Source organism: Dipteris shenzhenensis, chromosome 30 (genome assembly GCF_047967505.1).
Source record: "Dipteris shenzhenensis isolate YYH24624 ecotype China chromosome 30, Dip_SZ_1.0, whole genome shotgun sequence".
Taxonomy (NCBI): Eukaryota; Viridiplantae; Streptophyta; class Polypodiopsida; order Gleicheniales; family Dipteridaceae; genus Dipteris; species Dipteris shenzhenensis.
The window spans coordinates 42950858-43071142 of record NC_141625.1 but is presented as its reverse complement, the minus strand read 5'-3'; the positions used below and the strand labels follow the sequence as shown (position 1 = coordinate 43071142).

Below are 120285 nucleotides of genomic sequence, written 5' to 3'. Positions count from 1 at the left end.
ATGGAGCTGGGTTGCAGAAGCTCTCATCGGCGAGATATGGGACAGCCCCGCAATGCCTGGGTGGAGAGGCCCAAAATCTGTTTTCAGCGGAGCATATCTTTGCCACAAATTGGCACCTACAATCCGGGGTTAACGTGGGAACGATAAGCTCTCTTGGCATTCCGTGGCAAATATGCCGACTTCTTAGCTCGTGGGAAAGTGCTCTAATTTGATTATACGTCAAACCTGATAATCTGCAAAACAACATGAAATTCAACATAGTAGCCAACTTCTCGCAAGCTCAAGCCGCAAATCTTCATAAAGCGTAGAGGGCACTCTCTAATGACAGAATATGATGTTATTCCACATTCACCAAATGAACTGGATAATTATGGCGCATGTGAGACTCCAAACCATGTCCTACGATTGAGGCATGCGTGCACGATCGCCTCAAGTCTATGATTGCCCGGGATCCATTGTTTACATTGTTTGCCCTTGTAATTACCCATCATGTATCCTTTTTATGTTAACTCTCCTCTGAGTATCACAAAACTTATACATTGTTTATGCATCATGTACCCTCACTCTCCTCCAACCGCTAAAGAACATTTGCAATGTCTTGAATTAAGAAACCCACTTATAATGCATGTGTATGCTTGTGCTCATGAAAGTAGTTGGCATTCTTATATCCTTCTTTGCAATTCCAAAAGAACTACTCCTTCATTTTTTCAAAAGCATGTGGCTTTACCATCCTTATTTGCACTTCATTTTTACAATATTCATTTCACAATCAAGCCCCTAAATGTAAGACTATGGTGCTCCTTTGACACATGTCATTCCTAGTGTCAAGACTTATTCATTCTACTTAACACTAAAATCTTAGAAAGCTTATTGAATGATGCCTCATTCTTTGTCTTCATTCATTAAAATCTCCCTAGCTTGAACTCATGACAGAAAGTGCTATCATAAAGCCACTAAAATATAATATGGGAATCTGAATTCAATGCACTGCTTTGATTAAATTCATAGAGAGGCTCAAAGGTGGAAGTACATAATTTGTTCATGGAGTGATAAAGGTTTGTGCTCAGCCCAATTTGTTCATGGAGTGATAAAGGTTTGTGCTCAGCATTGCTATTTTTTACTATTATCATGCATGATTTTTTGAGGGAATACATGATGATGTGGTTGCAAAAAAAAAAAGAGAGATTATGAAAATATCCATTGTGAATCAATCGTCTGGGAATACATGATGATGTGGTTGCAAAAAAAAAAAGAGAGATTATGAAAATATCCATTGTGAATCAATTGTCTTTGAAATTGGCAAAAGCAAGATCATCTAAGGAATTCTTTAAACTATAATAGCCAAAGAATGTACTAGAAGACATGTTAAATTTTGATTTTGGAAGGAAATAATATGCGTGGAATAAGGGAATCAACTACTAGTACATTTGACTATATTATAGGTCATTTTCACTAACCAAGGTCCAAAATGTAATGGCTTCACTGACTAGAGCGAACCTCCGTGACTTTAGCTGGCATTGAGCAAGTCCATAGGTGGTCTAGTAGCAAAAGTAGGCCATCAACTTCAGATAGGTAGCTAGGTCTCTATTGGCTACGTGCAGCACTTTTTTACGGCAGTTTGCCCCAAAATTCTATGTATTGGTTCTGTTTTTTGGGAAACTAACCATCTTCCTAATGAAAATCAATACCTTCTTTTGGGAGAAAAAAATTGTTTAGCTGTATAAATTAGTGAGCAAAACATCTAGAATGATTTTTAGCCTAAAGCCCATTCAAGGGCCTTATAGTATGACCTATTTGGCTCAACAAAAACAAAGTATCCTTTGTATCAACGTCCTTTGTAGCTTCCCTTTTCCCATATGCTTAATAATCAAAAGATCCTTGAGGTCCATAATGTTTGCTAATGCATTGTATCTCAACATCACCACATGTCCAATTCTAATTTGATATTTGTCAACTAGCTCTTTCTCTCATAACTTATGTATAGAGAATTTCTCAAACTGTATCTTTGTAGTCTTTCATGTCTACCAACATTATTCGTCTCAAGTATATGGAATTTCACTCATATCATTTTTCTCTCGATCAAGTCATCGTTGCATTTAACTTGGGAATAGTCACAATTTCCACCTAGAGCATAGCTAATGTCAAAAACCTTCTTATCATGTAACATACATAAGTGCTAACATCATGCAAACATTGGTGTGCTTCTCTCTCTCTCTCTCTCTCTCTCTCTCTCTCTCTCTCTCTCTGGTGGCTAACGTTGTCTCTCTTGCTCTTCATTGCGTAGAATTCCCCAACACTAGTATCAGATCTTTGGGGTTCTCTATCTCCTTCTTGAGCATGGTGAAGAGATCGTGTGAGCTTTTCGGTCAGGCATTCATCAGGTAACAAGCCAGGAGCAACTTTGATATCTAGAGTTTGAGGTAGAATTTCAACTTGGTGTCTCTAGTAATGTTGTAGAAGACTTAAAGACCTACATTTTTACTTTTTACTTTGTCCCCGATCTCTCTATCAAAAGATATACCTTCTGCAAAAATAGGAGTTGGAGAGGAGAAACACCTACGCCTTTTTCTCCAAGTGTTGGATCCGGAGATTGAGACCACCATTTGCAGTGCCGTCAGTCCCATTGCATCCGAGATGGTCTCAAACCTCTACCTGCAAAGTTACTCACCATTCTGTGGTGGATTGACAGAGTTACGAATCTCTGTGTCGACAGCCATTTCCTTCTTTGTTTTGCCATTTACACCATGTATCAGATCTCCCGCTACAGGCATCCATTTGCGATTCCATGTGTTTCATTGGCAATATAAAACCTTTATCTGCAAATTCCCTTCTGATTTCATGAAGGTTTGAAGGCGTGATGAATCTTTGTGTCATCATGTTTCTCTACTATAGGTTTCTCCAAAGTTCCAAGACCTTCCAGATGGATGCCACGCCGCAAATAAGGAAATAATAGATAGGGATTAGATTGATAATGGTGGAGAGTATATCTCTCACGACTTTCACCATTTCTGTGATACACATGGGATCAAGAGGGAGCTCACATCCTAGCGTACTCCAAAACAAAATCTAGTTGCAAGAAAAATGAACCGCACCATTTAGGAAAGGATGGAGTGTATGCTTTCCGATGCAAGTCTTTATGGTGGTTTTTGGGTTGAGGCAATGAACACTGCAGCGCATGTGATCAATAGATCACCTAGAAAGAGTTTGGATGGTGGTATTCCTAAAGAGGCATGGAGTGGTAAGAAGCCCTCATACAATCATTTGCGGATATATGGGTGTGAAGCATATGCACATGTGCCAAAGGAGCTTTGGAAGAAGCTAGATCCTAAGTCTAAAAAATGAATCTTTCTGAGTTATGGTGAAAGTGGAGAGATGGGTTATCGTCTCTGGGATCCAAAAGCAAAGAAGATTAAACGCAGCCATGATGTGGTCTTCAATGAGAAGAAGATGCACAAGACACCCATGAGGGATGTGGAAATGATGAAAGTCACTTTCTAGGATGTGAATCCACCCGCACATGTTGATAGGCAACAAGTTGTTCATGCACCGAATGTGCAAGAAATGGTGCCACTAGGTACTCCCACAGGTACACAATCAAGGGCAGATGATGAATCATCTATTGGTGGAAATGATGAGCCAAATGTAGTTGATATGCAGGTGGGACAGCAAGCTGAAATTCCCTTCAAAAGATCAGCTAGAATATTTAGACCACCTAATAGGTTTGTTCCAAGGGCAGACTATGTGGTGCTTACTTGTGGGGACCTTCTTGTTGTTATGATACATGAGGATCAGCGCAAGTGGGAGTATGCTATGCAATCAGAGATGAGTTCACTCGTGAAGAATAAGACTTGGGACTTGGTTTCTTTGCCACATGGAAATAAAGCATTGCCATGTAAATGGGTACACATATTCAGACTATGTAGGGTATGTGGATAGTAGGAGATACACTTATGGTTATGTGTTCACCTTTGCAGGTGCGCAGTGTCATGGATGTCTCGCGTATAGAAGTGCATTGCTTTTCTACCACAAAGACCGAGTATGTTGCAGTCATAGAGGGTTGCAAGGAGGCTATATGGCTTGATCGGCTAGTGGGAGACTTGGGGATTCGTATAGGTGTACCGACATTGCATAGTGATTCTATGAGTGCTATTTAGCTAGCACGAAATTTGGTCTTTCATGCAAAGACCAAACACTTGAGGTTAGGTACGATTTCATCAGGGAGGTACTTGAGGCGTGTGCGTGTGCATGTGCATGTGCATGTGCATCTCCTCAAGAAATAACTAAACCCTCTTTAGGTAAATATTATTAAAAAAGAGTTTTTTTTTAAAGAAATAATATTTTTCAAATCATTTATGTGGAGTTGTTCTATTTCAACTGACTGAATAAGGACATGCAAAATCATTTCCCTCAATTGTGAGCCTCAGATTATCAATTGGCATTATTTAGCCCAATCGAATTGAGCTTACATATCTTTTTACCCTTGGAGCAAGAATTTAGTGCAAAATTATTTGCAGTGTAGGGTGTATTCTGACCTTGAGCACAGGCATCGTTGGTAACATCTGGGGTAGGTTGATTCACAAGGGAGGTAGGAGGGTTGAAAACTTTGTTTGTGGGTAGTGATGAATGAGAATAAGGACATTATTATTTGTAGTTTTTAATTATTTTTAAATAATTTAGGTAGTGTCCCATTTCAAGTCAGGGAATAAGGACATGGTTATTTGCAGAATTGTTGGGATTGTAGAGCTTTTTGCTCCTGGACCAAGAATTCAATGCAAAATAATTTGCAAATGGAGGTTGTATTCCTAGCTTGGACATACATAGCATTGGCAATATTTGGGGTAGGATGATTCATGAGCGAGGTAGAAGGTATGATATTTCCATGTAGAAGAGTTCCAATTCAATTAAGGGCACAAGGACATGCATAATTGGTTGCCTCAATTATGAGCCTCAGATCATCGTCTGAGCATTTTTAGTCAAGCCGAATTGAGCTTGCAAAGCTTTTTGCCTTGGTAGGATTGATTTACGAGGTAGCAAGGTTGGAAACTTTGTCTGTGGGCGATGATGAGGAAGGTACGATGTAGGCTCAAACATATTAAGGTGTGTCCAAAGGGGGGGGTGGGTAGTCCAAGAATAGAGGTGTGTCCAAAGGAGGAGGTGGGTAGTCCATGAATTCTTGAAGTGTCGAGTTAAGCTTGCATGGGGCGTGTGCATGTGATATGTGAGTTATCTTAGATGTGCATATGAAGCTCTTCCCTATGAAGACTTCAAATGGGTTGAGAGTTCTATTCTCCTAGGCTTACTAGGACATTCTATTTTCTAGCCATCTAATCATTGGGTTGATATGCATTGTGCAATTGGATAATTGACTCAGTACATACCATGGTGTCATCCTTCCATGGATGTCAAAATCTTTGTGCAATGAAATGATTTGCAAAGGGGAGGACTTTTGCCTTGCAAAAAAAAAGGCTCCTAAGTGCCCTTCATTGTTCAGATAAAAGTGGTATTTATGCATTTTTTTCTTGCTTCTCTAGGTATGTGAGTTTATTGGAGGTTGGTTGCATAATCTCCCTCTTAAGCCTTTGAATTGTATCTTACTTGATTGGTCCCAAACTTTAAAGCCTTGAGTCTTATGTACTTGGAAAATTGAGGCAATATACATCCCTAAAAAGGTTTTTGTATTTTGTTTTGGATTGCAATATAACATAGCCAATCATGGTTTCGGCCGAATATGCATTGGTTTACATGGGTTTGCGTACAATGAGTCCGTGTACATATACAAAATATGTGATTGTATGTATGTATATATGTTTATTTATTTATTTATTTATATTTATTTATATATTTATATGTATGTATGTATACACACACAAACACATACATACATACATATATATTTAGAGAGAGAGAGAGAGAGAGAGAGAGAGAGCTATAAACAAGGCTTGTAGATAGCTATTGTGTGTGTGTGTGTGTGTGTGTGTGTGTGAGGTGCGATAGATGTCCCATGCTTAAGTAGGATCTTTGCTTTAATGTATTGCAAAGGTTTGAATCCTTATGATGCATGAAAATATAAAAATGTACTAAAATGCTATGACCATGAGACATATATTCATTGCACATATGCTTAAGACTAAGACATGTATGTTTCACTTAGCTTATCTTTTTTCTTTGGTTGTTTTTCTTGTAGATGCTCGATACACTTGTCAAACCACCACTACTTTTGTTTGCTGAGGTAAGTGATGTTTATTTCTTACCTTTTTCCTTTGCTTTTTACTTTTTGAATTCTTTTCTCCCTTGGGGCACATTGTCTCATGGTTTGAGCATGATGCATGGACAATTCTAGGTGTCATGTATGGGTGTGAGCATGATGCATTAGTTAAACCATTTTTCCTTTGTTGAGGCCTAGATCCTTATGTAGTTGGTTGATTGGATATCATCTAACGAAGTCCAATCTTCCACCTGATTGAATAACAATAGAGCAGACACCATAACAATGTAGTGTATAGAGATTGGAGCTTAGAATTGTGCCTTTGTAGGGAATAATTCCACACTATTATGCTAGGTTAAACTAGATAATTTCATACATTTTATGTGTTTACTCAAACTAATGTATCTTATAACTCGAGATTTACTATGTTGCCATGTGGTGATCCATTGGCATTGAAGATATCAAATTTGATCCTTGGGATTGGATTAGCATGTAGGCCCTCAAAGGCTACATGCTAATCCATCCCAAGGATTGAATTAGCATGAAGATGCATGTGACTGGAAATGCTCACGGAGCCTGCAAATCCTTGGAAAACACAGCAACACTCTTCGATAATATGCACAAACTCTCAAAACTCACAAACAAAAGAGACTGAACAAGTGTGTTGGGTACAATCTCCCCCCATAGGTGTGGTGCTCTCCTTCCACCTCCTATGTATTTATGTATATTCCCCAAAAAGCTTTCGAGCAAAAATCATACAAAAGCCCCTGTGCTTTCCTCCATACACCCTTTTACAGAAAGCCCATCCACCTTCTAGAATAGCTGGCTTTTTCTAAAAATAAAGCTTTTTCTAGCTTTAGTTTATACACTTAGCCAAACCACTAATATTCCAAAATTCAATTATGTACATAAGCTTTTGTAATATCAAAAATTAGGCATAGGCCATATTCATCCCCGCATCACTGGAGTTGCACCTACATGCCCAAAATATGGTGGATCATGCTTGCCAGATGCCATCGCTCAATCAATTACTCTTCCCCTGGATTCACATGATCAATAGTAATGAAATATTTCAAGCATAAGATAACCTTGGAATTAATCACCACAATCAATCAACTTTTCAGTATTATAGCAACACGAAATCAATAAATCACAGATGAATGGTGCACACATGTGACACATACCATCTCATGGTGCACCTGATGCTACACATGAATAAAATTGTACGAATGGTGCACACATGCTACACATACCATCATCGCGTAAGTGGTGCACATAATGCTACATACTCATATAGCCCGCAGCCATATATCCAGCCATGTAGGAGCACACATGCATCACTACGGAACAACGAGCACACATGCATCAGTTGTGCGACAAAAATGTTGGATCTCACTAAACTAAATAGTGAAGGATTAAATTAATGGGATAATTCCAATTCTTGTAACATCCCTCTTGCTTGAAATTGCAATTGCCCTCAATTGCGTGACAAAAAAGTAGTCAATAAATTAGGGTACTGGCGAAAATATCGCTCGGGCATCCCTCAACGAGGTGGTTCTTGGATGTAAGAAGATAAATAGGATACGAGTTTTCACGTCTCGTTTGAGTGATTTGTTGATCAATGATCTGGTCTGGCTCTAAGAGCTGGGTCTCTCCTTGAAGCAACGGTGCATTGTCTAAAATAGGTCGAACTGGTGGGTCTCCATGGAAAAGTTTCAGGAGGTACACATGAAAAGAATTATGAATTTTCCAATCGGGTGGTAATTCTAGCCGATAGGCATTGTCATTAATGCGCTCCAAAACTTTAAAGGGACCATAGGATTTAGGGGCAAACTTAACTACAGGGTGTGTCTCAATACTCTTAAGTCTGCACTTCTCAATACATAACATGACCAGGTCACCTTCAGCAAATATAACTTTCTTTCTACCCTTGTTTGCACGTGCAGTATACACAGCTTCAGCATACTCGATATTCTTTTTGACAGTAGCCAAAAGGCTAGAGAAATCTTCAATAAATCGATCAGTAGCCTCTACTTGGTGCTTAAGACAGGTCAATGGAGTAGGAATGGTCTTTCCATAGACAATTTGGAATGGAGATTTGCTTGTCGCAGAGTGCTTAGTGTTATTATAGGCAAATTGTAATATGTGTATAAATTTGTCCCATTTGCCTAGCTAACCAGACACGTAAGCACGTAACATGTCACAAATAGTATTTTATGTGACTTCGGTTTGGCCATTAGACTCAGGATGAAAAGCAGTGGAAAAATCTAACTTCATACCAAGATTGTCAAAGAGTGTGGTCTAGAAGTTACTACAATATTTACTATCCCTGTGTGACACGATTACTTTTGGAAGGCCATGGTGTATAAAGATGTGCTTGATGAACAAATGAGCAGCCTGAACTGCGGTCAAGGTCTTCTTACAAGGAATAAAGTAAGCCTGCTTGCTAAATCTATCAATGATAGTCCAAATCATATCAAAACCTGAGCTAGTTGTAGGAAATCTAGTAATAAAGTCCAAGAAATCTGCTCCCATGGACCATCAGGAATTAGTAAAGGCATAAGTAAACCTTGATATTTACCCTTGTAGCTCTTGACTTATAAGACATTGTGCAACAAAAGTTGCAACATCAACTTTAAGCTTAAGCCAGAAAAAATCTTGAATTAGAGTCTGATACGTAGTAACGACATCTCTATGTCCCATGTAGGGTGGCTGATGTACCTCTTCTAGTACCAAGCATCGAAATGGTGCAGTGACACACAAGTGCTTTTCATAGAATAGATAGTCATTATGAATGGAATATGAGGCCATAGGGGTGCTATTAGCTTGCTTAATCTTATGCCAAATTTTTGAAAAGTCTCAATCAGTAGGATAGTCCACCTTCATAGGCTCGAAAGGGTCTCCATCGATGACTGAGATATTATTTATACTAGGTCGACGGCTCAGTGCATCGGCAACTACATTGTCTTTGCTTGGTTGATATTGGATCATCGGTTTAAATCTGTCAATAAAAGCAGCCCATTTGATGTGTCAATCCGAGATCATCGGCTGAGTAAGGAGATGTCTAAGACTCTGGTGATCAGTGTTAATGAGTAACTTGGAACCCATAAAATAGTGTTTCCAGAGTTTAAGGGCATGCACCATAGCGGCTGGTTCTTTATCATACGTGGAATAGTTTAGCTCTACTGGTTTTAATTTATGTGACTCGAATGCAATCGGATGGTTATCTTGCATGAGCACAGCCCCAAAACCTTGTCCATTAGCAACAGTAACCATGACAAAGAAGGGTCTCGTAAAGTCCGGCATGGTCAAAACTAGTGTGTGTGTCATTGCACCCTTAAGTCATTGAAAAGCTAAAGTGTGCTGCTCAGCCCAAGAGAAAGCACGAGTCTTATGCAGTAGTTCGGTCAATGGATGTGCCTTGTGTGCAAAATTTCTAACAAATCTACGATAGAAACTACACAAACCTAGAAAAGATTGTTACTCATGGATATCTTTAGGCTGTGTCCAGTTTACTATCACTTCTACCTTCTTGGGATCTACTCGAATGCCTTCAACTGAAACAATGTGTCCAAGATATTCAATTTTAGGCTGGAAAAAAAAAAACTTTTCTCTGTGTTGGCATATAGTTGGTTCTCACGTAAGAGAGAGAAAACAAGATCCAAGTGTTTCTCATGTTCCTCTTGACTCTTGCTATAAATCATGATATCATCAAAGAAAACTACCACAAAGTCTTGACGATTCATCATCCGACTAAATGTGGTAGGTGCATTAATCAATCTAAAAGGCATAACAAGAAATTCATAGTGACCAGTTTGGGTTCTAAAAGCAGTCTTGAAAATATCGGGCTCGATCAATCTCGATGATATCCTGACTTAAGATCGATCTTGCTAAAGATTGTGGATCCTTTTAACTTGTAGAGCAAATCATCAACTCTTGGAATGGGGTATCGATTTTTCACTGTGATTTTGTTTAAGGCACGATAATTGATGCACATTCGAAAAGTTTCATTTTTCTTCTTGACAAGAAGAACGAGTACCCAAATGGTGAGCTACTAGGTCGAATTAGGCCTCTAGCCAAAAGATCTTATATTTGGGATTGAATGTCTTACTGCTCAGTAGGATTGTGTCTATATGGTGATTTACACGATGGTGCGCTACTCGGAATAAGGTCAATCTTATGATCCTCAGGTCTAGATTGAGGTAGGCCAAGGGTAAGTCTTCCATAAAGTAGTCGTCATAGGTAGCTAGAAAATGATCCAAAGGCTCTTGCTTAGTTTTCTTAGTCTCATGACTAGCCTCAATCTTATTGACCATAACCAGATATGTCTTTTCACGTTTGTGTAAAGCTCTTGTAGCTTGGGTATGTGATAATATAGGCCAAGAGGGAAGATTCTTGTCGCATTCTAGAGTCATAGTCTCAGTGCCTTGAGTCACAGTAATGCTGCATTCAAGATAATCAAGTTTGGCATTATGATCGACGTGCCAAGGCATCCCTAGAATGAGATCTTGCTCACGCAAAGGAGCGACTAAGAAATCACAGCTCTCAACTGATGGCCCTAAAGTCACCTCAAGATGCTTAACCATTTGCAAACAATTATAATTCGATCCTTGAAAAGCAGATTTGACTTTATATTTTGTTTTGATGGTTGCGAGCCTTAACTTTTAAACTAAACGTTGTGAAAAGTTGTCGTCACTTGGTGTAGAGCATCTTCAATCTCTTGACGTTGTTGCTTCTCATGCTGATAGCATTCTTGCCATTCTTCCTCAATAAGTGTCATCGGTGTTGAACTTCTTCTTGACCGATGGTGATTGTTTTCCACATCCTCATCATGATGTAGATCTTCAGGATAACCTATCTCTGATGGAATACACCTTCTAGACATAATTAAGTATGTGCACGGTGCAAAGAAGAAATCACTATGAAAGGAAATACACACAAACACAAGACTTATCTCAATTCGGTTTCCAAGCTTTGAAAGCAGCTATTTGTCGAATAGTATCTCTGTGGGCTCTCGAACTCACACGATTTCAACAAGTGAATCCATGTTGCAAGATACAAAGCAAAGCTTGTGTCTGATAGCACTTGTAGACTGCCTTCTGCTCTTGTGAACACTTGCTTTTGAGATTCTTCTCTTCCAAAATCCGTTGGGTTGCTCCCTTGTTTGCACTTTTGCCTTGAAGGATATCTTTATGACTAGGAACTTCAAAGAATAGAGCAACAAAGTGACTTAATCTAGTGGATAGTCACCAATTGTTAAGGGGACTTGAGCTAGAACAGTAATGGGATGGGGGACCTCCTGGGAAGTTTTAAGAGCAATCTCCCAAGGCTTCCTCGAGTGCAACCAATGGCGCCAATAGTGCCTTCAGTGCCATGTATGCCAAGGACTATGCCTTGGTTGCCGCCTTGGACAAGCTTCGACTGACTTCTTTTGCTACGATTTTTTTCCCACCACATGTTTTCCTCCGTTCTGCGCTGTTCGCTTCTACTACTTTGAACTTTGTTGTGCTCTTGTACATGGTGTCTGCAATCTGATGTGTGCTACGGTTTCTTTTTTGAGGACACAGGGTGTGTGTGCTTCCCATGCTATGGACGATAGAACCCTAGCTCTAATACCATTGCGATGGGAAATGCTCACGGAACCTGCAAATCCTTGAAAAACACAGCAACACTCTTCGAAAATACGCACAAACTCTCAAAACTCACAAAGGAAAGAGACAGAACAAGCGTGCTGGGTACAATCTCCCCCCATAGGTGTGGTGCTCTCCTTCCACCTCCTATGTATTTATGTATATTCCCCAAAAAGCTTCCGAGCAAAAATCATACAAAAGCCCCTGTGCTTTCCTCCATACACCCTTTTACAGAAAGCCCATCCACCTTCTAGAATAGCTGACTTTTTCTAAAAATAAAGCTTTTTCTAACTTTAATTTATACACTTAGCCAAACTACTAACATTCCAAAATTCAATTATGTACATAAGCTTTTGTAATATCAAAAATTAGGCATAAATCGCATCACTGGAGTTGCGCCTATGCGCCCAAAATATGGCAGATCATGCTTGCCAGCAGATGCCATCGCCCGATCAATTACTCTTCCCCTGGATTTACACGATCAATAGTAATGAAATATTTCAAGCATAAGATAACCTTGGAATTAATCACCACAATCAATCAACCTTTCAGTGTTACAGCAACGCAAAATCAATAAATCACATATGAATGGTGCACACATGCGACACATACCATCTCATGGTGCACATGAATAAAATCGTATGGATAATGCACACATGCTACACATACCATCATCACGTAAGTGGTGCACACAATGCTACACACTCATACAACCCGTAGCCATATATCCAGTCATGTAGGAGCACTCATACAACCCGCAGCTGTATATCCAGCCATGTAGGAGCACACATGCATCACTACGGAACAACGAGCACACATGCATCAACTGCACGACAAAAACATTTGATCTCACTAAACTAAATACTGAAGGATTAAATTAATGGGATGATTCCAATTCTCATAACAATGCATGCTAATCTGATCCCCTTGACCAGATTAACTTGAAGCCCCCTCAAAGGCTACACGCTAATCCGATTTTGGTGGTGAGATTAACTTACATCTTCATGCTAATCCATTCCTGAGGATTGGATGAGCCTAAAGATGCATGCTTTTTCAATGCCTAGGATTGGATTAGTGTGGAGTGATTTAGAGGTTGCATGTTTATCTGACGATCCAGAGGTTGTACACTTATTCGATCCTGGGATCAAATTATCATACATCTTCACACTAATCCAATCTTTGAGATCAGATTCGCATGAAGATGCATGCTAATCCAATCCCTGGGATTGGATTTTCATGCTAATCTAATCCTTGCGATTGGATTACCAAAAGGTGCACGTGATCAAATAAGCCCTGGGATTGGATTAGCATGCATCTTCATGCTAATCCAATCCCTAGGATTGGATTAGCATGCATTTTCATGCTAATCTAATCCTTGCGATTAGATTACCAAAAGGTGCACGTGATCAAATAAGCATGCTGGATTTCCCAAAAGAATCCTAGTAATCCAATCACAAGGATCAAATTAGTATGCTTTTTCAAGTATTTGCATGAAGAACCATGGTAAGATTATCCCAAGTATCATATTATGTTAAAACTCTATGAAAGTTTGATTCTTGAGATTGGAGTTTTGTCAAACCTACACCAAAGTTGGTTCTCCACCTTCTTTTTATCATCATTTTTGACATTTTTCATTTAATATTTTGATTTAGAATCTATAGCTTTAATCCACTTTTGTACATATTTTTTACTTGAAAAAATATATTTTTATGCCTTGTGAAAGTCTATTTTACATTGTTTTGGTCATTTTGCTTAGGTTTTCTCATTTGTTTTTTTTCCTAATTCAATTACCAAATGTCTTGTGGCCCATTGTCTTCTCCTGATCCAACAACTCCAAAGGTTACCAAGAGGAGCAGGTCTAAAGCAATTACAAAGTCACAATTATTTGTTTTTGAAGGTCAACCAAGGGGCTGCACCCTAATGTACATGCACAAAAAAAGTAACTATTGGCAATAGACTAGTTTCTAGAGGATATGCCCTTGGAACCTCCTATCCTTACTTGTCAGTACCCTTGCAACAGGTGGTACTTGGAATTTGCTGTTAAGGAATTTCTCTTATTTGTGGCTAGGGTTTTGATTTTAACTATACCGATAAAAATAATCACAAATGTTGTGTCCAAGTGATGTCCGTTACATACTATGAGGATAAGGTTGCATTTGTAACATTTCAAGTTTCCAAGGAAGGAGACTCTCCAAAGAAATAGATCTCGGTTATTGAGATCAACTATAACTTTGAAAAGATCAAGCCAATAACATTAAAAGGAGAAGTAGAGGAGGCCATAAGGACCAATGCTTGCCAAATTGGTTCCTTCCATCTTTTCAAAAGGTCCTTCATTGGAATTTGTAAGTAAGTAGACTTCAAATTCAAAAGGTAGAAAAGGACCAAGACAAAATTTCCTTCATGGGATATTTTTGGTAGCATGGAGGGGTCACAGAATAAATAGAAGTCCACACCCAAACAAGGAGAGGTTGGATCATCTCCTAGTGGAGATGTAGAGGATATTTATGTGGAGGTTTCTAGCATCTAGCAGACTTCAGGTACAATCACCTTTTAGTAGAATGCTCTTATATTAATTGGCATATATAACTCTTTTCATTTTTTAGTTTAATTGGCATATATGAAAAGGTTATATCTATTCATTTTAAAGTTTAATTGGCATATATAACTCTTTTTGTATGCATATGAAAAGAACACAACATTAGCAAAGAGAACCAATGGCTAACTTATGTTTCTAAAGGGATTTTGGTTTGGATACAAGGCAAGATTGTAAGGATGGACTTTGGTATCACGGTATGCTGAACCAATATATTAACATTACATATTCTTAACCCAATGCACATAAGATTGTCAAAAACATGCATGCGAAGAGCTCAAGTCCTTTGTATTAGTTTAGGTGAGGGTGGTGGTGCTAGGCAAAGCGAGTGGTTCTAGGGTGTGCATGCCTGTCACACATCAAGCAAAGGGTGGAAGCCCCAAATGCCCCCACTATAAAGCCTTCCCCTTAGTTTCGTCGCAGAAAGAAAAGGCATGAGTGAATAGAATGAGTCGACAACAAGTGGAGGGAAGGGAGAGGAGAATAATGAGCAAGATGCAGTGCCTTATGTGGAGATCTTGTATAAGAAGTTGTAGGGTGGGTTCTCCCCTATGCAGGATGATGAGGCCAAAAAGATTTTGAAGGCGGAGGTGGCATGAAGGAGAAAGGATGTGGAATGTGCTAGTTGGGTCGATCTGGCCTTAGGCATTCGTCGACATGCAAGCTGGAGTTAGACATGGTCAAGCCAGAACTAGCATGTCTTAAGCACCAAGGGAGGCGTCTATTTGTTATTTAGGGGGAAGATCCCCTTGATGGACAAGTTGGTGCAATTTTTGGCTTATGAACGTGATATGCATGCGAACGAGTTTGCAAGCAAATTCCTTGCCAAAGGCTTCTTTTTACTCTGTTGGAAGGTAATTTGTTTTTGCAGGATAATCTTGTTGAAAGGTATGTAGGTTCTTCAGTCCTGGTCATCCCATAAAGCCCCTTGGTTAGTATCGACAAGTTTCTCTACCACGATTTCCGGTATGGGTGGATTTCCCGAATCCCCCTCCGTGGCTAGGAGATGTGGTCGATCATTTGGCCTCAACATTAAGGAGTTTACTTCACTCTGGCCAGGCAACAAGCTTGGATTTTATGGGATCGGGGACTAGCGCCCCATTTTGATGCTCAACAGCTCCTATAAACTGATAGCCAAAGCCTTAAAGGAAGTGCATGATGATGTGGTCATCATTGACAAGTTTCTCTACCACGATTTCTTGGTATGGGTGGATTTCCCGAATCCCCCTCCGTGGCTGGGAGATGTGGTGGATCATTTGGCCTCAACACTAAGGAGTTTACTTCACTCTGGCCAAGAAACAAGCTTGGATTTTTCAGGGACTAGCGCCCCATTTTGATGCTCAACACCTCCTACAAACTGATAGCCAAAGCCTTAAAGGAAGTGCATGATGATGTGGTGGTCGTCGACACAGAGCAAAATGGATTTGTCAAAGGGAGAGACATCTATGAGAATATCCTCAATGTAGCATCGGCTGTTGATTGGGTTGGTGCTTCAAGACAAAAGATAATGGCCTTCAATATCGATTTGAATAAGGCATACTAGAGAGTCCATTGGGACTTTCTTTTAGCAACCCTGGGTAAGATAGGCTTAGTGAGGGTTTTGGGAAAATGGTTGCTTCTCTTTTCAGAAACGCTACAGCAATATTATGCCTCAATGGGGGGGAAGGGGGCGGTATACTCTTAGGAGGTCAATATATTAAGGGTACCCACTCGCCCCCTTGCTTTTTGCCATTGCTACCGTTCCACTTATGCATTAGTTGAAGTAGGGCATGGATTTGGGGTTGATTAAGGGTCTGAGGCTCCCCTCGAATGATCAAATGTTTTGTCAGCTCTTTGCATACGGCTTGTTAGTCTTTCTATGGAGGATGCCACTCGGTTGACAACCTCTTCAAAATTGATGAGTTTTGTAAAGCCTCTAGATCGGTGTGTAGCACACATACAACTTTCATAATCATATCTAATTAGGGTTGACCCCCAGACTGGGTGACGGAACTACAAGTGCCGGTGATCCCTCACGGTGAGGTGGTGAAGTACTTAGGCGCACCTATGGGTATTGGATCTCTATGAGACAGAGATTCCTATGGTTCAAGGGGAAGATAAGAGAAAAGCTCAAACGGTGCCATGGTATGGCTCTAGGATGGAATACAAGGCTTTTAGTAGTTCAACATATTATGGCAACATCCATGATGTACGTAGCATCAATCTGGCATTTCTGAAAAAGTGACTAGCTAGAGTTGGAAAAGCTCTTTCATGCATTCTATGGGCCAAGGACATGGGCAAGAAGAAGCTCCACTACATCCCTTGCTCTTAAAGCTCCCAAATTGCAAGTAGGCGTGGGCTTACTAGATATTTGGCTAAAGAACATTGCTCTACTCTCTAAATAGCTCCTGAGGTTATTCGACTGTGAGGCCCCTTGGTCAATAATAGTTAAAGGGTTCTGTGAAGAGGGTAGATGTAGAGGTGCTGGCTCCTGGCACCCGAGGTTATTCGAGTGTGAGGCCCCTTGGTTAATAATAGTTAAAGGGCTCTGTGAAGAGGGTAGAAGTGGAGGTGTCGGCTCCTAGCACCGACTCTTGGCACGGCTTGCCTTGGCATAGTCGAGTCTATTCTGAATTCCCACTCAAAATTGTTCAGTCGGATCTTGTAGTGGGAGTGTAGAACTAGCCCTAGAGGGGACGCAAGTCTTCAAGAATCCATTTGTGGAGCCTGGCCTCCAAGCGCTCTGGCTATGCCTTTGCTTTGCATGATATGGCAAGGGCTAGGAGCCTTTTCCAGAAAGGCATCCAAGTTCAGGTGGATGTCTAGAACTTGGCATTGGTGGATTGGATGCCAATAAATGAGTTGCAATTCGGTGGCTACAATTTGGCCTTAGTGATGGGAAGATGGATTTGTTGCAAGCTATTCTGGAGAGGATTCCCGAGTCTTGGCCATCCAACCTTACTCAATGGCACGCATAGAGAGTGAATCAGTGGACATTGGGGAGGATTTGGCTGCACAAAATCTCGGCCAAGGTGGTTTATCGCAAGTTGTGGGAAGGACGTTCACTAGCATCGGATCTTAACATGAAATTGTCTCTGCATAGAAGCCCGGGCTGGTGGGATAAGAGATTTGTTGTCATCTTGGCTCTAATTGGTTGTGGGTGCTAATTGGGGGCCCCGTCAGGTTCCCATCAACCTTGTGAGCATGTTGGCCCCTCATTAGTGTGGTTGTTGCAATAGCAATATGGAATTGTAGGAATGGGTGTACCTTCATGCATGTGGTAACATTTGGTTTTAGGGTCCTTGCCATAGTTTCGGTGGTCAAAGCCAATCTCAATGATTTGGGTTGGTTGTCGGTTGCTAAAGATCCCATGATCTGTAGATCTTTAGCAAAGATTGTGGCCCTATGAAGTTTTTTTTTAGTTGCTTGCAGTGTAGGCCTAGGCCAGGATGTCTGGTATATAGGCCAATTGTCGTAAAACCTTTTTCTATCTAATGTATCTGGCATTCAATTTAAAAAAAAAAATTGCATGCATGCATGTTCTTACATATTCAATAAAAGGTCATGCAGCCAATAGGTAACACACTCACACGGGACAAACATAAACATCACAGATAGACTTCCAATTACCATGTAGGTGTATTCATGTATTACACAAACAAATATTATTATCAGTAGGCATACCAAAAACTCATAACTCAACACGTATTAGAATGTTGCAAGTATGCACACATATTCTCATGTAGTCCAAAGAAGGACGTACAACCAAAATCAATAATTTACCAATGTAGGGCAAACTTTAGTAACTCATGCATACCCATCTGCTTGTTATAAGAATTTATCAATCAACAAACTTAGACAACCCTACATAATTTGAAGAAATATGTGTTCATCATAGAACATATCATAAGAAATAAGGACACAAGCTAGATGTATGTTCTTCTACAAACCCGACCTTATGAAAAACACTCCAAGTGATCCTTGTAAAAATTTGGCTTCTTTACGTATGAGTACTTTGTATTGCACTAATGCAACCCTGGCCTTCCATGATGATGCCTCCTCACTTTGTTTATCTTGGAATGTTTTGATAACCTTCTTAGAGCTCTACAAGCTTGGGGACAAATGAGAAAGGAAGAGGAGGAAATGGTTCATGCATGCATTACCTAAAACGTTAGATTAAAAAAAGACAAAAAATGTGAAAGGAAGTATTATCTAGTAGTAGATTTATCTCTAGACTCTTCATCAACACTTTGCATATTGCTTCTTTTATTTGTTTAGAGTTAAAGGAATTTAATGCACATTAAACATTTGTATGGCCCCAAAGTTGGCTTCCACTTTGATGGATATCCGTGAGATAGATCTAACTCCTTCAATCTTAATGGGGTTTTCTTTATGGATGACAAATGAACGATCGTTTTTTGGATGGCTTAAAAATGGTTTGTAAACTTATTATCATAGTATATTCTATGTTTTGCTTCATTTTTGGATGAAGCTGAAGGTAAATCAAAAAATGTTGAGGAAAAAAAGAATTCCACTCATGCATGTGCATCCAATTACCACATACTTTCTTGGGAGCTTAAACTTTAGCATTTACCTCGGCCTCTTTTCTGAAGAGCACTTGCTACTTGTGACTAGTTTGGCATTTTTGAAATCAAGGGGGAGAAAATGTACACTCAAGGTTAAACCATAATACTTTTTATAATCTCAATATCACCTTTTAAAATTAAAAGTAAACGTCTTGTCTTAGGTATATTTTTAATTCGTATTATGACTTTCATGTAGTGCATGGGTATCATTTTTATCCTTCATTGTAAAACAATACTGATGCACAGTGTCAAACATCACTTTACTAGTCTTGCATGCTAACGAATATTGAATGGGAAACACAAGTAGAACATGATCATTTTTTAAAAAATGATTTAATGTTTGGGTGAAATTTTGGTATACATCTTCTTCCATGCATGTGTCTTCTCTCTATTGCTTTCCTAGCAGGGACTTGAAGATTACTTTTTGAATTGCATTGGCCCAAAAAATCTCTCTTATTTGGACATTTCATGCAATTTGAAAACATTACCGTTGATGATGAGAGGGGCTAGAAGCAAATGTCCTTTAGGAAAAACCATCTCTTAAACAATCTTGCATTTAAATTCAACAAATTGTAAAAGAGAAATTGAAAACGTTGTGCGTGCCTCCAATGTGTACTGTTTTTTTAGACATTCATGTAGTGGACAAGATGGATTGATACAGAAGTTGAGTTACATGATAGGGTGAGAAGGTGTGGTATTGGTGGACATGGGAAGGAGAGGTAATGGCATATGGAGAGGAACTCACATGAAGTTTCTTCCAAGGGAGTTCATTGGTCAAGTTGCTCGTTGCAACTACATCTACCATAGTCCTAGTTGAGGCACGTCACATTATGGCTTTATTTACAATGATACTTATAGGGACCCCAAAATAGTGAAAATGATAGTGATAATCATTAGATAGGCCCATCTAGGAGCTTTTTGTCAATTTTACTAGGTCCTTAGAAAATGTCTTCTATGAGGAGTGTACTTTTCAAGGAAATTAGGCAACTTGTTGATCACAAACAGGTTAGGAGATAAGTTTGAAGGCCTTTGAGCAGCAAGAAGCATGAGTACACATTGCATAAAGTATGTTCTTGAAGTAGCAAGGTTTAGCCATGTGGGACTATGGATAAAATGTTTCAATTGTAGGTAACGTCTTACCACCAACTAAAGCAAATGGGGAACATTCATGGACTTTGGGGTGATTATCACTTGAGCAAATTGGGGGTTGCATTGGAGAATACATGAATGTCTCGTTGACTCACAAGCTCGCCAAAGTGGTTACATTGACTAGTTCTTGGGAGGGTGGAATGGTAACTCGCCAGTATATTAGGTGACGGGAGTCTCCAACGTCTTTAAAGGAAGACGTGGCAGCCACGTTGAAACTTGAAAGGAATGGGTTTAAGAAACAAAAAAAAAATAGAGGATAAAATTATAATAATAAGTAACCGGCGGAAGGAGGAGGAAGACCGGCTGAAGGGAAACGAAACGAAGGAGTCAGCCGGAGGGAGGGGTAAAAGAAAATGTTATTTGGGGAATAAAAAAGGGGGTAGGGGGGGGCAGGCGCGCGGCCCTTTCTTCTCATCTCTTCTTCTGCTCATCTTCTTCTTCTTCTTCTTCTCACCCTCTCTTCTCCCACTCTCTATCCCTCGCAGCTCCCTCCTTCCCCCTCCTCCCCCTCCCCCATTCCTCCTCTCTCTCCTCCCCCTCACCCCATTCCTCTTCTCTCCTCTCCCGAGCCCTTCCTCCATACTTCTCCTCCTCAGCTGCAGTTTCCCCTCAGAACGCTTGATCTTTCCCTCTCAAGCTCGCAGCTCTCTGCATTTCCCCGGCCGAATCGCAGCTCCCTCCAGCTTCCTCTCTCCTCCGACTAGCGATATTTTAGGATCCGTTTGCAGCTTTTGCAATTGTTGCCGAAGGAGCTATCCCTTGATTGTTTCGATGAGGGTTGACCGGCGCTCGCTCTCGCCTGTCTCCCACGCAGCAGCTATACCTTTCTCAAATTGCCAGAATTCGGTTCCCCTGGCCGGCATTGGCGTTCGGGCAATACCGGCACGGGCGAGCATTATCTTCTATGGAGGAGTCGCGCAGGCTCTCCGATCTTCATGCTGCAAACAGTTACAAAGATTGCATATGGCATCGGAGGGGACCGGAGCAGGTAATTCACAGGACTACGGGCGTCTTAGGCGTGAATTTGGGCTGTTCTCTGCCCCGTCTTGCTGAGTAACCGCTCCTGCACTGGTTCTTTCCAACGATAGTGGGAGTTTTTCGACGGATAAAATGGCGCCTGCCGCACATCGCAGCACGCTGGAAGAGATGCTTGAATCTATCAAACACAGAGAGGAGAAGCCACCGGACATGCCTCCTGCCCTTCCCCAGAGGCCAACATCCAAAGCTCGATTGCCATCTGCGGCTCGAATAAGAAAGGCAGTGGCCGTGGCCGTGGTTGTGGGTGCTTCTGCCGTCCCTGGGCTCGATCCCCTGGAAGTACGAATTGGGAACCAGGACGTGAACTCATGCAATCCGAGCGACGTGCTTCATTCCAATCCGAGCGACGCCTCTGTGCAATCGACGGATGAAAATGGAACGGGCAACGTTGTAGAGAATTCCGGAGCGGCTTTTCCTGAGCACGCTCAACCCAATCTGAGCTTTAAGTCAATGCTAGGATCATTTAGCACTAGTCAATTTGCCCACGCTGCAAGCTCCGAGCCTAGTTTCTCCTCGTTTTCGTTCCGCACCATGCAGCCAATCGACGACAAAATTGCTGTTCCACAGTCCCTGGCAACTTACCATTGTAATCCCGTAACTGTAGATATGGTTGTCGAAGCCAAGGAGGTGAAGACTCCAGATACTGATGTAAGGTCGGACAAAAATGATCCATTGGAAATCCGACCTCTCGGGCACTTGAATGGAACGGTTGACGAAACTGGCGAGGTATTGCGGGACTCCGAACCTGTAACGAGTGTGGGACACGGTTTGATCAAGTCTCGCCAAGGGTCGGTTGAATTGGATGGGGTTGACCATGTCGATGTCAGTGCGGGAAGGTCAGATAACCTGCACCCTGATTCTTTGGAATCCATTCCATTGGATTCAGACGAAGCGAGGACAAGCTCTGTGCTTGATGCAGCAGCAAAGCACATTACTGCTGAGGGCATTAACGTCGGGGTGGATACAGACAGCCCGGACACCCCAAGCCTTATTGAAGAACAAGAGAATGAGAACTTGAGAGATTTCAACAGGGGCAGAGTGGATGAAGAAGTTGCAGAATCTCAATATGCAAGTTCAGCTAGCGAGGACGAGCATGGCGAACATGCACTGAATGAAAGTTTATTGGAGAACGGTAACGCTCAAGGCAGTCTCCCAACACCGGCAAAACCCGATGATATTCGTCTCGATCGGACAAGCTCAAAAAAGTGGAGAGAGGATTCCTCATCGGGCTTGAAAAAGGTGCTTTTTTCTTTTTACATATCCACAGTCGAGTAATAGATCAAATCGATTGCAATGACATCTCACGAGGAAGTGCAAATAGCCCAGTTGTGCTGTCAGTTGTATGGGCAGTGCACGTGTTTGCAATATGGATGAAAATGCATTCTTCAAAGAGCGGATTTCAACTAGTCTTGAGAATTGTGATCCTTTCTTGCTAATTACGTTGAGTATATTGGCTTCACGCAGACACAACAAGCTGGCTTAGTCAGCTCGCCATTTTAATTCTTATGCGTGAGAGTTGCTCCGCTTTCTTGTCCCTCCCCCCCCCTACAAGAGAGTATGTTGTTTGTTGTGTTTAGCCGTGACATTTGTAGGCGTGAGCCCCCATATGAGGAGGACAAAGGGGCTTGACCTAAGAAGGGGGGGATAGGACAGATTAGGAGAAGGGGGTACATTCAGCTGAAGGCACTGAGGAAAAAGACAAATAATAGCGGGGGGGGGAAGAGAGAGAGAGAGAGCAAAGCCGTGAAGGTGTTCAATGTGTGCTTTTGCTGTAAATGAGGCTGCCATCATAAAAACCAGCATGTAACGGAAGAGAAGTGGTTGCAATATCTTGTTTATCATTTATCAGTGCCTAAAAAGGTGGCCAGTGCATTTGTCAAATCGGACTGTGAACGCATACAAGCCTCTTACTGTGCGGAAGGCTGTCTTTTGCTCAATTACTCTCTTTTACCCTGATCTGGTGGTATCCTGATCTCAAATCTATTTTAGTGAAGAACTGAGCACCCTTGAGTTCATCCAACAAGTCATCAATCCTGGGCTGAAATCTTTTGCATTTTTGGGATTGTCAAATCCTACAAAACCACTGTTTTGCCTTTGTGCACGAAACATAGAGTTATGGCATCTGGATCAACACTAAACTCCCCAAGAGTTTTCATCCAATCATATCCCAAAACAATGTCAAGGACCCAAGTCCAAAGCAAAGAGTTGTCCAGCAAAAGCATAGAGTCAGATTTGTGCGAAGGATAAAAGCATAGAGTCGGATTTGCGCATCTTGGCCACATAGACTGCTAATCATGTGCTGTCCATTGGCAACCTCAACGCTCATCCCATGCTCAATCTCTGCGGTACTTTCTGTAAGGTCTTAATGTTGATGTAATTGTGGGTGCTCCTGGCTAACACGTGAACAGTCCGCTGTATGTCACCTCTAACTTGAGTGTCTGGGCACTTTTAGCACCCATCAATGTGTTGAAATATGTTCACCTCCCCTCTTGTGAGCCCCATATGAGGAGGGCATGGGGGAGGATGACTTACATTATAGGATGGGATCATGAGGATAGAACTAGGGCTGTCATGTGGGCAGCAGATAATCGGCTACCACATGGGCAGCATAAGGACTTCCTATTTAGGGCAGTCTCAAGGGCCAGTTGTCAGAAAAACAAGTTATGAATCATCAAACCTCATGCAGCGGAATAGTCCTAGAAACCCTTTCTAATCACTCTAGACACTCACACAAAGATAGAGCAAATAGAAGAGAAGAAGAGAGAGACAACTAAGACTTTATTAAATAGCTCTCAACAGAGCACAAAACTTCCAGCCACTTGGTTATTTCTTTGCCCCCGGTGACTCTGGCTCCGACTTTGACTCCTCGGACTCTTCATCCTTCTCCTTGATTGCAAACCTGGGTACCGTTGGCAGTTCTTTTGGAGCTTCTTGCGCCACCTCCTTTGGCTGGAACGCTGCCTCCTCGAAGACAAACATCTGTGCTGATGAGGATCTGTTTCTTGTGTGGTCAAAGAGACGCTATGCTTTCTACTCCTCACTGTACCTGACAAATATACACTTCAGCTCTTGGAATCCAGCTTCGTCCGTTCATCCTTATGCACATGTATATAGGCGTGAGAACCAAAAGCCTTTAAATGTGAAATAATAGGTTTCTTACCATAATAGACTTCATAAGGTTTTTTGTCTTCAAGTGCCTCCGTTGTCAACGGGTTCAAGATGTGCACGGCTGTATTAAGCACTTCACCCCAATAGGCATTGGGGAGTTTATTCCCCCTCATCATGGTCAACCCAACCCCATTCCCACTATCACACGGTCCTTCCTCTCTGCAAACCCATTCTGCTGAGAAGTGCGGGCTGTAGTTAGCTGTCTTTTGCTTTCGTGCTTCTTACAGAAAGTGTGAGATGTTTACCCCCGCGGTCAGTGCATAACATCTTTAAAAGCTTCCTTGACTCCTTTTCTACCTTGGGAAGGATGACTCCGCGAGAATTCGCTTGGAAAGCGGGTTGATTATCTGGGTCGTTTCGTTACTTCCCCCTCCTTGATTTTTATCAAATGCTTGAGATGTCTTAGCTAAGTAGTACACCCAAATCATGTGGCTACAATCATCAATAAAAGTCAGAAAGTAGCGAGAACGTGCAAATGAGTTTGTTGATTGGGCCTGCATAAATAAGAGTGCTCCAACTGCAGCCTCCTTGGGAATGAATCTTGGTGTTGCTAGCCCTCCAAGCAAGCCCTGCTGCAGACCTCATCTATGCCTGTAATTGTTGGAAGTTTATCCATCATCTTTGACTTTTGCATCTTTGACAATGTCCTGTAGTTGATGTGACTGAATCTCTCATGCCATAGCTTGGAGCCTCCTTTTTTACCATGGACCAAAAGTGCGTTGATCCGGTACAGTCCAGTCTCTTCGACTCCTTGAGCCACGACCTCTCCAGTTGCCTTGGATCGTACCATGACCTCTTGTCATCGAACTCTACCTTCATCTTGTTCTTGGGCATCTGACTCACAAATAGCAAGTTCTTACAGAGAGTAGGCACATAAAGAACACCAGAGTTTACCTCTTTGTCTCTTGAGGTTGTTATGCATGGAATTGTCGAGTTTGTGTGTGCATGCTCCATGGCTTTGAACCATGATTTCTTGTTGGCAATGTGTCGTGAAGCTCAACCGCCCACATACCAGCCTTGCTTGCCTTCACTCACCGCAAAAGCCGAGCAATGCTCAATGACCTCAAAAGCTCTCCTGTAGTCACATTGGCTGATTCAGATTTGGCCGCCTCCTTGGACTTACACTCCTTGTTCTTCCTTTGATCTGCCTTCTTCTTCCGGCAGTCCTTTGCAAAGTGGCCAAGTTTCTCGCAGTAGAAATACTTCTTGTCCCAGGCCCTTTTCTTCTTTTCTGCATCCCTAGACTTGTCACCCTTGGAGTCTTCTTTAGCTTGTCCTTAGCTGGGATTGATTTTTTCCTCGTTGTTGTTTCATAGAGCCTCTATCTAGCCGCCTCCTGCGCAACTCCTCAAATGTCAGAGGCCTTGTCCTCTGTCTTATCAAATCAATCATGAAGCTTTGGAACATAGTGTCCAGAAACGGCGTTTCTAGGTACCCAAAACGGTTCGCCATTTTTGAAACCAGAAACGACGTTTCGGACAGGTCAGTTTTGTGTGTGTGTGTGTGTTGCATTGCTGTGCCTCTGGAGCCTAGCCAGGGAAACGTATATATAGAGCAGCAATGTAAGAGCTTGTAGACACCGATGCTCAGCTATAGAAGCAAAAGTACCAGCACACACACCACACGCACACCCGCCTCAACCACTGAGTAAGAACACCATTGGCGGGTAGGGCAGTTTTTGCTCTCCCTCTCCAACCTCTCGTCTTGATCTCCTCTCATCCTACAACCCCCCTCTCGCTGGCCCTCCTCCTTGCTCTCCTCTCGAGCATGTCCTCGTTGCTCTCCTCAGCCCTTGCCCTCTTCTCCTTGCTCTCCTCAGCCCTTGTCCTCTGCTCTCCTCCTTGTTGTCCTCTCAGGCCTTGTTGTATGACATATGTATTAAAATATTATATATATATATAAATAATGTTTTATTAACCTTAAAAACCGAAACTCCGTTTCCATCGTTTCTTCTGGTGACCGAAACTCTGAAAACACAGTTTCTCGCCCGTTTTCGTTTCCCCGTTTGTGAAACTTGTGGGAACGATGCTTTTGAAGCATCCCAAGTACCAGCAATGCAACCTGGCTTGAGTCCACTTTCTGAACAACTGAAGCGAGTTGATCTCTTGCAGGCTTCTACAAGTTTCCAATACCACTTGGGCAGCTCAAACAAGCATCCACAAGCTTGCTCTGTCCAAGTCAAAGAACCACCTCCTCGAAAATAGTAATCGAAGGAATGGGGTCAGCACCCCCTCGAAAAGTCAAAGAACCACCTCCAGAAGTCTTCGAACCCTTTGTCATCATAGCTTCTGAGAATCACATACTAATGAACAACAAACTTGCAGCACACACCTTTCGTTTGAATCGGGGTCATCTTTGAACGTGGAGGGACTCCTTCCTTAAGAGTGAGAACAACGGATCAGATGTGGGCTTTGATACCATGTCAGAGAAACAAGTATGAATCACTCAAACCTCAGGCAGCAGAATAGTCCTAGAAACCCTTTCTAATCACTCTAGATACACTCGCATAGAGATAGAACAGATAGAAGAGAAGAAGAGAGAGATAACTTAGACCTCATTCAGCCACAAAAGTGGAAACAACAGCTCTCAATAGAGCACAAAACTTTGAGCCAACGTGCTAGGTATAGAACAATAATCCTAGATGACTACTATATTGAGATCTCTACTATAGAGCAGTTCACACCTCTCTTTGGTCCATAGCGCCACAATCTTTGCCAAGTCCTTGATGTGCTTCTTGTAGGCTTGACAAACACCCATGAAAATGCGGACTTCTTGGGCTTTCGTAGGCACCTCCCACTCCATGATGTCCTTCACTTTGGTTGCGTCCAATGGAACACTTGTCGAAAAGGTGATGTAGCCCAAATAATGTACCTCCTCCAAAAAGAAGCTACTCTTACTGGCTTTGATGTACAACTTGTTGTCCTTCAAGAGCTGAAGAACCTGTTGGACTGGCAAAACATGCTGCGTGGAAAAATGAGAATGTTATCAAGAAAGACAAAAGCACTTTTACCGATGAGAGGCTTAACATCATGCGACCGAAGGTCGCTGGTGCTCCCGTGAGACCAAAGGGCATAACGACAAACTCGTATTGTGCCTTCTTTGTGCAAAAGGATGACTTCGGAATGTTTGGCTTATGAATCCGGATCTGATGGCACCCACTTTTCAGATCATTTTGTAGAACATCTTGGCCCCATGTGTTAGAAATGACCCAACAGAGGGTACGCATAGCGGAAGACTGATAGTATTGTGTGAGGTGTGGAATCACAAACTTCTTTACTTAATGTGCATAGATGTGCAAGCTTGTAAATAGACAATGCTCAGAGACAAATATAGAAGCAACACTTCATATTTCCGTCCGTCCACAAAGTAGGGCAAGATACAATACCAAAAGGTTCTCCTACTAGATGTCAAGCACTTCTAGATCTCTGAGCTAGCTCAGTCTGCAGCTCTCTGTAGGTCTTCTTCACCTCCTGGGAGTAGGTCCAAGAATGCCTTAACTGCTGCTCCTATCTACTGCAGGTTTGCTGCTCCAGAAGATATGAGGCCAAACGCCTCCTCTTTTATAGGCCCGGGCCTTGAAAGGACCGACCAGTAGGGGGAATTTTGGTTGACCAGACTGCCCCCTTGAAATCGGCCTCTAATCACTCAGAGGGCTGTGGAACTAAACCTTTAATCACTTCAGCACTTATTTACAGCTCACAAAGCATATATCACAACCATTAACCATTGCATGATTTGAAACCTCACTCGTAAAAGACAGCAGAGACACTATCATTTCTCTCCCTCTCTCCCTCTCTCAACAGAGACACTAGGGCCCAGGACAACAGTCGGGCTGGACCCCCTCAAAGGATTTTATTACTTGAGAGAAGAAGGAATACATGAGTTCAGCGTGGAAGCTGTTCATACAAATCCAAAACGTGAATGAATGATTACATGAGCTCTAAGACTCCCCTTCTTGGCAACAAGCCACTTGTCAATTTCTACATTACTTTGCTAATTACATGCCACTAAGGGCAACTCTAGAGTCTTCGAAGCACTTGGTCACATGAACCGCCTCCTAGACTCGTGTTAGGCTCCATTGCGCTTAGGAAAATCACTCTTCCTAGTACCTGCAACAATTAATTAAAGCGCACCACCATGGCACCCATTAATTGTTAGCGGTTTGCATGCAAATAATACACTGTGGACTAATTCTAGTCACGGTGGGTGTCCCCACTGAACACATGTGCACACATAACAAATATAAAAAAAAATATATTTATTCTCTGGTTGACCGAAGTTAACACTCTTGATCATAATTAAGGAGCTTTGACCAAGGGTCGAGGCGCCTTAATTATAGTCAAGTCTCTTCAACCGAAGTTTGCACATCTTGGTTAATCGTAGTTAACCCTCTTGGCGCATGCGAAGTCTTGTTGACCGGAGTCAACACTCTCTGACCATAGTCAGCTCTGTGGTTCTCTGGTTAACCGTAGTTAACCCTCTTGGTAATAAACCAAGTCTTCCTGATTGAAGTCAGGCTTACTTGACTGAAGTCAAGTATCCTTGACCGTAGTCAATTCTTTGACCAATAGAAAAACTCTTTAATTATGATCAAATAAATGGTCAACTATACTTTGACTTAGGATATTTACATTGTGGTGACATCCCCTCGGCTTCTATTCAATTGACCTCAACTGAAAAGCTTCTTTGTAAACATCCAAAAGCTGTGGATGATTGGACAAAGTGTCTTCATCCATCCACTTGGCATCTAATGCCGTATAATTCTTTAATTTTACAAGATACCTGTAAAACTCCTTGCCATGAGGGGCTTTGCGCACAGTATGGTACACAATCTGCTCTGGCTGAAGGACCTCCTTCAGCTCATCCACTTCTGGTGGATCCTCTGATACTGGTTTTGTAGGCTCTTGCCCCTGGAATTTCTTTAGAAGACTCACATGGAATGCATTGTGAATCCTCCAATGCTCTGGCAATGCTAACCTGTATGCAACCTCATTTATTCTTTCTGTAACCTTGAAAGGGCCATAGTATCTGGGAGATAACTTTGCATACACTTTCTGTTTGCCTTTAAACTTGCGGAGCCTAGCTCTCTCGAACTTCAAAAGTACCCAATCCCCTTCCTTGAGATCTAGCTGTCTCCCATGCTTATCTGCAGCTCTTTTATGCTTCTCTTTAGACCTTTCAATTGCTGTCCAGACTTGGTTGTAAGCTGTCTGGAGGTATCTCACAAACTGATTAGCTGCAAATATTTCATCCTTGGTCCTCAGAATAGGTGGTAGAATCATCTTCCCATAAATGACCTCAAAGGGGGCTTTCCTTTAGAGCTGTGTATTGTATTATTGTAAGCAAACTCTACCAATGGTAGGTACTTTTCCCAGTCTGAACCTTGGTCACCCACGTAGCATTTCAGCATATCCAATGCTGTAGAATTTGCTACTTCACTTTGACCATCTGTTTGGGGATGGAAAGAAGAAGAAAAATTCAGATTCGTCCCCATGTTGTCAAATAAAGCTCTCCAGAATAGACTGGTCATTCTGGGATCTCGATCACTGACAATGGACTTAGGCATACCATGGTGCTTAAAGATCTGTGCCATGAAAAGCTTAGCCATATGATCTGCCTTTATGGTTTTGCGAACCGGAATGAAATGAGCTTGTTTGCTGAATCTATCAATGATAGTCCAAATCTCATCATTCCCTGACTTTGATCTTGGCAAATAAAAAATGAAGTCCATTGTAATACTTTCCCATGGTGTCTGAGGCACAGGAAGAGGCATAAGTAGGCCAGGTGCCTTCCGTCTATCATACCTCACTTTCTAACATGTAAGGCATTCAGTAACAAACTGATGTATATCTTTCCGCATTTTTGGCCAAAAGAAATACCTCTCTAGTGCTAGAGTTGTTGCTGTAATTCCTCTATGTCCAGCATAGGGAAGTGCACGACATTCCTCCAAAATCTTTTTCCTCATCTCCTAGGTGATGCATAGGCAGTCATCTTTCATTAGATACCCATCTTTTAGGGAATAGTGACTGGTGGACTGCATTCCTGGCCAAAAGAAATACCTCTCTAGTGCTAGAGTTGTTGCTGTAATCCTCTATGTCCAGCATAGGGAGGTGCATGACATTCCTCCAAAATCTTTTTCCTCATCTCCTGGGTGATGCATAAGCAGTCATCTTTCATTAGATACCCATCTTTTAGGGAATAGTGACTGGTGGACTGCCCCTCTTGCATTTGCTGTAAAATCTCGCCAAAGTCTGCATCATTAGTATATTGCTCCCTCATGCCTTCCAGGTCTTGATGATAAGCAATAGTCACATTGTTGACCTGGGGTCTTTGGGACAAGGCATCTGCCACTCTGTTCCGAATTCCTAGGGTATGGACAATCTGAAAATGATACATTGACAGCATATTTGCTCCTTTCATATGCTTTTCGGAAAGTTTTGGAGTTAGAAAATATCACAGACTTTGGTGATCTGTCTTAACAGTAAAATAAGATAGTGCTTCCATGTATGGATGGCATGGATTACAGCCAATAACTCTTTCTCATAGATTCCTAAATATCTCTCTGCATCCTGGAGTCTCCTGCTCTCATAGGCCACTACATGACCATTCTGATGCAATGCAGCCCCAACACATTCCCCACAAGTATCACAATCCACATCAAATCGCTGATACAAATCTGGAACGATTAAGATTGGCTCTCTAGTCAGCTTCTCTTTGAGTGTGGTGAAGGCTGTCTTTTGAGGAATTCTCCATCTGAAAGCTGCATTTTTCTTAGTAAGATCGTGGAGTGGAGCGTCTATATCTGCAAAATGCCTGATAAATCTTATGTAGTAAGAACACATGCCTAGGAAACTTCGAACTTCATGGACAGTTTTCAGCTCTGGCCATTCGTGAATGGCATGGATCTTTGCCGGATCCATCAAGTAATGGATTTCTTTCAGGAAGAATTCACTTTTCCTTCTGTTTGTATAGAGCTGATGATTTCTTAGCTCTTGAAACACTATAGCAAGATGTTCCTTGTGCTCTTTTTCGGATTTAGAAAATACAATTATGTCATCGAAGAAGGTACCGGTGAACTGTCTGTAGGGTCGGAAGATACGATCCATCATCCTATTGAAAGTAGCTGGGGCATTTGTCAATCCAAAAGGCATTACCAGATATTCATACAACCCAAAAGTAGTGCGGAACGTTGTCTTGTGCACGTCCTGAGGCTATATCCTCACTTGATGATAGCCACTCTTTTTAAGTCTATCCTGCTGAAAACTGAAGCTCCATTTAACTGGTCCAGCACATCGTCAATGCGCGGAATAGGAATTCTATTCTTGATGGTCATTTTGTTCAGTGCATGGTAATCAACGCACATATGGAATGAACCATCTTTCTTCTGTACTAGCAGTACAGGGGAACAAAAAAGAGAAGAACTGGGCAGAATCAACCCCTTGGACAACAAGTCCTGCACCTGAGTAATAATGGCTTTTAAAAAGCCTTGCTTTCCAAAAAAGCACATCCGCCTAACTTGGAAGGGCTTTTGTTTTTTTTAGCTTCCAAGTCCCGAATACTGCTCAGCCCCAATTGTGACCTGCCCAGCTCTATTGCGCACCTCTCCTTGCTCTCCTTCCTCAACGCCAACTCTATTACATGCAGCCAGTCGGGTGCTCGGGGTCCCCTAAATTCCGCCATAGCCTTGCACTCCTTCTATTGCAGATCTTCTTGTGCTTATCCTCCCGCCTTGAGATCCTCTCCACTCCTCCCTAGCTGCACCATCTTTCACTCCTTAGACTCTTCCTAACAATGAATTCACCTAGGCTCTCTCTCGCCTCCCTTTTATTCCAATCCCGACAATCAACAACCCTAACTGACGATGCACTAATTCTGTATGGGGGCCTATTGGGTGGCTCGCTGCCAGGAATGAGTTCTATGCCATGATCCCCAGGTCTCTCAGGGGGTAGCTCCCCTGGCAAAGCGTCAGAAAAGCAATTTTTAAAATTTTTAAGGAACTGAAATTTATTCTGATTTGCCTCACTTATTTCAGCATGCATTTCCACATCTCTCTCTTTTACAAAAATCATGTAAGCTGAAACTGCAGACTTTATTTCTTTTCCAACACAACTATTTGATACAATGGGAATAGTTTCCTCTCTATTCCTAGCAACCACACGATATACTCTACCCCATGTACAAACTCCAGCACTCTTTCCGGAAGAGTCAACTTCACTGCCTTGCGATGAAACCAAGGCATACCCAAGGCTACATCGTGATGTTTCAGTGGAGAAATGAAGAAGTCTTCTGGATCCACATAACTCTGTACATGAAGATGGAGCTTCCCTATCAAGGGAGTGACTGGCACAGGGTTATCATAGAACATCTGATCGGCATCCAAAGCCCTGCCTAACTCCTCCGTCTTTATTCCCAGTCTCAGGGCTAGGTCCTCTTATATGAAATTATCAGTAGCCCTTGGATCAAATAAAATTAGCGCTTGCTGGTCTCTGACTTTGCCCCATGATAGCAGCAATTCTCGTTCTTCTAGGTTTGAAACATGACCCAGTATGTCAGGAATTCCTCTTGCCATTGGCTTTTGCGGTCCCCGTGGCTTCTCTGCCTCTTTTCCCTTAGAAGTTGAAGGCTTTTCTGGGCACTGGGCAGCCACATGCCCCTCTTTGCCACACTTCAAGCATTTCCCATCTCTGCGGAATTCTGCTATCTGTTCAGGAGTGAATGGGGATTTGCCTTTATATGACTTTGAAAACTGAGTACCCCTCGGCTTCTAAGGTTGAAACCCTTTCTTTTCAACCTTGGGATACTCTTTCTTTTTTGATTTTGAAAAATCAGTTTTCTTCCTTTTAGCACGTCCTGCATGCAAGGATAGTACTGTAGATGGATCTTGTAACGGAACAAGACTAGCTACTGAAGCTGAATGCATAAGGTCTTGAATGTTCTTTGCCCCCAAAGCATTTACTACTGCTTGAATTCTTGGACTGAGACCTGCTCTAAACTTTCTCATTTGGGTTCCTTTAACAAAGCTTTACAAAGCTCCAAAATAAAATCAGCAAAGTACCTAACAAAAGAATGACCTATGTAGCACTGCTTGGGCACCTGTGAACCAAGAAAGAGGCGGCACACGAGGCCAACCAATAGCTTATGGCAAAAAGAAATTGCAGTAGCAAAATCACAACTCACCAAGCCCTAAAAACTCGAACCAAGTCCTCAATTTGCATTCTCAGCCAAAGAGGAGTGCAAAGGCATGAAGAAAGAGCATTTACAAGAGCCGACCAGCAAGAATTCTACTGAGAAATGTGAAAAGAAGCGCTTCTGTTGCGAAAAAGTGGGAGTTCTTGGGCTCAAAAGAAGCGTGCTTCAGAGAGGATTGCGTTGAGAAGGTTTTGGAGAAGATTCATCGCCGGAAAGTCCTCCAAAACTGAGAAAAACCAGTCAACCACCAAGCCCTAAAAACTCGAACCAAGTCCTCAATTTGCATTCTCAGCCAAAGAGGAGTGCAAAGGCATGAAGAAAGAGCATTTACAAGAGCCGACCAGCAAGAATTCTACTGAGAAATGTGAAAAGAAGCGCTTCTGTTACGAAAAAGTGGGAGTTCTTGGGCTCAAAAGAAGCGTGCTTCAGAGAGGATTGCGTTGAGAAGGTTTTGGAGAAGATTCATCGCCGGAAAGTCCTCCAAAACTGAGAAAAACCAGTCAACCAGCGCGTGGGACCACTCGAAATTCAATAGAAAGTTGTAGTTGTGCAAGAGGAGAGGCCCAGTAGACTGTAGAAGCAAAAAGGTCCAGAAAAAGCCACTTTTGCAAATTCGACCAGCAAAAGAAGTACTTAGCTCTGCCTGTTCTACCAAACGCACGGAGGGAAAAGCATATCACTGTGAAGGGGAGGCAGAGGGGAAGTAATCGGCCAAGCAAAAGTCGAGGAATCCAAACGAGTGAGGAGTTACGAAGAAAAATGGAATTCAGCTGAAGGAGGCTGAAAAACCAGTCCAAAATCTCAACAAAGGGAGAAGATGAGAGAGAAAACCACACATGTGAAGTTTAGAAGGCCCAGGAAGATCCAGGAATGGCAAAGGAGCATGTAGAAGGCACTAGAGCCACCTGGAACTCTAGGGGGGCCACTGAAGGTACATGGCCCTCTAGGGGGCTCATTAAAAATGCCACATCATCATTTCCCAACAACCACTCTTTTAATTCCTTGGAATGCCTTTGGGCCTAGGGATTAATTACGCTTATGTGCTAGACACCATACCGCGTTTAATTACACATTATTAAGCCCACGCTTGGACTTTTAAAACCAAAGTTGTCATGGTCTTGTAGTACATTAAAGTACTTAGAATTTCACGCCCCCGTGACACCCCCCAGTCTGTAAACCGACCTGGTTGGGGGCTGTTCTTCAGACCTGCCTGGCCACGTGGCAGCCCGCTATAGGCCCAGGCACTCTGCCCACCTGTTGGCCCTGTTCTAGGCCTGTTGTAGGCTCCATACAAGGCCCAAAGGCCCTGCCATGCAGGCGCCTTTGGCCACTGCAGATCTCGCCTTATATCAGGCTTCAAGCAGCCCTGTTCTCCATCCAATAAGCCTCTGTACAGCCCCGTATAGTGGGGCCGTACTCTGCTGATGTCATCGCGCTCTTCACAAGGCCCTGTTGCAGGCCGTATGCCTGCTCTGAGGTTTTGTTTTGCCAGGCCAGATTCAGGGCTACATGCCCCCGCCATCTCTCCTGCACAAGGTCTCTTGTGCTGTCCACATGACAGCTCATGTGGCAGCCTCATTCTTTGCCCATGTGGCAGTCTATACATCCCCCCATGCTCTCCTCATATGGGGGGCTTACAGATGGGGAATTGACCATTCCAACACCATGTAGGCATTCCAAAATGTAATCAATTCGTGGCATGGGAAACCGACTCTTCACTATCACCTTGTTAAGTGGCGGTAATCCACACATCCTGGCAGTGCTATTCTTCTTCTTGACAAAGAGGATCGGGGCTGCATGTGGAGAATTACTAGGGCGTATGAAACCACCGTGCAATAACTCCTCTAATTGTGTCTCAAGCTCCTCCTCCATCCTTTTGCTGAGACGTTAGTGCAGGGCAGTGATGATCAGTCGGTTTCTTTTGTTTTGTTTTGCCCGAGTCTTCTAGAGAGCTTGCTTGACTTTCTGATAGCCTACATATATGATCTCGGCATACTTGTCAGCCCCAAAAATCTTGTCTTTTGTATGCAAAATGGGCAGGACTTTCTTCCCTCCTTCCACTTTCTCAAATGGAGCTTTACTGGTGGAATTGTTTTTGACGCTCAGATACATAGCATTTCAAAAGATTAAGCACAATGGAATTAGCCTCTTTGAACTGCCCATCTGTTTGTGGGTGAAAAGAAGATGAGAACGTCAAAGTAGTGCCTATATTCTCAAAAAGCCCTCTCCAAAACAAACTCATCATACGTCGATCTCTGTCATTAATGAGAGACTTAGGCATACCATGGTATGTGAAGATGTTCAGCATGAACAATCTTGCCATATGATTTGCTGTTATCTTTTTCATCAGCGGAATGAAATGACCCTGCTTACTGAACCTGCATATCACAGTCCATAGACCACCATTCCTTCTAGGTGCTATAGCAAGTTCAAAAACGAAATCCATAGCAACGTTCTCCCACGGTCTATCTAGAATAGGCAGTGGATGCAACAATCTAGGTGTCTTCTGCCAGGCACGCTTGACCCTCTAATAGATAATGCGTTTCCTAACAAAAACACTAACCATTAGACAACTAATCATAAATCCTTGTAAAATCCTCATCATGTGCATACTGATTCTTCATTGTATCAAACTCATGGAAGTATGCAATGGATACTTTTGAAACCTGATGTTTCCTTGACAGCATTGGTGAACTGTACGGCTAGGTTGAATAAGCCCCTTTTGTCACGAGGGTGTGATTTCTGGTGCATGCATGTGGGGAAAACCCTGGGAAAACAAGGAGCAAGGTTATGGGTTGCATGGTGTGCTAGTACCCCCAGCAAGCAATGCCTTGGGGGTAAAAATTGTGGTTGGGTCCAAAGAGGAGACAAAATGCCCTAAGGGTCTTAGGTTGGGCCATTGGAATGGACCATATGAGAAAGAGTTGCTGGCTGTGGCTCATGCTCTTTCTGCATTAGAGCATTACTTGCTAGGGGCTGATTTCACTGTGCAAACAGATCACTAGACCTTGAGATATTTTCCTCACTTAGAGTAGGTTTTTTGAGAAGCATATGCGTTGAGTCCTGAGTTGGATGCTATGAAGGACTAGTATGCAGAGGATGGGGATTTTGCAAGGCTCTGTGATCAAATGTCTGATGGATAGCAACATGAGCACCATACTCTGAGAGATGGATTCCTTATGATGCATTGTCTTCCTTTGTGTCACAAGCAGTTTATGCCTAGCATGCAGGGCATCGATATACTGATGCTTTATTGAAAGCAGTGGAGACTTTCTTTGGCCAACTTTGTCAAGGGATGGATGCTTAAGGAATTTGCATCGTATGTTAGCAGATCAATGATGTAGCTTATTGATTGAAGCTACCAGTTTTTTGGAGAATTCATAATGCTTGAAATGTGAATCTTCTCAAACCTTTCCAGGGAGATATGCCAAAAGTTATGTCTTCTGTTTGTAGCGAGAGGTTGAGAAACTTGATGAGATCTTAGTTCCAGAGGAGGTATTGACACATAAGGCAAGGGAAGTTAGAGATAAAGTTTCTATCTGGTGAAGTTTTGGAATCATTCACCATTGTATGTGAAGTGGCTGGAAGAGGGTGATCTGCTAGATACACCTCAGTTGTTGTAGTTTTACTTGGAAGTTTTTTAGCTTGAGCCAACTTCGGTTGTGGCTCCTTCAGGCTCAGTAGAGCGTAGGTCTGGAGCATTGCTTGATGGTCAAGAGAGGGGTAGTACCTCTATCTCTGGTTACAGATGGGCTCATATATCTAGAGGTCGCTTGGTGACTTTGTATGTTTCATCTGAGGTACTGCTTGCTAACAATACATCTGCCTTGGGACTTCTATGATCAGTGTACTAGTCACTATTGCATTGTATATGGATTGATATCCTAGGTTTTGAACAATCATATATGCTATGTCAGTTTGTACTACTACTACATGCTTCCATGATGGTCTCTTTGCATGTATTTCAGATGCAATCAAGGTCGCTTTCCATGTTTCAAGAGAGGGGTATGTCACCTAGTGCATGCATGTTGGCCTACATGTGGACAGGACCTTGGGAAAACAAGGAGCAGTCATGGGTTGCCTGGTGTGCTAGTACCCGTAGCAAGTAATGAAAAAATTGTGGTTGGGTCCAAAGAAGGGGCAAAGTGCCCTAAGGATCCAAGGTTGGGCCATTGGAATGGACTCCCTAGAGGGAGGGCAATTGAATTTTAAGTTGGTCATTGGAGCTGACCACATAGAAGAATTGGGGGCAAACTAAAGACCAAGGGGGCAAATTAAATCGTGGGCTGCCATGTGGCTAGCCCATGCAAATGAATTTGGCAAAGTTGCTCATGGAAGCTCTTAGGAAGAATTGCGAAGGAAAAAAGGCAGCTGGCTGATGGGCGAGGTGAGTGGAGCTATGGTGCGAGCTGAAGCATATGCACAAATGGAGGCTTCACATGACCTTAGCTTGACGTCGTGAATGTTTGGCTGCCCAAGAAGGGTTTCTTCCCTGCTGACGGACCACCAGCAGAGAGTCGCTTGGGCATCGTATGACCTGCGTGTACTCTCTAGGAGGTCTTGGCTGATGACGAGCTACTCGCGGGAGAATTGTTGGGTGCCAGCGCTAGCCTTTGAAGGCTTAGTCAAACATATTGTAGGTGCTGTGGGACCCGTACGTAGCTGGAGTACACGACATAAGACAGGAGGTCGAGCTGTCCATTTGGCTGCACCTACAAGCTGAGTGTGGTTTCGGGACGTCTTGGCTGTGCACAGAGCCCAGCTCTAAGGTTGTGAGCCCACTGGACTAGACTGCTGGTCTTTTCAGCACAGGTTGACATCATCATCTATTCCAAGTAGTAGTAGCTGTTGGAGCGAGACTGGTAAAAAAGAGCTATACTAATTAGCTGCAATTACAGGGAAATATCGACCTGTTTGTGGGCTGATTTCAGAAGAGCTGGCCAGTCCTTTTGATGTTTTTCATGTACATGAGAATGCCTAGTGGATAGACCTTCTCTTTATCCACGCTTTCATGGATGCTAGCTGTGTGTTTTTTTCTTCTATCCTTACTCAGAGGGGGTAGGTGGTTGAGAGGGCACTTGAGGCAGTTGCAGGGAATTGTGTGACCAAGTATTGGATGCTAGGAACAATCCTAGGCTGAGTACAAGCCATCTGGAATAGAAATGGATTCTTGTTTGCCATGTTTGGTGGGAGCCATTCTCAACAGAGAATATGCATTGGTTATGAATGCCTAGCGGGCTGTGTAATGCTCTTGATGCCAAAGAGTGGTTGGTTGCTCACTCAGTTTGTTCCTTGTTGTGAGCTGTGTTTGGGGAAGCTTAGTTGGCAGGGTAGTCCACAGGGATGCTGGTAGTTCAAGTTCATGTTCCCGAGGTTGCAGGTAGACTAGCTATGCTTTCACCCATTGCTTGGGTATTTTAGTGAATCAGTTGACACCTGTGGTAGTCTGGGGAGTTGTGTGACCCCATTTGGCTTGCCAGCAACAACTCCAAGTTTTATGCAAGTGTTTACAGTGAGATGGATGCCTATCCGAAAGGGGTGCCAAGGTTTGGGGCCAATCTATGTCTTTGTCTTGTTGCAGGAACACTTTAGCTCCGATTCTGTTAGGTGTATATTTACTGAATTGTTGATGTAAGTATTTGGCTTGCCAGCAACAACTCCAAGTTTTATGCGAGTGTTTGCAGTGAGATGGATGCCTATCCGAAAGGGGTGCCAAGGTTTGGGGCCAATCTGTGTCTTTGTCTTGTTGCAGGGGCACTTTTAGCTCTGATTCTGTTAGGTGTATATTTACTGAATTGTTGATGTAACAGTGTTGGCTGGTTGTTTGTTAGTTCTACTGCCCTTTAAATTATTGAAGGCCGGTTTCATCTTTTCCAATAAATCCTTCACCTGGGTAATAATCTCTTCTTGTTGGGCTACACTAACTCTATAAAGTGGCTTGTTTAGTGGATTACTACCTAGCTCTACATGAATGCCATGATATTCTGGCATTTCAGGTGGAAGTTCCCCTGGCAAAGGGTTAGAAAAACAGTCCCCAAATTTACTAAGGAAATCTGTCCGCTCTTTATCTAGCTTAGAGAAAACAAATTGTGGATCATGAGACTTAATATCCTTTGCAAAAACTAAGTACATAAAAATAGGATTTTGCATTACCGATCAAATAGCCTGCATGTGACTCATCTCCTAGAGAAACCAAAGACATATTCCCATACGGAACATGTTACCAGCCAAAGCCTGCAATATGATACACAATGAATTCAAACCCACTTGCATTCAGTGCTCTTCCCACTCACAGTAGGCCTCAGTATCACAAACCATTAGCCTTGTGAGGCTCTGCTCTCACATCCATATAACCATTGGCATCCATACTCAGTGCAAACACCTGCATTCAATATAGAAGCCATTGTCTACAGCCGAAGCAAGGTCACTTGCTCCCTGGTCAATCGCAAGTGTTCACTGATCCACTGGAATACCCAAACAATGGGTGAAAGCATAACTGAGCTGCCCCTAGTGCTCAGAAGCACAAACAATATTTGCAAGCATACATTGTGATCACCCTGCCAAGCAATTCTCACTTGTACTCAGCTTAGGACCATTCCCAGCAACCATTACTTGGTCACATAATCCCCCACAGCTGCCTCAGTACTTGCTTGACGACTTAAATGCTCCAAGCAAAAAGAAAAGGCATTTATACACAGCCAGTGTCATCAAGAACTTTGCATAGGGAAAGGATCATCTGTTGAAGGACTTCCACAGATTTTGGGTTTCAATGAACTCAGCTAGCTCCTCTCCGTACAGCCAGCCATGGGTTAACTACTGTACAATGGCCTCCTCTCTGTACAGCCAGCCACGGGCTACTGTTCAAAGACCGTACAAGCCATACAACCTGCTCTATAGAAGTCTGTGCAGCCCGTACATCAGCAACTGCTACTCAGCTTGGCAAACAAACTGCTCGTAATCCATCCGTACAGCCAACAGCCCTTACTGTTCACCCATACATACGGCTGCCATTAATGTTTCCGTTAGGACTGTCCGTACAGTCCGTACTCAGCAGTTGCACCCCTTCAAGGCTCTTCCGTGCTCGCGGCTGCACTCGGCTCCCTGAACGATTTTGTACCATTGTACGGACTCCCGCTCTCGTTTTCGGCGTCCACCCCTCCTAGGTGAAAATCCGGTCGCCTCTTTTTCTTGCTCCAAGGCCATCCAAGCCTTCCTTACCAAAAGGAGCTGCATGGGCTTGCCACCTGGCAGCCCATGCCAAGGGTTGCCCCAATTGCCCCCAAGGGCCTTCATTTGCCCCTAGGGCCCCCTCTAGTGGGGCCTTTTTAAAAGCCCACCAATGACCAACCTTAATTCTAAGGTTTTTTGGGCCCCTCTTGGACCTAGAACTTGCATTTGCCCTTCAAGGCACAAATGCTAGAGGTGCTAGCACATCGAGCAACCCTTGACCTCGCCCCTTGTTTTCCCAGGGTCCTGCCCACATGTAGGCCAACATGCATGCGCCAAAAATCACACCCTTGTGACACTGTGTCGCCTTTGTCCACTGACCCAAGCTGCCCTCATGCCGGATATCTCCTCGTCCTCTATTCCAATGTGTCTTGGAGCTGACTCAAAGGCATAAAAATCAGATGTGTCTCTGTTCATGATCGTTGCTCTCTAACTTGAGAAGTGGCGTACAGAAAGTCAAAGGGGTGCACAACTTAGATCAACTAGCTGCAAAGAGGGTGACATTAGCTATGTTAGTGTCCCTTGAAACAAAGGAGAAACGGCTTGGGTGCACAATGTCAAAGATGTTGTCAATCAGAAGGACCAACATGGCTCCAACAGTTGAACGTAGAGCAGAAGCAATGCACGATCACCCCGATCCGAGAAGTTTGTGGGCTTTAACAAAACACAAGAAAAGGAGAGATAGCCTAAGCGTGGAAGTTATTGCTAGAGTGACGATGTTTTGGCACAAAAATACAAGAGTTTCTCCAAATAGAAAGGACATCCATAAGAAGCGGATGGGATGCAAGGTGTTTGAGGAGCACATCATACACATGGTAGATACAATGTAGGTCAGTGGTACCTAAACCAGCCCAGTGGTTTGAGCTTTGGGATAGTTTACTTGTTTCATTTCTTAAACCAGGTTTGGACTAAATGTGATTATCCTAAACCAGCCTAGTGGTTGGAACATCATGCAGTTGTCTCCTCCTGCTGTCTAATTTGGTGAATTAGAGTCTCCTTGAGCCGCCGCATCTCCATCAAAAAGAGGCCAACACATACCTGATGATAGAACTTAGAAGTGGATCAATCGGGAGAGGGGTTCTGCTGCCCTCCTAGTAGAAGCAGTCATAGCATCCTCGGATCTCATAATAAGCCGGGCACATGCATAGAAAGTGCTCTTCTGTATCCACTATTGCCCTTGCGCATAATCTGCAAATCCGCTGCTCTCTAGGTGTGCCTATTGCTCTCCCTGCCTCGATCCTCAACCAGTGTGACGAGGCTCACCAAGGTTAACCATTAGGTCTCTCTCTTTACAAAATATCTCTAGAGCCTCAAGATGCTGCTGGAAGCCTACTTTAGAGGAGTTGAGAACCATGTCATCTGCATATAGCAGGATCTGTATCATCAAATCTGCAAGTAGGGATCCCTCTCCTCCTAGGCGGTCAATGAATGTCATGATCTCGTCAATGTAGAGCTCGAATAGGGTCGGAGAGAGTGGGCATCCTTGCTTCACCCCAATCGTACTCTCAATCTAGTCTAACAGACCTCTAGGTGCACGTACCCGCCCTCTGATAGATTCATATAGGCTCATTGCACCCCCAGATCATGATTGTGGTATTTGCATCTCCTAAAGCCTCCGTATTAATCGGGCGCGTGAGATTGTGTGAAAAGCCTTCCGAAAGTCTACGAAGCAAGCATAGACTTTTTGGGATCTGGACCTAGCTGCCCGTAAGGTAAAAATGCGATCTAGGGTGGAGTGCTGTCGTTGGAAACCTGCCTGCCCTAGTACTCGCTGCCCATGTGCCTCAGTATAGGAACTGAATAGGAATGGGTGATTTACCCTCAGAGAGGAGCCCCAATGCAAAGATGGGATCTCCCCCTTGAAAAGACTTGATAACCTCATCCATCCGATGTGAGAGAAAAGCTCGTCTCTCACTCGATGCATAATTTGTTGTGCCTCAGTCCTCATAAGAGGCCCCAGGGCTTGCTCTCGTATGACATGGGATCTCATCTCTCGGCACCCATCATCGAACCATGGATTCTGGGGCATCTTCCCTGCTGGGGAGCGTGAGGTAGATCGGGATGTGGGGAAGGATCTGACTTCAACATCCTGAACCACTGATACTAAGGTGTCTGAAGCATGGGCAAGGTCTGCATAGTCTCCAAGAGAGTTTGGCAGCTCACGAGATAGGTGACTCATGTACACCGTGTCAAGGGCATGGTCAAAATGTACTTGGACTGGAGTGGAGGCTGGTGGACCCTGCCTAATGGTGGGCAACATGGGTGCCGAGACGTTGAAAGTCAACATCTCACGAGTATGTGAGGCAAATTCCCTCAAGTCATAAGGATTGTAGCTACAGTATTCAAATCCTTATCCACCATAAAAAGCTCACACTAGGGTCCTTTGTGATACTAAGCTATGCTAAGATAAAGAGCTCAAGCTTTGAACCAATAATCAAATACAAATTGAAGCAAAATGAGAGGTGGGACTCAAAAGCCAAAGCTTGGCACCGTGGTGGCTCTCCAGTGAGCTGTGAAGGTACTTCGGATCTATGTCTGTCGAGCTGTCTCATGCTGTGGTCCCTAGGGGACGTGGTCTCCTCGATCTCTAGACTCGTTGGGCTATGTCTAGAGTGACTCCTCGTCTTTGGTGGTCTCCTCTGAGGAAAGCTCAGAATTTGGATGGATCCCTCGTTGCCATACACTGTCGAGGGAACCTGGAGCTACACTATCCTTTTGTTGTCTAATCTACTATCTTCTGCAAAATGGACAAACATGTGTGTGTCTTTGTGGACGATATGTCAGTGTGAGCTTTGCAAATGGCAAATGCTCCGTTCCTTATACTTTTTTGAGGGTCTATGTGTCAATGTATGAATAGCTCTATGTGACCCTTCCTATCCCTCGTTGGCCTACAATTGCTGAGAGAGATTGTTATTGTAGGGCATCTTCCAAAGTCTCCATCCTTGTGCTCAAAGAATGAGGTTTTTGTGCCACTCAGTGCAATACTTGTTGTATCGACCAAACTCTTGATACTACGGGGTACACACATGAGGTGTCATCCTCAATTTCCATTTCCCAATGATTGTTGCTCTTCATATTTATAGGGTTTTAACTTCTTGTTTTGTTTTGTGTTTTCTCCATAAAAATAATTGTTTGAGCAGTCAATTTCTGGTTGGTCACTGCCTGACATTTTCTGTGATTTGAGGACAGCCAGCTCATTTTGCAGTGAAAGCCTTGTGGCTACTCTTGAGCACACATTTTTTCTTCAGGGATTGATTTTTGCCATGGGAAGCAACGATTGGATGTGTATGTTTTCAGCCGAGGACAAGCTCGATGGACCCAATTATCCCATGTGGTCGTACATGGTGAAACATTTGCTGGTTGCCAAAATTTTTTGGGATATTGTCTTAGTATCGGATCTTCGACCTTCCTCTGTGGCATCCACTTCTGCTATTGGTACAGCAGTTGCAGCTGCTACAGCCAGTTCTGGATCTACTGCCACCGCTAGTACAGCTGTTACGGCCACCTCTGGATCTACTACTACTCTAGCCACACCTCCTACACCCGAACATGCCAGATGGGATGGTAGAGATGCCCAAGCACATTCTATCATTGCTTTTTCAGTCAAGAGACACATCATTTCTCACATTCGGTCTTGCAAAACATCAAAGGCTGTGTGGGACATCTTGGCTCACCTTTACTAGGTTTGCAATGTGGCACGTGTTGCTTTCTTATGCAGGCAATTGGAGAATGTCAAAATGGAAGAGGGGGACAGCATGGATGCATACATCACAAAAGTAAAGGATTTTCAAGAGCAGCTCATTAACGTGGATGAAATTATTTCAGATGCTCAAGTAGTGTCCACGACACTTAATGGACTTCCTGAGTCCTACCAGGGGTTTGCTACTACATTGAGGTTGGCTGCCATGGGCAATCCCAACACTTTTACTTTCGACCAGCTTGTTTTCCTTCTCCTGCAGGAAGAGCAGAGTCGCATAAATCATGTTGCCTCTCAAATTGCTAATCATTCTTTTGTCACTAATCACAAAAATAAGGGAAAGAACGGGCAAAATTATAGGAAACCCAAGCCTTTGGGAGGCTCATGTACTGCTGGACACTCATCTAATTCTGCCCCCTCTGATGCAAAGAAGAAAAACAGCAAACGCTGTAATTATTGCCTGAGGCTAGGACATGACATTTCTGAATGTCACAAGCGCATCTCTTCTGAAAAGAAAAAGCAGCAAAAGGGACTTGTTGTCACTACTATTGCTGTTGCCCCAGATCATGGTCGTGAGGCAGCAAACATTGCTTACCATGAGTGGGCTTTCATAGTGACATGTGAGTACCATCCAGAGAAGCATGCTACAGCCTTGTCTGTCTTATATTCTAAGTCAGATTGGTGCTTCGACAGTCGTGCTTCCAAGCACATCACTTCTTGCAGATCACTCTTTCAGACATTGGGGGCTGCTCCACATGGTGGCACAGTGACATGTGCCCCTCAACATATGCCAATTGTATGCCCAAATAATAGTGCAACCTGTCATGGCAAAAGACTACTGTGAATCAGCCTTGAAATCTGCAATTTGTTCCATATTTGGCCCAGTGATAAGCATGTCATCCACATATAAAATCAGAAATAAAAATTCTCATGCACTCTTTTGGACATGGCCTCGGTTGGGCTATTTTGAAAGCCACGGGCTGTCAAAAATGCATGTATCTTTGCATACCATGCCCGAGGTGCCTGCTTCAAGCCATAGAGGGATTTTCTGAGCCGGCAAACCATATTTTCAGAACCTAATTGTTCAAAACCAGGTGGCTGAGTGACATAGACCTCTTCGTGAAGATCACCATGAAGGCAGGCAATCTTGATGTCCAGTTGATGGGCCTCCCAATGCCGATGAGATGCCATAGCAATAACACACCTAATAGTAGTAATGCGTGAGGTGGGAGCAAAGGTCTCCTCAAAGTCGATGCCGTGCTGCTGTGCATATCCCTTTGCAACCAAGCGGGCTTTGAGGCGGTCAACATTGCCATCAGCTTTCCTTTTCACCTCCCCCTTTGTGCCAATGGCACATTTGCCTGCTGGCAAGTCACACAACTCCCAAGTGTTGTTTGCATGAATGGATTCAAGCTCAGGCTTCATGGCATCCATCCATTCCTTGCTGTCAAAGGCATCCTTGTGACATAAAGGTTCCTCATTGCAAGCAATAGCAACCAAAGATACAGCCAAATAGTTGCCATGCATCTGTTTATGTGCACCTCTAGTGTGGGCAGGCAAAGGCTCAACTTGTTTGCTGTCCCTAAGTGTGTCCAAAAGCCATCCCGGGACTGATTTTTGCTGTCTAATGACAGCACTCTTCTGTGCATCTGCTTGCTCAATAGCATGATCATCAACTAAAAGCATATCAGGCTGAGTAGGAGCTACAGGTGGAGGATGGGCACTTGCACTACTAGAAGTATATGGCACGACACTCTGCACTGGCTGCACTGGATCTGTGGGCGACTGAAAGAGAGGCAACAATGTATATCAGACATCTAAGGAATCAACAGTAGGCTGTTTTTTGCATTCCAGCCAAGGTGAAGGCACATTTTCAGCAAATACAACATCCCTACTGACAATGACCTTGCCCATGCTAGGCTGATCAGTGATACAACCTATACCCGTTGCTCTTTATGCTATAACCAATGAAAATGCTTTTTCCAGCCTTGTCTTCAAAGCTTGTGCCTCAGCTGAGATGGCACATGAGCATAAGCCAATGACCTGAACACCTGCATATGAAAAATTTCAGGTTTGCGACCGTGCCATGCCTCGTAAGGTGTGATAGTCTTCCATGCCTTTGTGGGTGCCCGATTGAGCACATAGTTGGAGCACATGAAAGATCCAACCAAAACTTATTTGGCAAAGACTTTCCTTTGAGCATGCACGTGCCCATTTCCATCTCTGACCAATTTTTCCTCTCTGCCAACCCGTTCTGCTGCGGAGTTTAAGGCACTGTACATTGATGAATAATACCCCGAGCTGCCAAAAAATCAGAGAATTGACGAGACATACTCTCCCCCCTTGTCAATGCGTAGAGTAAGGAGCTTGTTCCCTGATTCATTTTCAGCCATGGCAAGCCAATGTCTGAAGCATGCGAACACATCAGATTTGGCCTTCATGCCATATATCCAAGCAAATCTAGTGTAGTCATCCACAAAGTTGGAAAAGTAAAGGTAGCCCCCACGAGATGCTATATGCATCGGCCCGCACACATCACTATGCACAAGGTGAAGCTTCCTGGATGCACCAACTGTGCCATCCTTTGTAAATGAGAAACGATGCATTTTGCCCAACAAGCATCCCTCACAAACATGTTTAATAGGTGCATGCATTGGGTGGGAGAGCAACCACTATGTTTTGGAATGCATTTTAACCAAGCTTCAGGAGTTGAGGTGATCCAACCTCGCATGCCATAAGTGGGATCTGAAATTACAGATTCAGCCACCAAATTTGCCTCTATAGCAGGCTGTTTGTCATAAACATCAAGATCATATAACCCAGAAGAAAGTGATCCAAAAAGTACTATGATATCATCGTACCGGTTGTCATACACGGCACATCAACAAACATCAAAGAGAACCCGAAATCTATTCAAGGATATGGTTGCAATGGAGATGAGGTTCTTCTTGATACCTGGGACAAACAAAGCGTCCATGAGCGTGATCGTATCACCTGAAATTGAAGTGACCTCGACCTAGCCAATCCCTTTCACAGGATATGATGCATTGTTGGGGTATAATGATGAGTCAGTCCAAGTACATTGGACAGCTCATGGCTCGCTTCTAGTTCGAGGATTGCAAGCCAATTTCTACTCCATTGGAGGCCTGGCTTTCGTTTCTCCTCCGAGGATGGAAGTCCGCCATTTGATGCATCCCTTTATCAACAGGCTGTTGGTTGCCTCATATACCTTTGTCATACCCGGCCTGATCTTCAATATGCCATTTTTGAGCTTTCACAGATACATGAGAGTGCGTTTGGCTTCGTAAGTTACTTGCAAATCTTGATATCATTCAGCTTGACTCTACTACGATCTACGCCAACAGCCAGAGTGCTTTGGCGGTTGCTAGAAACCTAGAGTTTCATGCACGCACAAAGCAAATTGAAGTCCCCTATCACTGTGTTCGAGAGCGATGTTAGTGGAGACATCCAATTGTCCTATGTTCCCACCGAGGACAACTTGGTAGATCTTTTCACGAAAGCTTTACGGCGGCCCAAGTTTAAGGCATTTCGACATGCTTTACACTTGTTATGTGAGGCATCACTTTGTACATATCATGGGTTGATATATCCCTCTGGGACGAATATGTGCAACCATGATGTAGTTTCCAGGTATTCCTGAGATATTTCCAGGATACTGAAGCCATAACATGGAGGGGGGTTTGTTAGCACTTAGCCCTTGTAGGTCAAGTTAACTCTATGAGTTGACTTCTCTGATCAACCATATGGTTGACTTGGGGGCCATATAAGCCATCCTTTGTATTTCTGTCTTATCCATTTGAGCAGTACTACGTTTTGCTCCAGCTTGTTGTTTGCTTCCTGAACTCCACTCATGTTCCATTGCTTCCTGCACCCAACAAAACCCAATGTGTCATTGGTAAGGAGGGTTAGAGCATTAATGAGGGGGCAAGTGTGTCATGTGGCAGCTCCCCATGCATGCAGCTCTCCTCTCTCCCCTACTCAAAAAATGTGGGTTTTTCTCCTTTTCTCTCTCCATGCTGCATAGAATTCGCTGTTGTATGGCTGTTTATTGTGCTGGCACACATTCCAAAGCTGCCCTTTTTGCTTCAGATTTGCTGGCACACATTCCAAGGAATGATTTTCTACCTGTATGGCCTGTTTTCTGCAATTGTACGGACTGTTTTTCCAACTGTATGGCTGCTTCTGCTGTTGGCACGCATCCTGAGGAGTTAGGACCTGTACGGAAGAGTTCCCAGCCTTTCTGTTGCTGTACGGACCACTTGCAGGCATCTGGTGGACTTTCCCCTTTGTAGAACAGCTCTTTTCTTATGTTTTTGTCCTCTTCACCCTTGAGCCTTGTTCTTCTCTCGCTTCTCAGCCCCAATTTCTTCATTCCTCTCTCTCTCTCTCTCTTCCTGCTTGGAAGCCATCTATGCATTGTTGGGGGCTTGGATAGAGGATAGGTGTGAGGGAACAGCTCGCCCCTCTTCCACGGACAACTAGCACGGTAGTTTGGTTTCCTTTTTGGTTTTGCATTTGCAATCTTTGGATCTCGGCACAGTAGTTTGGTTTCCTTTTTGGTTTTGCATTTGCAATCTTTGGATCTTGTTGCTGTGCATTTTGTTGTTTGGAGTTCTTTTTAGGCTCTATAGGTTGTAAGCAGACACCTAGTCATTGAGGGTATGCTTGGTTGGTGCCAGAGGGACAGTATGCCTTGAGGCCTTTTGAGCACTATCTGGCACTTGCCTTTGATGCATTGCCTCTTTCAGAGGAGCACAATCAGTGTGGAATGCCATAGCCTTGCGTGGTAGTTAGATACTAGTGTGTGCACTTGGAAATTGGATGCAGGTTGAGGCCAAGCATCGGCTCTGACAGAGCAATTGCAAGAAGCATAGTACAAGGGTGACCCCTTGTTGTAAAAGGAGATTCCTTTTTCCAAAGAATTAAATAAATACCGAAAGGGGCGCCAAAGCATTTGGGGCCAGTGGGTGTCTCATATTTGATTTCATTGAGCGGGGGCATTCTAGCCTCCATCTGGTATTTCTGCAAGTTTATTTTCTAAGTGGTTTCATTGTAATTAAGCGACTAGAAGTTGTAGGATATGGCTGTAAATGAGCTAGTTATCAGTTTAGTTACGATACACTGCCCTTTAGATTTCTGAAGACCGGTTTCAAGTTCCCCGCTTTCCGCACTTTGGGATACTCTCAATGTATCCTTATACATGAATGGCTAGTAAATAAATTGCCCCTAGGCCCTTCCACCCCATAGCCCTTTTATTGTCTGTTCATGCAGAACCCTGATGAGTGTCTAGTCTTTTGCAACCCTCACTAGTAGCTCGACATACTTAGTCCTTGACCATTTAAATTGATCATAGAACCCATAACTAACAATAAATTTAACCACACGACATCCATATACATAAAATCAACCACTATGTACAACTTTGTACACATTTGGTTGAGAAAAAGTACTCATTGATCTCTCTAAGGACTCTTGTCAAATTAATCCATCCTAGATCATGCCACATTCAACTCGAATGTAACACTTACTGCCAAGGAGAAGGGATGGTTGGAATTTTTGCAAAGTTATGACTTTGATATTGAATATCAGAAGGGGAAGATAATATAGCAGCCATTGGGCATTATAATATGACAAAGATTTGTAAAGATTGACGCATGGTATACCGTATATGAGATGCAGAGACCTCTGAGATCTTCCAAGTGTGCATAATTACTTTGGTCCTCTCTAATCTTTAAAGCAGCTTGTGCTTGAAGAAATGCATAGGTCACCCATTGTTGGTCACATGGGTTTGAAGATGACTCATTATAGGGTTAAGAAAAGTTGGAAGGGCTTTGTGTACTTGCTAGAACAAATACCACCGTGAACTGTATGGATTGGATGATGGCTCATGTGATAAAGGAATCACAAATTCAAGCTAGTGTTTATGACGAGATCAAGCAAGTTTTGGGCAGTAGGACATTGGAAGAGGAGGATTTGGGCAAGATGCCGTATTTGGAAGCGATAGTGAAAGAGACACTACGTATGCATCCATGAGTGCACTTCACACTACCTCACACATTGATAGAGCCATGCAAGCTAGCAAAATAATATTATATTAATGAAAATTATAGTGAATTTCCATGTAGTATCAGTCTCCAGGGATGTAGAGATATCGGAAGAATATATGGAATACTCCGTCGTGATTTTTGAGCTAGGGGAAGTGGATATAACAAAAACGAAAAAAACGATGATGATAGATAGAGAATCACCATTAGAAGCTCACAAGTAGGCCAAGCAGAATAGAATGCGTCGGACCTAGACCTAGATTGGACGACAAGGCTACGTATGACAAGATGACCAAATGACCCTTGACCATATATGATATGACTAGGGAGGTACACTCTTGTTCTGCCATATTGAAGGCTGTGCAATAATAGATTGATGCCGAAGTCAAGGAGACCTCAAGTTGGTTGATGTGGTGAAGAGGGGTGCTTGTAAGGCCCTTCTGCGTCTCTTCTTGTGGCAGGTTTTACTTGGTGTTCTATTATTTGGACTCCTTTTGGCTCGTTGTCATATTGCCCCTGCCACTTGTTGACTATGTTTTTTGTCGCAGGAGTCTATGCCCCATCTCTTTTGGCATTGCCTTGAATCTTATGATATCTTGCCTCTGTTACGGCAAAGGCATCAGACTCGTTTTCCAAGTGCTTGCTTTGACAAGTGAATTTGGCTCTTCTTTCTTATTGGTGATCCCACCATGGCTAAGTATCAATTCTTTCTAGCATCCTTACGGCAATCATTTTATAATTGTCTACATGCGCACGATCTAGATTATCCTGCCTTCTTGTCATAAATGATATCTTCTCATGCTTGTAACTGGCTGTCCCTTGTAATATAATGACAAATGGATTTCAGAGAGAGAGAGAGAGAGAGAGAGAGAGAGATTATGATATGCTTTATTTGCAAACCTGCAATTCTTTTTACTTGGTTTCTGTTAAGGAGCAAAAAGGTGGTTGCAATTTTTAACATGGATTCTAAGTTATGCAGAATTCTCGAGTATGGTGTTTAAATTCTGCAAACAAATGGACACTTGGCATTGTACAGTCCACAAGTGATGCTGAATCAATCGTCAGCACTGCAGGTAGCCAGGTATGAAAGTAGGGTGGATGCTATGTCTTTATTGTTGATTTCATTGTCATGGTTGAATGCAGTCACCTAAGCTTGTGGAATGGTTAAATATAGTCACTTAAGGTTGTGGGATTATCAGTCTCAATCCATGGTTCAGGCTGGCGTTTCTCGTCAACTGCTGAAATTGCCATCCTCAAAGTTGTTACCAGCAAATCCTGATATCCTTGAAGGAGTGGATGATCTTATACAGCTTAGCTATCTAAATGAGCCTGCAGTTTTGCATAACCTCCGCTGTAGATATGGCCAAGACAAAATATATGTAAGATATCGAGTTCTTAAAAGTTTAACTGATTGCTTCAAGGGAGAGAGTTTGCATGGCAAAGTCATTTGTACTTCTTTTCAAAACAGCATCAGAACTTTTTGTGTACTTACGAGTTGTGTGGTTATTGGAAAATTTGTAGTGACTGGCATGGGCTTTATATTATTTTGCAGACAAGAGCTGGCCCGGTCTTGATTGCTATTAATCCTTTCAAGATGGTTCCCTTCTATACAAATAATTTACTTCAATCATATAGAAGAAAGACCAAGGATGCTCTTGGTCCACATGTCTATTTGACAGCTGAAAGTTCATTCGGAGCGATGATGCGAGGTGTGTGTTGAAATTTCAGATAGCTACAAAGATCTGGCTCTTCAGAGTGCAGTTCAGAAATAATGCAATTTGCTGTTTTGCTTGAATGGCACTCTGAAAAGGCAAACATTGCATATCCAATAGGTGTGCACTATCTCTAAAACAGATTTTCATTGGAACTTGGGCAGATGGAGTGAATCAGTCAATCATTATCAGGTAAGCAAATTTTTTGAATTCGACTCTGTTCATAAGACTCATAGTCTTTTATGTAATGCATGAGTATAGATGCTGCATGATGGCTGTGAAGTGACAATGCCGGAACTGTTGTAATTAAGTTTTCCATCACTTGTCTGCATTGAATTGCACATCTCGTCCTGCAGTATGTGGTCGTTGTCCAAGAATGGCTTTAAAGGTTCTTTTCAATATTTCTTTTCTTGAACGCTCCTTCCTCTGTCTCTTTTTCTTTGGCCTAGCTTACTGATTAATTCTGTCCTATGCTTGCTATTAAATGTCACCGCCAAAGTCTTATGAAAGATGTGATCCGATAAGGTTGCAGTGAAAGGTGACTATTTCTTTTGCAAAGGATTAAAAATTATATCTTGTCGTGAAATTTAAAATGTTTTCAGGTTTTGCCAATATTCAAAATTGAAACGAAGTGGTGAGTCACAAAATAAATGCCCCCCCCCTCTTTCAACTATGCTCCCCCCTCGTTTTCCTCCCATACTGTCTTTTTGAGGTGCCTCCTTTTGAATCTAACTCTGACTCTTGATTTCAGTGGTGAGAGTGGTGCAGGTAAGACAGAAACTGCCAAAATTGCAATGCAATACTTGGCTGCCATTGGGGGTGGTGGTGGTGTTGAGAATGAAATTTTACAAACAAATCCAATCCTGGAGGCTTTTGGAAATGCCAAAACTTTAAGGAATGATAACTCCAGCCGTTTTGTAAGTACTTCCAATACTGTGCTGCAATATTTTCACACATGCTTGGAATTTCAAATTCTGGGTAGATACTAGATGTAGAACTTGATGCTCTGGGTAGATACTAGATGTAGAACTTGATGCCTTGTCATCTAGTCAAACGATGAATGTAAGGTTTATTGGTCTATGCGGAGTTTTCTTACTCAGGATCATGCTTTTGCAGCTGTTTTCCTATAAGTATGTTGGGGGGCGTGGGGGGGTACGCGACATGTGCGCAAGGGGGGGGGGTGGGGAAGGAGGGCGAGGAAAACTTGGTAAGGCAATGCAGATGTTCCACCATTGTGGTAGAGTTTACGGGGGGGGGGTGTGGTTGGGGAAGGAGGGCGAGGAAAACTTGGTAAGGCAATGCAGATGTTCCACCATTGTGGTAGAGTTTATGGATTGTATGTAATGAATTTGGAGTTACAAGTAGAACTTGCATGTTGAGGATTCCTAAGAGAGATTATTCCTAGCCTTATGCAAGTACAAGCAGAGCTTTGCCGCTACTCTACCATGTATCGACATAGAAACAACCCTATCATGTTGGTTTTCAAATCTTTGAAGGCTTCAGCACATATCCTTGTTCACCTTTACTTTATGCATCTGATCTGCACCTAAAGCATAGCTATAATTAGCATATAATTCTTACCTTGGGGCCTGCATGCTACAGTTTCTGGTTTGAATCTTTGTGGATAGGTAAGCAGCACATGCCTTTTGTTCATGTTTAATGCTAAGCTCTGAAGTAAATCCAGAATTTAAATTAAATATAACATTGCCGTACAAGGACAAATGCATAGGCTTCTGTTTGTTTTTATAAAGCTGAAACGGAAATACAGTTGATTCTTGGATTGTTTGAAATGGTAAACAGCTAAGCAAAGCTTTGATATTGCAGGGGAAACTCATTGACATATACTTTGAGGACTTTGGGAAGATTTGTGGAGCAAAGATTCAGACCTGTAAGTTGCATGCCGGCATTTTCTTCTAGTCACAATGTGTTGGGATTTTCAAAATCATCATTTGGTCAATCGTTTTGAGTTACATATGTCTAGGTCATGCATGAGTATGGTTACGTCTTTTTTTTGTGAATTATTATCGTCTTGTATATTTTCTGACAATTTGTATTGGGTGTGTTTGGGTTGTTTGATATATTCTCATGGGAAGACTTGCTTGAGAAGGTAAGAATCGGGCAAGCAGCCACCTACAGCTTCTAGCATATCTACTCTGTTGATGTTTAAGGCTGCAAAATTAGTAGGATGCTGACCATTCAACACTATTGTGCTGTTGATGGCAGTCTCGAGTAGTCCAACAAGCGAAGGGTGAACGATCATATCACATATTCTATCAGTTGTGTGCAGGGGCTGATGATGTGTTGAGGGGTACTACATACTGCAATTTATATTTATATGGAAGCAATTAAAGATTCAGACTGAACTACAATCTCAGGAGAGATGTTGTTCTGCAGTATGAGATCTCTTTGCAGATGATTGTTCTATAACTAGCAATTACTGGCTGCAGAACGGATCAGTCTAAAGGATGCTAAAGACTATCGATATCTAAATCAGAGCAGCTGTCTGCACATTGATAATGTTGATGATGCTGCTAGATTTAACGCAATGCTGGTAAGGTTTTACAAGGTTTCATCAGACATACAAGAGTAGAGTGCTGTCATAAGAAACTCCTTTGTCGCTACTCATGCATAAGGCCTGAGGTTTGTGGGTGTCACATGCAGAATGCAATGGATGTGGTGCAAATCAGCAAAGCAGATCAGGACAGTGCCTTTGCTATGCTGGCAGCAGTTTTGTGGCTTGGAAACATCAGCTTTTCGATATGTGATAATGAGAATCATGTAGTTGTTGATGATAATGAGGGTCAGACCTGTTTTTCCCATTACAATTGTCAAGAATTGTCAGTGCTGTGTCTCTGCCTGTGAGAAATGTCAAGATAGAATTTTTGGGGATGGAAGCTTTTTGAGGGAACTCATTGATCTATTGCAGGCTTACTTGTATTCAAGAAGGAAATCAGGGGGAACTGATAAAATTGGGGAAAATACAGAAGATTCTATTTTTGTGCGTGCGTGCATGTGTGTGTGCCTGCCATGAGGGTGATATACATGCTTCTTGCATAGAGCTTTTCTTTCTATGTTTCTGATCTTTGGGATACTCTCCATTTTGGAGACTTCCCATCTTGTAAATTTATGAGAATATAAATACACTGCACTGGATTTTACTATTAAAAAAAAAGTGTGTGTGTTACTGGGCTGCCTCATGAGTTTTTCTATGAGGCTTTACTCTTAAATTTTTTCTTTGTACCTATTGGTGGGTTTTTACCTCTTTTTGGCGATTTCCACACAGAAATAAAAGATTTCACTATATTTAAAAAAAAAGTGTGTGTGTGTGTTACAATTTAGCACAGCCTGCTTTGGGATTGTGACTCTGTAATATAAAAGACAAATCTTTTCACCCCCAAAAAAAAGGTATGTTACAATGAAATTTTCTGAGCTTGTATTTGCTGATCTCTACTTTGGGGACAGCTTCTTATAATATAAATATACATGGATTTCACCAAAAAATTAAAAAAAAAGTGTGTGTGTGTGTGAGAGAGAGAGAGAGAGAGAGAGAGAGAGAGAGAGGTTAACGTCTTAGGGAGGCCTCATGGGCCTATGGGACAAAGTACATCAAGAGAAGGAACTCATACAAGTCTCTGCGAAGCGAAACAACTTGAGCTCAAAATTGAAAACTGAAACTCAAAACCCAAAACTTGTTGCCGTGGTGCCTCTCTAGTGGGCTGCAAAGATGTCCTGGATCTGCATCTAACGAGCTGTGTCCTGCGGTGGCGGAGGACGTTGTCTCCTCGACCTTTGTATCCGGTGGGCTATTTCAAGAGTGATGCCTCACCTCTTGCGGTCTCCTCTGAGTATAGTTGAAATAGACCTCACCTCTTGTGGTCTCCTCTGAGTATAGTTGAAATAGACCGGACCTCGGTCGTGTGTGGTCTCTACGTCCTTAGCTCGACAGCTTCGCGTCGTCTCTTAGCTGTACACACTGCTCTCATGTTAGCTAGCTGCTCCTCCACCATCCCACTATGTCCTAGAGCTGACTCAAATGCATATAAGTCCGTGATATGTTGCTGTGTTCGGTCTACCTCAGCCTCTGTGGCGCAGTCACCCCTTGCTGCTGTCTGATCCGTCACATTTCAATCAGATAGAGCCCAACACAGACCTGTTGGTCATGGAAGTAGATCAACCGTGAGAGTGGACCAAAGAGGTTTCCATTTGCTTAATGGCAATCCTCAGTACGTGAGCCTCCTCTATCCTCTAGGTACTAGGGTCTGATGACGAGTCCATCCTTCGATACTCTCAAGATTTGGTCGTGATAGAATTGGATCTTGGTGGGGACATGATCTCCATGAGTTCCTTGAACATCAAATGATCTTTATAAGTCCCCTTCTTCACAATAATGGAATTCTCCATTACCCTCTATACTATGTCTAGTGTAGGTCCAAAATCTCTATTACCCTATAATGGAATTCTCTATTACCCTCTGTAGTGGATTTTTCTATTACCCTCTCTGCTATGTCAAGCGTAGGTTCAAAATCCACTAATGTGGACATGAAATTCCAGTTGCCCTTTTAGGTCGTATGGCTTGAGAACTGAAGTGAAACAGATTACAGCAACTCTAAATCCTTTACGGAACCTAAATAGAACCTGAGGATCATTTGGAAAGTTGTAGTTGGACCTTGAGGATCATTTGGAAGTTGCAATTAGAATATCAACGAGCTCAATGTGCCATCAAAAATTTGTGATGCATGCTTACGTATGACTTGTTCAGCAACATGTGCATGCTAATCATTAGGCCATAAGTTCTCACTTGGGCATCAATAGAGGCACACTCTTCCTCATCCATGCTAGCTCCACCCTCAGCCTTTAGTTATTCCGGGCAACACCTTGACTTTTGTGAGGTAGTCTCTATCCTCATAGTGAATAGGTATATCGTGGGAAAAGGGATCCTGATTGCTTACTTCAAAGTTGTAAAACTGCGTTATGAGAGTGTAGACGATAGAGTTATCTGAACTTGATAAGTGACCTTCCAGCACGAGAAAGAATAAGTTAAGACAAATCTTCCTTCCCATCGTATTGCTTCTGGATCAAAAGGCCCCTTTTTGCAAAATTGTGACGACTTGCTAGGTGCTTAAGTTCACGAAACGGGACTATGAAATTTGTGGAGATCTAGGAGCGATAAGGGCTCACTCGAACCACAATGAAATAAGTCGATACGTGCCCCTATTAAGAAGAGATTTCACAATACAAAATTCCTTCAAAAGTGAGGAATGTTTTGCATGACAATAAGGTACATGGAGGCCTTTTTGGTGTGTGGGCTTTGTAGGGATGCACACACATTCAGTGTGTGTGTGTGAGAGAGAGAGAGAGTACCCCTTGAACCCATGTTCCACAACCAGCAGGCATGAGACAATTTTCATTAATAAACAAGCTGCAAGATCTAAGCTTAAGTCTTGTTTCTATTTTTGAGCAAGGAAAAGCACTAGAAATCTAGACTATGAACAAAAAAGACAATAATGAGTGATAAGCCAAGTACAAGTGTACAAAATGAAGTGCAATGAGGTTGTGATCAATGGCCTGTGGCCTGTAGCTGACCATGAGCATGAACCCACTCATGGCTTAACAACCTTCGTTTTTGGTGGGAAAAATGAACATTTGGTTGAACACAAAAGGTTTCAAACGTGCAACATGTTTAAAACGTTGCATATTCAATGAAACATATTTCATTGTGAGTATAACATTGGAAGAGAAATGAAACAGACTATAGCAACTGATTTACTAGAGTAATTGTATTTTTAGGTTGAGAATGCCAGTAAATGGGAAGAAAAATAAAAGAAGCTTGACTGATGCTAACAACTCAGACCCAACTCAGACCCAAGCATAATAGGAACGATTTGTTTGTGCTTTACATAAGAAGGACGAGTGAGGTGGTAACAATCCATTGAAAATAATAGATCAGGAACCCGGTGAATACTCTCGTGAGCCATGGTCCTCTAAAGGTATCAAAATGTTCGCTGTAGAGAAAACTCTGAGCTTTTTTGCCACATGAACTGTAAGATAGCAAAAAACAGAGTGAGCGCATCTGGTTCACTGATGTTTACAGTCTGTCCTGTTTCTGTCTTTCTGGGGTATTTGAGGGCGTACCAGAGTATGCTTTTGGTCATGTTCTGACATTGTTTGTATGTGAAACAGCTGTTTTACATGCTGCAAACTTACTGAAATGTAGCAAGCAGCACCTTATGAGTGCCCTTTCCACCCGTAAGATACGAGCAGGACATGAAAATATAGTGCAAAAGCTTACATATTCACAGGTATAGCCTGTATCTATCATGATGATTCCTCAAGGTCTCTATGCATGAGATGCTTATTGATTAAGGTTTGGTTTTTGGTCACCCTTTGAATCAATAACAATTGGATTCTTTTGTTTTGTGCGAGCTTCAGGCTCTCGATTCAAGAGATGCGTTGGCAAAGGCTATCTATGCTGGTTTATTTGATTGGCTGGTTGATCGGGTTAATAAGTCATTGGAAGCTGGAAAGCATCGCACTGGCAGATCAATTAGTATTTTGGACATCTATGGCTTTGAATCTTTTGTGGTGAGCATCAAGATAATGCTAGCTTTTTCTACCAGTGGGTTAAGGTTTTTTAAAATGCTAGCTTTTTCTATCAGTGTTTTAATGGTTATTCTGTTTTACACAGAAAAACAGCTTTGAACAGCTGTGCATTAACTATGCAAATGAGAGGCTTCAACAGTACTTCAATCGTCATCTCTTCAAGCTTGAGCAAGAGGTACCAGAAGAATAGAAAATTGCTCTTTCACCGTATGGGTATTATCTTTATTAAGATACAATGTAATAGGAAGGCTTTCTGTAGATGGGACATGGCAAATCCTTAAAAGACGTATATTGATAAGTTGATACTATGATAAATGTTCCCTCTCTTTTTATTTGTGGAACATGTATAATTTTTATGTTTTTCTTTGAACGAAATCTTTCCCACTTCATTTTGCGATATCTTTGCTTTCGATCTGACTTCATGTTCTTGTATTTTTCTTCGATGATTTGGCTTTGTAATTCATCTATTTTTTAGAATACCTGCTCTTTAAGGCAATTCTACATTCCAAAGGTTCTTGGTTTTAAAGGATTTGGTATATATAAGCAAAGCACAAAAGAAAAACTTCAGCTTAACTTGAAATGCCTGACTACCAATACCTGCATTCAGCGCAGTTCTCTCTCTCTCTCTCTCTCACACACACACACACACACACACACACACACACTTTTTTTTAAGTGAAATCTTTATATTTCTGTGTGGGAAACCTCAAAAGAGGTAAAAGCCCACCAATAAGTACAAGGAAAAAGTTTTTACAAGTAAAACCTTAAAGCAAAAGTCATGAGGTAGCCAAGTAAAAAGTGACATATCAAGCTAGAGGAGGATCAAACACGGCATCCTCCAGATTCAAATTGTTGCTCTGTAAAAACTGATGCAGTGATGAAACCACACCATCAATAAAAACAAGCTGTTTTTTGCCCTTGTGATTCTTCTTGATATAAGCTGGTATCCGAAATTTTTGAATTAGAGGGTCAAAAACCTGTTGTAACATGGGATGAAAAGATTCCAGTAAAAAAGGTACTTCTGCATCCCGGACAGAAGAAAACTCTGGCACAGGCATCAAAGGCAGAGAAGCGAAATCAACATCCGTATCTTCCGATGAAAAAGTTGTATCTGATAAAGCAGGGTTTAGCATTTGAGCTTCATTCTGAGGATCAATCTGAGTAAGAGCAGGGGCAGCATCCTGAGAGAGAGCATGCATATCATCCTGTAAATTGCCCTCTGCAAGGGGTACATCCATATCCTGAGTAGAAGGAAACTGATGGTGCTCAACGAGGGTGCAAGCGTGAGCTTCTTTAGCAAGGGGAAGATTTGCCTGTGATTTATCAACCTTCTTCTAATAGTGCGTCGGAGCAGTAGAGGGCTTCGCCAAAGAAGCCATAGCAGAAACCGGAGGAGAAGGGAGAGTAACCTTGACAGCTGAAGAAGGAGCAGGAGGAATGGGCCTGGATGTAGAAGGACAAGCACGGGCAAAATGATCAACCTGTCGGCACCGATAACATGCAGTGGGAAAAGATGCAAAATGGAGCCTGATGTGCATCGGATGGGCAAATCCCAAATCAAGATCCAGAGTAGATGGCACGGGTTGCGTCATATCCCACAAAATGCAAAGACGAACATCACGGGAGGCTTGCAAGAACTCCTGTCTTGGAACATGAAGAGGCCTTCCCAAAAAAGCTGCAAGAGTTGGAAGATGCTGAAGAAGAGGCACAAGCAACGCTTTGAGAGTAATCCAAACCGGACAGTGAGTCAGAAGGGTTGCAGAAGGATCGAAAAGTGGATCCCAGGGCATAACATAAGCGAAGAAACCAGCCCCAGGAACACTAGCATGATTGACAAGGCGCTCTACCACCTCAGTTGAAGAGCAGTGGGCATAGTAAATTCCTTTGCCCAAAAAGAAAGAGGAGGAAATACAATCCAGACCCACTGCAACATCAGCCCAATGACGGAGCTGAGCTGAAGATAAAACCCTGCCCATGAAATAGAGGCAGACTCCAAATTGTTGAGCCTGTCGAAGACCAGAGACCAAAAGGGCAGAATCCAAGGAACAAACAAGCGGGGAACTCGATGAAGGAACTTCTGTGATAGAGGCAGAGCACAATTGGCGAAGAAGATCCAGCTGTAGGGAAGAAGAAGGGCCATCGGAAACATCCAGCTTTGCCGATTTGATCAAAGGTGAGGCAGACAAACCACCATGCTTCCATCGAAGAAAAACACGATAAGGAGGAGCAGAGGCAGAAGGAGGCGCTGAGGCAGAGAAAACAAAAGAGGAGGAAGGAGGCTGCGCAGTTGCCCGTACAGCCTGTACGGTCGGCCGTACAGCAGGCACTTAAGGCCGTACGGGGAGTTGTAGGGAGCACGGGAACTGTACAGCGGGCTGTATGGTGGGTTGTACGGGGGGCAGCAGGCTGCACGAAAAGAGTACGAAAGGTCATCCAGCCGACGGCAGTTGTACGGAAGGTAAGGTAACTACTACACAACTGAAAATCTCAGTATAAGCCATATATACATCATGATCAATCAAATGAGTCTGAAAGCAATCATAAAACGATTGCCTCAAAGATCGTTTGAAAAAAACGGAAGATGGAAAAGTAGGATCACCAAAGACTCTATGATTTCTGTCCATCCATAGAGTCCAAAGCGCCCAGTAGCGCACCCAAACAAAAAATAAATCAAAACCCTGTCTAGCGGGATGAAGACTAAATAACCAAAAGAACTTGCCAAAAGTAACAGTAGGAAATATCGCTCGAAGCCCCTGACGAATGAGAGCGAGGAAATCACAAGTATGTGGACAGTGCCAAAAAATGTGAAGCACAGATTCAGCAGAATGTAGACATCTATGGCAAATAGCCGGGGAGATATGTCTATGCGAGAGTAACTGCCTAGATGGAAAAATGCCAAGTAGGACTCGCCAAAGGATAAGCTGTTGCCGAAGAGGGACTTTATAATGCCAAAGGAGATGCAGCCACTTTCTCCACCACTTTAGTGGGTGATTCATATGCCAAATAGAATTGGCTCTGTCAGAAACCCAAGGCGGAGGTAACAACACTTTATATAGAGGAAGGCACTGTGATTTGTGAGAGCTTCAAAGGACGGACTGAAGAAGATGAAGAATGGAGAGTCCAATCCTCAAGCCTATCCTGAAGTTCCAAATGAGGTACCGGCAAGAAAGGTTGAAGCATTTCTGAAATTTTATGCTATAAAGGACGATAATGAGCTCCCAAACCATACTTGCTAGCAGTTGCACTAGCAGCTGCAGAAAAAGATAAAAGAGTGCCATCATCTTGTAGTACATCCACCACTGTAAAATCATCATTTTGTTGCAGAGCTACACTATACCAGCGATCCAGACGTGCCTGATAAGAAGAAAGGGCATTATGTTGGAAAGTGTATCCAGGTCATAGTTACGCTGAAACGTTGAAACGGCGCAATTTAGGCCGGAAACGGCGTTTCTCTCGTGCCCGATCCCCCGAAACGCGAAACGCGGCCGAAACGCAAAACACGGCTCGAAACGACGTGCAGAAACGTCAAAACGGCATTTTAGAGACGAAACGTGCCGTTTTCGGTGCCGTTTCAGGCGTGACCTAAAAACAGGGACATAACAAAAAAAAAACGCCACACGTGCTTCTCTTCATCGCGTTTTTCTGCTCGCCTGCCTGCTGCTCTCCCCCACGATTTCTTTTCCCGCCTGGTTCTCTCCTAGCCCTACGAGTGGCTGCTCTTTTGGACACCGGCTTTGGTGAGCAGATTTCCTTTCACTATGCTTCTCTTGCCACAAACATCTTGGTGTTTTTTGGCTGCAACCATTGATTCTTGGCTTTTCCCTTTGAAATTTGATCTATTGCAACTTGTACAAGTGTTCTTTTTGCTCATGGATATGGCTTCACAAAGCGTTGTCCCTCAGCAAGAGAAGGAGTTCACCCAATCAGATTATTGGTGGAGCCAAGTTGATTTGGTAGGCAAGTATGACTCCAAGAAAGGAGGAGCTCGCAAGTTTAGATGCAGATGGTGTGGATTGGAGCGAGGAGGGAACCGTGATAGGGTCAAATGTCATCTTCTTGGCATTAAGGATGGGGGGATTGGGCTATGCTCCGTAATCTCACCAAGAGAAAGAAAGGCTGCAAAGAGAGGCTGAAGTATTGCCAACTACAAAAAGGGCAAAGACAGTGGCTTCCACTGGTGTAGGAGCTTCTTCAAGTGCTCATGCAGCACGTGTTCCGCAGGCCACTGCATTTCGGAGTCCTCTTCCCTCTGCCACTACGGCTTCTTCTTCAGCGAGTGCACATGGAGCTCGTGCTGATATTCCTGCTACATCTCGGTCTACTTCACATAGGCAGGGCAGTCTTTACACATCATGGCATCCGCAAAGGAAGGCACAAGTAGATACAGCTGTGGCCCGATTTTTTTACTCCAATGGGATTAGCTTCAATGTTGCTAGATCACCCTACTTCAAAGAGATGGTGTCAAAAATCAAAACATTTGGATCCACATATACCCCTCCCACATTTGATGCTTTGAGGGGCAAGCTTCTAGAGGATGAGGTGGTGGCAGTTAAGCAAGCTATTGAACCTGTGAAAGAGAAATGGGTAAAGTATGGGGTAAGTTTGGTTGCAGATGGATGGAGTGATGTGCGAAGTCACTCACTAGAGGGTATCCTTGCATATTGTAGGGGATCTGCACTCTACATACACTCCATAGAGTGTGGAGTGCAACAAAAAACAGCACCTATATTGATGCAAATGTGGGCAGATGCAGTGGAATATGTGGGGCCGTCTAATGTTTTGCAACTTGTTTTAGATGGGGAAAATACCAATAAGGCAGCAGGTGCATTATTGGAGCAAAAGTATCCTCATATCTAGTGGAGTGCTTGTGTAGCACATTGCTTGAATAATTTATTGAAAGACATTGGCAAATTGGATTGGGTCAAGATTATTGACAATGGAAAAGAGGTGGTTAACTTCATCACACGACATAATTTTTCTCTTGCTTTGTACCGTAAATTTGCCAACAAGGAGCTTTTGAAGTATGCAGAGACAAGATTTGCATACAACTTTTTGATGCTTCGCAGGCTCCTTGAAATGAGACCTGCACTGAAACAAGTTGTGGCAAGCCCAGAGTGGGATGCATGGCCCACTTCTAGGCAGGCTCTTGGAATTTATTGTTATGACTTGTGCATAGGCAGTGATGAATTTTGGGCTGATGCATCTCACATTGTTGATCTATGTGTGCCTATTGTGAAGCTGCTTAACCGAGTTGATGGAGATATGCCTTTTCTTGGTAAGGTGTATGAGGGGATGGATCGGATGATTGAGAATATCAGAGAAATAGAAAAGGATCCCCAAAGGTTGAGAGAATTGGAAGAGTTGGCTGTGAGCAGATGGAATCAATATTACTCTCCCATGCATGCAGCTGCCTTTGTGTTGGACCCGGAGTTTCAACACAAGGCAAGTGCACAACAGAGTGATGCAGAGGTTGTTCGTGGTTGGAACCTCACTCTTCAAAAGATGGTCCCAACTCCTGATGGACGGCGGAGGATAAAAGACCAGCTTGCCAATTATCGCAATAAGGAAGGCATGTATGGATGGCCAGATGCACAGCATGATAGGTAATATTAACTCATTTTAATTTTCAGATTTTAGGAACTTGTAATTTGTTATTTAATACAAAATTAGAAATCTGAAATTTATGAGTTTTGGAATTTCAGATTTCGAGTTGGGGCTGTTACATGGTGGGAGGATTATGCCCGAGTTGCAAAAGCTTGCCATCCGCATTCTAAGCCAAGCTTGCACCTCCTCTTCTTGTGAGCGTTTGTGGAGTAGCTTTGGCCATATCCACACAAAGAAGAGAAATTGTCTGCGAACGCAATGGGCCAATGATCTTGTCTTTGTTAATGCAAACTTGCATTTGCTTAACAAGATGAGACACGAGTATACGCATGACAAATATATTGGATTTCATAGCCTAGATGATGCCCACTCACCTGATGATGATGATTTGTTAGTAGAGGAGAATGATGATGAGGAGGAGGAGGAGGCAGAGGTTGAGTCTCAGGATGAGGATGTGCTTATTATTTGATCATATCATCCTCAGTGTAGCCTTTTTTGGGTTTCAGCTTTCTTTTTGTTACTATGTAGTATGACATTTAAGCTTTGAAAGCTGAATTACCATTTATTAATCATGATTGGTTTCTTAAATATCATGAATCATGAATCATTTTTCCATTTTGTAACTTGTTATAGGATTTATAAATTACCCCACCTTGCGTAATTGAAATTTGCATTGTGTGATTGGTTGAACAATGAAACTTGAATCTTCAAAGTTACAATCAATATTAATGGTACGAGTTAGAGCTATAGCTTATTGTGCACTTTTTTTGAAGGTAGAGCACTCTAAATGTGTGTATGCATTACTCTAAACCCCCTTGATGACGTGGCGTTTTCCCGTTTCACTCCCTCTCAAAAATCCGGAAACGTTTCCGTTTCTGTTTCTGTTTCTGTTTCCGTTTCCTGTTTCCGTTTCCCATAACTATGATCCAGGTGACAAAGGCTACAATTCCTTCCAAAGATCAACCAAATCAAGATGAATCAATAATTGAGACCATGCATGCCTTTCAGAGGTTAACATATGAGCATTTCCTGATGGTATTGTCACCCTGATGCGGAGCATTATTGAAATCCCCACATATAAAGGCATGAGATCTCCATGGATAACGGTGCATGGCATCCCAAATTACACTTCTATCCCGAGAAGATTGAGGCGCATATATAAAAGCAAATTCAAACACCTCGCCTTGAATGATGCATTGAAGAATAATCCATCTGCCTTGATTGTCATTTAAGGCAATAACTGGCTGATGCTCATGCTTAAAATTAGAATGACTACACTTGAGAAAGAGTGTTCCCCATAACAGAAAATATCATAGCCACAGCATAGACATGTTGGTTGTGTTCTTGTAGTGCCACTATATCAGGCTGAAATCGATTGATATACAGCCACACAGATTTCCATTTCCTATTGTCACACATTCCCTGAACATTTAGTGTAAAGCATTTGATATGAGCAGCCATAATTATAGATATTTATAGGAGAAAAACAGCTATGTACAACAGCAAACTTCAGGATGTCAACCTTGTATTTCTACCTTAGGGTCAGGGCCTCTTCCCTGAGAAGAAACATCCGCCTGAGGAGTAGACAGCAATGCACAACCTCTTCTTCAAGGAAGAGACTTCTGCTAGTTGTCACAGCAGCCCATGTGATTCCAATTCCAGAGTTGACCTCTAGAGAGTTTCCACTAGAAGATGCACCATTCCAAGTGCGAGGGGGTGGAGGTCGTCGAACAGAAATAACTCTTCTTGGACTTTGCCATCCATCAATTTGAGTTTTTGGTCCTTTTGCTGAAGGTTGAATAACAGGAAGCGAAGGGGAAGAAGCACTTCCATTTGCAACAACTGGGGCTTTGTCTTTATCTTGATTCACTCAAAACTGTCTATTACCTTTATTTTTATTCCCAATAGAGGCAGAAGCATCCTTATTAGGCATCTGAGCAGGCAAAGTAGCAGGAGGCATTTTATGCTGGCTCATTGGACATTGTGAAGCCATGTGCCCAAATTTTTTACATTCAAAGCAAGCCCCTGCAAATAATCCCCATTTCAATTTATAAAATGCACTGCCCATGTCAACATTGTTCACCGTGATTGAATAAGACTCCGGTGTGAGATTATCAGTATCCCAGAGAATGCAAAATCGATTAGAGTTGCCGTTAGGCCGCGTTGGGCAAACATCTTTGCCTAAAGTTGCTGCAATTTTAGGCAAGAGTGAAGCCATGCATTACGGGAAGTCTACAACTTCAACCCAGACCGGACATCGATGTCAAATCAGAGCCTGATAATCCCTTGTGGGGAACCATGGCAAAACATGCACCATTTGCTGCCCAAAAAAAAAGTGGCGAATGTTCCAAAAGCATTTGCCTGTGAATCTCATCTACCATGATGACCTCAAAAAAGCCTCTGGCTGCATAGTGTACCTTACGAACAAACGAACCAGCCAGTGTGCGGGTTAACCAGTTGCCTACCTCTGCAACAGGTGGCATCCGACCTGGGAAAAATAAAATGACTGCATTTTTGCATATTCTCTAACTGGATCCACAATTTCATTCACTTCAACCATGAGACCGACCGATGGAACAGAGTCTTTCCACTCTTTCCTTGTGTCTACAAATCCTTCGTGCATGACATCATAAACTAGTTGTGCTTCAACAGAATCATGCACAGGGTCATGCTGACTCTCAGCCTGCTTTTGCTTTTTGCATTGAATCGATCTATCCTTTTGAAATGTTTTTTTATAAGAGTATTGAGCCATGTCTTTGGAAGAAGATGGAACCAAAAAAGGAGGGTACCTGTAAAGTGATAAAAGAGAAAACAGTCCCAAAAAAAATGGCCCACCAAGAAAAAAGAAATAGTGTATTTGCAAGGAGAAGAAGAGGAAAGAGATATTTAGGGATTTAGAGAAAAGAAAATACAAGTTCTGAAGAAGGAAAAGAGCAAAAACCAGAAAAAGATCCAAGATGAACGATAGATCAGAGGCAAAAGAGAAGTTCTGGCGATGGAAATAGTGCACAAGACCCATAAACCAAAGATGAGAGAAAGGGGGAAGAGAAAACCCCTCAAACCAGCGTGTAGAAGTAGCCCGTGAGCAAACCCTATACAGACAGCAACCTAGAAGCGGAGAAGGAGCCGGCAACAGCAGCTTGAACAAGGCCGAACAGTCCGTACAATTTCGTACACCTGTACGAAATTGTACGGAAGTCTGGCGGGACTGTACGGCAGGGATTTACAGCCTCAGACAGCTGTTTATGAACACGGAGTTGGCGTAGTTAGCTGAAGCATGCAGGCTTATCTGAAGAGGCTAAGGGGCTGATGGGAGGGCTGGAGCAAGGGCTGCAGGTCCTCTCTCTCTCACTCACACACATCCCATAATACAACTAGTTGTTCTGCTCACGTCGTGTCACGTCAACTCCCCATGTCTCTGCTGTTGGTCTGCTCACGTCGTGTCTTACCTACACACACACACACACAGACACATTTACATTCGCATTACCTGCTTGGGTCTTTTGAGAGATTTTGAGATTTTGGGATTATAAGCTTAGCTTAGCACTCAGGAAGGTCTTAGCGAGCCATTTGCTTCAGCCTACTGCGGCTTGTACAAGCTATTCTACTGATTGTACTTTGTCTCATAGGCCGGCGAGGCCTCCTGGAGACATTAATATCTCTCTGTCTCTCTCTCTCTCTCTCTCACACACACACACACACACACACATGGTGTTCCAAGACTTCTTTTATATGTGTGTGTGTGTGAGCTTCATTTCTCGGATGGTTCAATCTTTTCTACTAGTGCTGCAGTTAGAGCTCTCTTAATGTCCTACGGATTGGGCACTACATTGCCAGGACTTGAGCACTCGTCCTTTGCCATTGGCTAATATAACAGTGGCCAGTTTGTATAAAGTTTTGATGCCTCCAACTTTGGATTTCATATCGGGGAAATCAGATTTGGTCTATGAATTGTCATGCCAAGTGGTGGCGCAAAAGATTGCCACTGCTTTGGAGCTGTAAATCGCCTCTTCGCCAATAGGTGTTGGCGGTTGATGTTAGGGGTTATTCCATTTGGTCAACTATTAGCCTGATGACATATTTCTCTTGCTATTTGTCACAGATGTTTGTCTCCTATGGAATCCATCTCTTTTGGCACTGCCCTATCACTTGTGACTTTTTGCTTCTTTTACAGCAGTGTCTCTGAGCCAGATTCCCTACTGCTTCCTTTGGCAAGATTTTTTGGATATTTGGCATCTATCCACCGAGGCCGGACTTTCATCTTTTCTTCACATGGGCCTCTGGACTCTATGGAAGGAAAGAAATCATGGTGTCTTTGGAGACTTCACTTTTTCCAAGGTTTCCTATTTTCGGATGTCACTAAGCAATCTTTTTATGGTTGCCTTAGTGCTCGTCAGATAGATTCCTCTATCTACTTGTGTTGTATTGAAATTTTCTGATGTTTTGCAATGACAAGTTCTCTTCGAGAACTGCTTCTTGTATTATAAACAAATATGGATCCCACAAAAAAAAAGTGTGTGAGCTTCATCTTTCTGGCTTTGCCTTGCGATCCTTGTGATGCATGACTTTCTACTTTTTTTTTGCAGCGTCTCCGAGCCCGGTTTCTACTGCTTGCTTTCAGTTTCACTACGTTTGGATGTCGCTTAGGCAGTCTTTCTAGGATTGCCTCTTTGTTCGTCGGATAGATTACTCTGTTACTTGTCTTATAATGAAATCTTCTGATATTGTAATTGCACGTCTCCTCTTTGGAAATTGCTTTTTGTAATATAATCATACATGGATTTCACCAAAAGAAAAAGTGTGTGTGTGTGTGTGGGTGATCCCATTGGTTGGCATATTTCTCTGCCACATGAAAGACTATGGGTTTTGCAGAAGCTATTTCATGAGATAAATTATTGGAAGCTCTCCACTACACGTTCGTCTTCAAATAGTGTAGTCCCTTATAGTGGCCTATGTGTAATTTCATTTGCCATTTCTTCCTTGGTCTTTTGCAGACATTGTGAAATTCATATCTAGGGCAATGTAATGCTTGTGGCGCACTAAACCGGATTGCAAGGCGGTCCGCCTTCTAAAGTACAGCTATGTATGCTCACCCAAGATGCATGGGGGTTTAAATATTTTGAATAGTCACACTCATGTGATAGCTCACAAGGCTACTCTTTTGCTTACCTTTCTTGAGCAGCGTGAGCCATGGGCACTTATGCTCTCTTGTATGTTCGCGTCGCTTCGTTCTGATGCATTTGGACATTGGATTCCTACTCTATCTGATGTTATCTTTGGGTATCTACATGGTACCATTCCTGGTTGTCCATTTTCTACTCTCTTGCTTAGAGATTGGCAGCTTCTGTTAGAAGATCTGCATTGGTCAGGTCGTCCCCCAGATTCTAGAAATACACTCCGTTTGTAGAGTATTCATTGGAGCTGGGTTTTTGATCCATCGTTGACTGGGTATCTCCACAGTGGATGATGTGGTGGATGACAGGGTTTTTTTTTCCACAGGCCAGAAGACAATTTTCTTTGGGTATGCATCACAGGCCTATCTGGCGTATTCTCACTACCATGCCGCTTCCTTTTGAGCTAGTTTCCTGTTTGTTTACAGATCTTCTCCTATGCATTGGAGATTTGATAGAGGCATTCCGGGTTATTCTACTTTCTCTTGTGTGGATCTCACTACCAAGAAAGCTTATCATCTTCTTCTACCACAGCCATGGATTCAAGAGCATGGCCTTTCTATCTGGCATTTAGACAAACCACTCACTTACCACTCACTTGGTGGAAGGTTTGTCTTGGCCGTATTTGGAAGAGTAAGCTCCCGCTTAGACAAAGGCTTTTCTAATGGCGGTGTTTGGTTGGTGCTTTTCTAGTGGCTCCTTTCTTGGCTGCTAGGCACATTACTTCTCCACCTTGTCCATCTTGTTTGCCTCCAGGAGAGACAGTCCTTCATCTGCTCTGGACTTGCCCAGTTGCCCGTGATTTTCTTCCCAGATTGGGGACTATTCTTCGTGCCGGGTTTCCTAGCATTGCTTTTGGTAAGCAGTTTTGGTTGTTGGGGAGATTTACCACTACCCAAACTACATTCAATTTTTCTGTTGGTGTCGTTATTGGGCTCTACAGTCTTTATATCATGCCCATAACTCTCAGCTCTATGGATAATCCGCTATGGATGTTTATCATTTCTTCCGTTCCTCCTTCCTTCTCTCCCTGCAGGATGCACATTTCATGGGAGATCTTTTGCGGCCCAGCTAGAAGTATTCTTTCACTATTTCTAGTTTTCTTGTACAAGCTGTTCTTTGCTGGACCAGCTACTATATGCTTTCTTTTGAGGTTTTTTTAGCATATGAGTAGTGGTTGTCTCACTTTGAGACAACTATGATTGTAAATTTCTCTTAATGAAAGGTTCTTTTTCCCCCCCCAAAAAAAAGTGTGTGTGTGTGTGTGTGTGTGTGAAATCAAAGGTTGTGCCTTTGCATGCTAAGCATTCCTCTATATGGCCTGAGGAGATTTTGTTGCCGAATCAGATTGCTCGTCATCTTGGTTATTCTCTGGGATGGATGGTTATTTGTCGCCAACAAATCGATTGCTTGCTTGCAGAGCTTGAGAAGCTGGAATATTTACTTGGTTGCTATATGTTCGACTTCGTATTGTACAAACCATTTTGTTGCCTACATACAATTCTTCTCACCTTTGGTAAGAAAGATATTGCATCTTTCATGTCTTCTCTTATGGATGCTTTTGGTGTTCGAAGCATGGCCGTAAGAGTTAGATTACTATCTATGGAGCACCTGTGCTCGCCAAAGATGCACGGTGTGAATATTTGGAATATTCACATACATATCTAGGCACATACAGAGAAGATGATGCTGGAATTTTTGCAGGATGACCAGCCTTGGGCTGCTATGATGCGCCACTTTTCACAGTTGACCACTCATGCTTTTGGACACTGGCTCCCCACCCAATGGGATATGCTTTTGGGATATATGGATGGCAGAGTTAAGGGATACCTTTTTGCGGCTAAAATGTTTCTTGATTGGAAAGAAATTCTTTCTCATCTCAAATGGCATGGCTGTAACTCTCTTGATGGAAATTCTTTGCATGTTGAGATTTTGCATTGGTTAAAGGTGTTTAATCGTCCCCTTGCCTTGCAAGAGCCCAGACACTCTTATTTCATCTCATCCAAAAGGATTCAATCGGTGGGTGATGTGTTTCATATAGATGGTACTTTATTGTTTTTCCCATGAGCAATCAGGCAACATGGTTTAGGGATCTGCACTATTGGCCCCTTTGGCATTATATTTCTCAAATGCTTCAATGTTTCTTACTGGTGCCAAAGTTAGAGCTTACTTATAGCCTTGTGCATTGGTCTCTACATCTGAAGGTTCAAGCACTCGTCCACTACTATTGGCTAGTTTTTATAAGGTTTTGTTGCCTACGCCTTGGATTTCAGATTGGGCGAATCAGATTTGGCGGGTGATGCTTGGAGTTATTTGGTTTGGACAAGTCTTGGGACGTAAACATATTGCTCTTTCTATTTGTCACAATGTTTGGCTCCAAGGGAATCCTTGCTTCATCTTTTCTAGCGTTGCCCTTCGAGTCGTGATTTTCTCCTTTTCTTACAGCAGCGTCTCCGAGGTTGGTTTTCAAATGCTTGCTTTGGCAAGATTTTTTGGCTTTTCGGGATCTATCCACGGAGGCTAGAGTTTAATCTTTTTTCCACTTGGGGATTCGGTATTGGGGACTCCAGACTTTGCGGAAAGACAGATATCATAGAGTCTTTGGAGATTCAACCTTTTCTAAGATTCACTACTTCCGGATGTCAGTCAGGCAATCTTCCTATGATTGTGTGTGTGTTCGACAGATAGATTCCAATGTTTACTCGTCTTATATTGAGATCTTTTGTTGCTGTAATTGCATGTTTTCTCTTTGGGAACTGCCTTTTGTGATATAAAACTACATGGATTTCACCCAAAAAGAAACATGTGTGTGTGCACGCACACGCGCCAAGAAAGAGCTCAGTGGCACTGCTCCAACCAAACCACTGGCCGTGTTCTTTCATTGTTTCTAGGTTTGTTGTAATAGGTGTTCTTCAGTGGAGCAGCTATGATGGTTTATTTCACATTTTTCTAGTTTATGACTAGTAGTGGTCTCACTTTCGGACAGCTATGATCTAGACCAACCGTTGATCGAAGAAAAGAAGAACAAGCTTCCCCACTTGCTCTCTTGCACGAGAGATGGTCTTGCATTTGTTTTAGACGTGTCCTTTTGCATTTCTTTCTCTGATTGATGATAGGGCTTCGAGTTCGCTTTCCACCCAGTTCCTTTGGACAAGCAGTTTTGGGTGCTTGGAAGATACACTTCTATTCCGGAGTTTGATCACTTCTTCTCCTATTGTCAATATTGGGTGCTCTGGTGATTGTGTCGTCTTCGTATCATTCGACTTTATGAGCACTATTTAGTGGATGTCTTTCCATACTTCTGTGCTTCTTTGTTTCGGTCTCTACAAGATGCTTAGTGTGAAATTTCTTCTGCGAAAAAAGTAGGATAGGGAGGGTGTTTGTGCCTTAGCCCCTAGGTCCCCTATCAGGAAACGTTAATGTAGAGTTTCTATTCTATCCTAGTACCTCCTAGATAGCCCGAGTGCCCAAGCTGGGCATTTGCAAAGGATTACTATCATAGTTCATAGAAATGTTTCAATCTTAGAAATGTGAAATGTTTAAAAAAAAACTGGGGGTGTTTCAAATTTTCAGTTTGTATATTTGTGTCTTAATAAATGCAAATTTTATGCCGTGCATACATATAGTATGCTGAAACTATGCAAACTAAGCTAAAAAATCACAAAATGCCTTCATACGATGCCTATAGTGCCCAATGAATTTGGAAGTACTCTAGTCTATAGGTTGTTACTAGTTAGTTGCTCGTTGGGAAGAGACTAAAATGAAAACGTTTAGACTTCACAAGCAGTTGTAGCTTGAATGAAGAGATTTTGGGCTACCTTTTGATTAGCCGCTTTAGTGCTAGCCTTGGTCATGGCTGAGTTTGCCCTTCACCTCCGGAGTGCCGACAGAAACTCAGTACGAAGACTTTGTATAAATGGATGCTCAAGTATGTGTGGGTGTGTGGATTTGTATGTGTGAGAGCATATTTTTATACGATGGTCTACACCCACTGTTGGGTGCTGAGGACGTCAGTGGGGATGTCATAGTAGCTAGTCCCTGCTATGCATGATGGAGTTTATGGTTTTCAACCTTATGAGTGACTATCATGAGATTGAAACTGCACTATGTTGTGTTTTTAGAGGATGAGTTTGGGAATGTTCCTGGATTCATCTAGGTATATGTTACTAGTTAGTTGTTACAGAAGAGTGGATATAATTTAAATTAGACTGGAGATAATTTAAATTAGAGTGTGAACTTTGAGCTTTAAAATTTAGTAATATCGAGACTAGAATCTAGATTACAAAGTTTAAATTTCAAACTTTTAACTAAGTCTACTGAAATATTAATATTTTTGATTTAGGTTAGTACATGTAAAGGTTCTCCACGTTTCATTGGTAGTGAAACGTTTCGAAATGTGTTGCAAGTTTCGAAATGTTTCGTTACCAATGAAACGCGTTTCATTGTGACTATGATTACTATCAGCACAAGCATTGTGTACATGAACTTTCTCATTTTTCAATTCCATAGATGTGCTTTCCTGCATTTGTTTTGGAAGGTATATGAAGCTTTCAAACCTCCTAGAATCTTCCTTTCCATGCATGCATATTCCATTTGTAGTCGTCTATGAAATCCGGTCCTACATATGTTGATTGTTTCCAGGGGCTCCCCTTCAAAGGTCACATCCGCCTCTTTATTACAAGTCCCGATCACCATTACCTTTGTCTTATCTGTATTGATTTGCATTCTTAAGTGTTTGCAGAACTCTATCAGTGGATCAAATGTGCTTGCAAGATTTCCTTGTTTTTTGCGAAGAATACCGTATCATCTGTGTAAATAAGCATGAACAAAGCATACCCGGCAATCCGAACACACTCCTTGCCATGTATTCTCATCCATTCGTCCAAATCATCAATAAAGAGACCTAAAAGGGTTGGTGAGATGGTCATTACAGCTTTCCCCATGGAGCATGATCTATCCGCTAGCGGCTGTGCTAACTCTACTAGAACCCTTTGATGGAGTTTGTACGTGGCTTCTCCGAGTTCCTAAGGGACTTTAAGCTTCTCCGGTCTTTCCAATAGCTTCTTACGCTGTATTGAAGGCTTCAAAGCAACAATAGTCAGCCTCTTTCTTATGTTTGGCTCCTTCAGTTGCGGCGCTCATGGCAACCAGATGGTCAAGCGTCGGATGTTTGGGATGAAACCTTGCTTGGGATGGTGCCCTTACTCCTTGTTCCTCCGCCCATTCGCTGATGTTTTGTTCAAGAATAGTACCATACAGCTTTGCCATTAGGCTGCTCACCATGGTTCTCCGATAATTCTTTGCCATCTTGTTATTTCCCCCCTTATAGAGCGGTACAATCCTACTAAGCTGCCAATATGATGGACAACCTTCCTCTAGTGCCATATTTCTAACCCTGGTAAGCATTTTCTTTGTCTTTTCACCTCCCCATGTCAGCATCTCTGCTACCAAACCTTTTGTGTTTGGAACTTTCCGATTGGCTGTTTTTTTCAAGCCTTTTCCCATGTCTTCCTCGGTTATGATTCCATTTGTTGCTTTGATAGTTTATTTCTGGCTGATCTTCTCTTCTCCATCCCTTTCATAAAGGCTTTTGACATACCTTATCATGTCTTCCCATTGTGCCTTCCTTTCTTGGGGTTTGTTACCATGAAATTTCTTGGAAATTTTTTGGGGAATTTGTTTCAGCTCCTCATAGCTCTCAAGCTCCTAGCTTTTAATTTTTTTTTAAAATTGCTCCTTACGACCTGCTTATATGTTCGAGCTTTGTCTTCTTTCTGTGTTATGTTGGTTGTTTTCCTTGCTCTATGTGCCTCTTTTCAATCCTGGTCATACCTATGATTACATGGCATTTCCTTACTTCTCTTCTTGCTTCTACTGAAACATTTTTGGGCTGTTGACAGCAGTATATCTGTTATGTATTTGCTCAATTCGTGATACTTAGAAGGCATTTCCCCTTGTGCCATTTCCCCCTTTGTCTCCCTTTCATAGATGTGATTTTTTTCATAGTCCATTCTTAACCTGGGATGTGTGATAATTTTCTGTATTTTCCCAGCTTTACTTGTCCCCATTATGCGTATAGATGGTGCTCTGTGGTCAAACTCAAGAGACTCCTCTTCAATCTTGATATAATCAATCGTGTGCTTTGCATGTGAATTTGTGCACATAATCAAGTACACTACCCCTTGAGCTGTCTTGTATGTGTATCCTCCCGTGCTTTGAAAAGTTGTTGTGCCATTGCATATTGCAGCCCGAAGTGTCCTCCTATGTGTGTTTTTGCATTCCATATTGATGTTCTTAAGAAACCTTCAATTTTCGAGGATGTGTTCCCCTCATGCTCCCATGCCTGCAAAATTAGGACTATGCCTGTTTCATCTATTTCATATTCCAATGCGATGGCCTTGTCCAAGGTCCATCCTCCTATGTTCCACACTTTGATGAGAGAGAGAGTGAGAAAGAAAGAAAGAAAGAAAGATGTATTAACGTTTGCGGGAGGCCTCGCAGGCCTATGAGACAAAGTACAAACCAAAAGTAACTCGTACAAGCCGCTATGGGCTGAAGCAAAGGGCTCACTAAGGCCCTTGCTGAATGCTAAAGTGCAAAGCTAGTGAACAAAATAGCAAAATAGCATCAGGTGCTCAGAGCTAATGCTTCGAGTACACACACAGGCTCGCTACAGGCGAAATCAGACGTGTGCAATTTGGAGCAGTGACCTGCATATATTGGTGAAATAACAGTAGAAATTCACCAGTGTGAATCTTTTAAAACTTTTGCAGGTTTTGGCATAAATGCTCGACGGTTTTGTAAATTCTAGCTTCTATATCTCTGATGATTTTGCAAGCAGTGCAAGGTAGAGGGATTCTTCAATTTGGGATGTTTGTTGCAGACATTTCGGCAATTGCATGAATTTTTGAAGAGAAACCTGCTTCTGGGTTGCAGATTGTGTAAACAGTTGCAAAATTTTCGTCTACAGGTGGAAGATGATTTGTTGGGACTGTTTTGGATGCATTTGTAGGTTTGGTTTTGAATTTTATGCAATTCCCTGTGGAAATTTGGACAGAATTCAGGTAAATTTTGTTGAATTTGGTTGCCTTGGATTGCATGCTAGGCCGTAAACAGCTAGAAAAGCTGTGGATTGTAGTGTTACACAGGCTGGAACTGCACCAAAAATGAGTTTTTGGTTGCCTTGTGATGAATGCAATTATCAGATTTCAAAAAAATTCAAGAAATTGTGTTGTAAGAATTTTCATAAAATTTTGGGGGCTTGTGCTTTTGTGTAAGAAATTGGAATCAATCTGATGTGAGATGTTTCAAGGTTTTAGAAGGTAATGCACTTTGTTTTGGCAGTTAAGTGCAAATTTCATCAAGTATTGATTAGTTATGTCTTTAGCGACAGACCAAACCATAAGTGATGCTCTAACAAATTGGAGGGAGCATCCCCAATCACCACACTTGGAAGCATATGGTTACAAATTGTCTTTTGGCATTTGTGGGACATAGTTGATGGGTTAGAGGTTAAACCCACTACAGGTGAAAAAGAGATCAAGGATTGTGAAAAAAGAGCTACTTAAGCTGTCTTGATGAACATGTCTATTAAGGAGCACATAGCCTCTATGCTTCAGAGGCTTGGGAGGTTTTGCAATATCTCCACGCAGCTAAACTTCTGGAATTTTAGCCTTGTGAAATAGCCTGTATACCTTGAGGCAGAAAAAACAGAGGGGAGAAGAGGGGTGAGAAAGGGAGGATGAGGTGGAAGAAGAGGCAGATGATGAAGGTCGTTGTGCGCCTCTCTGTTCTTGCTGTAACGGTTGCATTCTAGTATTACAATGGGTAGCTTTGTGGTATGGTGTAGTGTTGCCAGTTGGAAGAGCCACTTCCATTTATCAGTGAGGTAGCATTGTACTAAGGTATTTACAAAAAAAGTAGTTTGTGGTATGGTGTAGTGATGTAAGAGCCACTGCCGTCTATCAGTGAGGTAGCAGCAAGTCGTACTGCTTCTCTTGTTCTTGCTGTAAGGGTTGCATTTTCAGTTGTTTGAGAGTACATGCCAATATTACAAAGGTAGCTTTGTGGTATGGTGTAGTGTCGTAACAGCCACTGCCATCTATCAGTGAGGTAGCATTGTACTAAGGTGTTAACAAAACCAGTACTTTTCGTGGGTGAGGCTTTAAGGCTATGGCATATGCACTATGTTTTCCTCTCAAATGCATGATTGAATTGGGTGAGGTCTGGTTTTTACTTCAAGGGTATGTACACACTTACAGAGCTTTAAGGGGTTTTGGTTGCAGCCTTCATTAGTTGAACAGGTAATTTATTCTGATTCGATATCAGATATAACTAACAATGCTGGGATTTAACATTTAAAACAAAGAGAACATTGGAAGTGGACTTTTAAATGCAAGTGTGTTGTGTACCAATTGCTGCTGTTCTAATTTCTACTGGTGGGAAGAGGCATGTGAATTCTGATAGGGAAGGTATGATTATGTAAAGTGTGATAATGGATAGTGAGATTTGGATTGAGAATGATCGTTTAGAACAAGAGAAGTGTTTGTTGCATTGGTTGCTCTGATTCAGAATTCCTGTTTCATTTTATGTAGGAATACATGTCTGAAGGTATCGACTGGACGCGGGTTGAGTTTGAGGACAATCAAGACTGCCTTGAACTGATTGAAAAGGTTGGAAAGCTGATGTTTTCTCGACATTGGACTGATCTCTGGAATTGTTTTTTGTGTTTAGGTAGAGTTTGATTATGCTGAGTCTGCCCTTCACCTCTGGTGTGCTGATAGAAACTCAGTACAAAGACCTTTGTATAAATGGATGGTCAAGTATGTGTGGGTGTGTGGATATGTATGTGTGAGAGCATATGTTTATACTATGGTTGACACCCACCGTTGGGCGCTGATGATGTCGGTGGGGATGTCATAGTAGCTATTCCCTGTCATGTGTGATGGAGATTATAGTTTTCAACCTTCTGAGTCACTGTCATGATAGAAAGAGAAAATCCAGCCTGCATAGCAAGAAAGTCTGTTTAGTTAATGACTCTCCTAGGGTAGTGTGCTGAATGGAAATCTAAGAGATGGTCAACTGTGCTTAGAGAAGGACATCCTCCCCCACTCACCCACAAAAAAGAAGAGGGGGGGGGGGGGGGGGGGGCAGGAAAGAATGAAAAAGTGTATGCATCCTCCAATAAATGGAAAAATGAAAACTCCAAGATAGAGCAACAGAATCCTTAATTAGAAGCACTTCTGGAAACTGATGATTGGTCATGTATATGGAATTTTAACGTTGCAGCGGCCACTTGGCTTGATTTCCTTATTGGATGAGGAGTGCACATTTCCAAAAGGCACGGATTATACTCTGGCTGATAAGCTAAAAGAGCATTTGATTGGAAATCCTTGTTTCAAGGGAGAAAGGAGTAGAGCATTTCGAGTTCATCACTATGCTGGAGAGGTAGGACATTCATGATTTTTTTTTCGACTGGGATCTTCATTTTTTACCAGCACTCTGATATACAAGGAGCATATTAATGCAGTGAGTTTGTGGGTGCAGGTTATTTATGATACACATGGATTCCTGGAGAAAAATAGGGATTTGTTACACTCAGACCTGTTGCAGTTGTTGACTTCATGTCAGGCTCATCTACCACAGACATTTGCCGCTAACATTGAGCAGGGTCTCCAAAAGCTGATAAGTCCTTTGCGAAGGAATGGCATAGAGTCTCAGAAACAAAGTGTTGTTACTAAATTCAAGGTAATATACTAATTTTATGGTGAATCAGATATATCAGTCTTTGGTCTTTTTGTTTCATTTTGATGTGAGTCTTAAACTCAAAATTTGCCACATGCCTTCCCTACTAAATTTCTCGGCTTGTACTGTAATATTATAACAAGATTCGGAATCAGGATACCACAAGCACAAGGGTGCACCAAAGTTGAATGCTTGTTTGTGAGTTCTCATTGTTTAGAGTACGTTTTTATCATCTTTCACAGGGGCAACTTTCTAAATTGATGCAAAGGTTGGAAAGCACCGAACCTCACTTCATACGATGCATCAAACCAAATACTTTGCAGCAAGCAAATATCTATCAACAGGATTTAGTTTTGCAGCAGCTACGCTGCTGTGGGGTACTCGAAGTTGTGAGAATATCAAGAGCTGGATATCCAACTCGAGTATCTCATCAAAATTTTGCAAGCAGGTACATGACCAAATTTGTAGCCATGGTCGAAAGATCTCAAGTTCTGATCAGATGTCTTTGTACCAGTTGGAGGAAAGGTTGGTTCTGTTTGTTTGTAAAAAGTGCACCTTCACAACGTGTACTTTTTTGGTTCATTTTTATACAGGTATGGTTTTCTCCTTCCACAAAACATTACATTTCAACAAGATGTCCTCAATGTATGTGTTGCAATCCTGCATCAGTTCAGCATACCTCCAGACATGTACCAAGTGGGGTATACAAAATTATTTTTTCGGGCGGGGCAGGTGAGTCTAACTGTTCAATAGAATGTGTGCACATTGAATGTATTATGGAATCTTATGTCTCGTCGCCTCTTTTTCCATTACTTCAATCATGGAGCCTGACATTGAAACCCTATGTTCGTAGATTGGTAGATTGGAGGATCGTCGATTACAGACCCTTCATGGCATTATTTGTGTGCAAAAGATGTATAGGGGTTACAAAACTCGCTGTGACTTCAACAAACTCAAACAAGCGACCATTGCTTTACAATCTTGTAAGCTTGATGGGATTGTTGTCAACTTACAACAATATTGGACCAAACTGCAACATGCGAAATGCAAGTGTAACATCGATCTTTGAGTCTCACACCTGTGGTCTGCATGCTTTTACAGTGGTGAGAGGTGGAAAAGCTCGAAAGGATTATGAACAGTTGCGGCGACGGCATAAAGCAGCCATTGTACTACAGAATTTTGTAAGGTGTAGAGCAGAACATAAAGCATACCTCAGAATGAAAGAAAATGTGCGTTTAGTTCAATCAGGTAAGGAAATCCTCTCTGAGCGAACTCTCATGGCATGTGCTAATTGTTTACAAGAGGTGTTTTTGTGACATGGATGAGAAAAAAATGTTAGCTGACGGGGATAAAAGCCACTTAACTGCAAATTTTTTGGGTACATCAAATGAGACATTATAGAGAGTGGCCATTTATCAATCCACTGCTTCATGAAGTTTTGACATTAATCCTACCCACGTGGTCACCTTGCAGCTGTAAGGGGTTGGCTGGCCAGAAAGGAGCTTTGTGCTCTACAAAGGCAGATGGGAGAGGAAAATTTAGCACAAGAAATACATGAATCGGAAGCTCTTTACAAGGAGAAAGAGACTTTGGGAATGCAAGGTGCCTCTGACGAAGTTCAGGATCAGTATGGAAGGCTAGTTGGAACCTCCAATGAAACTCACTCTGCAAAACCTAAGGTACTAAATGGCTATCTGGCTCTGAACTGACATGTACACTGCATTGAGGCATACTAGTGCCCATCTGCTTATTGCCTCTGACATCTTCGTGGTTATTCCTTATTCTCTCTCTCTCTCTCTCTCTCTCTCTCTCTCTCTCTCTCTCTCCCCCCAACCTTTTTCTTCCATTTTGTTACAATTATTTCTTGCTGTCATTGTAGGTTTATGAGATGGACATAGAAGTCGAGACAACAATTAGAGTGTCACCCTCACTGCTAGCTGAGTTACAGAGTCGTGTGTTGGTGGCTGAGGCAGCCTTGCGAGAAAAAGAGGAGGACAATGCCATTTTACGGCAGAGACTCAACCATTATGAGACTAGGTGGTCAGAGTATGAGGCCAAAATGTCTTCTATGGAGGAAATGTGGCAGAAGCAAATGACATCACTTCAGCTTAGCCTTGCTGCTGCTAAGAGGAGCCTTGGAGCAGAGGAATTATCAAATCAAACATCGAAGTACGATGATGTATTCTCATTAAAGAGTGGTGTTACTAGGCAGCGTGCAACTCGCCACATACTTCCACATGATGATGATGATTTTGATTGGGATGACAACACTTCGGTTGGAACAAAAACACCAGATCAAAGTTTGACGCCCCGTAAGCCGCCTATGCAATCCCTTGACCTGTCCTTGACAAGAGGGGACCTAGATGCTGGCCGATCTGTTGTTAGCCACCTAGTGAAAGAGTTTGAACATCGTAAACAGGTGTTCAACGATGATGCAGATTTTCTAGTGGAGGTCAAATCTGGTCAAACTGAAGCTAACCTAAATCCTGATGATGAACTCCGGAAGCTTAAGCAGCGCTTTGATATTTGGAAAAAGGATTTCAAGAGCAGATTGCGGGAGACAAAGAATGTCTTGCAGAAACTGGGAAATTCAGACTCTGCACAGAAGCTCAGGAAAAACTGGTGGGGTAAGAAAGCAACGTGAGTGTACATGAAGGCAGTTTGATTTACTAATCAAATTTTTTCCCTGGGCTGGAAGTATATTCTCTGGCTGCTTGGGCTGTCCTGGCCATGTTGTAACGAAGTTTCAGTTGTAATATATCTCTAACCTTAATTTCTTACATTAGGATGAACTGCAAGAATGGTTTCATTGCAGTTAAAATTTTGAAGATACTTTGCTCTTTTGCATCTAATATTTAATATTTCCGCTTTTGTTAGTCGAGAAAACATAGTTAAATGTATTGAGGGCAGATTCAAGGGCAGGAAATTGATGATTTTATCAATTACATTCACTCATATGCAAATACACAAGTCCCTTGGACCCATGATTTATGCATCAAATTTACCAATCTTTTGCAAAATGTTTGATGAGGGACCACTAAAGAAAAAACTTAGATATATCTAGGAATGGGAGTAGTTTTCGTATATAAAGAACTCTGTTAGTGGTGCGAAGTCGCAAGCATTGGAGCAATTTAGAAAGGGCATTGGAACAAACCATTAGGATTTGGTTTGGTCACTTGCTGAAATAAGCATGAAGACTATTCAATAGCAAACTTTCTTGATTGTTTAGTTGTCTTCTGTTTATCCATTGAGAAGCCCACTGGCATTGGAGCTCTTAGTAGGTAGGGGGAATTTCTAGCTCCGTGTTAGCCTCCCCATGATATGAGGGAGGTTAGTGATGAGATGCATTCATGCTCTATTGTATGTTTATAAACTCTATTGCGCATACACCTAGTTTTGCATTGTTCCATGTGATAAGACTAGCTTAGAGGCTCTGTTGTTAGTTATTGCTTGGATAAGATGATTATGTAAGCATAGCATTTTGTTATGTATGTTTGGTTCTTTGCTCCACCTCCTATGATGCAAGGGAATGTTGGATTAGTTGAGTGTATGGTGTGTGATGTGTATGCCATTTGTATTTTGTATCCCTTCTTCACCCACCAAGTGTAATTGTGCATGAATTGATAATTTGCATATGTTTTCGGTTGTATGAGTATTTGATGGTCATTTAGACTCAACTCAAGCTACCCTTCTTATGGGATGGAATTTGTGTACTATATTGTGAGGTAATCATTGCCAAGGGGCTCTTTTAGTCTCCTTTGATTTTACATGAGACTTTGACTTTAATCCAACCATGCATTAGGGCTTCATTTGTAGAAGATAGCACCCTCCCAACCTTACCTACTACAGCTGAGTACATTGTCACACCATTATTCAATTCATATGTGTAGCCCACCTATTTGGAGACTTGTTTATGTTGTGTTTGTTATAACCCCCACTCCTTTGATTATAAGTGAATGAGACAAGTGGAAGTTAAATGTTATTTGGGAGATCTCGAATTTCCAAGTCGTTCATTTTAGTTTGCAATTGGACTCTCATTGATTAATAAGTTTCTTGCATTCCAAGGGTCTCATACTAGCTTGAATATGGAAGACATTACCCACATTGAAGAGACCTGGGTGGGTTAGCACTTGATGTGTTCATTTCAAGATAGATTTTTATTTGCATGAGCATTAGGGGCTTTATAAAGAAGGATCTATTTTTTAGTTATTGATTAGTAGATGGCTACATTATTGTGATTTAGGGCTTACAATTTAGAAGACATTTGACATTGCATGTGCTATTGTTGATGCATAACAAACAAGTCCTCAAAAAGGATGAAATTTGCTTTATACTTTTGCAAGATAATATACGATACTCCTAGAATTTTCATTTGTCTAGTTTTGTAACTGTTTAGTGTTTGGTTTGGAATTGACAAAAGTGGCGTTTAGTTTCACTAGATCTTTACTTGGATTTGTTAATGGATTTCCTTTATAGCCTTCAATAAATTTCTAAGTCAAGCAACAAGCTAGATGATCTTTTGACATATTTCGATTTCAGTATTATGTTCATTTGGCATTGTAGATAATTTATTATGCAATTAAAGTTTCTTAATAGGGACATGCATTCATTTCTATAAGAGAGAAAATTGGCAATTCAAGAGGTAGATATTTTTACATAAGTGGACTCCATATCATCTGGGTTCTCATGGATTACTTCCAATAGTGTTATTAGATCATTACAAGCTTTGAAATTTTTAAATTTGGCTATAGTGAGGCATTGATATTAATGTGTAGTTATATGTTGCATTGAAATTCGGATACCTCTTGCAATTACACTAGAATTGTCAATTTGCTTTAGTAGGCTCCGTTTGGATGATTATTTTTATTGATACTACTAAAGAGGTAACATGCAAGCATTAGTTATTTTTGAAAAGTTGTGAAATGTATTTTGAAGCCCCCCCCCCTCTCCCCCGGTCCCCTAACCTCTCTCTCTCTCTCTCTTTCCCCAATGTTAGTATTTAAAGTTTTGATTTGGTGACATGCATATTTTGGACTCTTTGACAATAGGAAGGAGTTCAGAAGGCCCACTTAGAAATGACTATAAACATGGGTACCTTTCAACGATTTTTCAAAATCCCATATGGGGAAAAAGTGTATCTATAGGGACCTGGTGTAGAATCTAGTCAGGCCCTTGTTGGGATTTTGAAACATCGACAAAAGGTACCCATATTCATAGTCGCTTCTAGGGTTTCTGGGCCGTTTGAGCTTATTCTTGATGTCAAAAAGCCCAAATTAAGTATTTATAAAAATGTTTGATTTTTTTCAACACATTAGGGCTTCCAAATGTTTTGTCTGATGATACTAGATATTCATTCCTTTTTGTAAGACTTTTTCATTGAAACATTGAGGGCTTCATTGGAGGCATCAAGGTCACAAAAGATATCATTTCATTAAGAAGCTCATACATAGCCTCATTATCATGTATGTTGATGATGTGTTCATGCTCATGTTGGGTTAAGGATGTGCAAAATCCTCATTAAAGGAAAAAATTTAAAGTAATGAGAATTTTGTTGCTAATCTATATTTAATCCTTGTTGTTTGTAAAAGCATTATACACTACTTAGGGCTGTTAGTAATGGTCATGGTGTGATGGGTTTTATGTTTAAAAAAAAAGAGACGTCAGTGTTTGTCAAAGAAATCAAACTTTCTTTAAGCATACCAAATAAAGTGTCTCTTGGATTTGTATTTGTGGGAGGGGGATGTCAAAAAATCTCACACATTTTATGGACTTCTCTAAAAGGCTCGCGATAAAAAAACCTCACCAAAATATCACACCTAAGCAAGATGACTTTATGCTTGAGGTATCACGAATATTGCCTATTGATCAAGCTTGGGCTATGCATCGCACCTTTAAGACCAACAAGTATGGGTTGCCATTATATGTGGTTGTGGTAACAAGCTTGAAAGGTAATAGTAATCTTATATGTTTCATGTTATGTAGCAAAGATTTCAAACAAAATCATGAAAATATTGAATTGGAAGTAACATTCACCATATGGTTTCTAGACTTAGTGCTACTAGGCTACGAGCCATAGTTATACATAAGTCCAAGGTAGATCTCAATGCTCTTTGGTCTTGATCATATGTTTTGCTCCTAAGTCACACAACAGACAGAATCATCTATCTTGTTTTGGGACACAAATGATTTAAGGCGATTGCACTACCATATTTTGTTATGTTGGTTTCATGTGAAGAAGGCATGGGTTTAACATTTACTACCCAAAGTGTGTAGTGAAATCAAATTACGAATGATATGCAACAATGTGTGGAATGATGTATGCTCCCCCTTGAGGATACATTACTTGATATGAAGCACTATTAGAGGCATTCTCTTGATATCAAGGTGTGGGTCCCCATGTTAGAAGTGCTTGGTGTGGACCAAATTACCAACTCGAGTGGGATGTGGAGCCATCCTGGTAGGCTATCCTTAGATAGAGGAATGGAGACAACCCACCTTGTGGAGCGATTGTGGCAATATATTAAGTATACATTGTTGGATGGGCAAGTAAATTGCAACAGTCACGATTGTTGATAGCCTTGGTACGAGACGCATAGATAAGCACATGCATGGATGGGACCTCCTTGAATTTTATAAGCAAAAGCAAGAGATTGGAAAGTATGACATTCCTATTATGCTCATATTATCTAAAACATTGTCAAAGCTTGTTTCTCTAAAATCTTGATGTTGTTTAATATGTAGCAGATTCTGTAGTTTTCCAAACTGTGAAAATTCACACATACATACAACTCGATTGCAAGGAGCATTTCACATTGCACAAAGCTTCACATTTAACCTTGGATCCATTGTTCACTTGAGCAACATCAACATATTCAAAGTAAGAAGTCAACAACTTCAAGATAATTGGTATCATGTGTGCATGTAAACTATGTATTGTGATTGCCTTGATGTAGACACAACGTGCAAACACACACGCAGAGTGAGGATGGTTGTCCAAGGAAATTTTCTGTCTACATCCTTTATTACAAACCATCAACAATATTCAATGTTTTTGCAAGGGTAGTGTTTGTGTACTCATCTTTGAAGCCTTTTCCATGTTCCTTCGATCATTGTCCAGTAGTAGGGCCACCATGTCTTTGAAGGTAGGTGGTGATGCAACTCGAAACACCACCAAAGAGGATTAGAATCATGAGACATACTTCATAATTTTGATAAGGTCATCAACTTCTTACTCATCATTTGTCTCATCTTTGAGGCTCATGAGTTGGTTAATGATGGAATACATGGAATCTAGAGGTGATCACTAACTTTGTCATCTTCTGACGTTTAAGTTCTATGGGATTAGATTAGTGAGACATCCTTCATAATTTTGATAAGGTCATCATCTCACTCATGTTTGAGGCTTGTGAGTTGGTTAATGATGGAATACATGGAGTCCAGAGGTGATCACTACATGGAGTCCAGGTGTAATCACTAATTTTGTCACCTCCAGATGTTTTAAGTTCATAGAACTTAAAATTTTAGAACACTTTTGAATGGTAGTTTTATTACCTACTTATATACCTTCAAGATTACTCCAAACTTGATGCGCTAACAATTTGAAGTCGAGGTGATATATGAGGGGAGTTTGCTAGCCCAAGGCCAATAATGTCAATTGCTTATTGATTGTAAATAGCTTATAGGATTTGAACTCCATGGAGGCTGAATCAATAATCTCCTCGTCTCTTATTAAAAATTCCCATAAGCCCTCTTACATCAAGATGAACTGCATTTTTGTTTGCCATGTTGGGAATCCAGTCCCTAAGAATCTTTCCACAATCGTCATAAAAAAGGAAGGTGTGGATAGAGCCATCAACATAATTACAACATTTGTTGTTGGCAAAATGGAGGAAGAAAGAGAATGACACCACTAATTGAAATATCGAACATGAAAATTGATCATATTGGGAAAAGTAACAAACATGGACAATGGCCATTTAGTGCAGCAACATTTTGAGAAAAAAATAAGTATTTCAAAGCTAAAATTTGATGAATGTCTGCATCAAATACCAACATCTTGAAGAACGGTGTGACTAATCTTGCTATAGGTGGGCTTGGTTGCAGGAAACAAAAATGAGGTAAAATGCAAACAATTTTCTTTTACCTAAAGATGGCTATCTGTAAAACTGTGACCAGATTCATTCATGTGTTGGTCATCTAGCAAAGAAGAAACATGATAGAGTAGGTCATTCTGATTAAGAAAATGGGCAGCATCAAGAGCTCCTTCACATAGCAATGTCATCAAACAATTGGTAAAATTAGAACTATGACTTTGAGGATGATGGGTAGAACTAGAGAAGAGGCCAATAGATACAAAAACAGGGTTGCATTGTCAGCATTTAGTTGGATATTCCAACTCAGGTAATAGCGGAGATAGTAGAGGAATAGTGATGACCAGTCAGTAGCTCTTCCTCCATGATAGGTACCGGCAATTGTAGACTAGAGTCACGATGATGGAATATGAAGAATGTAATAGCCAAGGTCAGAGCACTAGGCTCCGATGCCATGTCAAGGAACAAGGAGAGTGAAGATGAAAGAAAATTCCACATAATGTGGAGGCAAGATTAAGGCAAGAGACTATAGCTTGATTGATGATTGCATGATCATTAGTTCATTTATGTTTGGTCACAAGTTAAGGTAGGGCCATATATCTCGATGAATTTAGGAACATGCCCAAACTCATCCTCTAAAAGCACAACACAGTGCAATTTCAACTTTATGATAGTTACTATAACAAGGTTGAAAACCATAAACTCCACCACGCATAAGGTTGCATGGATCCAATCCCTCCAAATTGATTCTGTATTCTGCATGGAGATTTGATTGCATGATGTATAACTTTCTTTGCTTTGGATTTTCTATTGGCGGTGCCTTCCAATGGCCTACAAACCCATGAATGTGGCATCAATTTCAACTTATGTAATCACTTACAATGAAGGAAATGCTCTATATAAGTTTATGAAAGAGCCTTGTATTTTGAATACAAATTTTCAACTGAGTTCGGGGTCCAATCTTTAGAGAAATCTTCTACTTTCTACTTCATATAAGCATGTATACATTTCTTTATGGTGCATTTTTTCCCTATCTAAATCAACACATACTTTTACTCTTTAAGAATTCAGTTTTCACTGATGCCTTTTAATGTAGCAATTTGTTTCCTTTATACAATCTAGAGTAGGCCAAATGTGATCTTCTATTCATCAAAGCCTTCCTAAGTTAAACACCCAACCACATAGGGAGAGAGAGAGAGAGAGAACACGAGAGAAAGAGACATCTATATCAAAATATGATGCCACTGATGTTGGCTTGCATGGATGCAACATCTTGGTTTGGTTTAGCATTTGTGGTGAGCTACTCCTCGTCTTTGGACTTTTCCAAGTCTATGGTGACAATGGTCATATCTATCCTTAGTCTTCCTCTTCATGGTACCCATTTTTTGTTTTCGTCATGTTGCAGCATGATCCTCCTATGTAATGATTACTTTTTTTCTCCTCCTGTGTGATGATTACTTTTTTTCACATGGAAAAAACCGTTGAGCTATTTAATTTCACACCATTCTTTCCATCACATGCTTGAAATTGTCTTGGTTGCCCTTTTTTATTCAAAGCATATAATTCTTAGTTTTTCCAGACATGTCCTTCCTTGTTTTTATAATACTACTAGTACTTCAAGTCATCAAATTCACAAAAAAGGAGTGCTTTCAGCTGTGCTAGCAAGTCATCACTATATCCATCTAGTAGCACCACCAACAGCAAACCGAACTCCTCCAACAGTGCTTGGGAGGATTCAAGATCAAGAAGATGAAGAAGAACCTGTAGAACCACAACAGCAAAAGCCATTCCTAAAGTGGATAAAGCAGCTTTTGCACGGCAGAGAACCTCCAACCATTAAGGAGGAACCATCCGAACACCGCCAGTCCAAGAGATTAGAGGAGCAAAGAAGAGTGTAGGAACACTTGGTCAACTATGCCTTGATGACAGAAGTGATCCGTGCTAATGAACCCAAGTGTGTTGAAGAGGCACAGGGTGATGATAGGTGGATGGAGGCTATGCAGTCAGAGTATGGCTCTATAATGAAGAACAACACTTGGGACCTTGTGGATCGTCCACCAAAACACAAGGTAATCAGCACCAAGTGGGTGTACAAGACCAAGTACAAGTCCGACGGCACATTGGATAAGTACAAGGCTCGGCTCGTGGCAAAAGGATTTGCCCAGCTGGGTACATGGTTTTGATTATCAGGATACTTTTGCTCCCACAACTTGACTAACCACAATTCGTAGTGTTTTGGCTTTAGTTGCCAAGGGAAGTTGGCCCATGTTTCATATGGATGTAAAATCCACCTTTCTGAATGGGGATCTCAAGGAGGAGGTATACATGGAACAATCACCAGGTTTTGTGATCCCCGGTTCAGAAGGTAAAGTCTATAAACTAAAGAAGGCACTTTACGGACTGAAACAGGCCCCACGAGCGTGGTACCAGTGAATTGATGCCTACTTTTTGCAAAAACGGGTTCACGAGGAGCCCATCAGATGCAAATTTATATATCTTCAGAGAAGGAGGCAGGTGTATGATCGTGGTCCTTTATGTGGACGACCTTGTCATAATAGGGAACCATGAAGAGAAGATATCGCAAACAAAGCATTTGCTAGGAAGAGAGTTTGAAATGACAGACCTTGGATTGATGCATTTTTGTTTGGGGATTGAATTTTGGCAAGAGCCGAAATAGATCTTCATTTCACAGTTGAAGTATGCTGGAGAGATACTAAAGGAATTTGGCATGGCTGAGTGCAAGACAGTTGGTACCCCTATGGAGGTTGACGTGAAGCTCTCAAATGAGAATTCATCACCACTGGTGGATGAAGCAAAGTATAGAAGGCTTGTGGGCAGTCTGATTTACTTGTGCAACACACGGTCGGACATCAACTTTGCAATTGGTGTACTAAGCAGGTTTTCTAATAAGCCCCGAGAGAACCATTGGAGGGCAAGGATGCGGGTGCTGAAATACAACAAAGGCACACTTGATTATGGCATCACCTATACCAAGGGCAACATCTTGACCGGATTCTATGACTCGGATTGGGTAGGAGTCTCTCCCCTCCTATCACACTTTGCTTCTTGCGAGGTAGTGTGGTTGAGGAGGATTTTGGAGGACATGGGTGTAGTGCAGAATAAGCCTACGCAGTTATCATGTGATAATCAGAGTTGCATGGCGATTGCAAAGAACCATGTGTTCCACGCTCGCACAAAACACATTGAGATTCAATATCTTTTTGTACGTGAGCTCATCATGGATGGAGAGGTTAACTTGGTATACTGTCCAACTACAGAGAATGCTGCGAACATCTTCACAAAGGCTCTTAGAAGAGACTTGCTGGAGAGGCATTTTCATCGACTTGGCATTGAATCGAAAAAGTAAGTTCACTTGCGGGTGGACATTGAGGGGGTGTGTTAGATATCAATGCTCCACTCTCATGTGACTATGCAAGAACCAACTAACTCTACTTGTAAGCCCCCCATATGAGGAGAAGGCATTTGAGTAGCTCGGTTATCTGGTAGGTCTTGGTTTGGACACTAGATGGGGGCCATGTGTGGCTTGATGGCTGGACGGAGTTGGCACACTACCAACTAGGCTACATGCAAGTGCGGGAAGGCATCCCATGACTAACTGCATTGAGGGTAGACGAAGCATTTCTCGGGATAGCCCACTCTCGGGTTGCGGGGCCCGTTTGGAGTCCCAGATGATCTCGGATGGCTGTGGGCCAAATGGATACCGTAGGTTAGTTGCTCTATTTTGTGCACCGATTCTATCGTGTGGTCGGTGGCCTACCGACCCCCAATCGACCATTTTGGGTAGACTGGGTCGGTCACCCAATTGAGCCCAACCGACTACGGCTGGTGGCTATATAAGAGCAAGCTTGTGAAGCCCATTTCATCATTGGCTACAGCAACCCTAATTCCTTAGCATCCAGCCTCCGTCCTCTACTATTTCCAGCTCACCATCGAAGCTTCTTTCATAGGAGCGCACGGTTGGGAAGCAGTGCCATCTATTATATCAGTTCTATAGTAATCAAATTTTTGATTCTCCATACTATCTATTTTCTCTCTTGCATATGAGATCCTGTTATCTATCGAGCACAGACATTGTATTGTTTTCTTACATTATCAACATAGAAACATATGCATTTGGCATTAATTTAATACATCTAATATACCTAATAAAAAGTGACAGTTTTTGCAAGTTTAATTTTGCTTTTGAACACTACATTTATATGATGGATGTCAAAACTCTATAACAATCCTATTGCATATATATATACTAAAATTTAATTTACTCCAATGAGTCCTCCTAATGCAACATCTATAAATTGGCTTTTGTTTGTGGTTTGGATGCATAGGAAACAACAAACATCTTTCTTTATCAACAAATGTTTTGCTAGCAAATCAACAAATGTTTTGGCCATGGGGTCATGTTCACATCTATTAAGTCCTTTTACTATAGCAACATAAGGAAGCTTGTTGCTTGGGTTCTAGGAATTGGAAAAATAGTGTCCATGGTCTAGCCTTCCCTAACATAATTCTTAATTGAGCTAATGTTTCAATCAAAAAATATTTTACTTTTGAAGTGACTATAGTTTATTTTGTGGGAATTGGTATTTTTCCAAATTCTCTAATATAGTGTTGCCATTAAAAACTTTACGAAGTCATAAGCACATTTGTACTAATTCTTTCAACTTCTTTGATTGGCATTTTATGGAATATCACATAATCTGACAAGGTCAAATACCAATATTATCATATTGTTGTCATGGTCTAACTATGAGTGCTAGCTCCACATCATAAGGTCAATAAAAAAGTACGTAGTAGTGTGTGTGTGTGTGTAACACAAAATGTATATATAAACTAATATGGTTACATAAAAGAGAGTGTAAAGGTGAGATTTCATGGTTGGTACATAAAAGAATAATTCATAGTTGGGGAAGTATACATGTGTGTGTGTGTGTGTGTGATACATTTACTAATCAAAATTTGCATGTGTGTGTGTGTGTCCCACTCCCCAAAGGGTAAGATCACATGGTGGGGAGTAAGCCTACCATGTGTAACTCACTTCCCACCTACTGATAATATGTGAATAAAAGTGGATTTGTATGATAAGTCTCAAAATGAAAAAATGATGCCAATTAGTAAATGCGTAAACCACATCCACAAAATAGATATAAAGTTAGTTAAAAAATAAGGCGGATCACAAAATGACTAGGGATTATCCATGCTAAAGAATTATCCAATGGATGTGAATTAACTGTATGGCAATAGCCCGCCGACCAAAGGCTAGTTGGTAAATCAAAGAGTGTGTTTGGATTAAAAAGTCCCATCAATAATTAAAAAGAGTGTAAAAAAAGGGCAACATATAAGGAAAAAAAGTTTGAGACAAATAAGTTGAAAAATGAAACTAGAGTTTGTAAAAATTTCTACCAAAATTAATAATTTTTAATAATATTGAGTTTGACAAACATAATAATGAAAAAATATGTGGGATCCTTAGGCAATCTAGCTTATGAGGTCGGGGTCCACTTACCTGCCACCATCCAAACAAACTAGGTGTTAGAACATCATAGTTACGTTTGGGTAGATAGGTAATGCATGTTTTCCCCTGCTTGTTATCACTTTACCTAGGAATATAGACAACCATATGGATTCTTAGATAATTTAAAAAAATTTAAGTCACAAGTGGCGTAGGGAGTGAATGAGTGCATGGAAAAAGAAGGGATTAGAGGAGGCATAAGACGAGTAGTGGGCTTGGTGTATGGGGTGGTTAAAAAGAGATTGTAAAGGGGATATTTCACGAGGAGTATATAAAAGAATAATTCATACTTGGGGAAGTATACGTGTGTGTGTCTGTGTGTGTGCACGCGTGTGTGAGATACATTTACTAACCAAAATTATTATTTTTGTGTGTGTGTGTGTGTATGTGTGTAGCACAAAATGTATATATAAATAAATATGCTTTATCTCTCTTCTTCTCTGTCCCTATCCCTATCCCTATCCCTATCCCTATCCCTATCGCTATTGCTATCCCTATACCTATCCCTATCCCTATCTCTATCTCTATCTCTATCTCTATCTCTATCTCTTTAAGGGTATGTGGCACTCAAAGGGGAGTCCTCTTCTCAACGAAGGAGGGGTCTATGTGCGAGTAGGAGGTGGAGTGGAGGGAGAGCTGGGAGATGTGCCACGTGCTACTATGGTGCCCACTCCTTGCATTCCCTCTTCCTTGCCACCTTGCCACACGGTAACAAAGGACATCTGGGCAAATGAAGGGGCTGAAGTTGAGGCCATCTATGGTAGCATTGATTGCTTATATCGAGGTATGTTTCACTATTTTTCTATCCTTTCTTGTATGCAAATCAGTTGAGTTTTTGGCATAGTAAAGGAATTTGCTATGCACCCATTTCCCTCCTTGAATTTCTCAAACTCTCACCAATGGGGTATCCCATCCATGTGTGCTAGAAAAGCTATGTAGGTTCAATAAGGCCTTGTAAAGGAATTACATAGGTGATCATTTCCCTCCTTGAATTTTTCAAACTCTCACCAATGGGGTAGCTCATCCATGTGCATGTTATGTTGCAAATGCTTTTCTTTAAATAAAAAAAAAAGACTTTCTCTCTCTAGAGACATTTGACATGTTGACATTTCAAAGTTCTCGCTCTTTATTTTTTAGTGTGTAAAATGGTACAAAAAGTTGCAAAAAAGATAAACTGACATTTTAAAGTTTTTGCTCAAGCATTTTTCAGTGTGTCATAAACGCTATGTTCAAGGACACAAATGGTTTTCTACTATTCTAGGAGTCCAAATTTAGTGATCCAAAAGTCATTTTGGGGGGGGGGGGTTTGCCTACATAAGACACAATGGAGGTGCCAAAAATACTAAATTTCATACCAAATAATTATAAATGTATTTGGGTCCTTAGACATAGCATTTATGACTTACTAAAAAATGCTTGAGTGGGAACTTTAAGCTGTCAGTTTATCTATTTCTAGTTTATACCTTCTATTGAATACTCGACCATATAAAGTTATGCTTCTCACTCTAGAACTTTTTATTTAATCCAAGAAAATAAGAAAATCATGAATTTCTTACAAGGTCTCAAAATGAGCTCCATTCTTTCCTAGTGACTGCTCTTAAGAAGATACAAAAATTGAAAGCGCTCATCACTACATTGGAAGGAGCAGAGATAGAATTGGGTTTGAAGGATACCCTTAGTCAATCAAGTCCTTCAGCTTCCATCTTCATCTGTGCAACTCCTTAAGGAAAAAACACAACTTTTGACGTCATTGCTCATCTTATAGGGTCCCAAAATGATCTCCATTTTTTCCTAATGATTGCTCTTCAGAAGATACTAAAATTGAAAGCGCTCATCACTACATTGGAAGGAGCAGAGATAAAGTGGTTTTGAAGGATGCCCTTAGTCGAAATTCCCTTAGTCGGTTGAGTCCTCCAGCTTCCATCTTCATCTATGCAACTCCTTGAGGAAAGAACACAATTTTTTATGTTATTGCTCTTTAATGCCGCTCTAGATTTTAGATATTTTTATTTACAAATAAGGATGCTACAAGCTGAGCTCTTCTATCATTTGTTGTGTAGTTTGGTGGTGACTCATTGCCATGGGGACCTTGAAGGCTGATAGAATCTCCTATTCCATCCTACTCCTTGTGGGAGTAATGCAAGCACATACAGTTTAAGACTGTCATGCAAATGGTTTCTGGAGATGTAGTGATGTGAATCTTTAAAATAAAAAGGGGAGAGAAGAAGGGGAGAGGGGAGAGGGAGAGAGAGAAGTAAAGGGGAGTGGGGGTTACACTTCTAGGAATGGTTCAGTTATGATCGGGACACAAAAGATGGCCTTGATGGCATCGATGCTGAGTTAAAAGTGGTGTGTGATGCCTTGTTTGTTGGTGAAGAACATAACCTAGGTTTACATGGTTGTAATTGTCCATAAACTAAGCTGTTAACTTCAAATCTAAGTAGCACTATAGGTGGTTGACTAAAGGCATGAGTAAGGCTAAACTTCGGGGTCATGGCACGCCTAGTAACATTGGTAGCTGTGATAAGAGAGGTTGAAATCAAGGTTGGGCTTGTAACAGAAAGAAGAATGAATAAACATTCCTTGGAAGGTCTCCATCCCTTGGTATCCCAAGAGAAACATATTTTCCATGGTCACTAAGTGCTCTCCATGTATAGAAGAGCCATTGTAATCACTTTGCATCACTTGTTGGTTGGGAGGTGGAGCTCCACCTCTCCGAATTCTTGAGGCTAGGGTTGGGACTATGGGTTTCCATGGCCGATTATTCTTCAGTGATGGAATCTAGGAGAGGTAGAGAGATGGACATAGTTACGAAGGGGGTGGGGATGGCAGATGTGGAGGAAGCTATAGCAGTAGAAAGAGTGTTGGAGGGAGTGGAGAGAATAGTGGATGGGGTGGCGAGGCTGGCTATTTTTCCTTAGGAGGGTGTGGACTCCATTGGGCCAAATGATTAATAAATCTGGAAGAGATCAGTCACTTAAGGAGTCATCAGATCTTTCAAAGCTAGATTTCATGTAGATGTGGGTAGCCGAGAGGGCTAGGGAATTAGTTATGGAGGCTATGGAAAATTCTAGGCAAATAAGGGCAAAGTCTGGTTACAATTGCTAATGCAAAAAAATTTCCTATGTTTGTTTTTATAGAAAATTAATTCAAAGTGCATTAAATTAGCTAATTCAGCACATGTTGAATTAGTGAGGTGTTGAATTACTATCCTACCATGCACTAGCTCATTGGCACTAGATTACCAACCCATTGTGCCCTAACTTGGGATCCCCGCTGGCATTGGGATATTAGTGTAGTGCATGCCTAGTTGTCAACCCTGCGTGCACCAAATTGATATCCCAATGTGCATTGGGTTAGCCTTAATTCAACATATTTTTCCAACTAGCCTTTTTTGGGAATTTTTGGACATTTCTTGACATTTTGTGACCCAGTGGAGCGCTCCGACTTAACCTATTTTGAAAATTTTAAGGTGTTGGTAGGTTAGCCTTGGATAATGGTGGCGACCCTAGCCAGTTGTGACGCTACCCTTTTATTAAGGGATCTGTTCTTATGGAGTTGGTGGGATAGAAGGATGTGAAGCTCTCGTTGATTTTCTCTCTGCTTGGAATTCATTGTTGAAAGTTGACAAAGTTAAAGCACTAGCAGGTGCCTTTCGAACCCAAGTATCAGTTGGTTGTTCCTACTTGGGTCACCATACTAGTTGTTGTGGATAGGTTGGCATCGAATCCACCCTTACAAAAATGCTATTCACGACAAGGTACAAGTGTGGGGCTTTGGTAGCCATATGAGTTGATTGATCTCATAGTACCCTTGAGCTTGTAGTAATGTCTTTGAGAATCAGGGATATTTGTGTTGGAATCGCGGTCATGCGTGATGTGCTATTTTCCTTTCTTTGGTGTGCAACCTTGGTGGTTCATCTTGCTGGTGTGTTGATCAGGTGTTGCCTTCTGGCCAAGCTGGTGGAACCTGTTCTCCTCTAGGCTTGCTTGATTTATGGTTGCCTTGGTTGTGGTGGAGCCTTCAATGAGAAGGAAGTAGCAGTATTCTTAGGTGCTTGGGGAGTTGGGGACAAGGAGGTTGCTACAACTGTGGGGGTGGGCTTCTCATTTTGATTCTCATGCCATAGAGGAGCCACTAAGGTTCATCCACCATTGGTTAGGGTTGTCAGTCGCTCACACCAATCTATCTAACAATTGATGTGGAAGCACTAGTCTCTGCCCAATCACTATTCATCAATTGTGCCTATGGGAAATACATAGAAAAGGCTCTGTATTCTATGGTTAATCACACTTAATTTGATATCCACATAACTAATTGCATGCATACCTTGACTGTATAACATGTATCCTAGTAGGGCTGGGTTTAAGGAGTACCTCTGGTAGTTGCTCCCATACCTCCTACGAGATAAAGTTGTGGCTTGCTCCCAATTCCACCAATGCTACTTTGGAATGTATAGTCTCCCTATTAACCTACAATTGAACTTGCAACTTGGTAGGATTCATGTTTAGATTACTTGGATCATCTTCCTATCCTAGAGTTTGCTTGAAAATTGACATTAAGCCTTTTTGTTTGAGTTTAGTGTGATGAGCATGGGTTTCCTCGATCGCTTGTCTTTTCATGTGAGAGGCCTCTTTCTTGAGCTCTTCTTGATGGATGGCCTAAAGGGTTTGTTGAATTGAAGGACTAGAAAGAGTGGTATCTATTTTGGGAGGTGAAACATCTTTAAATAAATTCAACTTCCTAATTCTTGAACTCCTATGTTTTGACTCATGAGCAACTCCATAAGTTAACTCCATGACTCTAAAGGATTCACCGATATGGTGGGAATAGGAATACTCCGCATGGTTTCTAGTATAGATGATGCTAGAACCCTTCCCGATCATAGGTGTATGTAGGTGGGTTAGGGTCAATGGATCCTTGGCTAGCTACTCTAGTTAGGTCAAACAAATCACTTTGCTAGTCAACTAGCTAACCCATCGTGTGCTTTACTAACTCAATGTGCATTGGCTTAGTAACTCAACATGCATTGTGTTATAACACAACGTGCACTGGGTTATGGATAATGCAATGTGTTGCTATTTTTGGTAATTTTAAGGCCCAATTCCATGGACTCAAAGCTCCTAGCCTAGTTTTAAAAGTCATCTAGATTAAGAAGTCACTTAGAGATGTTTATTTTTTTGATTTTAAGGAATTTTTTTCATGTGTTTATTTCATTCACAATATCAACTTGTGTTAATTTGTGAAGGTTTAGTTCAATGATTTTGGATGGTTGGTGGAGATTCTTAGCATAAAGGATCACTTCATAATCAAATTTGGATCATACAGCTTCGTTTTTACCTGTGCCCAATGACTAGCTAAACAAGCATGCACTGGTTACAGTTAATGTAGAGATTTGGTGCATTAACTATGCCAATTGGCAAATCTTATCGGCCAGTACCACAAACGGCACTTGTATTCTTCTGATGTGGGTAGCTAAACCCGAGCAAGTGTTTCAAAACTGCATGTTTGGTTTAAGAAAACCTTGCTCTTTTGAATGATACTTGATGGAAAAACATGGTATAATGCATCCTCAAACTTGGGTAGTTGTCTAAAAAATGCATGTTTGGTATAAGAAAACCCCAAAATTGGCACCTTTGTTAACCAATTTGACTCCATTAACCCATGCATTTAACATTTGCAAGGTAACTTCTTATGAATTTTAGGATTTTGTCTTTCTGTAGTTATTGCAGAATCCTTTTTGCATGACTTCTTTTCATTATAATATGATATTGTTGGAGTGGATTTAGAATTGTTTCATGGAGAAGGTCTAATATTTTATTGGTTTATGTGACTCCCCTCTATTATAATATTGTTATAATTAATTTTGAGCATTGATATGCATATTTTAATACACATACGTTCATGAGAGTTGAAGTGGTTGATTAAAGTCATCTATCGCTTGTAATTTGTTAAGGTAGCAGAATTCATGAAATTTTAAGATTTTATGATTGTTATTTAATGTTTGGATACTTTGCTAAGCAACACCTTGTCCATTAGATTGTGATTGTAGCATACATGCTGTCAAGATAATCTATTGCTTTGCATTTTTGGTTGAGAAAAGTTTATGACCTCATAGATATATTGGAATATTAGAATAAAGTCACTTATTCTAGCAGTTCTTTTTTGTGATAGCAAGACAGGGTTCCTGATATTTTTTTCCAACCTAGTATAACACTTGGATGGAGCAATAACTTATAGAGAAAATACATTGTCTGTAGAGTCCAGATTGCATCATACATGCTATTGGAATAAACTATTCTCTAGAATAAAATATTATTTGGAATGCATTTTTATCTTGTTTTTTCTAATCCAGCGATTCCTTGTATAACATAGTTTTTTTTTTTGGATCATTAACACCAGCATTGACACCACCTTATATATATATTATATAAACATCATGATTTCTTGGTGCATATTTATGTGGAAGCATTACCAATTACATGACCAGCACTTAAATCCATTGTCTGCTCACTTAGGATAGCAAGAAACTCGAATACACAATGTTTTGCTTGTATTGAATGTTTAACATAAGGAAATTACTATTGAATAGTTTTTGCTATCCTTTATTACAGAGGTAGCACTTTAATTTAAAAAAGGGTAAAATTTACACGCTTACTAGATGAGACAACAAATGCATGTAAATGATGGCTATTAATGCTCAATGATGAAGGTACTCTTTGGACTTGAAATATTTTTCCCAAAATATGTAGATGTCATTCTCTGAGCACCTTTCGTTATGATATGACACACTTCTGTTATGATATTAAAAACTACTTCTTTGTACAAAAAATGTCAAGATATATTCCTAAGATTTTATTCATATTCTATATGAGAATAATATATTGTCCCATTAATTCCTCATGCAATATCTAAATCCTTCTTTGTACTAGTTTATTGGATTTAATAGTGTAAGATCTAATTTGAGGACTATAACCTCAAAATGGGAACTCTAGGAGAATCTTTCAAAGCTTCCCCTTTTCATGTGAATTTTATGTATTTTTGAAAAAGATCACCATTTTGTGCAATAACTTTTGAGAAAAACCATGTTTTTTTGAAATTTTATCGACAATGGTATCTAAAAAAATAAGCATGAAAACCTTTCCTTAGAATACAAAAATTGCATACAATATAATAATATCTCAAAACCATTACAAAATGGACCTATGCATCCAATGCAAATAAAAGGGCCATGGCAAAACACATTTCAAAATTCTAACACTTTCAAAATTACATTGCTTCACAAATATACATGCCATTGATCCTACAAAGTACAATACTACACCTTCAAATACACTAGAGAAAAAGCTTTGTGGGATAGAATTTGTAGAGCCTTCCTCCTCCAAGCCATCCACTAGAACATTCTCTGAGTCAACCTAGCCAAGATGAGAGATGCCACCCTCTTTCTTGCATGATATGTCTCGCTTCAAGTTGTGCACTGCATCCCCTCATCCAAAATTTGAATTTCTTACCCTTGCTAGCCCTCTACTACACTAAGTTATTAGTTAGCATTGATGGGACATTGGAGGTAGTTGTGCATTGAGGTAGCTACACTTTCTAGTCTAGTAGCTTGAGAAGCTATTGCGGTTTTGTGGATCTCAATGGCCCCTTGGTCAAATCAAGCGACCATAGTCTCCACATCCATAGGAATCACGATGGCTCCCATGACATTGGTTGAATTTCCAAGGTTTCCCTAGACTTCTATTAGTGCCTCAGCTGCTGCTATCTGCCTAACCTCCACTGCCATCTCTTTCAAGCTCATATGTGCAACAATTCTAGCTAGATTGGCCTCTATGGTGAAGTAGGGGTTGGGACCACCATATTCTTCTTTTCCCTAGTCAATTGGTGGGTCGTCTGCCTCTTAGATAGCCTTGATATACTGATTGGTCATTACATTGGGCTCAAGGCTAGGTGGATTCTTCTTTATGTCCTTGGCAGTCTCCTTCTGCTCCTTCTTGATTGGACTTTCCAAGTCTGCTCCACATTGATCTCCTTCCTTGTCATGGCCTCCTTCCATTCTAGTAAAAAAGACATCTATGGAGGCCAAGACTCTACCTCAGGATTTCAAAGAGAAATTGGGGTTAGGGGGGGTAGACACCTCGTTCTTGGGTTCACTCTCTAGGGATGATGCAACAATGGTAGTGGCAGGAGGGTCCTCTAGAATTGTCTTTAGTGTCTGTTGATGAAGACAGCTTGTCATTGAGCGAGTTTTCCATAAGACACTCAAAGTAGGGGAAGGTAAGGTTTGGCTCATGATTTGATGGCCACACCTTCAGGCTCATGCTATAGAGTTGGCTACATCCATTATACTTGATCTCCTATTTCCTTTGCCATTGCTTCCTTCTCCACCCCTGTGGAAGTTTCTCTTGACTCGCTCACTGCACTGGCAATCATCAACACACACAAGCTCAGCTAGACCACCCACAAGCATCAGATAGACCACACCTAGGTTTTGACACCAGTTGAGAGTGCGCTCAACAACGGAAGTAGAACGAAAGAGGGTGAGAGAGCCACACAAGTTTTGATGGGTGCAGAACACCCTAATCTTCTATGTCATCCATATATATGTGTGTTTGAGTATTGTACATAACCGAGGTTAAGATATAGTGGCCTTGGACCCCCACATTCAAAACTCAAGCTTTTATGAGACTGACTTGCCGAGGCCTCTACCGTGTTATCTACTTGTGGCACCTTACTCAAATTAGAGTATGTTTTCATAGTAGCTAGAACAGTTGTAAGTTGGGTTTTAAAGTTGCAAATGGTTGTTGCACTTTCTACAACAGAAGCAGAACTTAGGAAGAAGCAAGAGAATTGCAACTTGTATAGTGATAGCCAGAGTGTTATTCATCTCGTAAAGAATTCAGCCTTCCACTCAAGAACCCAACTTATATAGCTCAAATATCATTTCCTCCGATCTATTTTGAAGGATAGATAGTTGAAGCTGAAAAAGATACACACTAGCTAGAATCCTATAGACATGTTTGACTAAGGTGGTAACCAGGGAGAAATTGAGCAAGGAACAATATGAGAGAGCACTAATCCAAAGAATTTTAGTGAATGTAGTAACGGTGGAGTAGTTATGATCAATCTCCAAGTGGGAGATCGTTGTATGTAGTGCCTAATATTTTTTTTCAAAGGTTGGTTTTTGGCGATGCTTTAGACACAAGCATGTTTATACCCACTCTATGAAGGTCAGGAGTGTGGGGGGGCATTGCCCCCCCTACTACTATCATCGCTGGGGGGTGTCAAGGGGGGCCAACAATAGCTAATTAGGCCCCCCTTGGTGGGGGTCCCGGGGGTAGTGCCCCCGAAGCCAAAAATGCATTAAATTTGGTGCATGAATTATGTGATCAAAATTTGTGAAAAAGGCATGTGGCTCAGATAATATTTCTTGTATCTTGTATCTTCTTGCTGTCAGACTGGATAAGAAAAACATAAGACTGGCTATTTCTCCATGGATGTAGGCCAGACTGGGTGAACCACATATATTAGTATCTCTCTTTCTCTTCCATTCTTTGCACTTGTTGTATTGTGTATTTTATGCATTCTGCTTCTCACATTGTTGCTCCATTATTGTGTTGCTCCTAACACCTCAATCATTATTGCTTTACATTATTTTGCCTTTTGATTGCACATCTTGCTATTGCCTCCATAACTCTTTATGCCCACAGCTAAGCCAGATTATGGTGGCCTACTCTTTTAATAGACATAGCTGAATTTGCTAAGTGCTACAACCCCTACCAAAGAGATCCATACCCCTAAAAGAGGGATTATATGAATATCCCATAACAAAATGATCAGCACTTGAAAAAAGTGAATGGAGGCAACAACTGCAAGATCGGAGACTTCTACATACATATCGATAAATTGATGCATCTAATAAGTGAGACCATAAGTAGTTGCAAGTTTTGAAAAGTTGAAGCACAGAAAATTTTATGTGATGTTAGGGTCACTTTCTTGGATCTATTGGAATTATACTCCAGTTCCAATGGTGGTGGAGAGGCATATAAGTGGGATGAATACAATGGTCCCGACATGCATCATAATATATGCTCCAACATTGAGGCTTCTTTAAGAAAAAGATCCACCAACCATACTATAGACTACATCTACATCATTGATGGGCACAACTTGGGAATTGGGATCTGTGTACCCTCCTCTAGTCTTTTGCTTATTGGATGCCTACCGCTTCCAAAAGTTATTTTCGATAAAATTGGTCAGGGCTCTAACATCCATGAGATCAATAGCCTTTAAATCAAAACTTTGGAGTTTACCCTTCCACATGCTTAGATTAGTGAGGTCTTTGAAAGGCCTACTTGGGATCATTGAGAGGTATGTTTTTTATTTGATCATCCACTTCAGTGCAAAAGTGGTTGGAAGTGGGTCCTGTGGAAGAGATTCCATTGGTATGAAGACTAGCCAAATGATGGTTTGGACCTATTATAGAGTAAACTCGATAGGATGGTCTTGAGCTTGCCTTGAAGGTGTCTGCAATGACCCGATGTGTGTGCTAGTGGAGGGTTGCGAGGTGAATGGTTGGGTAGAGGAAGAGGTGGTGAGATTAGGGAAATTAAGGTAAGTATTAAGGGGGGAAGAAAGTGGACAGTTAATATTCGTGGAGGGGTGTGGCAAGTAGGAGGTATCAAGATGAGCAGTGGAATTAAAGATTGCTATAGCTCTGTTGGTTTCTTCTACAACAAGTTGTTTGGGATATGCCACATGCTTGGTTTCAAAATGGCTAAAGTCGTCTTTGATCATGTGCATGTAGGCTTCCAAAATTGTATTGTATATGATGAGAATGCCAGATGGGTGGTATTGGCAGGTGACACCACTAGATAAGAGATATTTACAGGTTCTTTCCTCCCTACCATGTTCTCGTAGCTACCCGAGGCCTTTGACCATGGGGTATCAAGTGCAAAGCCATGTCAAGAGGTCACTGGGCTTAGATATCTGGTTTGAGAGCCTTGGTTTTAGCAGCAAAAAGGGAGCACTCCATTGGGACTCCATTATGTACCTACACCAACTACAAAAATTGTGGATAATCCTATAAGTCCAGTAGCTAAAGGGACACAAGACCGACATATTATCATGGCAAGTGACTACTTTACCAAGTGGGTAGAAGCCAAGGCAACTAGGAAAGCTGTGCTTAAGCAATGGCTAAATTTGTGTATGAAAATATCATATCACACTTCAGCCTCCCATTAAAAATTTGTTAGCGACTGAGAGACTCACTTCATCAACGAGACTATTCAAATCCCTATGAGTGAGTTTCTAAAAGTTCATAGGAAATCCACCCCTTTCTGCCCCAGAGCAAACGGCCAAGTTGAAAGCTCTAATAAAACCCTATGTATCACCATGACATGCATGGTAGAGGCCAGCCATAGTGATTGGAACATAAGCTCACCAGCACCACATATAAGGTTGCCACTAATTGTACCCCCTTTAGCCTCACCTTTGAAGTAGAGGTAGGAATGCCCATGGAATTCAAAGTACAAAGCCTAATGGTGGCAATTCAAGAAAGGATGTCCAAAGAATCCATCCTTGAGAGGCTAATTGAACTTGAGAAACTTGATGAGACCAAGCTTAGAGTAGTATATGGCATGAAAGTTGAGAAACTTCATTCAAAAACATTGGTTTAACTGCAACCTTAAAAATAGGGACCTTAGTGAAGGTGACTATGGAGTGGATAAGGTAGGGGCTACTATGGAGTAAAAAAGGGCGAGTTTTAGAGGGAAGAGGAATAGAGTAGGGGCTTATTAGGAGGAATGAGGGAGGGTTGGGTTTTGGAAGGGGTAGCGGCTCCTTTGGCAAGCTTTGGAATGGGTCATAGGCCTGCAAAAACTGGCAAGTTTTAAAAGGGGTGATGCACTTCGTTTGGAGGTTCCTTTTTTGGAGATGGAGTCAAGGGAAAAATGATGGGACAATGAGGAAGATAAGGCTTTCATTGCATCATAACCACCATATCTATTTGCTTTATTGCACCATAGCTTCCATAGGTTTGGGAGATGATTATGTGCATCATATTTTAGATTTGGAATCCCCTTTAGAGGCCTGGCATAAGTTAGATGTGTTATTTGGTGCTAGCTCTCATACTTCTACGTTGAATTTGAAACTTAAGTTCTTTGAACTTAAGATGGATGGAGACAATGTTGCAGCCATGTTAATATTTTGAGGAGTCTTATGACACAATTGGCCTCAATCAACTCTCCAGTTACTGAAGATGATGCTATGGCTATGCTCTTGAAGAGTATGCCTCATGACTATGATTATGTTGTGACTACCTTGAAGAATCTTCCCCAACCCATACTAGAGGGCATCATCAGTGCTCTACAAGAGGAAGAGAGAAAGAACACTTCAAGAATGGGTGAAGTGCACACACAAGCACTTGCAGCAGTAAAGTTTTCATCAAAGAGTACAAGGCATGCAAGCATTGTGGAAAGACCAATCATCTTAAAAAAGATTGCTACAAGATCTATCCTTGCACTTATTGTGTCAAGAACAATCATTCAGAGAAGTTTTGCAAATGAGAAGAAAAAAAACATGGCAAATTTGGTTCTCTCGCTCTTTCTCTCCCTCCCCTCTTCTCTCTCTCTCTCTCTCTCTCTCTCTCTCTCCCCCCTCTCTCTCTCTCTCTTCAAATTTAAAAACTCAAACTTCAATAAGAAACTAATGGAAATAGAACTCAAAAACTCAAATAAGAAACTAATTGAAAATGAATTGCAAGTACTTAGAAAAAGGTAAGGCTTGTATGGGTTCCTTGCTCTTCCACTTGTTGGTCTTGGTTGCTTCAATGAAATGACAAGAGAATGAGAATGAATGAATGGACAAAAGAGTATATATAAGAAAAACTAGGGTTTTCCTCCCACTCCTGAATAAATGTAAATTTTAAAAAAAGTAAGGGAAATTTCGAATTCAAATTTCTTCTAGAAAAATTTGATTTCAAAATTTTGTTCGACATTCTTCTCGTACGATTTATCACTCTTGTTTGTCGCTCTTGCTCGTGGGTCGCTCTCCTCTAATCTTCTACTCTTAGTGGTAAGATTTTGTCCTCACCTCTCTCTCCCTCCCTCCTCTTCTCTCTCTAGCTACATACCTCTCCCTCCCTCCACTCCCCTCTCTCTCTCTCTCTCTCTCTCTCTCTCTCTCTAATGGTGCTCCCTCTCCCTCCCTCTAATGGCGCTCCTTCTCCCTCTACTTCCCTCCCTCCACACCTCTTCTCTCTCTCTCTCTCTCTCTCTCCATTTCTCTCCTCTCTCTAGTCGCATACTTTCTCACCTCTCCTCTCTCTAGTCACATACTTTCCCCTCTCCCTCAACTCTCCTCTCTCTCTAGTCGCATATATTCTCACCTCTCCTCTCTAGTCGCATGTCTATCCTCTCTCTCTAGTCGCATACCTTCTCACCTCTCCTCTCTCTCTAGTTGCATGTCTCTCTCTCTCTCTCTCTCTCTCTCTCTCTCTCCATTCCTCTCTTCTCTTGTCTCATACCTTCTCACCTCTCCTCTCTCTCTAATTGCATACTTTCTTCTCTCTCTCACTCCTCTCTCTCCTTGTCTAATCGCATACTTTCTCCTGTCTCTCACTATTCACTCCTCTCTCGTCTCACTCTCTCTCCTCTCCCTCCCTCACTCCTCTCTCCTCTCACCCTTGGGGGTCACTATCGCCAGGACTCCTCTCTTCTTTCTCTCTTTCTCCTTCCCTCCCCCTCTCTTCTCTCTCTCGCCTGGGGCCTGTGGCTGCCACAACTCCTCTCTCTCTCTCTCTCTCTCTCTCTCTCTCTCTCTCACCCCTCTTGCTCCCTCACTCCTCTCTCTCTCCTCCCCTCCCCTTCCCTCCTCTCTGTCTCACTCCTCTCCCTCCCTCACTCCTCTCTCTCTCTCTCCTCCCCTTCCTTCCCTTCTCTCTCTCGCCCGGGGGCCGCGGCCACCAGGACTCCTCTCTCTCTCTCTCTCTCTCTCTCTCTCTTCTTTCTCTCTCTCTCTCTCCTCCCCTCCCCTTCCCTCCTCTCTCTCACTCCTCTCCCTCCCTCACTCATCTCTCTCTACTCTCACCTCTGGGGGCCATGGCCACCAGAGCTCCTCTCTCTCTCTCTCTCTCTCTCTCTCTCTCCCCCCCTCCCCTTCTCTTCTCTCTCTCACTCCCCTACCCCTCGCCTCCCCTTCGCCTGCCGCCTCCCCCCTTCGTTGCCTCCCCTACCCTACCCTACCCCTAGACCTCCGCCACCCCTCCCCTCCCCTACCCCTTGCCTCCCCTCCCCTCCCCTCCCCTCCCCTTCGCCACCTCGTGGCCTCCCCCTGTGGACTCCTCTCCCCCCCACCCTACTATTGCTACCTCCTCGGCTACCGCTACCTCTCTACCTCCCTCGTCGCTGCTACCCCTCCACATGCCCTCCCCTCCCCCCCCCTCTACCTCCCCCGCCACACCGCTATGCCTCCCCTACCCCTCACGTCCCCTCCCTACCTCCCCTCTGCCGCTTCCTTTCCCCCCATCGTTGCTACCCCTCCGCCTCCCCTCCCCTCCCCCCCTCTACCTCTGTTGCTGCCGCTGCTACCCCTCTGCCTCCCCTCCCCTCTCCTACCCCTCGCCTCCCCTCCCCCCTATCGCCGTCGCCTCCCCTCCCGTTGTTGCCGCCTCCCCTCCCCCTGCTACTATTGCTACCCCCCTCTGTCGCTGCTACCCCTCTGCCTCCCTCCCCTCCGTTGCTGCCACCTCCCCCCTGCCGCCGCCTCCCCTTCCCCCCTGCTACTCCTACCCCCGTTTTTGCCTCCCCTCCCCATTGCCTTCTCCTTCTCCTACTTCTCTTGCCTTCCCTCCTCTTGGCGACCGTAGCCCTAGGGCTCCTCTCTCTCTCTCTCTCTCATCCTCTCTTTGTTTCTTTTTTTCTATCTCTTCAAATTATTAAAAAAAACAAATCTCCAAAACTTAAATAAGAAACTAATCAAAAAAAATTTACAAGCACTTGGAAAAAGGTTTGTTGCTCTTTCTTGCTTTCTTGCTCTTGCTTGCTTTCTTGCAAGATAGAACATAATACAAATTACTTGTATCTTCCTTTGACTTCATCAAAGTTGGAAAAATTTGAGGTACACAACCAACACAAGATACTTTTCAACTGGATGTAATAAACCTCACAATTTAAAAGTGAAGCTTTATTAATTCCTTTGAGCTTTTTGAACATCCTTTTTGTTTAGTTCTTTTTGTTGTTTTTTGAGTCATAGAATCTTGATCTTGGAGGCTTGGATTTTAGGGAAAAGCATAAAGTACTATGATGTCATTGGATTTCACAGGGGTGCCAACTCCCTTCAGTAAGAAAACCTATCAAAATATTGAGTATAAGATGAATTTAACAATATGCCATGAGTAGAAATTATTAAAATTAACGTGGTTGTGTTCTACACTAAAAGAGCTTCAAATATGTCTACACAACTTGAAATTTGCATAACACATAAAATAGTTACATTAATTTGAAAGGAGATGGGTTTTCATATTGTAGTGTATTTTTTGATTTACCCCCCTCATCCTCGGGGGGTGCACTATTAAGAAACCTTACATATCACATGCGTTCAAGGGGTATTATAAAAACCCCTCACCTAAAATTTTACCCCTAATAAAAGCACCCCTCTTTACTTATTATGAACTAAGTGATTTTTGTTATCAGCAATCCCATGTTGTACATGCCGATCCTTGATTACCTAAAAAGTTAGCATTTGCCAGTTGGCTTCAGGGTCGCCGAGAAATCCTCCACCGGTCTCATATAGACTGAGCAGGAAGAGACAGTAACAAGGCCCAAAAGAGTGAGGACAATGCCAAGTGCTGCTCCGGTCAAAGGCAAGGAAGAGTAAATATAAGAAAACTAGGTTTTCCCTCCTTCTATCCTATTGGCTCCCCATTCCTCCCCTCTCATTAGGGTTCAATTATTTATATTTCAAGGGAAATTGAAAAAAATTATAAGCAGGACATATACAATGAAAAATAAAATAAAATGAGAAGAAAAAAAAAGGGAAATATAAATTTAATGAAGCTTATTAGAAAAAAGTAATGAAAAAATAAAAAGGGAGAAAGTGAAAAAATAATAACCTTAAGTGAAAAAATTGATTGAAATAGAGCAATGAAATGTGAAAACAAGAGGATGTATAATGAAAGAATATAAGAGGAGGGTAAGAGAAAAAAGGGGGTTTAAAACTAAGAAGGGGAAAGAGAGGCGAGTGTGAATATGTAGGGAGAGGACAAAAAGAGGGGGGGGGAGAGAGAGAGAGAGAGAGAGAGAGATGAGAGAGTGTTTTAATAAAATAAAAATTGAGGGAGTAATGAAAGGAGAGGTGATAGGACTTGAGGGTCCATCTTAGAAGTTAGAACTTGGGGTGAGAGTTGACGGCGGCCTAGTATCGATAATAGGACCACATGAGAGAGTCGTGGAGCGTAGTAGTGCTGTAGACAACTTTTAAGATTGTCATGCATAGTCAAAGAAGCATAGTTTGGAATGAGGTACATGTGAGGCAAATTGGTAGTCTTTGACCAAGTAGACATCGTCGATCAGGGAGCACACAGTGGGACTTAGCCTCAGCTGTGGGAGGCAAAAGTACAAGACATGGGGGGAAGGTACTGGGCAGTTTGCATGGTAGATCATGGCAAAATGAGATGTGGGACAACCAAGGAAGGAAGGCAATGGGCCAAAGCTAAGCTGCAATAGGGACTGTATGAAACGATAGTCGAGGATGTGAGGGGATCAACAAAGCCTAGTCTGTGTAGAAGCTGCAATAGCAAAGAGTAGTAGCTATAGATGGTGTGTGGGAGAGAAGCAAGGAGGGAAGGTTTAAATAGTTGAAAGAGAAAGTAGTTGAGGGGGTCGGGAGACGATTAGTTAGGTAGTGGGTTGATAGTCACACCAATCAAGAGGGTAGAACCTTAGTCGAGGGGGGGGTGTATAGTTAGGTGGGGTAAGTTAGGGAGAGAGAGACTATTTTGGGGTGGGGTAAGTTAGGGAGCGAAATGAAAAAAGATAGAGAAAATAATAACAAAAGGTAGAAAAGGGAAAAGGGGGGTTCCGAATAGGACCAATTTGGAAACGAAATATGAGGCTAAAATAGGGAGGAATTAAAGGGAGAATTTTGAAAAAAGCTTAGAAATTAGGAAGAGAATAAAGAAAAAATAGGGAATTTTTTTAATTTAAAAGAGGATAATAGGAAAAATTAAGGGGAATGGGAAAATGTGAGGTATTAAGTAAGAGAGGGGGGGGGAGGATTTATTAGGAAAAAATAATAACAGGAAAGAAAACAAAGAAGGGAAAAATTAAGGAAAATATAATAAACAATTTTTTAGGAAATTTGAGAAAAATAAGGAAAACTAAGGTACAAGAAGGGGGGTAAATAATTAAAATTTTATTTGAAGAATTTAGCAAAGTAGAGAGAGAGAGAGAGAGTAGAGAAAGAAAAAGGCAAAGATTAAGAAAATTTTAGAAAACTATTTAGGAAAAAATTAAAAAGTAAAGAAATTTAGAAATAATGGAAATAATAGGGAGAATTCGGAAGCACTAGGACAATATAGGGGAGAATAGAAAAATTTAGGAGAAAACTAGGAAAATTAAAAAGAGCGCTAGAGTGGGGTAAACTCTCTTATATCTTCCCTCTCTCTCTCTCTCTCTCTCTCTCTCTCTCTCTCTCTCTCTCTCTCTCTCTCTCTCTCTCTCTCTCTCCATCTTATCTAGTGTCTCTCTCTCTCTCTCTCTCTCTTGTCTCTCTTATCTCTCTCTCTCTCTCTCTATCAGTTGTCTCTCTTATCTCTCTCTCTCTCTACATGTCAGCAGTGCTACCGTCTCAACATGTGGGCTTTTCCACTCTGCCTGCGCATCATTGAGAGCCACGTGTGCTACCACGCCAGTGCCCTCTATCTTTTGGTCCCATGCCATGTCAAGGGTCAGGGCTCTGCATGGCTGCTAGGCTATTTGCTGCCCATCAGACTATGCAGTGTGGTGGTCAGTCATCAATGCCTCGACACATGGCGAGCGAGCAGGCTAGCAGTTCTACTGCACATGCCACATCATCACCCCCACCACGTCATCTCTCCACACTGCATTTATGTGCCTATACCCCCTTGCCAAATGGTAGCTTGATTAGACTGACCTCACAAGATAGCCCCTCCATGCATTAATGGTTCCCCCCACATGCATTGATGGCCCCCCACATGAATTGATGGGTCCCCCATGCACATATTCTACCAGTCATCGCACGACACATAGCAGTTGAGCCCATGCTTCACCAACTCCATGTGGCAGGTATCGCTATGCAGCTCGCGTGCCTGCACTGCATGTCCTACCACATTGTAGGTGTGCACGCACATTTACTCTAGTTGGCGGCCCTCTCTAAAGTGTAGTCCTCAACGCCGTCCATGGTCGCCACGTGTTTAGCCGTCCAATTGTTCCACAGTCCACGGTGGTCTGTGGCCCTTACAGATTATGCCATGTGGCATTTTTCCTTCACCTCCTCTTTCCTAACCTCCTCCTCTCTCCGAACCTCCCTCTGAGCAGCTTTGGTAGATCCCTCCTTAAGAAATAGTATAGAAGGGTCACATAATATTACTTTTTTGGATCAGCAATAGGGCTCAGATGTGGGAAAAAGTAGGTTTTAGTTTGAATTTTTTCTTGAACATTTGGGGAAGCTGCATTTGGACATTGAAATAAAGTATGTCATGGAGAAAATCAAATTAAAGAATAAATAGATAAACCCACAGACATAGATAGACATAGGTTGATTGAAGCATAAATAAATTAAGCCATAGATAGACATAGGTTAATTGTACCAAAACTACTTAATTAATGGGTTGGAATAGGAGAGTTGAATAAGACTATACACCCAAGCCAATAGTTGAGTTTCATGCATATTCAAGGCATGTCTTGCTTTTATTTCTTGTAAAGGAACCCAATCTGCTTTCCTAGTGTCCCAAAGTTTCTTAGTGTGGCAGTCATTGCAACTATGGGTACCTGTGAGAGGGACATTGAGAAAGTGGCTCGTGATAAATCCTATGTGCCCACTGTGCAGCTAGGCTATGGAAACCATTAATCACTTCTTTTGGACCTGCATAGAAGTGAGAGGAGTTTGGACTAAGAAGAAAAAAGCAGTGAGGGAATCGGGTTTGATGATTAATTTCTATGTAGCCAAGTGGAGACTTATCCTACTGGGGGATATGGTTGTTGTTAGATTGTGTATACACACACACACACACACACACACACACACACACACACACATAAGGTATTTATATAATAGAGTACTTGTTGCTCGTTTGACTTTTTATTTTTTATTTAAAAAAAAACCCCTTTACTTTTACTGTTAATTTGTTTAACTTTTAAAAAAATTTACTTACTTGCATAGACTAGCCATCTAGATACTCCTTTCCAATTTACTTTTGATCTTGTTAGTTACTTCTTTAATTAGTTGTTGACCTCTTTTGTAATTTGGCATTAATTAATGACTGTTATTCTTTCTTTCTTGAATGGTCTTTAATTTCCCTTTCTTTTTTTTGTTATTTTCAAACAAGGGGGTGGTCTTCCCCCTTTTTTTTACTTGGGCGCGAAATACCCCACAAACTATTTTGATCCATCTTGATGACTCAAAAGGAAGTTGTTTTAATTAATTTTTTTTACCTTGGTATAGATTAACCCCTCTTGTGTTAGCTACCATGTATGGGGCATGTATGGCAACGTTAGTAAACCTTATCTAATTTTGTTAATAATTGAAATTGATAGGAAACTCTGGTGATAGACTCATGCAAGGTTTGTAGAACTACTAGGATGTCTGTAATCACAAACCCGGCTAGAATGGTGATTATTTCTCAAAAATTGGAGGATGCATGCAGAGAATTGAAAACAATTGGACATGATAATAGAACTAGAATGTTCTATCCTCGTAAAGCTAAATGCAAGAAATGATATATGGCATAAGTTTTGTTTGGTATACATTTAGAATCTTTCTATTGTTCTTTGTCTCTTTTGGTATAAGAGATGACAAGCTGGGAAACACAGGCATTACCTATCTTCCTACATGATGCCAATTTTGTTCTGATAGTTGGTTTTTTGTGGATGGTGATAGGTAAGTGAACCCTAACCAAGGTACCTGGAACTTCAAAAAGATTCGGCACTTTATGTTATTCTTGTATTAGGCACTTTATGTTATTTCTGTATGAGTTCCTCAAAGGCATTTGGAAGTATTAATAAAAATATTTTTTGGATATTTCTACTGTGTCTATAATGCTCCATGTCTCACTTTATAAGTCTTGATTATCATGGTCTTAATTTTTACAAATTATCCTATGGATGGATTTAATTGTATGACTCAGTCAATGATGGGACTTTTTAGATTTAAACGTGTACACACACACCCTCTTTCCTAACAATAAAGTTCTAGAATTGATGTTCCTTATACACCATCTTTTTGCATAGCAGTTAATGAGTCGTAAATCTCGTTGCTTGATTTGGTCAAAAAATGATTCCCTTTATAGCCAATTCCAAAAAAAAAAAATTTTGTATACGGCATTTAATTAGTCATATGGTTCCAGAAAAAAATGGGGCCAAAAGCATTAAAGTAACCTCATAAATTTTGCATTATTACGGTTAAGAATTTCTTTTTCTTACAATGTGTGTGTATGTACATATGTATATACTATGTGTGTGTGTGTGTGTGCACACTCGTGCACACATGCATGTGTGTGTGCATGTGCATGTGCATGTACATATCCACATGAGTATAAATGTGCACATATCCACAATTTGCATGCCTTGAGCATGCCTCACATGAGAGCACTTGTAAATGCATCATACAATGTCTTTATTTGTGTGGGTGTTGTTGACATATGTGTATGTGTATGTTTAACCTTGTGTGGGTATATGGCTATTGTGCTTGTGTGTATGTATGTATGTGTGTGTGGGGCCATTTTTACATTTTTGTGTCTATTCTATGTTGGCATGTTGCACATGTGCTCTTGCACAAATTACTTCTTTTTTCACATTTACACTTACATCCCATCTCTCTCTCTCTCTCTCTCTCTCTCTCTCTCACACACACACACACACACACACACACACATGCACCTGCACACACATCCAAGCATGCATACGCACATGCAAACACATGCAAATAGAAGGGGAGGTGCATTGTAATCTCTCATTTATTTTCTTTCTGTTTAGTTCTAAAAATTCCATCAAATTAAAGAAACCTTTCTCTCACCAAAGTTGTCTATCTAATCGGATTCCTATGACCTCCAAGATCATCAACTCCCTTTTCTCTTACTCAACATCTGATACATTTAATAGAAAACTGGTATAGGGATGCTTGTTATCGATTGTGCCTCATTGGAATGTCACGGAAAGGATTCCTATTGGGTCGGTGTAGGGTAAGTAAGCTACCTATGTGTCCATCAGTCCAATGAGACGTTTTCACCATAGTGAGCTTTCCTCCATAGAGAATGGCCTAGAGCTACATCAAAAGAGTTTTACAAAGTGAGAAACTCCCAAGCACAGGCTGTATGCAATCTAGCTAGATAAACCAATAACATTTGAACAAACCAATCTTGAGGGATATGTGTTAATGTGAATCGTCTCAAGGATTGCATAACACACTACCTTGTTCCTTGCTTGTAGGTGAGGTGGTTGGCCATCTCCTTTCCATCTAGTGTACCCCTTGCGGCACACTAATGCAAAGATCGTACAAGACATTACACCATCATACCATCCATAGAATCCCTCTCGTGGGAAGCTACATGCTTGATTTGAAATAGGCTTTCGAAATTAGTTTTTCCATGGCCAGGATGAAGGTTTTGTTAATTAACAAAACATCTACAGGAATAGATAACAAATTGGAAAAAAAAATCTCTTCAAAAGGGAAGCTCAATTGTCACACACCGGGTTCACAATTGAAAAGACTCAAATATAAAATTGACTTGGACAAATGGATCTTCTAGCTTCATTCCTGGAGATGAAAAGCCTTTTTGTAGCCATCTTGCATGAATCTAGTGCAACATTGCTATGAAGCAAAGATTGAAATCCAAAAGCCAAAGCTCACAACATAATTGATTGGGACTCATCAATTCGAGCTAAAGCTAAAATTCGCCTACATCATGATAGACATCCATTCAAATTAGAAACATAGATCAACACTATCTTGCTGATTCCCACTTGTTGAAAGTAAGAATTGAATGGTGGGAGCCTAAAGCATGTCTGCCATCACTCAAAGATGGGCAGCACTCACCTCATGCAAGCTTGCTCAGTTGAGAGCAAACAGGTTGTGGCCTTGGGATCGACATCAATGAGTTGAATTATGCAAAATATTCCACCCTTCTTACATCTACGTGGTTGCTTGACACTGACCCCTTCTTTGTAGCTCCCATGTAAAGCGATTTGCCTCTCACCATCAATCCATGAAGCCTCCAAAATCCAAGAGACTTACCTCAAATTGAACTACTTGATATCTTCAGACAAGTCTTATGGAGCATCAAGCTCAACAGTTCAAAGCCCTAATGCACTCGGTAGGATGGAGCTTTGAGCTTGAGGATCTTGGAGGTATTGAGCTTAGGAAGACAAAGCCAATAATTTGAAGCAAAAGAGGATTAAATTGTAGAAAAATAATGGTTTTTTGGCCCCACAACCTTGCCATGAATTTTAAGGAGAAAACCAACAGAGAGTCGAGGAGGAGTCGAGGTCATGAGAGAAAACTTGTGGCTTGTAGAGCCAAAACAAAGCCCTTCTACACATGAAAGGAGAACGGAAACAGAGAAACAATAGCAAATGTAGGGTAGGGCCATTGGCAAGTTTACTTGCAATCTAGCACATGCAAACCTACTCAACATCCTACTAAGATGAGAAGATTGTGTTCATATTTGAGTCTCCAAATCCATTTTTGGTGTGCTATAGGATTAGAGTTGTTGATTAACCTGGTCCTTTGTATCATAGACTTCATCCTATCCTTGTTTAGAAGATACAATTTACCATGATCTGAGTACTCAAAAGAATCTTTGTTAGCATCTAGGTGATGCATCGGCCTATTGCGCAAGTGGATGCACCGTATGGAACTGAGATGTAAGCAGATCTTACCATCATTCAAGGGATGATAGAAGTTTCAAGGATCATGCAACAGCTGGCTTTTAATTCTTTGATAGGTTGTCTGAGATTCCTAAACTGTTCATCAATGATTTTATCATATTTTATAGAATTTATTTTCCCATCTCACTTCCTCCTCCTTTTCTGGAGTGAAACCTTTTTTCATATTGAATGTCTTACTAATTGCTACTAGAGTGTCATTGGAGAAAGCTGTAAGATTGGTGATATGTAGGATCATTGGATTTTGAATCAGTAGAATCGTTTGTAGCTTTTGATTGAATAAGCTAATTGCAAAGGGAGCATCTAATCACCTTTGCTTCGTTGCTATGTTCCCTTGATTGCGTCTTCTTTACATTTGTTTGCTCGCTTTCCTGTTTCAAAATGATGTCGCTTAGGTGATCATTTACAATGTTGCTTAGGGAGGGTTGAATCAGTCGACCACAATGTCTAACGTGCTTTTGGATTACTCCATTCCCCTCCGCCATAGTGCCTAAAGCTGCACCACATTGTTTCAACAGTAGTGAGCAAGGCATCACTAGAACTAAAGCCAACGGATTGGTCATTACAAATGACTTCCAATCTCACAAGGAACACTAAACGTCAAGAGGTATTAAGGAAAGTAAGAGTAAGCACACATAGACTTTCAGAGATTTAAGATTTATATTCGTTGGGTAAAAGCTATTTAAGCTTCTATACTTTTGATGTTGTGAAAGAACAACTCAAATGCAATATCACTTGAAGCTACACGGCTTGAAGCCCCTAAACGGAGATAAAAAAGACGCCCATCGTAGATACAATGGAGACGTCTATGTGGAAGAGATTGGTCTTCACGAATAGAGTGGACTTGAAAGGAGGCCTCGGGATAGCCTGGTAGCACACCTGAGCAGCCAACATCAATGCGTATTTGGCTGATGGAAGGAGTCACACGAGAATCGTGCTATCAAGAGGAGGTGGTACGGTTGTGAGTTGGGCAAGAAGTTGGAGGTGGGATCACAGAGAGAGAATTGGAGGTAGAAGTTGGCTAGAGCTAGGTCAGCATACTCACAGAGAGAGTCAGAGGCTAGCAGGTTTCCATGCTAGAGGTTAGCGTGGAGGTTGGTGTGTGCAAGAGCTCGAGCTCTAGAGGTTTGCATGAGCATGAGCGGCACTCGTGACTGCATCATGAACTGGAGGTTTGTTGTAGGTGGTGTGAGCATGCTGCAAGTCCATCACGGAATTTCTCTGCACATAGTCTGAAGGTCCCATCATCAGAGCACCGAAGCAAGCTAGAGGTCCATCACTAGCATGTTGTGTAGCGTGCTGCAAGTCCATCACCAGTGTGTTGGAGGACCATCTTATCATCAGAGGGAGCAGCTTCATTTTGTTGAGTGTGCAGGTAGCGTAGGATGTCTTGCCACTAAGAGGGATTTGTGAGATAGTCTTGCCAAAAGCATTCTTTCGGGTGTTCCACCATTGAGAGGGATTTGTCTTGCCTAAAGCGCTCTGTGCTTAACCCATCTACAAAGCCATGAAAAAAAGTTTCCCCCACTAAGAGAAGGTTCCGTGAAACACTCTTGCGCTCTCCTTGACCCATCTGCAAAGAATAACCAAACCTATGTCCTGCAGTACCTGAACTCGAAGGTTTTGAGGTTGTTCGAATACAACCCTTCACCACTGGTATGAGGATAGGAAAGCACAGGTCTTGGGGGACAATCTCGCATGCCTGGTCTACATTTGATGGAGGGGTCCCGAGCATCGCTCAAGTTGTTGGAGGTATGACAAAGGGCATTGATGGCATCACTGCGGGAAGGATAGGTAATGAGGGCCAAGGTCATTCATGACCAACTTCTAGCAATGGGTGCTGCCTTATCCTCTCCTCAGTTGGCTACCCCTATCCTTGCAAAGGGGGCCGAAGAGAGCAGGGAGAGAAGGCCAGCGATGCCAGAGAGGGTGTGATGGAGTGTCTCGTGAAGAAAAAAGGTGGAGGGAGAAAGAAGCAAAGATAAGGGTATTGGAGGAAGAAAAGAAGGAGAGCCAGGAATCCAAGAGGCAATGGAGGTAGGAAGTAAAGAAGCCAAGCAATCTGAGCTTGGGAATGAAGCTCAAAGGCTCGAGGCAGTGACTATGGCTAGCGATGGAGGAAATTTGAATGTGGGCAGCAAGTTGTAGGAGAGTTAGAGCGAAACGTTGTGCTGCATTCGAATTGGAAGTGGTGGTACAAAAGCATTCAATGATGTCTGCCCTCTGTAGCCTCTCCATGTCACAATCTCTTCACTCCAACCCCAACCTTCCATGTGGAAGCCTCCAACCTCCTCCCTAGGAACTCCCTTTGTGTGACACGTGGGCTTGCTAGAGCCTCCCTCCCTCCTTAATATATAGTAAGGATAAGATAAGAAGTAAGATAAGATAAGATAAGAAGTAAGAAGTAAGAAGTAAGATAAGAAGTAAGATATAAGATAAGATAAGATAAGAAGGGTTGAAATTACTCTAATAGGTATTTAAACCTAAGTGTATGCTCGTGGGCATAAGCATGGTTATGGGTAAGGTTGATTTTATTAAGGCATGTGTGGTAAGGCGGTGGAATTTAATGCTCACTCCTTTGGCCGCCTAGAATTGCTATGGTTGCGGGATGTTTATAGTCATTTAGCTGCTTTGATAGCTTTGCTAGTTTGCTCATCTTGCTTCACTACGCCTTCAAATTAGTTTTCTACTACTTCACTCTTAAGCATTGCCTGGCTTCATCGGCTTATCGTGTCAGCGTGCCCTTATTCTCTAAAGTGCACCCGATTGCAGTTTTACTGACACTGTCTCAGATGCCCTTTCTTCCACTGTGTGCTCCTTATACCTTCTCTTGAGCTTGCAACCCCGTTTTCCCAGCTTGCAAGAGGTGGTTGATGGGTTTTGGTATCCAGTTCTATCTTCCGAACTGCGGGTTGACGCAGTTACTTTTTCTTGTGCACGTATCCTTGACTACAAACGACCCTTCCATTTCCTACTGATGGCGATTAGTGCTCAATCTCTGGTATGTACCCTCATCAAATCCTTCGTACACGACTTGCTTTTTTCTGCTGCGTTATTCCAACACACATTTCTTACGTTAATTGCGAGCTTGAATTTGGAAGAAATGGTTTCCCCGGCATGCTTGCTGATGACTCTACCCTGTCAACCCTCGACTTGCTTGCTTCCCATCTCGTGTATGCTTCTTACTACCTTGCATATCCCTTCGCTGTCTAGCTTTCTCGTGATGGCACCTCCTGGCTTCTCTTAGTTTGCACTTCGCTTCCCTGCTCTGGACGACTCTACGATAGCTCTCACGTAAGTGCTTTAGTAATTTGGTTTGCTCGGGTCTTTCATCCCTGACTCAGTGGATGTGCCACTACCTTTGTGGTTCTCTCGCAACTGGGCGGCTCCAACAGCTCTTGATTGTCCGACGTAAATTTGGAGTGTGCTATGGCTCGTGGTTGCTTACGTCTAACATATTGCACTCTGGCTATTGCACGGCACGGCAGCTCGTTCTCTACTCCACTGTTATGCGCCTCGTATTTATTGATAGTTGTGCATGATACAAGATACACTTTAACCTTGTCCAGATTGTTTATATCTACTGTCACGCCCTCTTATGGGCTCTTTCTTGATTTAAGCTAGCCTTAAGTGTATGCATGCTCTGTAAAACAGCTACTCTTATGCTCTCTTTTGCATGAGTCTACAATGGAGAATGCTCCGTACTACGTGCTGCAACGATTTATGGGTATTGTTGTAACGCAAGATTTCTTGATTTGTTTCTATTCTTTGACTTTTATTCTTAGACCACTTACATATGCTTATTGGTCCTTATATATTGGTTTCTCATGTACAAATATTTGCTTCTCTCAGTTGTTTCCTAGTTATATACATACACATATATGTATATATCAATATCCCTATATATTTAAGGCTCCTATATAGATATATTCATGCTTTTGGTTTTATGTGGTTTTCTCTTTCTAATTACTTCAGTCATGTTTATTAGTTAGCTATTTATTTATTTTTTAACTATTTATTTTGTACTAATTTTTAATAAATTAGCCATGGGTATATTTCTTGTTTTTACTAAACTTAAAGTTTATGTAGTCAGTTCATAAAATCTTGAAAGCACTCTTTCTCTATTTTTCTTTTTAATCTGCCTTTTTCTTTAACACTTTAATTTTGATATTTTGAATCTGGTTGGTA

At 41.8% G+C, this 120285-nt stretch overlaps 2 protein-coding genes across 2 annotated transcripts; both read left to right on the top strand.

The window, feature by feature from the left end:
- Nucleotides 1-20626: 20626 nt before the first annotated feature.
- LOC147882166 (myosin-1-like) lies at nt 20627-82315 on the top strand. Its single transcript, XM_087401735.1, has 23 exons — nt 20627-22419; nt 51506-51607; nt 51726-51905; nt 52079-52235; nt 52403-52430; nt 52990-53155; nt 54063-54126; nt 54332-54345; nt 54462-54546; nt 54686-54789; nt 54900-55038; nt 58419-58537; nt 58668-58820; nt 58924-59013; nt 78208-78285; nt 78902-79060; nt 79160-79360; nt 79600-79805; nt 79951-80089; nt 80211-80340; nt 80459-80605; nt 80831-81036; nt 81237-82315. The coding sequence occupies exons 1-23, from the start codon at nt 21253-21255 to the stop codon at nt 81999-82001; spliced, it is 4599 nt and encodes a 1532-aa protein (XP_087257861.1). The 5' UTR covers nt 20627-21252; the 3' UTR covers nt 82002-82315.
- On the top strand, nt 62714-64640 carry LOC147882167 (uncharacterized). Its single transcript, XM_087401205.1, has 3 exons — nt 62714-62791; nt 63765-64441; nt 64541-64640. The coding sequence occupies exons 1-3, from the start codon at nt 62714-62716 to the stop codon at nt 64638-64640; spliced, it is 855 nt and encodes a 284-aa protein (XP_087257331.1).
- Nucleotides 82316-120285: the final 37970 nt, after the last annotated feature.

Excerpts from the sequence above, each read along its gene's own strand:
- LOC147882166 (XM_087401735.1), top strand. The coding sequence starts at position 21,253 with ATGGCGCCTGCCGCACATCGCAGCACGCTGGAAGAGATGCTTGAATCT. Across the intron at positions 51,906-52,078 it reads ATGGCCAAGACAAAATATAT|ACAAGAGCTGGCCCGGTCTT; the intron begins GTAAGATATCGA and ends ATTATTTTGCAG. Across the intron at positions 53,156-54,062 it reads ATGATAACTCCAGCCGTTTT|GGGAAACTCATTGACATATA; the intron begins GTAAGTACTTCC and ends TTGATATTGCAG.
- LOC147882167 (XM_087401205.1), top strand. The coding sequence starts at position 62,714 with ATGGCTTCACAAAGCGTTGTCCCTCAGCAAGAGAAGGAGTTCACCCAA. Across the intron at positions 62,792-63,764 it reads GGTGGAGCCAAGTTGATTTG|ATTATTGACAATGGAAAAGA; the intron begins GTAGGCAAGTAT and ends GATTGGGTCAAG. Across the intron at positions 64,442-64,540 it reads CCAGATGCACAGCATGATAG|ATTTCGAGTTGGGGCTGTTA; the intron begins GTAATATTAACT and ends TTGGAATTTCAG.